The sequence below is a fragment of the Astatotilapia calliptera genome, chromosome 12, assembly GCF_900246225.1.
Source record: "Astatotilapia calliptera chromosome 12, fAstCal1.2, whole genome shotgun sequence".
NCBI classification, from domain to species: domain Eukaryota; kingdom Metazoa; phylum Chordata; class Actinopteri; order Cichliformes; family Cichlidae; genus Astatotilapia; species Astatotilapia calliptera.
This window is the reverse complement of record NC_039313.1, coordinates 1,047,500-1,191,678: the sequence shown is the minus strand read 5'-3', so window position 1 is coordinate 1,191,678 and position 144,179 is coordinate 1,047,500. Positions and strand designations below refer to the sequence as shown.

At 43.1% G+C, this 144,179-nt stretch overlaps 5 protein-coding genes across 9 annotated transcripts in view; 3 read left to right on the top strand and 2 right to left on the bottom strand.

Annotated features, from left to right (window-relative positions):
• Nucleotides 1–10,058, top strand: part of abca2 (ATP-binding cassette, sub-family A (ABC1), member 2) — a 104,919-nt gene extending 94,861 nt beyond the window's left edge. For all 3 annotated transcript variants that reach the window (XM_026186101.1, XM_026186102.1, XM_026186100.1), the window contains 4 exons: nucleotides 2,062–2,164; nucleotides 7,467–7,604; nucleotides 7,688–7,897; nucleotides 8,656–10,058. In XM_026186101.1, coding sequence (XP_026041886.1) covers nucleotides 2,062–2,164; nucleotides 7,467–7,604; nucleotides 7,688–7,897; nucleotides 8,656–8,691 — 487 coding nt within the window. In that variant the 3' untranslated portion in view covers nucleotides 8,692–10,058. The remainder of the gene's footprint in view (nucleotides 1–2,061; nucleotides 2,165–7,466; nucleotides 7,605–7,687; nucleotides 7,898–8,655) is intronic.
• A 13,028-nt stretch (nucleotides 10,059–23,086) lies between these two features.
• Nucleotides 23,087–42,005, top strand: hmgcra (3-hydroxy-3-methylglutaryl-CoA reductase a). Its single transcript, XM_026186498.1, has 20 exons — nucleotides 23,087–23,219; nucleotides 23,518–23,691; nucleotides 23,770–23,881; nucleotides 23,961–24,048; nucleotides 24,132–24,216; nucleotides 24,298–24,403; nucleotides 24,929–25,035; nucleotides 25,121–25,237; nucleotides 25,317–25,477; nucleotides 25,750–26,003; nucleotides 26,078–26,238; nucleotides 27,552–27,746; nucleotides 28,651–28,809; nucleotides 28,964–29,121; nucleotides 29,253–29,358; nucleotides 29,826–29,996; nucleotides 31,099–31,239; nucleotides 31,398–31,556; nucleotides 40,999–41,153; nucleotides 41,714–42,005. The coding sequence occupies exons 2-20, from the start codon at nucleotides 23,530–23,532 to the stop codon at nucleotides 41,763–41,765; spliced, it is 2,649 nt and encodes an 882-aa protein (XP_026042283.1). The 5' UTR covers nucleotides 23,087–23,219; nucleotides 23,518–23,529; the 3' UTR covers nucleotides 41,766–42,005.
• A 3,989-nt stretch (nucleotides 42,006–45,994) lies between these two features.
• On the top strand, nucleotides 45,995–55,628 carry fxn (frataxin). Of its 3 annotated transcripts, none has more exons than XM_026188290.1 (6): nucleotides 45,995–46,176; nucleotides 46,258–46,338; nucleotides 47,687–47,778; nucleotides 47,873–47,993; nucleotides 49,691–49,788; nucleotides 54,525–55,234. In XM_026188290.1, the coding sequence occupies exons 1-6, from the start codon at nucleotides 46,084–46,086 to the stop codon at nucleotides 54,541–54,543; spliced, it is 504 nt and encodes a 167-aa protein (XP_026044075.1). In that variant the 5' UTR covers nucleotides 45,995–46,083; the 3' UTR covers nucleotides 54,544–55,234. The 3 variants fall into 3 exon arrangements, with proteins under 3 accessions (XP_026044075.1, XP_026044072.1, XP_026044073.1); XM_026188287.1 differs by lacking the exon at nucleotides 54,525–55,234 and adding an exon at nucleotides 55,241–55,628 and having other exon boundaries at nucleotides 45,996–46,176; XM_026188288.1 differs by lacking the exons at nucleotides 46,258–46,338; nucleotides 54,525–55,234 and adding an exon at nucleotides 55,241–55,628 and having other exon boundaries at nucleotides 45,996–46,176.
• A 9,451-nt stretch (nucleotides 55,629–65,079) lies between these two features.
• apba1a (amyloid beta (A4) precursor protein-binding, family A, member 1a) lies at nucleotides 65,080–124,409 on the bottom strand. The gene is made up of 13 exons (XM_026186996.1): nucleotides 124,300–124,409; nucleotides 119,164–120,780; nucleotides 108,684–108,782; nucleotides 108,563–108,602; nucleotides 104,774–104,919; nucleotides 99,287–99,319; nucleotides 84,077–84,163; nucleotides 83,456–83,641; nucleotides 83,203–83,382; nucleotides 82,746–82,958; nucleotides 74,898–75,017; nucleotides 74,655–74,795; nucleotides 65,080–65,341 (listed from the first exon to the last, which is right to left on the bottom strand). The coding sequence occupies exons 2-13, from the start codon at nucleotides 120,700–120,702 to the stop codon at nucleotides 65,270–65,272; spliced, it is 2,856 nt and encodes a 951-aa protein (XP_026042781.1). The 5' UTR covers nucleotides 120,703–120,780; nucleotides 124,300–124,409; the 3' UTR covers nucleotides 65,080–65,269.
• Nucleotides 124,410–129,546: 5,137 nt separating this feature from the next.
• On the bottom strand, nucleotides 129,547–143,765 carry ptar1 (protein prenyltransferase alpha subunit repeat containing 1). Its single transcript, XM_026188096.1, has 7 exons — nucleotides 143,602–143,765; nucleotides 137,932–138,101; nucleotides 137,641–137,707; nucleotides 135,807–135,911; nucleotides 135,155–135,398; nucleotides 133,369–133,724; nucleotides 129,547–133,055 (listed from the first exon to the last, which is right to left on the bottom strand). The coding sequence occupies exons 1-7, from the start codon at nucleotides 143,685–143,687 to the stop codon at nucleotides 132,677–132,679; spliced, it is 1,407 nt and encodes a 468-aa protein (XP_026043881.1). The 5' UTR covers nucleotides 143,688–143,765; the 3' UTR covers nucleotides 129,547–132,676.
• Between the last annotated feature and the right edge of the window lie 414 nt (nucleotides 143,766–144,179).

Sequence of the window (144,179 nt, the reverse complement as noted above, 5' to 3'; positions counted from 1 at the left end):
ATTGATGTTATATCTCCTGTATCAGTGATTTTCTGATTCAGGGTGTGACTTTCTGGTTTTCTGCTCTGCCTTCCACCTCTATTGTAAGCTTCTGTGAGGGGCCCTGTAGAGCACAGATGATGGTGGCACATTCTGACGTGGAGACACGAGGAGTGTCTGCTGAAAGAAAGCAGTACTCTGGTCACCCACCCCACCACACCCCCCACTCCTGAAGTGTCTTATCTTATCATCATCATCAAACCAATACTTTCCTTCTGAAACATCCAGCTGCATACCAGTGAATAATATGAAATCTAAACTCAGTAGAGCAGGAAATGCCGTTGTCTTTGAAACAAGCACCACCACAGGCACATGCCAGCTTTTACTCTAAAGAGTCATTTCTGTCTCCATCCAGCCCAGCAGCTAGCTCGGTGGTCTGTTAGACAAGTACATGAGGTGAGTTTGTCAGCTGGGGAGTATATGTCGAACCAGTACCCACAACAGCATTTCCAGTCTAATGTTTCACAGTTATGGAGACTTTCAACTGCCACAAGAGGACAGTAATTTCTCCTGGGCTGTGGAACAGCTGATCTTGGACAGTAGAAGGAGATGTAACGCTGGATGTGAGGGAGGAGTATTTTCACCTGATGTTTGTGGTGGTTTGGGATGAGGTGGAGTAAATCTGAGGTGAGACACTGTTCTCCTGTGATCTCATCTTTTTCCAGCTGTTTTTACAACCTGACCATGCTCATCCACAGCTCTGACTAATCATTTTAAAATCAGCTTGAGTACTGTGAGGTCATCAATATCAGGTTTCTACCTTTGGTATAATGAACAGTACATATAAGCTTTCCTCCTCATCCTGCACTCATGCCCTGTCTCCACTAGTTCATCCTCACAGTCCATGGAAAAACAGGCAGTCCTTAAAATCAGACGAGGTTTATGTGGCAGCTGCACCAGATCCTGCAGTCTGTTCTGTCCAGGACATTGCACACAGCTGCCATCATTTCTTTAGCTATCAGAGGATGCAAGGACAGAAAATCTTTACATTTGTCCACATTTAGAAGCAGCTCTGCTTCATCATGCATACTCCCATAGAAACTGAAGCTTAATTGGGTATTTTCCAGGGGATCCCACAGGCAACCGCAAAAGACCACCCTTAACCTCAGGTCATCGTAGTCGAAGGAGCTTGCAAAGAAAAGCGTCTGGACTTCTTTAAGTTGCTTCAAGACGTTTCACCTCTCATCCGAGAAGCTTCTTCAGTTCTAAGGTCAAATGGTGGAGAGTCCCAGATATAAACCTAGTGGGAGTTTCCCCCCACAGAGGGACAAAAGGACCCCTGATGATCCTCTAATCACCTGAGCCAAGGTGTGAAACTGGGCGTGGGTCCCAATCAGCCAGAGTTTCGGGTGTGTTCATTGTGACACCTGGCCCCACCTTATCATGCGAATTCCTGAGGTCAGATGGCCCAGGATGTGAGTGGGCGTTAAGGCGTCTGGGAAGGGATCTCAAAACTGGATTATAGATGGCAGAGAGTTGGTGTCGTAAACCCCGTAAGCGACCATCTGTTCAAAGATGGTCGCTCCTTTGACTACGATGACCTGGATGACTGAGAACCTTCACAGACTCAGGTCTCATAGTTGACTACAGATGTGCCAGCTGTCAAAGGGTGAGAGCCAGGGTGCACCCCAGACAGGTCGCCAGTCTGTCTGACAGACCACCATTCACACGCATGAGCAATTTGGGATTCCCCATTAAGCTGGTCCCCACTAACTGCATGTGTTTGGACTGTGGGAGGAAGCCAGAGTACCCAGTACCCAGCAAACACTGGGAGAACAGTTCTTGCTGTGAGGCAACAGCGCTAATCACCACAGCACAGTGCTGCCCACGTTCATGAGGTTAAAAAAGACAAAGGTATATTAAAAAAATCCGAATTAGAAAAAAGTTTACAGTTCTGGCTCGCTCAGTACTCATATAACATATGTTGGGGTGCTTTTTTTAAAGGGGCAGAGTTGGAGAACTTTATGATTGTACCATTATGTCCTGACTTGGCACAGTCATGCTTCTCTTAACATGTTATAGGTTTGGAGATGGCTACATGATCACAGTGAGGACAAAGAGCAGCTCCAGCGTCAAAGAGGTGGTTCGGTTTTTCAACAGAAACTTCCCCGAGGCTCTGCTGAAGGTACGTTACAGCAACTCTCCAGTGTCGTCATTTTACCCACAGAGCACCAACCTGACAGACGTAGCACCAGACTAAACCTCACTATCAGTTCAGTTGTGTTTTCATGATATAGTGTAAATTCACCCCAACAGCTGCTTTATATTGTAGATCTAAAGATCCTCATCAGAGAGAAAATAATACCACGGTTTAATAAATATAATAAAGAGCAAATATTACCTGAAGAGTGTGGTTATATACCAAAACTGGTGGTAGATCTTTAGCATCGCCATAGAATCGATTCAAGAATGTAAAGTTTTGTGTGGTTTAATTAGAAGATCTGTATTGTTTCATTAAGCTACTTTGCCTGTGCTATATCACTGTAATAAAACCTCTGCACATAAAGTCTGACGATGTGGACATTCAGTACTTACCTGTCCATTCAACAAGTGCAAGGAGCCTCCTACAACTGGTACAGCTGTTGACTGTCCCTAACTTTAGGTTCTAGTGGGGTGCATCTTTGGCTGGCTGTAGCTCAGGGTGTACATGATCAGAAGGTTGGTGGTTCAGTCCCTGGCTGCCCCAGTCTGCATGCCTTCAGCAAGATACTAACCCTAAGTTGCTCACCGATGCATCCATCCGAGTATGAATGTGTGTGAATGTTAGATAGTAAGCACTTAAAGCATAGAAGAAAGTGCTTGTGTGGATGTGGCATGTTGTATAGAGCGCTGTGAGTACTCTGTACTCTTTATATAAGAATCAGTCCATGTAGCATTCAGGTAGGGCTGCCACGATTAGTCCACTAGTCACGATTATGTCGACTATCAAAATCGTCGACGACTGATTTAATAGTCGACGCGTTGTTTGAAGCTTTGTAAGATCACAAAAGACGCAGGAATAAGTGGCAGGATTTAAGAGTGTAATAACGGACTGAAACAGAAGATGGCAGCACTGCATGTACAAGGATGCCAGCTGCCGTTAAACCCCGAAGAAGAAGAAGAAGCAGCTGTGTCCCAGAATTCATAGCGCGGCCCAGCTCAGTTTCCAACAATGGCGGCAGCTAGTTAGTTTTAATATTACTCTTATTATTCTTTCTGGGTCACAAAATAAACGTTTAACATATTTTCAGGCGAGAATGTAGCTGTGTAAACCTCAAATATCTGCTCAGTTTATCAGGACACCGCATATTTTCAAAAGCGCTCCGACGTTTTCGGAGACGTCTGTTACCCACTAGCTCGATAGCTAGCCGGGGGCAAGGTCACTAGAGCCGTGAGAACACCGGACTCCCGGCAAATCGCGTCTTTCACTACTCAGGTTAAACATGATATATGAGTCACTTAGATAACTTCAAAATGTTATTGTTTGGCTTTTTTAGTATTTTATTTGTTCCTGAGTAAATCAGTTTGTCTGAGATTAAAGTTATAGTTTTTACACAGCTGAATAAACGTCAAGCAGACAGCTGATTATCAGAAGTGTGAGATGCTCCAGAATATACTCCAGTGTCCTGTTATATTTTAGATAGCAAGGAGTTTATTAAACTTCACCGAAACAATCTGCAAATTTCATTAAAATTTAATAAACTATCATCTTGTCTTTATTTTTAGTTAGCACAGACCTTAAACACTTAAAGCTGTAAGCTAATGATAGTTATATGAGAGCAGATGCTGCTGGTGCAATAAGCTGTACGTTTTACGTCCAATGGATTTGATTAGTCGACTAATCGCAAAAATAATCAGTGACTAGTCGACTATCAGAATAATCGTTTGTGGCAGCCCTACATTCAGGTGAAACAGGGCAGGCATCCGGTCGTAGGCAGTTAAAGCTAGGCCAGTATCCTCAACACCAGCTTGAGTTAGAATCAGAATCAGAATCAGAATACTTTATTGATCCCTGGGGGAAATTATTTTTTGTTACAGTGCTCCATTTTAAACCAACATTAAGACAAGACAGACAATACGCTAACTAAGAATAGTACAATATATACATATATATACATACATACATACATAAGTCACTTATAAATAAATATTTGGAAAAGAAACATGTGTAGTTGTAGCAGCAAACAGTGTGTTAAGTGGATGCGTTGTACAGGGAGATGGCCACAGGCAGGAATGATTTCCTGTGTCGTTCAGTGGTGCTTTTCGGTAATCTCAGTCTCTCACTGAACGAGCTCCTGTGACTGACCAACATGTCATGGAGTGGGTGGGAGGTGTTATCCAACATTGTCTTTATCTTGGACAGCATCCGCCTCTCCGACACCACCTTGAGGGAGTCCAGCTCCATCCCCACAACATTGCTGGCCTTACGGATCAGTTTATTAAGTCTGTTGGCATCTGCGACCCTCAGCCTGCTCCCCCAGCATGCAACAGCATAGAGGATCGCACTGGCCACCACAGACTCATAGAAAATCCTCAGCATTTTCTGGCAGATGTTGAAGGACCTCAGTCGCCTCAAAAAATAGAGACGACTCTGGCCCTTCCTGTAAAGTGCTGTGGTGTTTTTAGCCCAGTCCAGTTTATTGTCAATGTGTACTCCAAGGTATTTATAGTCCTCCACAATGTCAACACTGACCCCCTGGATTGAAACAGGGGTCAAGTGTTTCCTGGTCTTCCTGAAGTCCACGATCAGTTCCTTGGTCTTTGCCACGTTGAGCTGCAGATGATTCTGCTCACACCACGTGACAAAGGAGTCGACCACAGCCCGGTACTCTGTCTCATCATCCCTGCTGATGCATCCAACCACCGCAGAGTCATCAGAAAACTTCTGAAGATGGCAGGTCTCTGTGCAGTGGCTGAAGTCTGTGGTGTAGAGGGTGAAGAGGAAGGGGGAGAGGACAGTCCCCTGTGGTGCCCCTGTGTTGCTAATCACCTTGTCAGACACACACTGTGGGAGACGTACATATTGTGGTCTTCCTGTCAGGTAATCAACAATCCAGGACACCAGAGAAGCATCCACCTGCATCGCTGCTAACTTATCACCCAGGAGGGTCGGCCTGATGGTGTTGAAAGCACTGGAAAAGTCAAAAAACATGACCCTCACAGTGCTCGCCGGCTGGTCCAGATGGGTGTAGACACGATTGAGCAGGTAGATGATGGCGTCCTCTGTTCCGAGACGAGGCTGATAAGCGAACTGAAGGGGATCCAGATGTGGTCTTACTATGGGTCGCAGCTGGTCCAGGATGAGCCTTTCCAGGGTCTTCATGATGTGGGAGGTCAGTGCCACGGGCCTGTAATCCTGGGGGCCACTGGGACGAGGCGTCTTTGGTACAGGGACGAGGCATGATGTCTTCCACATCACCGGGACCCTCTGCAGACTCAGACTCAGCATAAACAGTTTATGAAAGACTCCACACAGCTGGGGGGCACAGGCCTTGAGGACAAGGGGACTCACTCCGTCTGGTCCAGCAGACTTGCCTGAGTGAAGTCTCCTCATTTGCATCTCAACCTGGTATTGAGTGAAGGTGATGGGTGGGGGAGGGGTGTCAGGAATCTCACAGGAGGCAACATGTGAAGAGAGAGGCTGGCACAGTGGTGTGGCTCTGGATTCCAGGCTGACTGCAGGTGAGGTTGTGGGGGTGGGAGCAGACACTGTGGTGTCGAATCTATTGAAAAACAGATTCAACTCGTCGGCTCTATTCTCACCTCCCTCAGCTCCCCTGCTGTTGGTTGGCCTGAATCCAGTGATGGTCTTCATGCCCCTCCACACCTCTCTCATGCTGTTCTGCTGGAGTTTCCACTCCAGCTTCCTCCTGTAATTGTCCTTAGCCTCTCTGATCTTGTCCTTTAGTAACACCTGGACCTTCCTCACCTCCTCTTTGTTGCCCCCTCTGAAAGCCCTCTTCTTGTTGTTGAGGAGGGCTTTGATGTCCTTAGTCACCCACGGCTTGTTATTTGGGTAACAATGAACAGTCTGAGCTGGAACAATGGAGTCGGTGCAGAAAGTTATGTAGTCTGTGATACACTCAGTAAGCCCATTGATGTCCTCGGCGTGAGGCTCACAGAGTGTTTCCCAGTCGGTCACCTCGAAACAGCCCTGTAGTTCCGCTATTGCCTCCTCTGACCACCTCCTGACAGTCCTGGTGGTCACAGGTTCCCTCCTCACAATTGGCACATAGCGGGGGGTGAGGTGAATCAGGTTATGATCTGACCTACCAAGTGGGGGGAGGGAGGAGGAGCTGTATGCATCCTTGACGTTAGCATACAGTAAGTCTAAAGTTTTCTCTCCCCTGGTGGGACAGTCCACATATTGTTTGAATGTTGGTAGTGTATTGTCCAGTGATACATGGTTGAAGTCACCCGAGATCACAATAAAGGCACTCGGGTGCTGAGTCTGTAGCCGAGCTATGGCAGAGTGGATAGTGTCACATGCAGCTGTGGGGTTAGCAGAGGGGGGAACATAAACAGCCACCAAGATGACGTGAGAGAATTCCCTGGGTAAATAATACGGCCTGAGTCCAACAGCACACAGTTCAGTGTCCGGGCAACAAATCCTTTCTTTGATTGTTATGTTGGCAGGGTTACACCACCGGTTGTTAACTAAAACAGCAAGCCCACCTCCTTTACGCTTACCGCTAGCGATGCTGTCCCTGTCCGCCCGAACAGTGTGGAAGCCTTCCACGGAAGCATTCTCATCGGGAATGTCCTGGTGCAGCCATGATTCGGTGAAACACATCAGGCTACACTCTCGGTATTCCCTCTGACTCCGTACCAGTGCTGAGAGCTCGTCGATTTTACTTGCCAACGATCGCACATTTCCCATCACGATAGACGGCAGACACGGTTTAAACCTCCTCCTCGCTTCGAGCCTCCGCTGTCTCACCGTCACCTTTTTTCTTCTCTTCTGTCCTTGACCTCTGCATCCCCGATGTGTTTTCCTCCAAATTTCAGCTGGTACTTCTGCGGGCACTTCTGCGGGCCTGGCCAGCGAGCCGGCCGGCATCAGGGCGATCAGCTGATCTCTGGAGTAAACAGTCCGTGCGTGTAGGAGATGTGCCGCGGTCCCGTTCCATGATAAAAGTAACAGTTCCACGGCCACCAGAAGAACAAAAACTCTCTCAATCCACATGATTGAGTAAGAGATAGAAAACGGAGGAAAATACAAGTCAGAAAAAAAAAAGAATACGTAAGAAAAAAGAGCTAAACTAAGAGAAAAGCAGGAGCGACTGTAACAGGCTGCACGCTGGTTAGCTACTAATTACTAACCTAATAGGTGATACCCACAGGATCAAGAGCTGGTCCATATCCCTATAATTGGAGTCACTGGCCACAGTTACAATACCACAGCTGAAAAATGTGGTAAACTGTAAACCGTGTTATCATATTTGCAGGAGCGTCACCACACCAAGGTGCAGTATCAGCTGAAGTCTGAGCGCATGTCCCTGGCTCAGGTCTTTAGTAAGATGGAGCAGGTGGTGGAGGTGCTGGGTATTGAGGACTACTCTGTCAGTCAGACTACTCTGGATAATGTGAGTGACTCAGTTTCATCCAAGACTTCAAAAAGGAATATCTTAAATAAAAAATAAAGTACAGGATCTCTTTTTCCATCCAGGTGTTTGTTAACTTTGCCAAGAAACAAAGCGATAACCTTGAGCAGCAGGATGTGTCGCCACTGGGCAGTGGAAAGTCCCCCCTGCAGCGCATCTTCAGCCTTCTAAAGTCTCGAACGGCCAACACAGAACTCAACGCTCTGATCAGTGAGGCGCCAGAAGAGCTGGAGAGCGATGATGATGAAGGTCTCATTAGCTTCGAAGAGGAACGGGTGAGCAGATCCTGCCTAGAGTTTTCTGTTTCTCTGTTCATTGAAGTTCAGAGGGAGGGGTACACAGGTGAAGGTGCAGCAGGCCCCACATCTGTGTCTGGAAGGTCAGTAACATGAGACAAACAGAGCTATAGTGTGTGGAAGAGACATCACCCAGAACTTGGGCTAGGACATACTGTAGTGTTACCACGAGATGTTGTAGCATCAGTGTAGCTTGCAGCAAGCAATGGAAACACTGCTACTACTGTAGAAGGACAGGTACTCAATGACCCTCATCACCACAGCACAAACCTCAGGAGACAACAGTGAAGAGTTAACACTGGAGTAGCTTTTCACCAGCAGAGTAAACAAATGTGCTTAACCAGCATGGTTTCCTCTACACATGTAAAAGCTAATGATTTAAACACATTCAGCCTGTTTTCAATGCAGCAGTGGCCTCTAAAGGAGCGAACCATCTAACGCTGACAGTGTTACATAAATGTAAGTGTTCACACAGGGTCTCAGCCCATCTATCATCAGGTAACAGAACAGGATTGCACCCTGAACAGGTGGTTAGTCTGTCAGACTTCAGACTGTGGAGCAACAGGTAGTATGTGCAGACTCTGCAGATGAGCTGCAGGTCTGAACCAAGAACTTTCTCACACTGTTCTCAAACAAACACTGGATTTTCTTATGCACGCTCCCTGACAAAGACATCACCACTACGTGTTAGCACGTGTAGTGATTTTCTGGTGTGTATATTTGTGTGTGTTTGGCAGGTGCAGCTCTCTTTCAATACAGACACCCTCTGTTAAAATGAGCTACTTTCACATCAGAGAGCAGAGGGGAGGGCAGAGGGGGGACCCCTGATCCCACTGGTCTGAGCTATGCGTTCCTGAGAGTATGGCACCGCGACCCTGAAGAGGACCAAAACTCTCTGAACACAGCACCTGAGGTTCAGTATTTCAGGCTTCAGATGGACTCTGCACTAGGACGGCAACATTATACTTTGAGTGTGTGAATTTGAACCCTTTATGAAATGTTAAAAACCAAGTCTTTGATTCCACTGGTGTCTCTGAGCTGACTGGAATCACCCCCTAATCACAAAGGGTCCTTGTTACTCTGTAGACCTGCCTTGAGAGCATGCTGTGATGATGATAATACACCCTGTTTTTCTGTGGTAAGATTTATTTTGAAGGCAGCTACAAACTGCTGTGTTGGTTCGTTTGTTTAAATCTTTTTCTTTCTTTTTTCTGCGTGGGGGGGGTGCACCCTGTAAGGGGGCGTGCGTGGACCTGTGGGGGAGCAGGAGGCCTTCTTGCCTTCTTTGATGTTACCAGGTGAATGTACACGGGTGTTGTCATGGTGATGCCTCCTCCTCTCGTTTGTTCTGACACTGTACACGTGGTCGCTTTCTTTTCTGTTTTACATATTAGTATTTTTATTTATATTCTTATTATTTTTATGAATATTATTGTAACATGTTATTATGTTGTGCATTCTGGTGAGAAGATCCTCTGTAAATGGGGCACTGTGTATAATAAGAACAATAACTCCACCTGCAGTGAACATGAGCAGCATTGTAACAGCCTGAACGGTGGATTTGAATTCCTGACAACAACTGCACTCCTATCACTGTGACACTAACAGGGACCTTCAGATCACATTTGCAGTAATACGTGGGTACGCTCCATGTTTTATGATTTGCAGATGAACTTGTAATTTTTTCATGGCTTCTGGAATCAGCACATTACAAAAATATGGCTCTCTCACTGACCGTGTTGATATGTTCTTTAAACTGATCTCATGTTTCGTGATAACTGAGTTGTCCTGTCATCAACAACTCCTGTGTTGCTTCTTCTTTCACAGCTAGCTGCAGTCCTGGTTTGGTTATTACTCTGGTACTGGTGGGCTTTTTTCCCTGTTGCAGATGTTATCATTAAAAAAGAGTAACTGTCATCTTTCATGTCTGAGATTGTGAGCTTGACGGATAAAAGCAAGTCTGTCATGGACTTTAACAACTGTATGTCACCTACAGCCACTGGAGTTTTGAGCATTCATAGTTTAAAATAAATCTAAACTGTATGTTTTGGGATGTAAACATCAGATTCATATGTGAACTTAACCTTTAATAACGCCGTTGAAGCGTGTGTCTGATTAAACGACTGTTTCTGAACTGTAACTTACACTGAACAGAGGCTCTTCTTATGCTTTGTGTTTGTTGCAACAGTGAGCTTCGTCCCACACATCTGCAGCTCTGCTGCTGTGGACCTCTCGCTCCGATTATAAAAACAAGTCACATGCCCAATGGAGTCAAATATTTTGAGCTTCTTCAAGACACAAGTCATCTTTTCTTGGACTTTTCTAAAGTCTTCACTCCGGGACTGTGTGAAAGCTACACCGCGTTTGCATGTTCCTTGTCATGCATCCATATTTTGATGAAATATGATGTCATCAAACATCCTTTTAGTCGTTTGATGACATCATATTTCATTCTAGTTCATCGAACGCGGTGCAGGCCAGTCGCATTCTTCTAGTTTTGGCCTTTTGCACATTATTGGACTTATTTATTCTTTTATTTAATTCACTTTTTCTTTCTTACTCTTGTGCTGCCTGTAACAAAGCAGGTTATACCTTTTTTTGGTTGAACATTTTGAATATTGATATAAATATGATGAGCTGGGCTCCACTGGGAGAAGACAGCAGAGAGAGAAGAGAACAATATGTTTTTATTAACTCTGTACTATGAAATGTAAATTTGCTATTATTGTTTTAATAGTGAGAATTAATTAGGCGATTACACGGACTGAGACGGAGGCTACCACGTGGGTAATCTGTTGGTGTCTGTCTCCCTCACTCTGTCCTTTACAGTGTCAGCATTCAGCTGTGGCGCAGCTTTCACACAGTCCAGGAGTGAATAATGCAATAAATGAATGGCAGCATTCAGTTATTGCATTATTCACTGCTCTCCGTTTTTAGGTCTTTGCTTTTTTTAATGAAAAGCAACAAAAGTGGTATCCTGATTAGTAACTTGAAAAGAACTAATACTTTAAACATGACACCTTATAATATGTTTAAATAGCACAACAAAACACAACAAAATGTGGGGTTCCTATTTTGGCATGAGACTAAGGCCCTAAGTACGCTTTAATTATTTGTAATTCCAGCATAACTATATTTACCTACTAATACTAAGGTATTTACCTTCAAATAAGGGAATCGAGTCGTTTAACCTTATCTAACGTCCAGATGTTTTACTGCCTCCTTTAGTTCACCCCTTTGTGTTGTGAGTCCTGCGTTTGCGTCCTATTCCTGTCTCCTGCACAGCACATCATGAGGTGTGGTGCTTGCATGTGGAAGATTTTACTGTGAACAGACAACACGCAGTCAAGGGAGCAGGTGGAACAAGCCATCCGTAAACTGCCAAAACAGAGGAAATGCATCCAAGAAACTGCTGCAATATTAGAGTAGCGAACTCTACAGGTTGGTACATCCTGAGAAAGAAAGAAAGACGTTTGACCTTTAACAAACACATTTATTCATATCACAATTCAATAATACAAACAAAACGCTCACAAAGTCAAAGGAAGCATCACAAAAACACCACCCAAAAACCACACACACTTAGATCCACGTGTAGTTATCAAAACAAATACACTGAATAATAATATCACTCTAAAAATGCAAAACAAGTGCACCATCCTCCCTCAATGAACATAAAACATCTCTAATACACCACAAATCTGTAAACATCTGTAGATTACAACACGATACAACACAACTAAGCCCTTAAAACTAAGTGCTGCATCAGTCCAACCCTGTCCAAGCATTTCATGTTTCCTCGTTTTCCAAATTGCGAACTTTGCCATACCAAGAAGGAAATTGATTAAGACATGAGTCTTCTTTTTCAAAGCTCTATACTTAAGACTAAAAACAAAAACTGCCATAGAAAAACGCTCACCCAGGGCTTCCACCCATTCCTGCAATAAACTAAACAGGCTTTTTAACCTCACACAGGACAAAAACAAGTGACAGCGACTCCTGTTGTTCACAAAATAGACATCCACCCCTAGTAGTCGGGTCTAGCTGTGTGTCTGTTCGTAGCTATAAATCCATGTATAATCCTCCACTGGAGGTCACCAACCTGTTTCTCAACAGGTGGCTTATACAGGACCCTCCATCTGCCCTTCGGGGCAAGGTCTGAACCAAAAACCTGTGTCCACCTCGACTCCCTGACCCCCCGAGCACAAGTTCAGCACCTTGGCACAACTCTGATACAGGTGCTTCTTCCCACATGAACTGAGAACACCCGACACCAGTCCATTCTCCTCATGCCATCCATCAAAAGCTGGCGCAGCTGAAAGTACTGGAAATACGTACTCGTACCCATTATGCCACTGGTCAGCTAGATTGCAATTTTCAGCAAATAGTTTCAGTGACACAGGTAAGGACTCCCAGACGTCTTCCAGGATCCTCTTTAAGATTCTGGTGGACTTGATGTTAGTAAGGTTGCACATCCTTTCTATCGATAGTTTTGCGAGGTGACCCAGTTTCACAATCCCAGCTTGAATGAACTTGGTCCTTATTGTAGGTGATGACAGCAAACAAAAAGTCATTGTGAAACAATGGTTCTTCAAAAATCCCCAGCCAGGTCTAGGGTCAGGATCACGGAAAATCTTCAGCGTTTTCCAAGCATCCAACACTGAATGATAAAAAGGTGTTAAACCCATCATATCAAGCTCTGCTGTTTTAAGCAAAAACAGATGCTTATCCAGTCCAGGATATCCAGCTTTCTGGGGAAGCAGCTGAGCCAAGGGCAGCCAACAGTAACTACTTCCATAAAGCAGCTTCTGAGCAGTTTGTAATCTGAACGCAGTGGTCTTGGCCATGATATCCACAAGTCCTTGACCTCCCTCTGACACGGCAAGAAACAGTACAGATGCCTTAAGCCAATGCTGCCCGGACCAGAAAAAATCCACAATGAGACGCTGAACAGCCCAGCAGGTGGAACCAACCCCACAAGCTTGTGCCACAGGGACGAGGCAACCAGATTATTGGCAATCAGAGCCCTACCCCTATATGACAGCTGGGGTAGCAACCATGTCCATTTACACAACTTGGACTCAACTTTTTCCTGTACGCCCCTCAGTTCTTTTTCTGAAATTGTTCGTTACCTATAAAAAGTATAAAAAGTGTCTTAATACCATTCCTTCCCCAGCACATATTTCCTGGCAGGGTTGGACTGTTCTCTACGCACCAGTTACCCACCAATAAGTCCGGGACAATCGCCTGGACGCCGAAACTCCTGGTAGCCAGGAGGATGTGATCCGCCTCTTCCGCAAGGGAGCGGTAATCCTTCGTGGCCAATAGCGGGGAGTTGGTAAGGCCAGCGCGCACTGGAGCCGGCAGCTGTCGGAGAAAGAGGTAGGTGAAGAGGAATCCTCCGTCATCCGTGGCCAGTAAGGACAGCATGCTCTCCATGAGCTCGAGAGTGGTGCCGTCGCCCAGGCCCGCGAGGGAAAGGAGTTTCTCGGCCCGCTCAGCATCAGAGAGGGAGTAACGCCGCAGCAGCGCCTTGAGGGCGGTGTACTTGCCTGGGCTGGGGGGTCCCGGAGGAGAGTCATCACGCAGCGGGTTGACAGCGGGTCAAGTGAGGCCACCACATGGTGGTATTTAGCAGAGGTGTAGATTCAAGTCACATGACTTGGACTCGAGTCAGACTCGAGTCATTAATTTTATGACTTTAGATGTTCTAAGACTTGTGACTTGACTTGGACTTTTACACCAATGACCTGGGACTTGAATTGGACTTGAACCGGTTTACTTGAAGAGACTTGATATTTCACCCAAATATAAAAGTTAACACGCATATTATATAGAAAGTGTGCACCATTAATTCAATTCATTCATTCATTTATTCAAACCACACTCCGTACATATGTGTGCGTGAGCTGTAGCACAGCCAATCAAATTAACCAGATGTTTTTATTAAAAGAAAAAAAAAACGCTCAAAAATGCTGCAAAGAGTTATTTTTTTCAGGTACATAAATTATTAAGTAGTCAACAAAAAACCGAAATTCAACATGCAAAACATGTAAGAAGAGAATCACAGAAAGATATGGAACAACTTCCAACTTTGTCCGACAGTTGAAGTTGCATAAAGAACAGTAGGCGGGGCTTCTCTTTTGCTACGATGAGATAGCTGACTTCATCTAACTAGCAAATGTTGTCCAGGCTCCATTGGAGATACAGTTTTTTTTTTAATGTGTATGATATTTTTGTCATGCGATTTTAAAGCCGGTCCTACAAGCGCATCCAAGAATAACATGCAGCTTATCTCAGAACTGTCGGTGAAAATTATTCTTGGAGCTAGGTTTAATTGAGCTGCATTTTATAGAGGTGCAATTTCACAATTTGTGTATATTTTCTAAGTTCACTATTTCGTTATGTGTTGAGAAAAACACAGATTTAAAAATTACATGGTCTAACACAGCGGTCTCCAACCTTTTTTGCGCCACGACCGGTTTATGCCCGACAATATTTTCACGGACCGGCCTTTAAGGTGTCACGGATAAATACAACAAAATAAAACTAGTACCGGTACCGAAAAAAAGAAAATTTATTCATAACACACGTGAAAGACCCAGGAAACCAGAGTAAACGATAAAAACGATAACAAAATAACGATAAAAACGATAAAAACCCTGAAAACCAAACATTTCACACCTGAGCCTCAACTCTCACGGCCCGGCACCAAACGACTCACGGACCGGTACCGGTCCGAGGCCCGGGGGTTGGGGACCGCTGGTCTAACATTTACATTTAGCATAACTGCAACATGCTTTTTTTTTTTTTTAAAGACTTGAAAGGACTTGAAATTCAAAGTTTCAGACTTGTGACTTTACTCGGACTGTTACACCAGTGACTTGAGACTTGACTCTGACTTGCCTGACATTACTTGAGACTTGACTTGTGACTTGAGGATAAATACTTGAGACTTGCAAAACAATGACTTGGTCCCACCTCTGGTATTTAGTATCGTCGGCTGAAACTCCACGAAGAGCAAACTGAGCTTCTACGTGCACGAACCATAAAGGAGGGTCGTGAAGCCAAAAATCCGGCAATTTAAGCGCTACAGCAAACGCAGCCATCGGCGGAGGTGGAAGTCCGGCAGCAGCCGATGCTTCCAGGCCACCAATGTGGGGGTCACCAATGTGGAGGTATGTAATAACGACAGGAGAGGTCTCAATGTCTCACTCCAACTTTATTAACTGACTCTGTAGCAGAGGCGGAGCCAGACATTTGAAACACCTGGGGCTTAGCCCTAAAGGGTAGTATGCATGTGGGATTTTTTTTTTTTTTAGAATAGGTAGAATAGGTAGAAATGACTGAAAGATTAATCGGCTCTGTTTTGAGTTTTGTTCAAAAAAGAATGACTTCATATAGGAAAAAAATATATCACATATACAGGACACCTTAAGCTAGGTTTTTAATTAAGCAGCAAGGCAGAACAAAATCAGGGCTGTATCAAGACACAGGGACTAAACCCCAATTCAACCAGACCCAGAACTGATCCGGAATTAAAACAGGACTACAACAGTTCAAAATCAGGACTACTTGGGACTTAACCAAGACAGAACCAGAATCAGAACTAGATGATAGTAGCACTAAAAATCATCATAGACCTGCACTACACTTATTTTTTAATTCTACCAAAGTACAATATTTAGATTGAGAAAAGTTTATATAATTATTTATCCTTGTTGTGCAAACAAGCCTGCAGAACTTAATAAATATAGAATTTGAAAAATAGTAAACCTAAAAAGAAACACTAGGTACGAGATACATGAGGACCTGTGATACGGTGATACTTCTGGTAAACAACCATTTGACTAACATGTGAGTCTCACCTGCTCTTGTTTCACCTCTCTCTGTGTGTTCCTCTCTCCCTCTTTGTGCTGACAATCATCAAATATACAGTTGAAACCAGATATTTACACACAAACACTTTTTTAATTGTAACATCAAATTAGACTAAATGTTTTTTTTTTTTTTAGGTCGATAAATATAAAAACATATTTGTTAAATTTAAGAGTAAAGAGAGAAAATCTGTATTTCTTAATTGTAAATGGCACCAAATTGTATTCAAACTGAGCCACACTTATGGAGCTCCACAGTTCTCTTCCTGGTGTTTTGTTGACATCTCTTGATGTTCCCATGTCACAGAAACAGGTTCTGTGTTTTGCCTTATATGCATCCACAGCTGTGCCACCAGTTTACTCACATGGACTCTACGGACCTATCAGAAGCTTCTTCAGCTCAGGATGGAATCGTCTGGAGTTTCTTATTAATTAACAATAAACTTAGTGTACATGTACTCCTAAATTTGATGAAAGTGATAAAAAATAGAAGCTCTGTCTCTCTTTATTCTGACATTTAACTAATTCAAAAGATATTTCAATATTTATTTATTTTATACTGAACAACATACAAAGCATAATATATAAAATAACATCTACCTGAGTTTTTCTTTGAAAGAAGCTCCTTATGTCCATTGTTGTGTTCATCAGTACATAACTGAAACGCTTTGTTTAGCCGTGGAGGGAAACAACTGAAAATATGAAATAAACACATGTAAGCTGAGACTCTCTAAAGAAACAGCTTTGTTGTTGTTCGGCTTTTCATTTCGCCATTTGTTGATTCACTTGAAGAGCGAGTAACGTAATATTGGTCAAGTGATCAGTTTGATATCAATCTTTCGTGATTCACCATCATATTTACATTATTTGTACAGTACGAATGATTTGCTTTGGTACCTGGTCGAACTTCAGTTCTCCTCTGTCTGCCTGGCTGCGTTTCTCCAACAGCGCACTCGCAGGCAGCAGCTGCCCCGCCCCCCGCTTAGTGTCTGAGCTCGGATCATACCAATATCAGGGGGGATTCACGCACAGTCGTAAATTCCCACAGTGTGCACTATGTGCTTCGAATATTGTGTGTACTTTTTGTTTTATACAGTTGTCAGCCAGGCATCTAACTATGAAAAAATTACACTCCAAAAGACCCCGGGCTTCTGACAAAACAACCCGGGCTTAAGCCCAGTAAGCCACCCCCCCCCGCTCCGCCACTGCTCTGTAGAACTTCACATACAGTAAGCGCCAAAATCTCCACCCCAGCACTTCCCTTCAACTTGGGTGTGAGTGGAGCCACCTGGTGGTCCGCCACAGTCTAACATACATGTAAATGCTGTAATTTGATTATTTTAATAAACCATGTGACTTGGATGGATTCGATGCTGGCGTGACCACAGTCCAAGGGGCCACTCAATGAGTTTGTGTGTTCGCTCAGACACATGAAACATTAGAGGGAACATTGGTGTCATCGTGAAACTAGTGTTTATTGATGATGTGACACAGGACAGAAGCAGCCGAGTGCTCAGAGACAGACTGTCTGCTCACATCCAGCTAAATGCAGTCAGACTGCAGAGTTTCATAATGCAGATGGACAATGACTGAAAACACACAGCCAAAGAAACCCAGGACTTTATTAAAGCAGAGAAGTGGAAAATTCTTGTGTGGGCAGCTCAGTCACCTGATCTTAACTCAGCTGAGCATTGAGACTGACCTTTGGAAGAAAGGCCCACAAACAAACAGCAGCTGAAAGCCGCTGCAGTAAAGGCCCAGCAGAGCATTAAAAAGGAGGAAACCAGCATCTGGCGATGTCCATGAGCTCAACACTTCACGCTGTCACTGCCAGCAAAGGCTTTTCAACCAAGGATTGGAAATGAACATTTTATCTTCATTTATTTAATTTGTCCAATTACCTTTGAGCCCGGAAATGAAGGGCTCACTGACAATTAAAATAAATCAACAAAATTACTTACAGTATAATCTGTGTGTCCTTCCCAGTACTTAAAATGACTTACACAGTAATTAAGATTACTGCATTTACAGTTACTCTAGAAAAAGGATTGTTTTGTTTGGCACTGTGTAGTTAAAGCTCGTTTTCCGGTTAAGAAGTGTTTCATGTTCTTTGTTTTTCATTAAAGGTGAATAAAAACAGGCTCAGATATAATAATGAGAACTATCAATGTATCATTTTTATATTTCATATAAAAAGACAATTGAATAAGATAAGATAAGATAGAACTTTATTAATCCCTCGGGTGGGTTCCTCTGGGAAATTCGGTTTCCAAAAAGCATAGCACCGACAGAAGTTACAGAGTTACAGAATATTATATATATATACACACATATATAAATACAGAGACATATATAAATAAAATATACAAAGGGGATAAATAGGAATAAAAATAAAAATACAAGTGAATTGCACATTTCAAGTATTGAGGTCTATTGCACCGTTGACTGTTAACAAAAGTATTGCACAGTGAGGTGAAGAGGCACTACAGCTTAGTTGTTCCCCCCTCCTTTGTCCTCCTGTTTCCCCTCCCTCTCCCCTCCAGAGAGGAGTTAAACAGTCTGATGGCCTGTGGGACAAAGGAGAATATGCACAAACCTAAGCAGTACTTACTCAGTAACTCCTTACAATTTGTGTCTCCTTTCCTGTTAAACACCTGTATGTTAGATAAGGTAAAATAACTCTATTCCCTTCTTTTAATGTAAATACCTTAGTATTAGTAGGTAAATATAGTTATACTGTAATTTCAGATAAAATAGGGACCCCACATTTTATGTTCTGTTGTGCTATTCAAACATACACACAAGATTATATATATGAAATACATTACATTTAGAGCACTACAGTGCAGTGACAAAAACTGTAAACAGGACAGTGATTAATGAAATACTGCAAAATGAAATACCAAACCTAAATCAGCTGAAGTGGAAGTGACTGTGAAGACTGATGTCATGAAGTGGAAACTGAATCCAGTCGGATTAACACAACGCTGTAGCTGCCAGTTCATATTGACTTTACTATTTAGCTCTTGTGGCAAGAAAGAGTGAATTTGCTCTTTTGTAATCTGACACACACACACACACATATATATATTGTCTATATATATATATATATATATATATATATATATATATATATATATATATATATATATATATGGACAATATATATATATATATATATATATATATATATATATATATATATATATATATATATATATGGACAATATATATATATATATATATATAGCGTAGTGGTTAAACTACACGCCTTTGGAACAGAGGATCGCAAGTTCGATTCCTGCCTGGGGCGTCTGTATCCAGTAAGGGTCCTAAGGCTAGACCCCCTATGCTAAGCAAGCCTACCGCAGACATGAGCGAGACAGATAAATATGAAGGCATGCCGGCTCGGACGTCGCCCGGATCAACAAGGTCCGCGTCAGGTGTTGAGGAACCAGGGCACCCTGACGAAAAGTGGGCTACTGGAACAAGAAGGCATCGGTGGGCAAGGGACGAAAACAGGGCGTTGTTGGAATGCTACTACGCAAGTAACCCCGGCGGAAGGGGCTACATGAATAGGATGAGGGACCTATGGATTCTTCGATACCCAACATCCACAATGACGGCGAAACAACTAGTAGCTCAGTGTTCCAACATTCGAAAGAAGGGACTGCTCTCACAGCTAGAGATTGACGAGGTACAACACAAATGCTACGGCAAGGAGGAGTCAGGACGCCAGGTCAGGGGGGAGATATCATCACCCCCACCCGAGATTGGGTACATAGCCCCAAGTGCGATAGGAGAAGGATCGTTGAGTGCGAGAGGAACTGACCTGAAAAATAGGATCATGGCCAAGCTTGAAACCTGGATCCCCCGTAGCCGGTTACCAAGATTACGTGAAGTACCCTCAGAAGGTCTGCTAGATGATGTTAATGCAGCACTACGGGCAATACCTACAACCACGATTACCGACACTAACAAGCTGATCTACAATACGGCAGCAGTGATCAGTGAGATGCTTGGCTACAAGTTGAACAGCCACAAGGGGCAGTACCCTCCATGGAGAAGGAGGCTAGAGGGCAAGATCAAAGTAGCACGGAGGGAGGTTAGCCAACTAACGGAGTTGCAGAAAGGTGCGACAAATAAGGTGCATAAGAAATACAGCAAGCTGTCCATACCTGAGGCCTTGGAAACTGCCAAGCAAAGACTCACAGCCTTGGCCAGCCGCTTGAGGAGGTACACCAGAGAGATAGAAGGCAGGAGAATAAACCAGCTGTTCTCCACAGAACCAGCAAAGGTGTACTCTCAGTGGCAAGGGAACAATAAGAGAACAGCACCACCAAGGCTGGAGACGGAGCAATACTGGAAGAGCATATGGGAGAAGGATGCAACCCATAACGGCAATGCTCAGTGGCTAGAGGATCTGAGGGCAGACCACAGCGACCTCCCTGAACAGGGTCCAGTAACCATCACAGTGGCAGATATCCAAGAAAGGGTCTCCAGTATGAAGAGTTGGACAGCACCAGGGCCCGACATGGTTCACGCCTACTGGCTGAAGAAGCTGACTGCACTCCACGAGCGTCTGGCAGCACAAATGAACCAGCTGCTAGTTAACGAAAGACACCCAGAATGGCTAACTGAAGGCCGGACGGTCCTGATCCCCAAGGACCCCAAGAAGGGACCGGTCCCCTCCAACTACCGACCAATAACCTGCCTCAGTACTACATGGAAGCTCCTGTCAGGCATCATATCGGCTAAGATGAACAGGCACATGGGTCAATACATGAGCGGGACACAGAAAGGAATTGGCAAGAATACCAGAGGCGCAAAACACCAGCTACTGGTAGACAGAACAATCAGCCGAGACTGCAAGACCAGACTGACCAACCTGTGCACTGCCTGGATTGATTACAAGAAGGCCTATGACTCAATGCCCCACAGCTGGATACTGGAATGCCTAGAATTGTACAAGATCAATGGGACCCTAAGAGCCTTCATCAGGAACTCAATGGGGATGTGGCGTACAACACTAGAGGCCAACTCCAAGCCCATAGCACAAGTTACCATCAAGTGCGGGATCTACCAAGGAGATGCTCTGTCCCCACTGCTGTTCTGCATAGGCCTGAACCCCCTCAGTGAGATCATTAACAAGACTGGCTACGGATACCGACTACGGAACGGAGCAGTTGTCAGCCACCTCCTGTACATGGATGACATCAAGCTGTATGCCAAGAGTGAACGAGACATCGATTCACTGATCCACACTACCAGGCTATACAGCAATGACATTGGAATGTCGTTCGGACTGGAGAAGTGTAGTCGGATGGTAACAAAGAGAGGGAAGGTAGTCAGAACTGAGGGGATTGAACTACCAGAAGGCAACATTGCAGACATAGAGGACAGTTACAAGTACCTGGGGATCCCGCAGGCAAATGGGAACCATGAAGAGGCCGCTAGAAAGGCTGCAACCACCAAGTACCTGCAGAGGGTCAGGCAAGTCCTGAGGAGTCAGCTGAATGGTAAGAACAAGATCCGGGCCATCAACACGTACGCCCTGCCCGTGATCAGGTACCCTGCTGGGGTAATAAGCTGGCCAAAGGAGGAGATAGAAGCCACTGACATAAAGACAAGAAAGCTCCTGACCATGCATGGAGGGTTTCACCCCAAGTCCAGCACCCTGAGGCTGTACGCTAAGCGGAAGGAAGGGGGCCGGGGACTGGTGAGTGTCAGCACCACAGTCCAGGATGAGACAAGGAACATCCAAGAATACATTGGGAAGATGGCCCCAACTGACCGAGTGCTCAGTGAATACCTCAGGCAGCAGAAACCCAAGAAAGAGGAGGGAGACGAGGAACCATCATGGAAGGACAGGCCCCTGCACGGTATGTACCACCGGCAGATAGAGGAGGTGGCTGATATCCAGAAATCCTACCAGTGGCTGGACAAAGCTGGACTGAAAGACAGCACAGAGGCACTAATCATGGCAGCACAAGAACAAGCTCTGAGTACAAGATCCATAGAGGCTGGGGTCTATCACACCAGGCAAGACCCCAGGTGCAGGCTGTGTAAAGATGCCCCAGAAACAATCCAGCACATAACAGCAGGGTGCAAGATGCTAGCAGGCAAGGCATACATGGAACGCCATAACCAAGTGGCCGGCATAGTGTACAGGAACATCTGTGCCGAGTATAACCTGGAAGTCCCGAGGTCAAAATGGGAGATGCCCCCAAGGGTGGTGGAGAATGACCGAGCTAAGATCCTGTGGGACTTCCAGATACAGACGGACAAAATGGTGGTGGCTAACCAACCGGACATAGTGGTGGTAGACAAACAGAAGAAGACGGCCGTAGTGATCGATGTAGCGGTTCCGAATGACAGCAATATCAGGAAGAAGGAACACGAGAAGCTGGAGAAATACCAAGGGCTCAGAGAAGAGCTCGAGAGGATGTGGAGGGTGAAGGTAACGGTGGTCCCCGTGGTAATCGGAGCACTAGGTGCGGTGACTCCCAAGCTAGGCGAGTGGCTCCAGCAGATCCCGGGAACAACATCGGAGATCTCTGTCCAGAAGAGCGCAGTCCTGGGAACAGCTAAGATACTGCGCAGGACCCTCAAGCTCCCAGGCCTCTGGTAGAGGACCCGAGCTTGAAGGATAAACCGCCCGCAGGGGCGTGCTGGGTGTTTTATATATATATATATATATATATATATATGAACGTCAAAAGCTTTAGAGCTTCGTCAACTTTTTTTGCTTAAAATAAAAAACAAAGACTTCAGACTTCAGGTATGAGCGGACTAAGTTCATTCATGTCTCCCTCCTGTATTTAGGGTCGCTCCATAACCCCGGTCCGTTGGATTCAAATGGTGCCGCTATATTGGTACTACATCGCGGTTAGAATGTGTTATTTAACCTCCTAAGACCTGAACTCTTCCACAGCAGCATTTTTAATTTCTCTTTGATATTTGGTCATATTGGGGCCCGATGAATGTAAAAACAAAGAATTACCAGATTTTTTAAACCTTATTTTTGTTTTTAAGAAAAATAAGAGCCAAAAATGAGGATATTCGTTTAAAATTTTGATAGGTTTTGTTTTAATTTATTTAAAAGAAATAAAAGGGGGACTCTAAAGCCTGACAGCTAACTAACATGCCGTGATCTTTACATACAGCCTGGTGTGTGTGGCGAGATTAGTCGTTTTAGCTTTGGCCATGCCCTAGTACTACTGTCGCCTAGGAAACGGGGCGGGGCAACGACGCTAGCGAAGCGTCAGACGGAGCTGATAGGTGGAAGTGCTGCATGACACCATAGCGTGCCATGGTTCCATCGGTGTGGTGACACTGGGAGGTGAAGCGCAGTGTAATCTGCAGCTTCACATCTCCTGCACGTCGCGCTGTTAAGCGGACCTCCATAATCATCTTCTTACCAGGTAAGTCAGTCACTCACACAACGACATTTTACTAGTAAAATAACAATAACCTGCAGGTTTATATGAGTAATTGACTTATTGAAATCGTATAAATAAAGTTTCTTATTTAGCACTTTAAAATAGCTGTGGTGTAAAACCGAACCCTGTCAGTAACCATTTCTACGGGCTGTCATCTTAACGTATTAAGCGCTTTTGACCAGACGCTGTAGAAATCAAACCAATCGATCCCGTTTCAAACTGTCAGATTATCATCGGGCATCCTCGGGAAGCTCTTCGGTTTACATGTGTTATGTTGTAGCCCCGCTGCAGCATGCTGACCCGCGTGTTCCGTGCCCACGGGCTCGTGGTGGCCTCTCACCCCTGGGAGGTGATTGTGGGGACAGTCACCCTCACTGTCTGCATGATGTCCATGAACATGTTCACTGGGAATGACCAGATATGTGGCTGGAACTTCGACTGCCCCAAAACAGAGGTGAGCAAAGGATCAGTGTCAATAATAACAAGTGGTGCGATTTTATTCTATTAATTCTATTGTTTTTTATTATTGCAGGAGATTCTGAGCAGTGACGTCATCATCCTCACCATTACGCGTTGTATCGCCATCGTCTATATTTACTTCCAGTTCCAGAACCTGAGACAGCTGGGGTCCAAATATATTTTAGGTATCAGTGCTCGTGTGTTTGTAGGACATGCCGGTGATGTTTCTCCCTTTTGACCTGACTCCGTCTGCGTTTCCTGTAGGCATCGCTGGCCTTTTCACCATCTTCTCCAGCTTTGTATTCAGCACAGTTGTCATTCACTTTCTTGATAAGGAGCTCACTGGCCTCAAGTAAGGACACACTTGATAAAAAGATCCTTTTTTCAGGAGCTCTTTCAGAAACGTGCGATAAAGAGTTTGATCCTGTCTTTCAGTGAGGCTTTGCCCTTCTTTCTGCTTCTCATCGACCTCTCCAAAGCATGCGCTCTCGCCAAGTTTGCCTTGAGCTCCAGTTCTCAGGTATGCACTATTATATTTTGGTTTTTATTGCCACATCCTAACAGCAGCGGAGAAACTGATATGTCACTCATATGTTTTCAGGATGAAGTGAGGGATAACATTGCTCATGGGATGGCGGTACTTGGACCTGCCTTTACTTTGGATGCTCTGGTGGAATGCTTAGTGATCGGCGTGGGAACCATGTCAGGTATGTGCTCCTGTTGGGTGTTCGCATTAGGAGAGACTAGCTTGTGGGTTCCTGAGCTTGTTTTCCACAGTTTCCATGAACCGATGTCAGACACAAACATACTGTTTTACATGTAACCTGAAGCCACTTTTACGTTGCTGTGAAGTAAGCACTGTTTGAATCATCTGTTTTCACAGCTTGCTGGAAGCTGTCGTGTATTTATGTCTGGTCACTTTAGCACCAGTTGAGTTTCCCACATGTTTGACTATTAATCACAAGTTTTCTTCTATATGTGAAATCATTTGGACATAACTGCATTAGTAATCAGATCAAAGGTTGTGTGACTGCACATTAGTGCCAGGTGTGGTTTCTTCCCCCACAGGTCACCAAACTGGACACTACGCTGAATTTATCATTGCTGTTGTAATAGTGGACAGACTTTAGAAACTGAGTGTTGCTGTAGAAAGTGAATAACGCCTTTCTGTAATTATGATGCTATAGAGGTGTGACTTGTTGTCGAGCGGATATCTGTGTGGTGTCTTGCAGGTGTAAGGCAGTTGGAAATCATGTGCTGCTTTGGATGCATGTCTGTCTTGGCCAACTACTTTGTGTTCATGACTTTCTTCCCAGCATGTGTTTCCCTGTTGCTGGAGGTAAGGGCACAGCTTTCCTGCATGTGTCTGACATGTTGATGTTTGTGCGGGTTTCTTTGATTGTTCCTGTTATTTGTTCGTTCAGCTGTCCCGCGAGAGTCAGGGGGGCCATCCTATCTGGCAGCTCAACGATTTGTCCAGAGCAATGGAGGAGGAGGACAACAAACCCAATCCTGTAACACAGAGGGTCAAAATGATCATGGTAAGCTTCTAACGGGTTACTTAGTGTCTTTGTCTTTATTTGAAGAATTGTGTAATGTTTGTCTCTGCTCCACGTTCAGTCTCTCGGCCTGGTCATGGTTCATGCTCACAGCCGCTGGATTGCTGAACCATTGTCCATAAACTCTGCAGTGGACATGCTCGGGGTCGGCATGGAGCTGGACCACTTCTCACCCAGGAGAATTGAGCCGGATAAACCTCTTTGGCAGTTCTACCTCACGAGGTGATGCAGTAGTTTAGGTTGTTTTAATTTAACGTTCGCACAGTTGTGATAACTGCCCCATGGAGCATTGCACATGCTGTTGAGCTGCTGAACGTATGAGACTTTCTGTGTGAGACATAAAGGGCAAAAACTCTGTTCTGTGAAGAGATGGGTGGTCAGGGTCACCTGTGCTTTGTGTTTGTGTTCATAATGGAATTGCAGAGTTTTCCTGGACATTCCTGTTGTCGTGCTTTTGTGAAGTGAAACATGTTCCTCTTCATCTTACCTTACAGGATGATAACTATGGACATAGAGCAAATGATCTGTCTGCTCTTGGCCCTGCTGCTGGCTATCAAGTACATCTTCTTTGAACAGGCTGAGATGGAATCCACGCTGTCACTGAAGAACCCCATCTCCCTTTCCACACACACCCTAAATCCTCCATCCCCATCTGAGCCCTGCTGCAGGGAGGATCTAGTTACGTCACGATGCCACGCCCCCGCTCACACCATGGCTGTTCCAGGACCCGCCCATAAGGAGGAGAGAGGTGTGTCTACTGATAGTGGTAAAACAGACGGACTTGTTAGCGCTTTGTTATCAAATTCAACCTTGTTATCCTAGACGAGGTTATCCGGCCCCTGTCTGCTGCCGACAACGATCATCATCCAAGGAGCTTCTTTGTAACGAGGGAAGAAGAATCCAAGTCTGAGAGCACGGAGAACATGCTCCCCCAAAAGCCCAGAGACCTGAACCACTGTGTGACCATCCTCAACGACCCTAAGGTCAGCCATTAGACGCAAATCGCTGAAGCCCGTCTTCGAAAAACTCGTTCCACAAACGTTTAGTCATTTTCTTTGTTTCGAATCATGCGATATTAAAACTGTTGCCATCAGTTGTGATCTTTTAAAGAATGCTAATAATTTCCCACACATATCTGCTCAGGCATCAGTTGTATATGTGCTGGACTTCAGGGTCGTTATGTTGCTTTGAACGCACTTATGCTGACATAACATGTTATGTTGTTGGTAATGAAAGGAGCTCGTTTCAATCAGAGTATAGAATCAAGTTACTGACCTCATCAGGTAGGTAGTCGAGGGTGTCGGCCTCAGCGGCTTTGGTGTGAATGTGGAGAAGAGGGGAAAACAATGGCCCCCAAACAGGAAGTGTTTCCAGGTGGAGGCCATTGACATGTTTGTCCTTCCTCATCTTTTCTGACTCATGTCGTTTCCCTTTCAGTTGAAACGGTTCAGCTTTATCACAGGAAGACTGACAAGCCCACAAAAAGTTTCAACTTTTGATTTAGTAAGAGCAGCTAACTGCAGCTACAAGATGGGACTGCCTTCACTTTAAAGCAGACCTGACCCCGCCTACCTCCACCTCATTCAGTTGCAGTTTGATAAGTTAAACAGATCACCTCTACTTAAAGAGAAAATACCTGCACAAAGGTGTGATCTGCAGTGATTGTAGAGCTGCAGTTTACACACACTCGTCACGGACGCCACGGTAACCTCAGACGCATTGATGTCTTTGAACTGTTCTTTTTCCAACTGGAAAGATTTTCAAAAACAAGAATTTGGTTCACAAGTTTGAATTTTCTGTCATTTGTGTGGTAAAAGTACAAACACGGGGTCAAAAGTACTCATACACACAGCAGCTACTTTAAATAAACTCTGCCAATGATGCAGGAATCATGTGGCCGACGTGCAGCTTACAAAGTAACATTAAACCAAATTACCATGAAATTCAATGAATTAGTGAATGTTTGACCACAGCGTGCATGTAGTCCACAGCATTTACTGCTGAGTTAGGACTGTGTAGATATTTATATAAGCAGCATGTATGGTGTCAATGCCAACAGTCATCATCATTTAATGAACTGGCTATGACCTGTTTTCCATAATGTTTATTTGTTGTGGGGGGAAAATGACATGTTTATGAAGACGTTTCAGAATTATTTCAGTCTTTTAGTTATTTTATCTTACTGTATATTATTTTATTATCTTACTGTATATTATTTTATTATCATGTATTTAAAGTAAATCCCCAGTGTCTGGTCTGCGCAGACTATAACTGACCGTGAGTCTGGTTGTTGCAGCTGGGCCCTCGTTTCCTGAGTGATGCTGAGGTGATGCTCCTGGTCAGCTCTAAACACATCCCTGCCTACAAACTGGAAGCCATCATGGAGACCGCAGAGCGAGGCGTGGCCATTAGAAGAAAAATGTTATCAACCAAGCTTCCCTGTTCCTCTGCGCTCTCCTCTTTACCGTACACAAACTATGACTACTCGAAGGTGAGACACAACTACGTTCTCCTCTGTTGTCGTCTAATTTCTGCCTGAACTGCTCCAAACTTACCTCAACATTTCAAGCAAAGGGCCTTACCACGGGGCAAGGACAGGAGGAAGACTTTAGTAGTGTGTTGTACCTGTTACACATTCTTTGTTATAAGCTATCACCACACAACTGTAATGACTGTTCACACACATCATAGCAAAGTCTTGTTTATAAAGTAAAGTTTGTTTTGATAAACAGGAAGTGACAAAGCGCTGGGTAAAACAAAGAAAACAGGCACCAAACAGATCAAACAAAAGGTCAAAGGTCATTTAAGGTTAAAAAACTCAACAGAAGCTTTATTAAAACAAACACATGTGAGCCTAGTTATACTGATCATTACCATTTATAATTATTAATATAACTGTAACATTAATGAACACAGAGCATTGCAGCCTGACCCACAGAGCAGTGGGAGGAAAGCTCAGGTGTATTTACAGTCGCACAGGTGACAACATGATGGAGCATCACGTCGTACAGGAGGAGCACACGTACACACTACAAGAACTGTACACACTGAAAAGTACACAGTCAGTATAATGAGCGGGCCGTCTCAGCGTGACCCACTGTATATGTTAGCTGTGTGTAATGTGTTGGGACATTTATGATTACAGCTGCTCTGCTGTATCTGTGTTACTTATTTTAGTTGCTGTTCTTACTGTCCTGAAGCACCTGTGACCAAATGATTTCCTCTGAGATTAATAAAGTTCTCACGTTCTTTTCTCTCACCTTATTTACTGGGATGTGGTGGTGATTCCCAGTACAGTATTAATTTTCTGAGAAACTATTTTGGTCCAAACATCAATTCTTAGATTTAAAATAAAATGTCACTAAGTTATTTTGAACACAGCCCTTGTTTCCCAGGTTGTCGGCACCTGCTGTGAGAACGTGATTGGCTATGTGCCCGTACCTGTGGGTGTGGCTGGACCACTATTTCTGGATGGGAAACAGTTCCAAGTTCCCATGGCAACTACAGAAGGCTGCTTGGTCGCCAGCACCAACCGCGGCTGTCGAGCAATCGCAGTGAGTGTTGCATGTGTTGTTACTGCTACTCTGCATGTGCTGCAGGACGAGTTACAGCATGAACGCAGTATATGAAAACACTGTGAACCATGTGTCGATATTTACCATATATATGTGTGTGTGTGTGTGTGTGTGTGTGTGTGTGTGTGTGTAGCTGGGTGGGGGAGCCCGTAGTCGTATCTTGGCTGACAGCATGACTCGGGGCCCTGTAGTCAGACTGCCCTCTGCCTGCCGTGCTGCTGAAGTCAAAGCCTGGCTGGAGAGCACCCACGGTTTTCAGGCCATCAAAGCCGCCTTTGACAACACCAGCAGGTAAACTGGTCTGCAGTGTGTGTTTGTGTGTCTGCAGTCTCTGTTTGTGTGTCTGTTTGTGTGTCTGCAGTCTCTGTTTGTGTGTCTGCAGTGTGTGTTGTTCCTGTGTGACGGAGGACTGCTGTCTGCAGGTTTGCGAGGCTTCAGAAGCTGCTGGTGGGTCTGGCAGGGAGAAATCTTTATATCCGCTTCCATTCAAAGACTGGAGATGCGATGGGGATGAACATGATCTCTAAGGTAACTGTGGTCGTGTCTGCAGCTTTGTTTAATGTGGAGAAACACACGTGTTGTTTTGTTAAAGGGATTTCTGCGACATCACCCGTTGCCTACTGGTGGTGGTCAGAGGGCCCGGTGGCGCCAGTGTCCGGCAGCCTCGCCTCTGTCAGTGCGCCCCAGGGTGGCTGTGGCTACAATGTAGCTCCATCACCAGTGTGTGTGTGTGTGTGTGTGAATGGGTGGATGTGGTGTAAAGTGCTTTGGGGTCCTTAGGGACTAAGTGAAGCGTTATACAAATACAGGCCATTTACCATTTACTTACACCATCACCCAGTGCTCACTCATACTGGATTAACAAAGGTTCTTATTCAGCACTTCTGGAAACACTGTTTTAGATGGATCAGCGTTTCTCAACATGAACCTGCGTCGCTGTGTCAGATGCATTTATGACGTAGCAACCATACGTGATGAATCTGATCTACCCGCAGGGCACAGAGGAGGCTCTGAGGGTACTGCAGCAGCACTTCCCAGAGCTGCAGGTGGTGGCTGTTAGTGGGAACTACTGCACAGACAAGAAGCCAGCTGCCATCAACTGGATCGAGGGCCGGGGAAAGTCTGCTGTCTGCGAAGCCACCATCCCTGCCAAGGTGGTCAGAGAGGTAGGAAGCACTGTGTAACCTTTACTGGGACTAACTGTCTGCCAATAGAGTTTCAGCAGAAACCTGCAGTGAAGCAAACTTTCACTTTAGAAGATGCACGTACTGACTCTGCTTTTTAGAGAAGTATTAAATCTAAGCACAACCTTAAGGGTTAAAAACAGTCTGACAGAAAACAGGATTCAATTTGTCACACAAAACTGAAGAAACAGGATCTAAGTTCAAAATTATTGATCATAACACTCAGAAGTCTGATGGACCTTTATCGTCTCTCTAACAGGATGACGTCACAGAGCACAACTGTGTGGTTTTACCCACCAGGTGCAGTTAGAGTTCTTTACCTGTGCTACCTATGAGTCACTGGGTGTGTCCCATCTGGAGACTCCAGTGTCCTCCTGGGGGACCTGCTGAGCTGAACCACAGTTTGTTCACAGGAAAAAAACTATTTGAATGTCCAGAAGAGTTTCGAGGACTTGAAAAATGACGCTGATATTTAAACTCTCTGCTGTTCTTAGTCTGACAGGATCTTCCTCCACAGTTTGAGTCAAACATGTTGATCTGATCAATCATTCAGTGCTTTTTTATTTTCTGCGGCACAAAACACTGAACTTCAGAATCACATTCTTTATAACACAATACTGTGAGAGTGCACGCAGTACTGTGTCACAAAGAATCACTACTGTGTGCACAGTGGGGTGAGAAGTGTTTGGCCCTCGTGTATTTATGTTTGTCACACCCCAATGTTTCCGATCATTAAACAAATGTAAACTTTAGACAAAGACAGCATGCAGTTTGTAAATGAAGGTGTTTATGATTTAACCTACATGAAGAACATCTTTCTGGCAGAGACTCGTCTTTAATCGAAACACTACACTCACATCTAAAATTCTATTTTCATTTGAAAAGATTTGAATTTTAAAAAGTATTTAAAGTATTTCCTGTTGTCATTTAACAACGACTCGCTGTTTGAGAACAGCTCCACCTGTCAGGTCTCTGATGTAGCTCATTGGAAGCAAACCGTGGCTGCACTTTTCATGAATCGCTTTGATGGTTTGTAAAAGGACGACAGCGTTTCATGCTGCTGTCTCGGTCTCGCTCCCTTCAGGTTTTGAAAACAAGCACAGAGGCTCTGGTGGAAGTTAACATCAACAAGAACCTGGTGGGTTCAGCCATGGCAGGAAGCATCGGAGGTTTTAATGCACATTCAGCCAACCTGGTCACAGCCATCTACATAGCATGTGGACAGGTAAATGACCTGTGAGGAAATGCTGTGCATCACAGCTATTCCCATGTGTCCTGTGTTAATGTGTGTGTGTGTGTGTGTGTGTGTGTGTGTGTGTGTGTGTGTGTGTGTGTGTGTGTGTGTGTGTGTGTGTGTGTGTGTGTGTGTGTGTGTGCACACAGGACCCAGCTCAGTCAGTGGGCAGCAGTAACTGCATCACCCTCATGGAGCCGTCAGGCCCAGCAGGAGACGACCTGCACATCTGCTGTACTATGCCATCTATAGAGCTGGGCACTGTAGGAGGAGGGACCAACCTGCCTCCACAACAGGCCTGTCTGCAGGTACGAGCACATCAAGCATGTCAAGCAACCGAAGATCAACAGTTAACACTGGGCAGTCCTTTTCATTTTGAAGTGGTTACACAACTGTTAGATGTTTAGGATCATGTAATATTGTTCAGTTAGAGGTGTCAGTAATGACAATGACTGATGGATGCGTGGTGCACGGTCTGAGTGCATGAAGAGCTGAGCAGGAGGGAAGCCTGCAGGGTGATGTTACGTCTGGTTCGGTTTGGGTAAGACGGAAAAACAGCCGAGTCCGTGTAGGTGACAAACATAGTGATTTTATTGCACACTTCTAAGACAGAAGCATGGGAAGACAAGCGTACAGCCACAGATCTCCAAAGAGTGGACCGCTCCCCATCCTTATATAACCCATGATCCCATGATGACGTAACACAGTCAGACCTTACTGGAAATGATAACAGTTTTGGGCCTGTTCAGAGAGTTTACCTAATATGGACATCAACTGCTAGTTGTTAGAGAAAACAAGTGTGTATTACATTCGTGCCTTTTGTGAAAGTATATCTGTCAGAAAACTGTCCTCAGACAACCCTCCTATTCTTACTAAGGGTGTGTGTACACATTCATGTGTTTTATAAGAGCGTGCATGTACTTTCAAGGCCTGTGTACGTGCAGAACGGAACATAGAACCAAGGCAGGGTCCAGCAGGCCCCACAGGCTTCTGAGTGATTACAGAACTGTGAAACAGCTTTAAGCAAATAACATGAATAGTACAGAACAACAATAGACTGATTAGAGTACTGATAATCTGTGTAGATTAATGTTAACCTAGATATGGTTCAAAGATTATTCTGTCAACTGGTTCAACAATGGTAAATGATTGATGATTGATACTTCTGATTATAACTGTGATCATAAGAATACAAAATAAAATATCTCCTGGTCACATTCCTCCTCTTTGGGCTGGCTTGCCAGCCCAACTCACACCAGGATTTATTTCCAAACCAAACAAACACGTTATGACACTTATCAATCCCAACGCCTCCGTTGTTTTCCAATTTTCCCACAACCCAGCTGTTCTTTTAGCTTCGGACTCGAGTTTCAGCCTGACACGCTTCAGGCCCCTTTGCCACCTCCTCTTGAAGTGAAGAAACGCCCTCGGATTCTTCTTTCTTCGACTTCCGGGGTTAGACCACCCTTCAGTCGCTACACAGATCTGTGTGTTTGTTGTCCGTTGTGACCGCCGTGTCCCCCTTTTTGCCAAAAGCCTCTCGAACCACGTTGGTCTCTGGTGTTCCTAGGTTTCGCCAACCCCTTCCTGGTTATCGCTTGTGGTTATGGGATCCATCTTATCAAGGAGCCCCAAGGCCATGACACTTGACCCCAGTTGCTGTGAAGGGTCCCCATATCTCCGTGTCCCCGTCTGGTGTCTGTTCCCTTCTCTGCAAGAGACAGAAAGCCAACACCTCTCCTGCGCTGGCTCTCCTAACCTAATGTTGTTGACTTTGTTTATTCCAATCCTATGCCATGCTTATGTGTGTAAGCGTGCATGCATTTAACCCTCTGCACGTGAAGTCAATAGCTCCAATATATCAATCCGATCCGTTGTCGGATGAAGCTTTTGACCTTCCCAGACTACGTGCCAGCTCCTTATAAGCACATTTGCAAGGTGTGTATAAAAATGAACAACAGACCTCAAACAAATTGGGCATTCTTTCTAACTTGAGTGTAATACTCAGATTCTGATCATCTAATTATGCTTCTCACTCGTTCCCTAAATTGTCTAGAAACCTTTAATTTTGCCATACCTAAATTATTAAAACACAGACCAAATGATAGACCCCCTATATAGCTTTTACCTTTATGAGCACACTTCAATAATGAGCAACAACCTGCAATCTGTACCAAAAAATCTTCATGGTCCCACCTGCAATTAAAGATCAGATGCATTTTATACCTGTTTTAATTCCTCCTTATATAGAACCTCCTCAGTTTCAGGTTAGTAGCGATTAGTCTCAATCAATCGTTCTAGTTGTATTTTGCAATTCAGCTAAAAAGCAAACCTGTTAAAGTAAACAGCTTATTTACAACCACCTGCAAATCATAAGAGTAATAAACGATTCAGCACAACAGACAAGTATCATGTTCAGGATTTCTCCAATCATTAAACCACTATTATTGCCAGAATTTGCTTTATTCACCCTTTGGGCAATGTTATTCCAAGAGAGAGAGAGAGAGAGAGAGAGAGAGAGCGAGAGCCCCTAATGGCCGGTTAGTGGGCTCTAGGTCAAACTGTCCCCAAATTTGTTATTTGTTATTATTACTTGTTTTCATGTCACTTGTCTGTTTTCTACTGCACCCTTCTCACCAAAGCAAAGCAAACATCAGCAGCACATTGACCGTAGTCAGGCATCCTCATTCCATAGGTGCTATAAAACATTTCCTGTAAAAGAATCACAGTTTTCAAGACAGGGTGTGTCTCCCCCAACACTCTCACCAGAATACAGTGTAATAGCATCCCCCACTCCTAACCCATAAACACCGTTTCTTCACACCTCCGCCCAGAAATCCTGTAATAGAAAAACATTAAAACTGTAACCCTGTAGGGAAGAAAATGTAAATGGTAACGCTGCGCAGTTACCTCTGTAAGCAACACAAGACACACAAATGGCATTTACAGGTTCACTCATCCTCGAATATTTTGTCATCCTTCTACTCCTGTAAAAGAAACACACATAAATTCATCCACCCTTTTATCCTATCTAGGTGGAGGTGGTTAACCTTGAGTCATGGTCAAGTCTTGTCATCTTTTACCAGTCAGTCCGTTTGTTTTTATTTCCAGTCTTTCATCCATTCATCCATTCTTTCTTTCTTTGCTGATAGTGAAACCTGTCGTCGCATTTAGTTTCCACACTCAGCAAAATGACGTCATCTCAAAAAGAAAACAAGAACTTGAGTTTGGATTACCTCGCTGAATCCTTTTTTAAACAGGGACTCTCGTTTCTAATTGTCCCCACAAGTGTTTCCTCCAGAACCCATTTCAATGCGGAGAAACTCACTTACAACAATTTTCTCGCCGACGTGTAATGCTTGTAATTTCCGATGTGCAGATCTGCTTAAAGAAAAGATTCACAAACAAAAATCAGTGCACTGTTCAAAATATAAAACAAAATGCAGACGCCCGGGTCTTAGGACTTGTCACTGAATATCCCTCCCATCAATAAAAATACCAAACCTAAACCTACACAGAGTCAAATCAACACCACTGCAACCTTTTCATATTCATAAACCTATATGTTTTGCGTTCGTGAAACAAAATTGAACCATTAAGTAAGTTGAGCTCTTGAAATGTTTTAATTCTCTTAATTCTGCCAGTTTATTTCAACACTTATTCAATGACTTTTATTCAACTGCTACTTGGTCACTCGAATTTTACCTGTTCAAATTGCCTAGGGTTCAACAAAGTCTAGATCCCCGTTATCATGAAACTGGAACGGGTGTAGGATGATTTCCTTACAGTAATTTAGAATCATCACTCAACCTAGCTCTACTACTGGCACTGCGTGACTTTTCTCCCACTGGAAACCCGAATTTAGTACAGAACTTTAATGCCTCAGGCAATCGTGCTCAAGGGCTGTCCCCCCTTCTCTTCTTCTTTGTCCGTGTGTTCCTCCTTTATTAAATCTCCATCACAATGACGTGGCGCTCTGAAATAAAACTCACACTGTTAGTTCCTCGTTTTCACTCTGCACCACTGCTCAGAGTGTTTTCTTTTCCTTTTAGTGTACAGTAAACAATTAAGTCGAGGCCTTAAGCCCCGGATATCTCGCACAGGCATCGTTTTCATAACCAAACCGCTCCGGACTCTGCTCCCCAGACCACACAAATGCCCTCTGGGCTTATTATTATAGCAAATTCTGTATTTTACGTTGTCGTGTGCAGCATTGAGCCTTTGTCAGTAAAGCATTCTTCATTGCAGCAGCTGGAGCATTGTGTGTCACTTCTTAGTAAATTAAATCAACATTTTGATTTTAGTGCATGGGTATGTATCAGTTTTTACTCCCTTAGCGAGTGCATAAGTGTTCATGTGTGTGTTTCTCTTCATTCTAAGTCGGCGCATGCAGAAGTGTGTATTCGTGTGTTGGTGTATGTTTGTGTTCATCACCTTCCTGTTCTGTAGTTTAGGTAAACCAGCGGCCTGACGCATGGCCTAGAGTCCTCCCCTCCTCTTTGGGTCTGTTTTCATCCGTTGTTGCAGCTGCCTGCATCTTCTCCTTGTAACTTGACCCTTTTGCCTCTGTATGGTCTTTCAGGGTTTACTCCTGCTGTTGGAGCTTTGCGTCAAGTCTGACGACCTCCTGCTCCAGCAAGCTTCCGCCTGATTACAAGTCCTGTACGTGAAACTCCAAGTCTGACTGATGAGTTCAATTAGCAGCCAGCTCCTCCGGAGCCATGCTCAATTTCTGTTCTGATGCCTTGAGCTCTTACTGAGGGCAAACACCTCAGAGTCTTTCCTTCCACGTCAGATTGGAGTCTGTTTATGTTGTCCTTACTCTGCTCCACGGCCTTCTGCAGCTCTTCCGTTCGGCTCTTCTCAGAGGTCAGCATTCTTTTGCTCACCCTCCCTTTTCTTCCGGGCTTAATGCGCGTCTCGTCACAGCTCTGTCAGCTGACGCAGCCTGGGAATTTCCCCCGTGTAGTGAAACGGGCTTTAGGTTTAGTGCTCTCCGTCTCTGCTGCATGAGATCGCTCTTTTGCAGCACTGTTGACATCCTCAAGTTGTTGTTGTGAGTCCAGCTGCTGTGGCCTTCAGGGGTCAAAGGGTCAAAGATGGTCGATGGTAGAGGGGAGGGTAGGAGTCCAGGTCAGCTTCGGCTTTCAGAAAAAACAAAAACAAAAACAAAACAGGCGAACAGGAAAATGATGTTGTGTTGGCTGTGTTGTGTTGGCTGTGTTATCCAGAGAGGGGAAAAACAACGAAACAACAAAGATCTCGTCTCCCCCCCTTTTTTTGTTTTTTTTCTTCACCATATAATCAACTCATAACCCCTCAAGTTGACAGGACAACACAGGTACGTGTTAAAATTCTTAAGATCCTGCTTAGAAACCTAAAAAAGGAATTTCCTATCATTCAGTAGTCATTTGTCTTAAACAATCAACAAAAACATGTCCCAATTCGACCCTTTTAACCACTAAATTTGTCGTGTCCTCACTTAATCATCAGACCAGTGTCTTTGTCTTTTGACGTTACGTTGTTGTCCTGCAACCCAAAGGGTTTATTTGTCAGTAATGTATAAACTATATCATTTAAAAACAGGTGTATGTTAAGTGTCGCGACTTTAACCTTGCATGTACGTGCACATGTATGTAAGCTGTTTCTTCATTGCATGTATGGGTGCGTCTGTATATGGGTTAATTTAACTTTTTCTCAAACGAGGCATTTCTCTAACACGCACATGTGTCTGTTCCACACACTTCTCATACCTTTCCCTGGTTGTGTGTGGTTTTATTTGTCTCAGTGATTTACCAGGAACATCTTTTCCTTTTCTCCATGTCTTCCGCCAGAGGTTAACACTGGTGAGATTCAGGGAGACAGCACCCAGAGCAGTTCAGCGAGAAAAACCTGCCTCAAACTACATTCTCTCTTTTTTGTTTTTCCGGGAGGTGTGAGGACAACTCTGGTGTCCAGCCGTGAATTTTAGCCAAAGCTTGGCCTGTCTTCTGCTGCCGTACTCAGGTTTCCAGGTTAAGAAAAAACACCTGTATGAAGACACTAAACATACATTTAGTATTTGTATAAACATAACTGCCTAAATCATTGAACTCTTGAGGAGGGTGGATTTCAGAATCAGAATCAAAATCAAAAACTTTATTGTCATTGTCTTGAGACCAACGAAATTAAGAATGGTCCCCGATCATTGCATCCTCCCTAGCAATATCAAAAAATAAACAAAACAATAAAATTCAATAAATAAAATAGATAGAATACTTAACATACTAAGTATTCCCACAGTCATGCTCCAGACCGTGCATAGATTAACACCAGAGTGGCATGGTGGACATTTTTGTAGTATTCAGATGTGTTATTGCAGTTGGGTAACAGCTGTGTTTGAGTCTATTAGTCCTTGCTCTGATTGCCCTGTACCGTCTGACTTAGGGCAACAGTTCGAACATGGAGTGGCCCGGATGTGAGGTGCCTTTTATGATGTTTTGGGCCTTTCTAAAACAGTGGGCGTTGTTTGACCCTATACTAACATTAAACCCCACCATAACAATTTCTCACTCACAAACTTCTGTGCATCCATTTAATCATGCGAAGCCAGCACAAAATCACACACATACCCCTACAGCAAAGCTTTAACATAACCACAATGCAACTCCTCCCTTAAACGGGAGAAATCACCCTAATTCAACCAACTCTATATAAAACGTCAAACAAAGATAAACCACAAACATTTCTACACTTCTGTGTCTTCCACGCAGCACAATAGGCAGAAAAACACCGATTACTCACAGTCTACAACAAAAGAAAAACCTGCTCTTTTCACAACTCTCACAGCTAAAGTCAAAACTCTTACCCAGTGCCTCTGAAATAATAAAAAAATCACCAAATACTCGGTTACTCTTTTTCACTCGCGCCCTCTCACTCCCTTCTTCCTCATACAGCATACACGCTCGCTCCCGCGGACCCGCTCGGCCCCGCGGGCTCACTCGGCCCCCACCTTTTTTCCCTCACAGAGACAGAGAGAGAGAGACCCTTTTCCTTTTTTTTTTTCTCCAGCACACATACACACACAGAATCCCAACTGAGAGAAAGAGGGAGAGAAGAGAAAAGAGTTGTAGAGAGGAAGTTTTTTAGCAGGAGTTTCAAATCTAACAGATTTATACAACTTATTTACACACACCGGTAATTTATAATCTATATACACACGGGCCCGCATAGACGTCATACCAGAAGAGGTTACTCCTATCTTTTTTGACTAATTTAAAAGCACCTATAGCCCAGGCCTAGCCTTGCTGGTCAATACACACCTCGGGAACGCCCTCCCGATAGCGCTCAAATTCCTAAAAAACACCATATGCCAGAACAACTTTATCTCAGTTCTCTATTTCTCTGCTGGTGTTGCTAAATTTTTGACTAATTTAAAAGCATCTTTCAGCCCAGAGCCTCGCTCTTGCTGATCAATTACCCGTCTCAAGTACGCCGCCTTGACAAACGGTCAAATTACTAAGTTCTAGTACTTTAAAACTGCTTCCCCGCCCGGACACCCGGACCTCCACCAGCGGCGTGAATATCCCAGATCACGCTTTTGGCTTTACTTAAAGTTCACAAGCTCCTGACGTTTAAATAGGAGGCAGCCGGTCCGCGACTCTACCTGCCAATTAATGCAGTAGAAGGCAATCACTCATAGATTACCTGGCCATTAAGGGCGTCCCAAGTGCCCTCGGTAGACCAAACCGAGCTTAACCATAACAACGCGTCCGTTGCATGTGGCGTCTGCCAAAACGCTGAACAACTGCATTCCTAGAGAGCCTAGCTTCTCAGTCCTAAATTAAATTTACTTATTTTAAAAGCCTCACTGTGGGTACCCTGCCCTCCAGTTTAATTACCTGAGACCCAAAACCGCGTTTTTGCTACTCAATCAAAACCAAATTAACCCTACACTACCGATTGACTGGCTGGCATTCCCAGTCAACCCACATTTTTAACCTCTTAAACCGTATTTATTTGTTTCCACACACCTTAAACCGTATTAACTTAAACACATAACTTCTTAACTCAAAATTCACCCCCAAAATGAACAACAATGAATTTAGTCAGACTACTATGCCCTATTTTACAACTAATTAGTCAAGATCACTATGGACCAACGCCAGAAGCCCAGACTGAGTGAATATTATTTAATTAAATTTAGTTTTAACTTCCAATATAGCGCCTTTGGATAAAAATCAACAGGTGGCACTCACCTTTTCTTATGACGCCTGGCGTCACTCAGACAGGCTGCTGGCCTCCGCCCCTGTTTGTCACCCACACGATAGCTGCAAGCTCCCCTCTCCCCCAACCGGAGTTTCGGCACCAAGTTGTTACGTCTGGTTCGGTTTGGGTAAGACGGAAAAACAGCCGAGTCCGTGTAGGTGACAAACATAGTGATTTTATTGCACACTTCTAAGACAGAAGCATGGGAAGACAAGCGTACAGCCACAGATCTCCAAAGAGTGGACCGCTCCCCATCCTTATATAACCCATGATCCCATGATGACGTAACACAGTCAGACCTTACTGGAAATGATAACAGTTTTGGGCCTGTTCAGAGAGTTTACCTAATATGGACATCAACTGCTAGTTGTTAGAGAAAACAAGTGTGTATTACATTCGTGCCTTTTGTGAAAGTATATCTGTCAGAAAACTGTCCTCAGACAACCCTCCTATTCTTACTAAGGGTGTGTGTACACATTCATGTGTTTTATAAGAGCGTGCATGTACTTTCAAGGCCTGTGTACGTGCAGAACGGAACATAGAACCAAGGCAGGGTCCAGCAGGCCCCACAGGCTTCTGAGTGATTACAGAACTGTGAAACAGCTTTAAGCAAATAACATGAATAGTACAGAACAACAATAGACTGATTAGAGTACTGATAATCTGTGTAGATTAATGTTAACCTAGATATGGTTCAAAGATTATTCTGTCAACTGGTTCAACAATGGTAAATGATTGATGATTGATACTTCTGATTATAACTGTGATCATAAGAATACAAAATAAAATATCTCCTGGTCACAGTGAGCACAAAGTAAGAGGCCGTAAAAACTGTCAGTCGTGTAACTCGCTGCTGTGACAGTAGATCAGTGAGTCACGTGAAAAGAGTTTAGCAGGCTGCTAGCTAAGATGACGGGAGAGAAACAAAGCAAACCCGTTTACAGTCGGTCATCTGCAGCAGGAAAAGTGAAAACAATGACGTTCCACTGAAGCAGGCGTAGCTTCCTCAACAATCCGTTCAAAGCTCTTTTCAAAAAGACTTTGATTCAATAAAGACAGTTTTTATTTCTGCTTCCCTCCCAGTTCGTGTCTGTCTGGACGATTACAAATCAGTGACACGTGTCCCTGAGCACCTTTTATTAAACACACACAGTGAACACGCCACACATTTACTTTATGCAGATGTTAAATGTCCAGCAGTGTCCGTAAAAACAAAACATTTTGGATTTCAGCTTGGACCGTGTCTCCATGACGACTGTTTTTAGTTTGCACAGTCTGTTGTTGTACCTGTGCGTCTGCAGTGAGTCACAACTAAAAATAGGACCAAGTGCAAGTGTGAGCAGAGGTATATGGCGTGCTGGTGCACAGTGACACAAACATGTCACAGTCGTGTGGTTTTTAGATCCTTACATGGATAAATGGATTAGCAGCACTGTTTCATTCAAAGCTGCATCCGTGGAAGGATTTGGTTGCCATATAACTTGTGTGTTCATGTGTGTGTAGATGCTGGGTGTGCAAGGAGCCAGTCAGGACTGTCCAGGTGAGAACGCCCGACAGCTGGCCAGGATCGTGTGTGCCACCGTACTCGCTGGAGAGCTCTCACTGATGGCTGCTCTGGCTGCTGGGCATCTGGTCAAGAGTCACATGACCCACAACAGGTAAGAGCCTGTAATCCAGTGTTGGAGTTACGTCATTATAAACTGCAATGGGATTTAAAAACAAAATCTGTGTGTGTGTGTGTGTGTGTGTGTGTGTGTGTGTGTGTGTGTGTGTGTGTGTGTGTGTGTGTGTGTGTGTGTGTGTGTGTCTCGATGGGGGGGTTCTCGTAGGACAAAGGGGGGCCTTGCAGAAACAGTTTGGGAACCACCTTCTTAGACTAATTTGTATTTGTGTTTGTACAAACTCTCACCTAATGATTCTTTATCTACAGCCAGTCAAACAGAAGCGCTGCACTTCACTGAAGCAAGCAGACTGATTTGTGTTATTGAGCTGCTCCTGATATTGCAGGGCTGTCACAGTGTTGTCCAAATCAGAAGAACTCCCTATAATGAATTGTAATAATGAATAATTCATTTCAATGATTGTGTTATACTTAAAATGTGAATGTCAATAATCATTATTTAATTCTACCAACCACAGAGATCTAATGAATCTATTCTGTCTTTGTTTTGGTGCAACGACGCCATGATGGCACCTGTTCTGACTCTTCTGTTCACAGGTCGAAGGTAAACCTGCAGGAGGCAGGAACGTGCACCAGGGAAGCATCGTGAAAGAACAGCTGGGTCTGCTGGGAAAACTCACGTGGCCAATCGGAAAGGGGCGAGTGATTCATCGCTGACCTTAAAGACGATTCAAATCAAAGAGACTTTCTGCTCAGCAGTTTCTATTCTGACATTAAAGGATGAATCCGTATGTTTACATGAACAATCAGTTCATGACTTCTTTTATTTCAGCAGAATGATGTAAGCTTTACAGCCCACTGGAGTCAAATTAAAATGCCTCCCCTCCTACGTCCAGTCTGTGAGCTGTGAATACAAATACCATCATACGGGTCACTGATGTGTGAGACATGCTGTTTATCACACTTTATGCTTCATAATTATTTCATTTCCTTGTCTAACAAGGACACGTTTCAGCTGTTAAACATTCAGTCTGCACTTCAGCCTTCGAGAACTACTGATTACATTTGGCTGGTTTTATAAAAACGTGTCCACATCCTGACACAAACACTACAATACTGCACAAAAGTAAAAGCACATGTGGTAATGCAACAGTAGCTGACTGCCTTTGACCATAATCGCACACGTGACAGCAACATTAGCATTGCTGCTGCAGACATGTGTGGATCCCACAGAAGAAATCATAACACACAAGCTTAACCACAGCTTTATGTGCTGGAAATGGCAAAGCAACAAAACTGGAACGAAGCTGAGTTACAGGCTGACAGAAGGTCACGCACCACGAGGGAGCTCACAACGGACAACAAAGGGAACAGCCCACAGCTGACACTAATCCAGATCAAAGGAAGCAAAATCACAGATTAGAATTAGAGAGGAGACTATCAAAATAAAACAGGGAAACAGCAGAGAGACCCAGGCTGGGAATCAGTGGACTCAGATGAAGTCAGGACCAAACCCGTACAGAGAACCAGAACAGCAACACCTCCCCAGCCCCAAAGACTCAGGACCATGACAAACCCCATCACACATCGCTCATGGTGCTGGTGGTGGAGGTCAGTCAGTTGGCCTGTTGTTTCTTCTTCTTTCAGCTGCTCTCTGTAGGGTCGCCCACAGAAGGTCGTCACCCTCTTCCTCACCCACTGCATGCCCTTCATCACTGCATCCACGAGCCTCCTCATTGGTCTGTTTCTTTTCCTCATTTCTGAGAGCTCCATTTTCTGGATCCCTTAAGTAATTTAAGCAGATGAAAATCTGAAAATTGTGTTGTGTATTCAGCCCCCTGTGCTCTGATACCCCTAAACAAAACCCAGTGATATCAGTGGCCTTTAGAAGTCACCTAATTAGATAATCAAGTTGGATGGAGCTAAACATGTGGCAGAAAACCTGTTGGAGGCTGCAAAGGAGGTGGAGATTGACCTTCCAGCAGACAATGTGATGGTTTATATCAAAGAATATCCACGTACTGGGTCTAAATCACACCGAACATCTGTGGCAAGACTCGAAAACTGCTGTTCACAGACGCTCCACATCCAATCTGACTGAGCTGTGATAAAAGTTAAATGCAACAATGAGTAAGTAAGACTGAGAGTGTGCAAAAGAGGATTCTTAAATCATGTACATCAGACACTAAAGTGTGACGAGATCCTGCAGGGTCCCAACAGCCGGGGCCCACAGGACTGCAGGACCCTGCAGGACTGATGCAGGGAGGAGGGATGTGATGCACCTTATGTCGAACCCTGATTTATGATGGGAAAGTAACTAAAAGTTATGACAGCCATAGTTTTTAAATTCAAATTCAAATTTTATTTGTCACGTACACAGTCATACACAGTACGATATGTAGTGAAATGCTTGGACAACTGCTCATGACCTAAAGAAAAAAAAGGAAAAGGCTATGAATAAGATAGGAAATAAATATGAAAAATTAAAAAGGGTAAATTTAACTAGGAAGGAATAAAATATAAATTAAGGTTAAAAATGAAATAACTGTACAACACAAATTAGAATGAAGGGTAAATTTAACTGGGAAAGAATAAGATAAAATATATAAATTAAAGTTGAAAATAAAATAACTGTACAACAAAATACAAAATATAGAACTATATAAGAATGTATGAAGAAATATAAATAAATATATGCACAATAACAGCAGCATATACACAATAACAGCAGCGTGATTTAAGTAATGAAGTGAAACAAAGTCCAGAAAGTCCAGTGTGTGTGTAAGAACCATATGTGTGGGTCAGTACTGTGTGGTGGTGTGATTGAGAGACCGTATCGCCTGCGGGAAGAAGCTCCTCCTCAGTCTCTCTGTGTTGGTCTTCAGGGAGCGGAATCGCTTTCCTGACCTCAACAGAGAGAACAGTCTGTTGTTGGGATGGCTGAGGTCCTTCACCATCTTCCTGGCCTTGGTCCAGCACCGCCTGCTGTAGATTGAGTGCAGGTCAGGGAGCTCGGAGCGGATGGTGCGCTCAGCTGACCGCACAACCCTCTGTAGAGCTCGTCTGTCCTGCATGGTGCTGTTCCCGAACCAGGTTAAGATGTTTCCCGTCAGGATGCTCTCTATGGTGCAGGAGTAAAAGTTCCTGAGCACCTTGGAGGGCAGTTGGAAGTCTCTCAAGCGTCTGAGGTGGTAGAGACGCTGTCGGGCCTTTTTCACCACGGTGTTGATGTGACAGGACCATGACAGGTCCTGCGTGATGTGAACTCCGAGGTATTTGAAGCTGTCCACTCTCTCCACTGGGCACTCGTTGATGACGGGGGTCTGGTAGTTCCTCTCCTGCTTAGTGCTGAAGTCCACTATCAGCTCCTTTGTCTTACTGACGTTTAGAAGGAGGTTGTTCCTCTGGCACCAGTTCTCCAGATTCCTAATCTCCTTCAGGTAGGCCGTCTCGTTGTTATCAGAGATCAGGCCCACCACGACGGTGTCGTCAGCAAACTTGATGATGGTGGTGGAGCTGGTAGTGGCCACGCAGTCATATGTGTACAAAGAGTACAGCAGGGGGCTCAGAACACACCCCTGGGGGGCTCCAGTGCTGAGAGTGGTGGAGGCTGAGACATGTCCGCCCATCCTTACTGCCTGTGGTCTGCCAGTTAGGAAGTTGGAGATCCACAGACACATAGATGAGCTGAGTCCCAGATGCTCCAGCTTGGTGGTGAGTGTGGAGGGAATTATGGTGTTAAATGCAGAGCTGTAGTCTATGAAGAGCATTTTAACATAATTCCCCCTTCTAGTGTCCAAGTGAGTGAGTGATGTGTGGAGGAGATGAGAGATGGCATCGTCTGTGGAACGATTTGGACGGTAAGCGAACTGTAGTGGGTCCAGTGTGTCTGGTAGTGAAGAAATGATGAAGTCTCTGACCAGGCGTTCAAAGCACTTCATCACTACTGAGGTGAGGGCTACAGGGCGATAGTCATTGAGAGAAGCAGGGTGGGGTTTCTTCGGGACAGGAACAATGATGGACTCTTTGAAGCATGTGGGGATCACCGACTGAGATAAAGAGATGTTGAATATCTCAGTGAACACAGGAGCTAGCTGGTATGCGCAGTCTCTGAGGATACGACCTGGGATGCCATATGAATATGATACAAGTATGGCAACGCGGTGGTGTGGTCAGCACTGTTGCCTCACAGTAAGAAGGTCCTGAGTGCTCTCTGATGCTGTAGGAACAGGGCTTTTATTTTAAACGCACATACAGTGCAGGCATATATAGAGCGGTGTTACAGTTATGTCAAAATATACACAGATGCATCAAAGAAGACAGGTGAGCAAAGCGGGATATATTTATTGTTCCTGAGTTTCATGTCAAAGTAAGGAAAGGGATCGGTGACAGTTTATTAGTGCACAGAAATCGTTTCAGTTCTGTCAGCTGTCCAGTGGACTGAAGACGCAAGACCAGTAAGATCAGTGATGTGTTCACACTCATCATTGGCTAGTTTACAAGACAGTGACTCAGACAGCAGGTCAGACATTCTGATAGAGATTCAGCAAACACTGTACAGAGTCAACGACATGGAGCTCAGAGTCACCACCTTATGGGTACCATGGGTATCAGTGGATTGGTTATCAGTGTTAGCAGGACAGAGATTAAGAGCAGAACACAGCAGAAAATGGAAGAAAGATGTCAAAAGTAATGGGAGGAAAACACGTTTTACTGTCAGAAATATGATGCTGAAAGAAGGCAGCTGATCCAGAAGCTCGGTGATATGGAAGTGGAGATGGACTCGAGTATTATCAGGCCATATTTAGTTTAAGACGAACTCATTCTCCACACCGGCAGGGGGCGGTAATACACCATTTTGCTGTTTGCCAACCGCCAACAAATGACGAAAAAGAAAGAAAGCCGCAGACGAGGAAGAAGCAGCGTTGGCTGTCAACACACCGGGACTGTTTATCGGGACCGTCACCATGCGTCTGCTCTGTAAGACACCGCGGATTTACTCACACGTGTGTCAGCTCAACCTGCTGACGCAGCAGAGGAAGAAGCATCTGTGGAACCAGGTACGAGCTGCGTCCATGGCTGAACATGATGCTAATGGTAGATACGAGCCACACTCACAGTGACCTTTATGTCCACTGTAGTTCTGGAGATTATCTCACCTCCCGGGGCTTCGTCCGTTCATTAACCGCACGCTGCATCCCCCCTGCCGGCCGTCGCACAGCGTAAGTTCAGCTTTTACTCGCTGGTGATTAGTTTAAACTGAACATACTTAATGACGGGTTGTAGTTGTCACCGAGCTTCTCGACCATCTCCAGTTTATCTACAAATGTTCGGTCTGGTTTTTACAGAGACGACACACACACACACACACACACACACACACACACACTCACACACACACACTCACACTCTATGTGACAAATCAATATGAACTGTATCAAATTTAGGCCTGTTTAAACTCTCCGTCCTGACTGAGGAGTTGTTCAAATATTATTACTTCTATAGTTGAATATTATTACAGATATTGACTGTTTGATGGTGTAGCGGCTATCGGAGCCTTTTCCTGGACCTGTTGAGCACGAAATAAATACTGTTGCTGACCCTGCAGCAGAGCTTTAATGTCTGCTCTGGCTCAGCACCAGTGTCGGCTGCACAGGCCTGATGTTTGGTTTCATAATGACGTCGTACATTATAACTGCCACAGTCTCAGTGCAGATCAAACAGACACACTTGAGTTCTTTGAAGAAACATTCACTCTCCCACCGTGTCTGAAATTTTCTGCACTCACTCTTCTACTTTTCGCTTCTTTGGTTCTGACCTGTTTAGTAACTTGGGGTACATTTCTTCTGTGATTGTCGTTTTTGGTGGAGCAACTGACTTGATCAACAGCAGCTCCCCCTGGTGTTAAAACTAAGAAGTGCAATACACTCAGGCAAAAGTTGAAGTGCGGCCTTATTCTATTCTATTTATGAAATTACTTGCGGGCCAATTAAAAATGGACCGCGGGCCGGAGTTTGGACATCCCTGCTATAAACCATATTAATGGAAAATTCAGCTTAAATGAGTAATGTTGTAATGCAATAAACATCCTCTTTATTGCATGAGTGTGTTGCATCTGTTTGGAACAAGCCTGTGAAATACTGGGAGAATATATTCTGGAAAGATGACACCAAAGTTGAACTCTGCCACAGGCGGCGAGAATGCCTCAGCCAATCACCTGACCCGAATCCAACTGGAAAACCTATGGAAAGACCTGATGCTCAGAGTTCATAGAAGGGCCCACAGAACCTTTGAAGAAGTAAACAAAGTTTACTGTTAGAATTAGCTTATGTCTCAGTCCAAAATCAGGGAGTGCCTTGCACCTCCAAATTCAACACTTTATTAAGGATAAAGTGCGTGTCACAAATGTTTCACATCGAGTGATTTCATCATCTGTCTTCAAATGGGAAAACAAACTGTAACTTTCAAAGTTGGCCATAAATACTCTATAAGGTGCATAAATGTCAGAAACCAGCTGAGCATGAAGGAGAAGAGTAATTAAACAAGTTTGTTGGTGTTTTTCTATTTCAGTGGTTCGGGAGCAGAATTAATGGCTGCAGGTGGAGCAAAACCATCTACCTGAATTCACAGAGCCAGAAAAAAGTCACCCTCGTGCATGTAAGGTAACCAATATTTTGGTTTTTGTTTTTCTCCTTAAGCATTGCTTAAGCTTTGACTACTTGAACTCATTTATAACTTTGTGTCATTCTCCAAAAGTGAACTGTCTGCGGCAGCATATGAGAAGCTGGCCGATGAGACATTGGACGCTCTGGCTGATTACTTTGAAGACCTCACAGATGAAGCTTTTACTGGGGCCGACTATGATGTTCTCTTCTCTGTAAGTCTATGGATGTTGTAAAGGTTGCTAACTGTGAAGTGAACTTTAATGGTAGCTGTAATAAATGATGGCAGAATGATGTAAATGCTTATTTACAGAAACTAAATGATGAACATACAATTACACTGAGGCTGCCACAAACACTATTGTATTGTACCATATTTATTTGACAAGGTTTTAGCTGTTAAAATGAAGTAGATTTGATTTAGTTATTAAATATAAATCAAACCAAAAGCAACACCAGTTTATTCAGTATAGTGTTAATATCTGAATGAGGCCCCGGGGCCACTTTGTAGTGGAAAGGTTGGGCCCCGAGGTAAAAAAGGTTAAGAACCCCCATCTTGTCATCTGGGCTTTCAGTGATCAGTGTTGAGGTGATTGATGTGTCCATCTAATCATAATGTTTGATATCCCCATCCCTCACTCATCTCCTAAACAAACCCACACCGCCTCTTTTCTGCAGCCTATGACGTCTGAAATCTCCTTTAACCACCTTTGAATGAAACCTCTCCTTGTCGCTGTAACCGTGATGAGCTGCTTGCATGCTTTAGTTCAGCTTGTACCAACAATGCACAGACTGCATCAATTAGAAACTCAGCCTTGGGTAAATAAAGTCCCTCGTGCTGTCAAGCAGAATGAAAATGGAAGAAAGCTCAGCGTTGTGTTTAGAGATTGTCTGAATAACTATCAGGCAGAACGAGTAAATGAATTTTATTACAAAGAAGTCTGGGAATCCTAAAGTCCTGTCCAACACAATCAGCTCTGTCCTGCATCCCACCACGTCTGAGACCGCCGCACACACCTGTGAGGATTTTAAAGGTTCTTCACTGGAAAAATGAATCCTATCAGAGAACGTCTTCTGCTCCCGTCCCCAGAGCCTTCTGAACCACCTACGTGTTCCTCCTTTCTCACCTACTTCAAACCAGTCTCATTATCCCATCTTACTGATATAGTAATGCACATGACACTTGCCCTGTGAAAGTGTTACCTACACCATTTCTCAGAGAAGACAGTCGTCATCACGTTTCTAACATCCTTTGTTAGCAGCAGCGTCTGAAATGGAACTGTTCCTCTTCTAAACAAGCTGCTGGTTTGGACCCGTCAGTTCTGTCATTTTCAGATACTGTTCTGGATACATTCAGTCTGGCTTCAGAGCAACACAGTCTGCTCTACTGAAGGTGCTCAATGCTTTCGGCTGCTTTAATTCTTCTAGACCCGAGTGCAGCGTTTGACACAGTTGATCACACAATCCTATTAAACCATTTGAAGACGTGCGTCGGCATTCGAGGCCCTGCTGTAAGATGGTTTGAGAGCAGAACATACTCTGAGATGCTGGGTAACACGTGTTACCCTGCTACACTCGCTTGTGGAGTTCCTGTTTTATTCTCCCTTTACTTGCTCCCATCAGGCTTCATTTCTCAGAAAACACAGAATTTCTTATTACTGTAATGCAGACGATACATCGTTGTATCTCTGTCTAAACCCAGGCGTTGATAGCACATCGGGTAAATTGCTACAGTCATTTTAAGCTTTTCAGTCATAGTCACCAAAATCAAACAGAAAGGGTTTTTTGGGATAAACTTTACATACATGTTAAATAAAATTAAGATTAGTTATATTCCATGTAGATGTTTGGTCAAAATTGCTTTGTTAACGGATGAAAGCAGAATCGTTTTCTTCTGTTTCTTGTTTGACAGAGTGGTGTTCTGACAGTGAAGCTGGGTGGAGACCACGGCACCTATGTGATCAACAAACAGGCGCCAAACAAACAAATCTGGCTTTCTTCTCCTACCAGGTGAGACTCGAGCTTTGTAGCACTTCATGGTAATATGAGTAACTGGAACCCAACAATGTCTCTGTTCAGTTTACACAGTTCTGTCAACACTCAGCTGTTTTGTTTTTTATAATTCTAAATGATTCTTAAGATGCCAATAAGTGACTTATGTGTTACCAACATAACCAATCTGGTCAGCTTTAAGTAATAAATCGCTTGATTGATTAACGCAGACATGCAAATATTTCATTATTGTGGTGATTAAATCCTGTATTTTGACGCTCTGGTTGCTAATTGTTAGTACGTGCACTCACAGTTCACCACATTCATGTGTCATTTATTTCCTTTGCAATGTCTGGTTTTCCTGACATTTCCATTCACACAAACACAACAGGTGACTACATTAAGCACAGTAGAAACCGTTTGGCCCTTCTCAGCAGCAGCAGCTGAACAGAATTACCTTTGACCTTAAATAACCCCGCCCCTGCCTCTTGCACAATCACGCCACCTATAAGCAAAAGTCCTTTCCATTTTCTCCGTCACCACCTGTTAGTTGTAGCTCTCTTGCACATCAGCCAATAGTGCCGACCTCTCTTCTTCTACACAGCAAAATCCCCACTGTGAAATTGACACTGAGTGTTAAAGTTAACACTAGAAACGTGTCTGTATGTGTCCACACTTGAGTTTAAATGAACACTTTTCAACGTGTTATATTTTTAACACTGACCTAGTGTTTATGACACTAACACTGAGCAGTGTCAACAATATTCTACACTGTGTGTAGGGCTGTTCGATATAACGATATATATCGGATGACGATATAAAAACGTCTGTCGTTTGTTTCTTGGTGTCGCAAAATAAACTTTTTATCATCATTTTGATGGTCACTGTAGAGTTTCTTAAAGTTGTCCCTTTCTCTTATATTTAAAAAACCACACTACAGACGGACGAAGGACTACGCGTTGTCGTTAGCAACAACGACGCTGTCCGCTTGTTTATTTTCCACATGGACCTTTCACAATAAAGCTGAAGAGCCTGTTGAGATTTTCAAAATAAACTGAATCACGTGAAATAGTATGCAGAGTGTTTACGGTTTCAACTTACGTAGCACTCGACTGCAGCTACACGACGCCCAGCTGGAAACACTTCACGCAAGTTCAGCTGCCCGAGATTCACAGAATTGACAGAAAATGTAAATTTTTGTGATAAATATCGTTGTCGGGACGATAGATGTCTTATATCAGGATATGAGAGTTCGGTCATATCGCACAGCCCTAGTTTTAAGTGTTAAAAGATTAGCACTGATTAGTGTTGGTAGTACTTTACACTAAACCTGGTGTTTAATTTAACACTGAACAGCACTGATTTTCTAACACCAGTGTCATCACTGCCAGATAACAATGAACTCGCATTCATCTCTGACATCTCTACCACTGCAATTAAACGTATTTACAACCACTGTACCCACCACAGCCATCAATGACAAACACCATTAAAAATGTAAGAGATTAATTTACAAAAATGTATTCAAACAGTAAATCATCCAGTTTGTTTCCAATCCATCCTCAATACTAAATGCATTTAAGTGATCATTGTAATACATTGTTGAGACCTTAAAAGTCAGAAGATAAGCATTATTAGTGTAACTGTTAGAGATGCAATCTTCTTTTCAACATCAGAACAAAATACATCCCGACTTGATATAAGATAAGATAACCTTTATTAGTCCCACACGTGGGATATTCTATTGTTCTGTCTCTGCATACATCAAAACCGAGAACATGGATTCAGCTATTTTCCATTTTTGCTCACATTGTATTAAGACATTAAAATGGTTTTTCAAGTTGATCCAGACGGACAACATGGTGGTGACATAGTATCTGTAGACAAGCAGAAGAAGACGGCCGTAGTGATCGATGTAGCGATACCGAATGACAGCAACATCAGGAAGAAGGAACAGAAGCTGGAGAAGTACCAAGGGCTCAGAGAAGAGCTGGAGAAGATGTGGAGGCTGAAGGTAACGGTGGTCCCAGTGGTAATCGGAACAGTTGGTGCCATGATCCCCATACTGGGCCAGTGGCTCCAGCAGATCCCAGGAACAACATCTAAGATCTCCTTCCAGAAGAGCGCAGTCCTGGGAACAGCTAAGATACTGCGCAGCACCTTTGTTGTGGAAGTTTTCCATTAAATAAAGCCTGCAGACGAGCGGTGAGCTGCAGCTAACATTCTTTAATCAAACACACAAAGAACAGACAACCAGGCTTGGTGGAGAGCCTGCATGACCGCAGGGTCAGCAGAGTCTCCCTGAGCCCAGCATGGCCCTCAGTTAAAAACCTTCTCCAGGAACAAAAGGCAGTACACAGCTGCTTCACACCATAAGGTTCACACTCCCTTGCTGCCTCCCAGAGTCCTCGAAGAGACAAAAGACTCTTCCTGTGGAGTTGTCTGCTTCCCCCAACTTCCTTACTACACCCCCACCATTTGTCTTACTGTATGAGTGTGAGACATGTGAATCCATCATACAACAAAATAATGTGATTAATACAGAAGTAAAAGAAATTCCTATACAATCCCACCCTTTGATTCTTAAATCAAGAATCACATTAAAACCAGAATTTCTCTCCTGACATTCTGTTCATCACATCAACATTATTGTTCACTTAAAGGAGTTTCACACTGTGTATCCTCACTTCACTGTTCTCCCACCACCCTTTGTTCATCTTTAATCATCCCCACAATCTAAGCTCTCACATGCACAATGAAGTTGTGCATTGTCTCTTAAAACTTCCAGGGCCTCTCCCCTGGAGTAGCTTCACTCCAGGCCTGTAACCCTGTCATAAGAAAAAAAGACATTAGCCAGCAGTGTGTCCTGCTGTAAATCACACGATCAACCCTCTGCTGTGGAAAAAGTGATGTGGATGTTAGCGCAGCGCATCTGTATGCACACTTTCTCACAGTGACCTCTGCACTGTAAACAATACAAGGTCATGAATAAGACACTGCTGGTAAATTCACAGACACAGAAAGTGGCATTTAAGAGGTTAAGTCAGCACGGCCCAAAAGCTCATGCAACCTGCTGCGGTCACCTTTCTGCTCCTGTAAAAAGAAACATACAAACATCCACCCTTTGGTCAGGTCAAGGTGGAGGTGCAATCTTGCATACTGGTGTCAACTCAGTCAAGCTTTTGTCAGTCCAGTCAGTCCCCATTTGTTATTTGCTGACAGTAGAACCTCTCGTGACGCAATAAGTTTCTACTGCCAGCAATGACGCCATTTCAAAAAAGAAAGAAGATTTAGACTGGATCACCTCGCTGAGTCCTTTTTGGCAGGGACTTGTTTTCTGATTGTCCCAAATAAGTGGCTTCCTCCTGAGCCCATTTTCATTTTGGAGAAGCTCACTTGCGATTGATCAACACGTCGTGTAGTGCTTTCGATCCCGATCTTGCAGGCCTACTTGAAAAAGAGAAAATTGCCAAACAAAAAATCTCAGTCCACTGTTAAAATCAAAAACAATATGAAGGCCTAGTTTTAGAAGTTGTCTAAGCGTACTCTCTTAGAATGATAGATCAAAACTGGCAGGTTCAAAGTGGTACCAAAAGAAAATGCATCAATAAATCCCCAAAACTTTCATCCACCAGTCACACCTCACACAACAGCAATATCCTATTAGATGATGAGTTTTTTCCATGTACCCAGATGTGCATCATGATAAGACCTCCCCCACACATCAGGAACAAGAACCTCAATAATCTATTAGTCTCCACTCATCTGACCCCCTGCAGCACTCTGTTCACCCCTGCAATGGTTCAATCATTTTTGCCCAATATAATACTAGTTCACTAGTCTGTGCATCACTTCTTAACCTGCTAAGTGAACCGGACAAGATGATGGTAACAGAAACGCTTAAAATACTGTTTGATCTTCATGAGCTTCATTGCATGTGTGTTTGTGTTAGTAGGATTAATGCTTTTTTCTGTTTGTGTAATTTTGTGTACCTCTCCTCTTTGCGGTGCTCCAGACACTTTTCAATTCTCCACGTAAGGCAGTCGTTCTTTCTTCCCAGTTTCATAAACCCAAATTTCATTCCCACACTAAAACAGCTTCCTCCATGTCCTCCCTGCTCCTTCCACTGTGGTCTCATCTCCTTGCAGCAGTCCAGTGAGAGTCCGTTGTCTTTCAGCTTTGTCCTGTTTTCCACTGTCTCATTTTGCCATTTTGCTCCAAAAGTGGTAAATGTCCAACTCAGGCAGTCTTTCAAAGGTCCATTCACACACAGTGAAGGTGCAGCTCGTTGGAAATGCACATCCATCCATCCAGTCGTGATGATGCCATTTTTCTCCTTGCTGCTGCTGCTGGACCTTTTCTTCACTGCTGTGAGCTCTTGAGGTCCATCTCGTTGTTCTGGAACTGCATTTCTGGTCTTCAGGGAGAGATTTTGGAGCTTGTGTTCTCAGGGTGACAAACACATGGAAGTTAAGCTGTAAAATAATTCAGCCAAAACTTGGCTGGAGTGTTTCTAATGATGTTAACCTATAATGTTCTTCCGACTGCTGCACGTGGAAAATTGATCCGGGTCTGCTCTTCACCTGCAAGTGACGCACTGAGACACAAAACCCTAATTTTATTGCTTATTTTCATCAACAATTCTACTAATTGTGTGTGTGTGTGTGTGTGTGTGTGTGTGTGTGTGTGTGTGTGTGTGTGTGTGTGTGTGTGTGTGTGTGTGTGTGTGTGTGTGTGTGTGTGGTGGCCTGCAGTACCAGCTTCTCCCGCTAGTTGGAAACAACTTTCACACACATTTCTACACTCCTCTTTTTTTGTTTGTTTGTTTTCCTTGTTTTTTGTTCCCCATTTTCAACATTTGACCCTGTTTTTCACTCTTTTTACACGCACACATCAACCTATTAACTCGTTCAACATTTCTTTTCCTTTCTCCACAACTCACACAGCCATTCTCTGCCATCTTACACACCACACATTTACTCAGTTCTTACCATACAGTCACGTATTGAGTTTTGTCTCTGGCCGCCTGGTGAAGGCCTGCCGCTCTACTGGATCCAGTTTCCCATTACTACACGAGGCATCCCCCGTGAGGTTCCTTGCCTTCTACGGACCAAGGAACGAACACCGCCACTCTGCGCACTGTAGTACGCAGAAATGGACTCCGACAGTGTACCCGAACAGCTGTCCTGTGACGTACTTGGACCGAACACAGGTCTGGGCCGGCGTCTCCCCAACAGCGCGCACGAGCCAATGTTCTTGTGATGGACCGTACCCAACACAAGCCTGGGGCCTCAAACCGCCAGGATTTTCCCTCTGGAGACTCGAACTCCAGAGTCAGCCAGCGTTCCCCCCTCAGCCAGACAAAATTTATATATATTTCTCTGTTGACAAACTGGTATAATAAGAATCTGTTATAAGTCAGTATAGAGTAATGTTACTTCCCTCTTCCTTTCTTCTCTTGTGCTTACAGCGGACCCAAGCGCTACGGCTGGACAGGTGAACGCTGGGTATATACTCATGACGGCATCAGCCTTCACCAGCTGCTTTCTAAGGAGTTTTCCATTATCTTTAATAAGAACATTGACCTGTGTGGCTTGCCCTATTCCTAAAACCCTGTTAAATGCTTGGAGTATTCACAGACTCAGTGACTCACATCTGAATTTCTGTGCAGCATACACACCATCTGTTAAAGTAAATAATGAAGTTCTGTATGAAATGCTGTTTCTGTTGCATTCTTCATTCTTCAGCTGAATGACGTCTTGAAGTCTTGTAAGAGTTCAGTAGTTGTGGTCAGTGTGGCCACTGGAATCCAATTCTGTGAGTTTTTCAATGAAAGTAATTAAATGCTTTACCTGTCACTTCTGTCTGTGAACATGTCTTTGTAGAGTCTCAGTCATCCAGGTCATCTGAAAAGCATCTGGAGTTTCTAAACGCATCGTTTTCTCTCCGTTTTGGCCTCCCGTCCACACTGAGACGGTGTTTTCCCCGAAAACGCAGCGTTTGGAAAACGCTCTCGAAAACGAATACATTTGAAGACGGTGCTTTCGTGTTGCAGTGTGGACGGTGAAAACGGAGACTTTCGGAGACGCATGTTAGTCATGTGATGCAGTCATGTGACCAATTAAACAAAGATAGCGGAGGGCATTATACAGCAGTTGTTTTGTCTGACAGCCCTATTAAAGATTAATATCAGTCTGCTCCAGAGTGCTTTTCTTCTAATTCTTTAACTCTCACTCGCTTTTGCAACTTTGTACTTTTGTGTTACTCGCAGCAACAACTCCACCTCATTGTGAGTCCATTTAAAAAACTCAGGAAAGTAAATAAGCGGCAGACAGAAATGAGGCCGGTCGAATCTTCTTGCGTTTCACGCATGCGTAAGACTGGAACATAAGTGTTTTCTGGCCGTTTCAATGTGGACGCACAACTCTGTGAAAACAACTGAAAACACTAGTGTGGACGCGGAGCGCTTTCAGACGAAAATGCCGTTTTCGTATCTATCCGGGCCAGTGTGGACGTAGCCTAAGTTCATGAATGTTTCACTTGTTGTTTCAGAGGTTTCTGCAGAACTGCAGCATGAATGATGTTTGATGACATTTTGTGTAATATTTTAACGTTTGATTATGATCTATATCAGGGGTCGGCAACCTTTCTGATGACGAGTGCATCTAAAATTTCCTCAGAAGTCAGTGTGCCATATGATTGCATTAGCAATAAATGTAATAACGCTCTACATGAACAGTTACACACTATATAGAACAACCCTATGGGATTATGTGTTTGCAGATGTTGGCAGCTGTCAGCGAATAGTTATCAGCTATTTTGAAACAAAAAAAGACTTTTTATCCATAACAGCAAATGAACTGTACAACAGAAAATACAAATGCTATTTATGGTCTCCTCACAACAATGATAAGAAAAATAAACTGGGCCAATATGGCATGTTTGTTAATACAGAGACACATGTTAATGTGATCTCTGGTCTCCCACTCAGAGACACAGGTCTCCCAGTGTCCAGCATTCAGACGGATACCTGAGGACTCATGTGAGTGTATAAACACCTTTCATTGCTTATACCGTTACAAAAAATAAATAAATAATAATAATTCATCAGCCCATAAAAACTAAAAATCACCATCGGCCCACCGAGCAAATGCCCCGTACGCCCGATGGCCAGTCCAGCTATGGTTGTGCCATCAGTTCACCCTTCGCGTGCCAGCTGTGGCATGCGTGCCTAGGGTTGACGACCCCTGGCATAGACAAATGAATTAAAAGGCACCGGGTTGCCAGGTTTTCCTTCATCCCCTATTTGCATGCAGCATCTAGCGTCCCTACTACCGAACTGCCAGTTTCTCCGCTTCTATCACTGCAAGCAGCAGCAAACCCTTCTAGCACAGTGGTGTCAGGCTCTTGCTATATCTGCCATGTGCAAACCGCAGTGACAAGCGTCTTACCCCTGAGTTGCCAGTTCCTGTCCATCCAGCATGCCTTGGCCACCGACACACTTATCTCTGTTCAAAATGCAAATCCTCTTGGATTTATAAACCAATATGGCAAAAATCACAAAACCCGTTTGTGGGTCCAGAGTGTTCGGGTGGTGGTGGGGGCTCCTCTAGCATTGCATGCTGTAGTTTTTAACTGTGGACCCTCAAGATGTCTTAAGATGATGTCTTCAGCTCATTGAAAGAACTACAGAAAAAAACAACCAGAATATTCTGAATATTTCTCTTTTATACTCTTTTGCACATCTGCCTCCCTCTCTCTCACCTCCTATCTGGACATCCAATCATCATCATTTATACAGAATCACCTGATATCTAGCCACACCCTATACTCTCACCTTACCCACTTTTAACTAAGACACAAATTACTTCATGAAAAACCACTTCATTACATTTGTCTTATTTTCCACGTGACATAGAAAATTCCATTACATATGAACATCCAGTCACATACATACGGGCATGGAATGATTGGAACGCCTGAAATCAGTGATTTGTATGGGTAAGTTAATATGTTTGGCAATATAGACACATCTGTGCGTGTGTGCTGATTGTACAGGTTAGAGACTGCACAGCTTGCCTCACAGGTCTGTGAAGGCAGGCGTACTGTTCCCTGTTCAATTCAATTTATTTATTTACACAGCGCCAAATCACAACAACAGTCGCCTCAAAGAGCTTTATATTGTAAGGTCGACCCTAGAATAATACATGCAGAGAAAAACCCAACACTCAAGTGACCCCCAATAAGCAAGCACTTTGGCGACAGTGGGAAGGAAAAACTCCCTTTTTACAGGAAGAAACCTCCAACAGACCCAGGCTAAAGGAGGGGCGGAGCCATCTGCTGTGATTGGCTGGAGTTAGGGAAGGAAGACAGGACAAAGACACGCTGTGGAAGAGAGCCAGAGATTAATAATAACTAACAATTAAAGGCAGAGAGGTGTTTTCATTTATTGCCTATAATAAAAACAAACCTTGTATATGTGCTGTTTGTTTGTTTACTGTCTCGTAACCCCTCTCTTAGGATAACAGCAGGAACAGGTGATATATGGGTGTGATGTGTCCCTGCAGCTTTACTGTAGAGCTCCTCTAAGGAGTGAAGAGCACAGCCAATGTGCTGTGTTGATGACCCCGAGCAGTGTAGCAAAAGACAGCGCTCCAAAATGATAAATAAATACATAAATATATTTGGTTCATTTTAAAGACAAACCTAGTGAGCAGCTGAAGGGTCTGCACATGACAGATTTAGCCGAAGCATGGTGGAGCTCGTTGGGAACAGGAGACTGGTCAGCCTTAGCCGAGATATCTAATGGAAATATTGTGATTGGGATGGTGATCAATCAGGTGTATAGAGAGGCTGCAAGAAGTGTTGTTTATTTCACTTATCACAAAACGGCAGAGGCTAGAATCCTTTATTCATATTTATATTTTGAATAGTAGAATATTTGAGCTTCTTTATTGTTTTTGTACAAGCAAGGTATAGTGTACATTCTTTAGGCAATGCAGAGTCCCCTCAAACCAAAAACAGACAGTTGTACATCCTGCTGCTGCTTGTACATTCACACACAGCCACAGTCGTCACATTTGTGGGTTACGTTATACAGACGTCTTTGTACATTGCTGACTGTTTGATATAAAAGCCAAAATGAAACAGAAACTGGTACTGTTTTTTTCTTTCTGTATTCAAGGGTAACAGGGTAAGACATAAGGTAATATCTGCCCACAGATATTACCTGCATTCATTATCTCATGATAATTAATACAGATGCAATTTATACAATGTATTTGCATAAAATCCATCTTAGGGAAAAAGCTTGACATAGATTGACTGTCATCACTATAAAGAAACATAACCTCATATTAATTTAAATTGATTTATTTAATAAAAATCAAAATGCAGAAGCAATGTGTAAAAAGTTAAGTATACTCGAGCTTGTAGAACGACCTAAGCAGCACTCTAGAGTGTGTCCACAACTCTGAGTCTCCGTGTGGTCATCAGCTGACACACATCGTGCCCCTATCGTGTGTCCCAATCAGAGATAGTCAGGGGCGGGACCTCTGTGATTGGCCGTGGTCCTTTTGTGTGTATTTGAAAGTGCAGGCAGATAGAGAGGTGAGTAGTTTGAATAAAGCGATATCGATTCATTAAATCCTGAATCGACTTTTAAATATAAATGTCGAAACGCCAGAATCTCAGGTTAAAGCTCTCAAAACTATTTCAACAACCACCAAACAGTAAATGAGAGCAGGGCTCTATTTCAGGAAGCCGGTTTAGAAAACTCAGAGTGAAAAACGATACGCAGGGTTGAGTAACCCCGAACTGTCCAACTCAGAATATTCGGTTTCAGAAAGGCTGATAACAATTAGTTCAGTCAACGCGGAGTTGCTTTAACCCCAAGTTAAACGCGCACACGAGGATACATAAAGCCCTGATTAGTGGAGCACAGATTAAGCGAGTCACCATGGAGACGGAGGGAAAGAAGGCGCGGTCAATGTATCTTACAGCGCTTGAGGCCGAAATTCTGATGGCAGCATATGCCGATAACATGCAAATTTTGCGGAAAAAAAGTAACACAGGCTCAGCTGCAAAAGAAAGGGAGCATGCATGGCAAAACATAGCCGACAGAGTCAATGCGTGAGTGTTAATTTAAACATTGATCGAGGGATTTCCACCCATTTAACACGTTATTTTATTGTATTTTATTTTATTTTTTATTTCATACATTTTATTTTGTGACGTGATGTGAGCGCAGGTGCAACCCAACAGGCCCCAAACGTTCCTGGCAGCAAGTAAAGATGAAATATAAAAATATAGTCCAAACAGGTAAGGTGTAATTGTATTATGAGCCATAGTGCTTGGTCTGTTTGTCCGATGTAAATCAATTGCAGTTAGAGGCTACATTAATTTCCCCTCTGTAAGCACTTATTGAAATTATCTGAGCACATTACAAGTACATATTTGCTTACTCTGTATGCTCAAATGTGACCCGTTATAGCCAACAGAAAAAAAGCGGAGGCCCGAAAAACAGGTGGGGGTCCTCCACCACCACCACTCACAGAGCCTGGCCACTCGGCTTCCACATTTGTGATAATGTTGGCAGCATCACATATGATCTTCACAGTGCAGAGAACACAAATTAGCATCCATTACTATAATGAAATAATTTGTTAGTTTGAAATGCTACAGGGAACTATGTACCTGTACATTAATGCTGTGGAAAGACTTCCTGTTCACATAGTCTCCTTCATTTACTGAAGGAGCAATGATTGGAATGTGAGTGCCATCTATACAGCCAATCACGCCTGGGAACCGTGAGAATAAATGTAAAATTTAAGTAGTAGTTCAAGTATCACCACATCATGAATTAAGTTCTGTTCATCCTGATACCTGCAATTTTGTGGCATCCCTCTTTGATGAATCTTGTGGGTCTATGACCGGGGAACACCACAGACGAGTACAGGAGACGTTTCAGTGCAACTGTAACATTCCTGACTGCCCGACAGACGGTAGCCTTGGAAACGTGCTCAGCGTCACCAATATTATACAGAAAGCTCCCGTTTGCAAAAAACCGAAGTGCGATACAAATAATATGCACAGAACTGAGAGCATGTCCGCGATGTGTCACATGAGCAATATTAGGCCTGAGGATGTTATTCAAAAAAATTATAGATTGTGCTGAAAAATGGTAACGTTCACACAGGAAATCATCAGGAAATGATAAAATGTCCGAACGCGCTCTGATCACTCTCTCCCGGCGGAGAGCTCTGCGGAGAATTTGGGCTTCAACATCTACTGGCTCTTCAAGGAAGGAGCACGCCATGTCTGACACTTCCTACAGTCAGGTTTCTGACAAAGAGGCGGAGAAAGTCAGGGTTAGTTGAAGTAAACCTGCTAGGGGGCAGGTTAGCTTCACGGAGTGTGTCGTCATAGTAACTCACTCAGAATTAATCTAAACTCGCTTTGTGAAACCGAAAACCCAGAGTTTCCGTTAACTCAGGGTATACTTACTCAGAGTTTGCACTAAACCGGCTTCCTGAAACAGGGCCCTGGTAACGGACTCCACACAAAGACGTAAACACAGCGTGGACCCCACGCATCAGAATCAGCTTTCTCTTTCTCGACTTTCTCACCTGACGGCCCGAACACGGACAGGCCGTCGGGGCTGAAAGCCGGCAGCTTACCGACTCTGATGCGTCGGGTCTGCTCTGTGTTTACGTCTTTTTGTGCTCGATTCTGATGCTGCAGGTTTTATTTCTCTCCAACCAAAATTCACTGAACCAGCAGCAAAAGAAGCAGCAAACTATGTTTCACATTTGATAAATGTCGTCATTAATTCCCTCTGACCTTTGCTGTTTTGCTTCCAGCACACAGCTCTCTCTCTGTACTTCAGGAACAGTTTCCCGTCTCAAATCTCTGTTTTCTGCATTCATTGGCTTATTACCCACCGTCTACCGTTGTTTACAGCGCTGTCTTTTTCTTTTTTGTTAATTAAATGTCCTCGGACAAGAAAGACTCATTTCTGCTGTTCAATACTGAAGAAATTTATACTTTTTAAAATTATGCAAAATTGCAGAATATTTTTAAGGTTATCTGCTATAAAAAGCCAGGTCAGGAAAATCTCCTTCGATTTCTGTTTTATTCTCAGTTACTTTGACACAAAGGCATCTGCTGTGATGTTCAGACCTCTGATGAAGTCTCACAGTGTCAGTTCTGATAAATGATCAGAATTATAATATTTCTGACTATTTGAGGCAAAACTGAATCGAATCGAATGGATTACAGAAATCAGTGACGATACGCAGCCCCAGTGAGCAGCCTAGGCCCGACAGAAGCGGATGTAGCTGTCAGTAATGAGGAAAGATGAAAAGAACAATTGATAACTTATTTGTTAAGGCCTGATCCGTCTGAAATTCATAGCCAGCTCTGACACGGAGCCATCAGCCCCTGAATGCTGAAAAAGCAGCAGTGTATCCAGAAACACATTATATGCTGCGATAAATGTGTCCCCTCCCCCCGCTGCCTTTCAGCAGCAAACAGGTCGTCAGAGGAGCCGATGTGATGATTAAGTTTAACATTGTCTACAATATTGCCGAAGAGCGTCAACGCTCTTTAAACACAAGCACTTTTTCAGTAACGTTGTGTTGACAAGATTGTTAGTTAATCATTTACAAATCAGTGTTGTCTGTATAGACAGCAATTCCCCCCCCCCCCCCCCCAAAAAAAAGTGCACATGTAAAACTGCGGTGTTAAGCGATGCGGTTGAAAAATTTGGGTGCGCCTAACGTTGGTGCTGGTGCGCCTTGCAACCGTGGCAAAAAGAGTTAGTCTAGAGCTTTGCCTAAGCAACCAAAGACGTTAGTAATCTTTTGTCATCAGTCACTCAGGTGTCTCGTTGTCCTTCACACAGCTGCTTCCATGCTTTGTCGGTTATGAACAGCTCTCTTAAGGTCCACTACAGCATTTCACCCAGCTTGAGGTGGGACTGGGCCATTGCAACACCTTCACATTTGCTTTGTCACATTTTACTCTAGAATACTTTGGTATACCGAGGAGTTTACTCAATGATTGCAAGGTGCCCAGGTCTTGTTGCTGCACAAGAAGCCAACGAGTTAGTTCAGATGCAGTTTTGCAAAGCTAAGCCATGCTGGTATATTCTTTTTAGGCTCTTTTTCTCGGAAACAAATGCAAAGATGCCATACTTGTTCCATGTTTTTTCTTACTGTATTATGTGGAACTTCAACATTTAACATGGCTAACTGAGGCACGTGGAGTCTGAGTGTAGCTCTGAGTATTGCAAGAGCTGGAATGAATTTGCTGAGACATCCACTGAGACGAGACGACAGGAAACTGCCATGAATGTTTTCCACTTGTGAAAAGTCTTTGTCACTGTAGAATGATGGATTTGAAACTGTTTGGAAATGCTCTTATGAGCCTTGTGGGCAATAATTGCTTTTTAGGTAACTGCTGATGTCTTTTCTCCATGGCAGTGAAGATACTAGATAACTGAGTGCTCCAGATCCACAAACTGCTAAAACTTTTCCTTTTCTAGAGGTGATCAAATCTACTGATAATCAATAATCACTGATTATGCTCATGCAGGATAAATAGGTGTATTTACCCACTTAATTCCTACAGGAAACAGTAGTTAATTTTTCACACATGCTTCTGCGTTTGGGCTGAATTTATATTAAGTGAATAATGATGTTGGAACATGTCATGGTTTGTTGTTCCTCTGAGGTTATATTTACCTCATTTTAAAATGTGATGACGGATCATTTCGGGTTGCTGTAGCTCAGGAGGTGGTGCAGGTCATCTACTAATTGAAATGTTCATGGTTCAATCGCTGGCTGTCTGCCGAATATCGTTGGGCGAGATACTAGCCCCGAGCTGCTCTCCGGGGAATCCACCGAGTATGAATGTGTGCAATTGTTAGATCGAACACAACCCCCAGAAAGAAGTGCTTGTACAAATGGATGAATGAGGCAAGTTGTATAAAGCGCTGTGAGTGCTGGGATAAAGTAGAAAAGTGCTATATAGGAATGAGTTAATTTACCATTAAATTTTGGTAATAAACAAGAATAATCTGCTCAAAATACTGTGATTCTGAGCTGAGAGTCGAAACACGACTGAGCCCACAAAGTGAAACCTACGTAACTTAATTCTACATAAACGAGGGTTTTTTTCATACATGGGTTTGGTGTAGAAAATGTAACTAGACATCGGCAGTGCCCTGTGGTGAAACTCGGGGTACTAGTAGCAGATACAGGTATGTTCAGAGGTTTACATACAGCCATCATGTGCATGAACGTTACATTTATTTTGGGCCATTAAAGTTTAAAAAAAATAAGAATGAGGAGAAAAAGTTTGAATTTGTTTTGGATTTTCTCTCATCCATGCTGGGTCAAAAGTATACGTACATGCAGGCTCTCTCACTCTCTATACATAATGTTTAATAACTTATGCTGATTATAGATTATAGATTAATAGTATTCAGATTGATTGATCAATACTCACAAATTTAAAGGAACTCACTAAAGCGCAAAGGACTGTAGATTTACACACCATCTTACAATGCTGTGATGGCAGACATTCCCCAACTCTGTGAATGGTACTCATGGCCACTGATCAATGGTTGTTGATTAGCGGTCATGGCAATTTGCATACTAATGGTCATAAGCTGACCTCCCAGCCCAGTGTTCATTCAGTGCTGCTGGTGTCAGTCACTGTGCAAATGTCCTGTTTCTAAGGTTGGAAACCTGCAGTCAGCTGAGACTGAAGAAGTCACCTGATGATGACGAAACGTTTCTCCCACTGGAAACTCTGCGGCCAGACTTTTTGGGATTTCTTTAGCTGGATGATTGAGCATCAAGACAGACAACATCAAGTAATGTTTCATCTACTTCTGGAATAGCTTTCCTCAGCATGTTTGGGCCTAGCATGGGTCCATGCCAGGAAAGCAACCAATTTAAATGAACTTGACTAATTGTGGCAAGAAGAGTGATCAAATATTCAGCTGGAATTTCACCAGAGGTTTGTTGATGGCTACCAAAAGCATCTAGTGACCCACAATGTCATGAAAGTATGTAAACTTTTGCCCACAACTGTGTCTGGATGTGACTCATGTGTAAGATTGGAAATAAGATTTTTACTGTGCAAAACAAACATCATTCCTCTAATTTAACAATGAGGAAACTGATTTAGTTTCATGAACTAAGCGGCAATACACGTTACTATATATTGTGTTTCAAAATATCAACAGTAAACCATGAAGAAACTCTGCAGACTCTGGGGCACGACTAGGTACTGAAAATGTATCTGGTGTGAACATCTTTTTATTGTAATAATAAAAGCCTACATACACATGGATAATATTGGTTTTTGTGTTGCAGCTAGATGAGTTTGAGCAACAGAACAATCTTAACAACTCACTACAATTCATCAGCTATACAGGATGAGGTCCGGGCTGGGCTGAGGGAGTTGATCTGTGAGGTCAGTTTGTGGGTTAAATGTAAACAGGCTGCTCCTGGGCGGTCAGCAGGCGATACATAGCAGCAGGCATGGTCTTCATATGAATCTAAAGCAGACAGAACAGAACAAAGTAATCATCATGGAATTCTGATATAAAGGTTCTTATTTATATCATTACATATCTAATGGTATAATGGTATGTAATAGAAATTCGGGTAGGAAAGGGTGCCCAAGAATCAGAGATGCCTGAAGCCCTGAAACGATTGTCAAGAACCGTGCAGAAGTAATAAAAGGGGCTACATCCTGACATCAAGCCACTCGTGGACCACAAACAACATCAGACTACGGAGTGGTAAATGGACTGGTTCTTATATAGCACATTTCTACTCTGAGCAAAGCGCTTTATACAACTAATTCATTCACCCAATTACTTCCCATTCACACAGGCACTTATTCTACACTGTTAAGTGCTCACTGTCTAACATTCATACGCATTCACATTCCGATGGATGCATCGGAGAGCAACATGGGGTTAATATCTTGCCCAAGGATATTTGGCTGGTGGAGCCTGGGATCGAACCTTCCAGTTAGCAGCTGACCTGCTCTACCACCTGAGCTACAGCCACCCCACAAAGACTGTTGTTCAATTGTCCAAAGTCCTCTTTTCAGATAAAATTAAATTTTGGATTTTAATTGGAAGTCAAGGTTGTAAAAAAGGCACATGAAAGTCCCACCCACAGTGTCCTAAAGCTACTGTCAAATGGCACTGTTGTTGACCGTGACCACATGGGGTCTTGGAGTAAAAGGAATAGGAGAAACACCTGACCCAACGATACAGACCCGCTGAAGGCTGCTATCAGAGCAACATGGGCCTCATTAACAACCTCATAAACCACCATAAGTTGGTCAACAACAACACCTACACCAGAATGCTGTTTATAGACTTCAGTTCAGCGTTCAATACAATCCACCCCTCACAACTCATCAGGAAACTGACAGACCTGGGCATCAGTTCCCTCATCTGCAAATGGTTAGTGGACTTCCTGACCAACCGCCCCCAACATGTCCGGTTGGATAACCGCTGTTCATCTACCATCACGATGAACACCGGTGTACCACAAGGCTGTGTGATGAGCCCTTTCCTCTACTCCCTCTTCACCCACGACTGCAGACCTGCTGATGGTTCCAACACCATCATTAAGTTTGCAGATGACACCACGGTGATTGGCCTCATCAGTGACAACGATGAGGCCGCCTACAGGGAGGAGGTGGATCGTCTGGCTGAGTGGTGCGACACAAACAACCTGCTGCTTAACACCGAGAAGACCAAGGAGCTCATCGTGGACTACAGGAGGAATGCTGACCCACATCCACCCATCCACATTAAGGGGACGGCTGTGGAGCGTGTGAGCAGCTTCAAGTTCCTGGGAGTCCACATCTCCGAGGATCTCACCTGGACGACCAACTGCTCCAAGCTGGTCAAGAAGGCTCACCAGCGCCTCTTCTTCTTGAGGACTCTGAGGAAGAACCACCTGTCCTCAGACATCCTGGTGACTTCTATCGTTGCACCATCGAGAGCATCCTGACCAACTGTATAACAGTCTGGTACGGGAACTGCTCTGCCTCGGACCGGAAGGCGTTGCAGAGGGTCGTGAAAACTGCCCAGCGCATCGCCGGAGCACCACTTCCTGCCATAAAAGACATCTACAGGAAGTGGTGTCTGAAAAGGGCTGGGAAAATCATCAAAGACCCCAGTCACCCATCACATGGACTCTTCACCCTCCTGCCCTCTGGGAGGCGCTACAGGAGCCTCCGGACTAAGACCACCAGGTACCGGAACAGCTTCTTCCCCACAGCTGTCAGACTCCTGAACTCTGCCTCCTGACATCTGACCCACGTTAACACATGGACTGGACATACACACACACACAATGGACAACTGTACCCTCAAACACACAATAATAACATGGACTGAACCATCACTCACAACCACCAGCACTTTATATACCTCTGTAGAAATTATCCACATATCTCACTGATCTTAACTGCACTACTGTAAATGCTGTATAGACAATCATACTGTACAACACGATAATTATAATTCTACAACTGTTTATAACTTGCATATTTCATATTTCTGTATAGTTTTCATGTTTATATCCTGTTCATAGCCTGTACATACTTATAGTTATAGCATATTCATAACATACTTCATACCGTGTACATTATAACATACCGTAATAGACCCATTTCTGTAATATACTTACATATCTATATTATTGCTAATATATATTGTAATATATCTATATCATGGCTAAAGCACTTCTGGATCGATGCAAACTGCATTTTGTTGCCTTGTAAGTACATGTCACAAGTGTGACATGTGCAATGACAATAAAGTTGAATTCTATTCTATTCTATTCGAATGCATCTAATGCATCACTCTGTAGCGTTCACTTACATCTGTAACTAAAAACAGACCTGCAATAGAACCGTATCTAGGAGCAGCGTTGTGGGCTCAAATTGCTCTCATAAATATTTTGTACTTTTAAATCAAATGCTTAGTTGTGAAGTTTTGTAACCTTGAAAACCAAAATATCTGAATTTTTGATGTTTGTGCATCGATTGATGAGAATTTATGTTTGTAAAAAAATATTTACACAAGTTAGTTTTTTCCCGTTAAGGTCTGGTTACAGATACAAAGCAAAAAAAGAGCAGCTGTGTCCCAAAACCGCATCCTTTGGAGGACCCGGCCTTCGCGGTCTATGTGGGCCGCGTCCTTCGAAGGCCGGAAGTGCGAGGCTGTGAAATTGGACGGTCTAGCCTTCAGATTTGCGTCACCGCTGTCTCGGAGGAGTTTAATAACAGGACACTGGCGTAAATTCTCGACCATCTCACACTTCTGTTTAATCAGTTAATCAGAAAACGATGTGCTGGAAGTTTGCTGCTTTTGCCAGCTCTAGTGACCCTTGACCTCCTGGTCAGCTATCGAGCTGGTGGGTAACAACGTCTCCGAAAACGTTGCAGGACTTTGGCAAATATGTGATATCTTAATAAACCGAGCAGATATTTGAAGTTTACACAGCTACATTCTCAAAATATGTTAAAAGTTTAATAAGAGTAATATTAAAACTAAGGAGCTGCCGCCATTGTTGGAATCCTGAATCCTGCAACACGTTCTCACTCCAAAAGCGTAATATTTTATGCTAGGTGACAAATCGTCAACATATTACGCTTCCAGGCACCCGACACATCCCTAAATGACGAGATCAGAAAAATGAGGAAACATGAGAACCATTTGGAATCTACACGTTCATTCATTTTACTTCAATCACTTTGGAAAACACTATTTGAAGTCATTAAAGTGCTTGTTAAGGTTACGGATAAGGTTAGGGTTTGACCCAATTTGACCCATTCCAGTTTTTGTGTTGACCAAAGTACTGAAGGTTTATGACTTTTCCTTATCTGGGGTCATGAACTGGTGTGTAAAATATGGACACTTTGGTCCTGGGATGTCTTTGCAGTGTTTGTATACAAAGATGATGTTGCAGGTCATTTTGACCCGCACACTTTTATGCAAGTAAAAAGCTGTTCAGATCCAAAATAAACATTTGTCTTTGATGTACTTTGTTTTGACTGCCTCTGAATATACATCAGACCCAGGTGTGTATGTGAGAAACTTTCTCTCCCCTGTTCTTGTCACTGTTCTCGTGTCATTTCAACACACCTAAAATGAGCTCCTGAAGGATGACGACTGAAGAAGCTTTATCACTGCTTTTGAACTGGGATAGTGATGAAGAAGAAGGTGTTTCAGAGACAGAGGATCTTTCAAGACAAAGACTACAACTCGCTCCAAAGGAGGAGTAGACAATCTTGACAAAGTCACAGCAACATACAGCTGCCAGTGCAACACAGCTCGTTGGCCCTTGGTAATTTTCTACAACATTTTGGATGTGTCAGCTTACAATGCCTATGTCCTGTGGACTGAAATCAACCAACACTGGAATGCCAGCGTATTGTACCGACGTCGGCTTTTCCTGGAAGAACTGGGCAAAAGTCTTGTCACTCCCAAGACCCAGAGGCGAGTCAGACCAGCTCGATCTCCAGCAGCAGCAGCTGTCATTGAAAAGGTCAAGTGTGCAGTGGATCCAGTGGATACAGGTGTAAAGAAACAGGAAAGATGCCAGGTCTGTTTAGGTGGACGGCCTTGTCTTGGTAGGTTTACAGTTGTGCCATACTCCTTCCCTTTCTGAATGATGGCTTGAACAGTGCTCCGTGGGATGTTCAAGGCTTGGGAAATCTTTTTGTAGCCTAAGCCTGCTTTAAATGTCTCAATAACTTTATCCCTGACCTGTCTGCTGTGTTCAGGTGAAGCAATGAGTTGTTGGCGCTGTCACTTGGTGTTCGCTCGCTCTGTGGTAGAGTATCACTTCCTGTTCCTGCTCAAACACAGTGGTGTTTCTGAGTAGCTTATCTGCTTAGCAATTTAATTAAAAACTTTTAAATACATTCTTCTTTCATAGTATAATCTTCACGTGCTTCATCCGAAGCACACTTTCTGAGTACTCACTACCTAATTTATAGCCAAAGTATTCACTCACTGTCTCTGTACTGTTTCGCTAGCTTAGCTTAGCTCGTAGCCGACTCGTTAGCACCATGGCTACTTCACCTGTCCCTCCTGCACTTTCTTGCTCATTGTGTCAGATGTTTAGTTACTCCTCGGCCTTCTTTAGCAGTAATGATATCTCTAACAAATGTAGCATATTTGCAGCGCTGGAGGCCAGGATTACTGAATTGGAGACTCGGCTTCGCACCCTTCATTCACCCGTAGCTAGCCAGGCCCCTGTAGCTGGTGCAGCCGAAGATAGCGTAGGCTATCGCGTAGTTCCCCGGCAGACCCCAAGCAGCTGGGGAAAGAGGGCGGCTGGGTGACGGTGAGGAGGAAGCATAGTCCTAAACAGAAGCCCCAGGTACACCACCAACCCGTTCATGTGTCTAACCGTTTTTCCCCACTCGGCGACACACCCGCCGGGGGTCAAACTCTGGTAATTGGCGATTCTGTTCTCAGACATGTGAAGCTAGAGACACCGGCAACCATAGTCAATTGTCTTCCAGGGGCCAGAGCAGGTGACATTGAAGGAAATTTAAGACTGCTGGCTAAGGGTAAACGTAAATTCAGTAAAATCATAATTCACGTCGGCAGTAATGACACCCGGTTACGCCAATCGGAGGTCACTAAAATCAATATTGAATCGGTGTGCAACTTTGCCAAAACAATGTCGGACTCTGTAGTTTTCTCTGGCCCCCTCCCCAATCAGACCAGGAGCGACATGTTTAGCCGCATGTTCTCCTTAAATTGCTGGCTGTCTGAGTGGTGTCCCAGAAACGATGTGGGCTTCATAGATAATTGGCAAACCTTCTGGAGGAAACCTGGTCTTGTTAGGAGAGACGGCATCCATCCCACTTTGGATGGAGCAGCTCTCATTTCTAGAAATATGGACAAATTTATTAAACCCCCCATAATATGACTATCCAGAGTTGGGACCAGGAAGCAGAGTTGCAGTCTTACACGCCTCTCTGCAGCTTCTCTCCTCCTGCTACCCCCCCAAAAACCCATCTCCATAGAGACTGTGTCAGCTCCCAAACAGACAAAAAACAAACTAAAAACCAGAAACAAACAACTTAAACATAAACAATTACAAAGAAAGAACAATAAAGTATCCACATCTGAACTAAAGAGTAAAACAGTGAAATGTGGATTATTAAATATTAGGTCTCTCTCCTCCAAGTCTCTGTTAGTACATGACTTAATAATTGATCAACAAATTGATTTACTCTGCCTTACAGAAACCTGGTTGCAGCAGGATGATTATGTTAGTTTAAATGAATCAACACCCCCGAGTCATTCTAACTACCAGAAATCTCGAAGCACAGGCCGAGGGGGAGGTGTGGCAGCAATTTTTCACACCAGCCTATTAATTAATGAAAGACCAAGACAGACTTTTAATTCATTTGAAAGCCTGATGCTTAACCTTGTCCACCCCAGCTGTAAAACTCAGAAACCAGTCTTACTTGTTATCATCTATCGTCCACCTGGGCCTTACACAGAGTTTCTGTCTGATTTCTGAGACTTTATATCTAATTTAGTTCTGAGCTCAGATAAAATAATTATTGTGGGTGATTTTAACATCCATGTAGATGCTAAAAATGACAGCCTCAACATGGCATTTAATCTGTTATTAGACTCAATTGGCTTCTCTCAAAATGTAAAAGAACCCACCCACCACTTTAATCACACTCTAGATCTTGTTTTAACATATGGCATAGAAACTGAACATTTAACAGTGTTTCCTGAAAACCCTCTCCTGTCTGATCATTTCCTGATAACATTTACATTTACAATAATTGATTACACAGCAGTGGAGAGTAGACTTTATCACAGTAGATGTCTTTCTGAAAGCACTGTAACTAAGTTTAAGAATATAATCCACCCACTGTTATCATCTCCAATGCCCTGTACCAACACAGAGCAGAGCAGCTATCTGAACGCTACCCCAACAGAGGTCGATTATCTTGTTAATAATTTCAGCTCCTCACTGCGTACGACTCTGGATACTGTAGCTCCTGTGAAAACTAAGGTCTCTAATCAGAAGTACCTGACTCCGTGGTATAATTCTCAAACACGTACCCTAAAGCAGATGACTCGTAATCTGGAGAGGAAATGGCGTGTCACAAATCTAGAGGATCATCATTTAGCCTGGAGAAATAGTTTGCTGCTTTATAAGAAAGCCCTCCGCAAAGCCAGAACATCTTACTATTCATCACTGATTGAAGAAAATAAGAACAACCCCAGGTTTCTCTTCAGCACTGTAGCCAGGCTGACAAACAGTCAGAGCTCTTTTGAGCCAACAATCCCTTTAACGTTAACTAGTAATGACTTCATGAACTTCTTCACAAATAAAATTTTTATCATTAGAGAAAAAATTACCAGTAATCATCCCACAGATGTAATATTATCTACAGCTACTCTTAGTACCATTGATGTTAAGTTAGACTCTTTTTCTCTAATTGATCTTTCTGAGTTAACTTCAATAATTACTTCCTCCAAACCATCAACGTGTCTTTTAGACCCCATTCCTACAAAACTGCTCAAAGAAGTCCTGCCATTAATTAATTCTTCGATCTTAAATATGATCAACCTATCTCTAATGATCAGCTATGTACCACAGGCCTTCAAGCTGGCTGTAGTTAAACCTTTACTCAAAAAGCATCTCTAGACAGGCAGAGCCTTCAGTTTTCAGGCCCCTCTTCTGTGGAACCAGCTTCCAGTTTGGATTCAGGAGACAAACACTATCTCTACTTTTAAGATTAGGCTTCAAACTTTCCTTTTTGCTAAAGCATATAGTTAGGGCTGGACCAGGTGACCCTGAATCCTCCCTTAGTTATGCTGCAATAGATGTAGGCTGCCGGGGGATTCCCATGATGCATTGAGTTTTTCCTTTCCAGTCACCTTTCTCACTCACTATGTATTAACAGACCTCTCTGCATTGAATCATATCTGTTATTAACCTCTGTCTCTCTTCCACAGCATGTCTTTATCCTGTCTTCCTTCTCTCACCCCAACCGGTCGCAGCAGATGGCCCCGCCCCTCCCTGAGCCTGGTTCTGCCGGAGGTTTCTTCCTGTTAAAAGGGAGTTTTTCCTTCCCACTGTCGCCAAAGTGCTTGCTCATAGGGGGTCATATGATTGTTGGGTTTTTCTCTGTATCTATGAAGCGCCTTGAGGCGACTTTTGTTGTGATTTGGCGCTATATAAATAAAATTGAATTGAATTGAATTGAATTGAATTCTTTGGACTTCATGGTGTTGTTGCTCCCAATATTCTCTGAGACAACCTCTGAGGCCGTCACAGAGCAGCTGTATTTGTACTGACATTAGATCACACACAGGTGCACTCTATTTAGTCATTAGCACTCATCAGGCAACGTCTATGGGCAACTGACTGCACTCAGACCAAAGGGGCTGAATAATTACGCACACCCCACTTTGCAGTTATTGATTTGTAACAAATGTTTGGAATCATGTATGATTTTCCTTCCACTTCTCACGTGTGCACCACTTTGTGTTGGTCTTTCACGTGGAAGTCCAATAACATTGATTCATGTTTGTGGCTGTAATGTGACAAAAAAAAAAAAAAGTTCAAGGGGGCCGAATACTTTTGCAAGCACCTGTAGATCATGGAAAGGGAATACCCTTCAATGGTATCCCCTCATGCCTGTGCCCTCTTTCAACAGGACAATGTGCCCTGAGACAAAGCAAAACTGGTTCAGGAATGAGCACAACAGTGAGTCTGAGGTGTTCACTGGCTTCCAAATTCCCCACATTTGACCCCAATCAAGCATCTTTGGGAGGTGCTGGGCAATCCAGTCTGATGCATGGAGGCACCCACCTAGCAGCTTAAAGGACTTAAAGAATCTATTCACTTCAGTTTTATTCAATTTTATTTATTTATACAGTGCTGAATTACAACAACAGTTGGGGTGCTTTATGTTGTAAGGTAGACCCTAAAATAACAGAGAAAAACCCAACAATCATATGACCCCCTGTGAGCAAGCACTGTGGTGACAGTGGGAAGGAAAAACTCCCTTTTAACAGGAAGAGTCTGCCATGACCGGTTGTGGTGAGCGAAGGAAGTCAGGATTAAAGACATGCTGTGGCAGAGAGCCAGAGATTAATAATAAGTTATTATTCAATGCAGAGTGGTGTATAACATCTTGGTGCCAGATACTCCATGGCTCAATGGGTGAGAGCTGTTTTGGTAGCAACAGGGGGACTAAAATAATATTAGGCAGGTTGTCATAATGTTATGCCTGATCAGTGTATATAAAGCTTTTTCCCACATACTGATAAAGTACTCTATCCTATAGATGTAAGTGCTGTGTGCACCTTGGATTCATACCTATGCTCGATTTAGAATAACCAGTTAACTTTACATGCATGTCGTTGGACCAGGAAGGAAGCCGGAGTACCTATAGGGTGGCTGTAGGAGGCAGAGCAGGTCACCAACTGATCGGAAGGTTGGTGGTTCGATCCCTGGCAGTCTGCATGCCAAGTATTCTTGGGCAAGACACTAACCCCAACTTGCTCTCCGATGCATCCATCGGAGTATGAGTGTACTTAGAAAGCACTGAGTGTAGATTGGGTGAATGAGGCATGTTATATAGAGAGCTTTGAGTACTCCAGGAGAGTAGAAAAGCGCTATATAAGAATCAGTCCATTTACCATAGTACCCAGAGGAAACCCACAAATGCACCACCCAGAAAGGCCTTAGGCACAATAGACTGCAGTGTTTCACTTTTAACTGTTGTGCATCGAAAGATCCTGATTTCCTTGTTATGTATAATGTGATGCAATGTCTTACCTCTCCCACAGCACTGGACAGGATGTGGACAATTTTTTCATGGGGCGTGGCCACCACACTCTGGCTGTTGATCTCGATGATGCGGTGACCAACTCTGACCCCGCCCCGTTCGGCAATGCCCCCACGCATTAGGCTGCAAATCTGTTGAAGAGATGTCACTTTTTCTTTAAAAATAACAAATAAAATCACTCAAGAAATGTAACAAAATTGCAGTTATCATGTAACAGAGCAGACACTACTCACAATGCCATTCTGGACACTGAAACCCAGCTGGTAGCGCAGGTCTGGCCGTCTGATGAGTACAGTAGTCACTGGGGGACATCTCACAATATTCAGCTTGATATGAGACTGGTTCTTCAGACCCTACAGGAAAGAGAAGCAGGAAAGAGCAAGTATTGGGATGAATTAAATTCAGCAGCAAATAATGTATGTATACATATTATACATAATATGCACACACACACACACACACACACACACACACACACACACACACACACACACACACACACACACACACACATATATGTGGTAGCAAGCGCTCTCTCCTATGCAGTGGTCACTGCAGGGCAGCTTAAATAATGGGAAAAAGGCAGCGATTTCGAGCATTTGTCCCATACAGGACACCGTAGTTCAAGCTTCTCATTCGTCCAGGCACCATCTTGGCTCAGTGTTTACTGTGTTTGCTTTGCAAGGCCCAGCAGCAGACTCAGAGTGGTTTATGCCCCAGTGTGTAAATGGTGCGGTCCAAGCCACAAATTGAACGCTTGTGTTCGATCACACAACACAGAGTCCTGCACTGGTAGTTTTACATATACACACACACTAATATATATATATATATATATATATATATATATATATATATATATATATATATATATATATATTAGAGATGGACCGATCCGATATTACGTATCGGTATCGGTCCGATACTGACCTAAATTACTGGATCGGATATCGGAGAAAAATAAAAAATGTAATCCGATCCATTAAATATCACGAAAGCACCTCACAAAACTTGCAACACGCTGTAACTCGCCTCAGAACGTTAGCACGTCGGAGCAGTATGCATCACGTGATAGAGCGGCTGTGGCATGCGGGACCTGTCGGTGGTCTGGATAGCATGTGGAGCTTCGCTAGCAACCCGGCATTTCATCTCCGACAAAGTTATCCCGAGAGAAGCAAAGCAAGTGTGTAAGTCCATCTCTGAATGTTTGTAAAGCTTTCCTGCGTTAAGCTTAACAACTAATATATGGAGCGACTGCCTCTCTCTCTCTCTTGCTGCTACTTCAATCATGAAACTGCTTAATGATCAGCTGATCGGCTTTTCTGTCGCGAGTCCGTCTCTCTTGTTTGCTTTTGGCCCACTTTGCACCAGAAAGAGGAAACCAGCGGCTGAACAACAGCAGCACGTTTAAGCTTGATCAGCTGTTGTTAGAATTTATTTATTATTACTTTCTACTCGAGGATCTTTTTCTACGTAGCTGACGCTGGTAACTGTGCAGGGGCGGATCTAGCAAAGTTTAGCCAGGGGGGCCGATAGGGCATTAACAGGGAAAAGGGGGCACAAAGACATACTTTTCTTTCTTATTCTCATTTAAAATGTCTAGCTTTTAATAAATAATTATCTGACACCCAAAGTTTTAATTTGATGCAAAATAAATAGAAGTCCATTACTGTATATAGTAACTATTAAGTCTAATATATATACCCTAGTAAGCTATAGTACTTTTTCCTTTGGGAAGGTACCATCTGTGCAGTCTGCAATTTTGTTGAAGAAAGATGTTGAATCTATTTAATATTTCTTGAAAAATAATTGATTTCTGTGCATTTTTTTTTTCACACTGCATCAAATTAAGGTTGGTTACGTCGATTAAGCATCATGAGGTGGAGCGTGAGGGGTGGTTCCCTATTTTTTATTTATTTATTTTTGTTGTTGCTGGGAGTTGGAACCCTATTAGTTAGGTTGCTTAATATTTCTGCTAAGTACTCTTTAAAATACCAGAATAGGGAGGATGGTGTAGGTTTAAGTTTATTAGATTGATCAGTATTGCTGAACTATGAAATATTTTTTTTTGCATACAGTATAACAGAATAGCTTTAGTGTAGTTGTTGTTTTAAACTTGAGTATGAACTTATACAAAATGCAGCAAGATATTTAAAAAACAGTTTTGTTGATTAAAAAACACTATATCGGATTCATATCGGTATCGGCAGATATCCAAATTTATGATATCGGTATCGGTATCGGACATAAAAAAGTGGTATCGTGCCATCTCTAATATATATATATATATATATATATATATATATATATATATATATATATATATATATATATTAGGGGTGCAACGATATTCGTATCGATATTGAACCGTTCGATACAGTGCTTTCGGTTCGGTACGCATATGTATCGAACAATACAAAATTTTTAATTTATTTTATCAACTTTCCTTCTGACGATGCTGTCTGTGTTGAGCGCTCAGTGAATCTGCGTTCGACTACTCCGCCTAGGGTCGACAGTGCAGCCTAGGCGGAGTAGTCGAACGCAGATTCACTGAGCGCTCAACACAGACAGCATCGTCAGAAGGAAGAGCGCAGGGCAAGCTAGCGAGACAGAAGTTAAGCTCCCCTTACAACATGGACCTCCCCCACCCTCATTCAGATCTGGCGTTTGGAACTATTTTGGTTTTCATGTGAAGTATGACCCTGAAGGTAAGCGAGTCATGGACTAAAGTAAAACAGTATGTTGGATGTGCCATGCAATGCTCAATTACATGGGTGGGAACTAGTGTGTTAGCGCAGTTAGATCGTTAACGTGTTGGCCGTCTAGCCCCATGCACGGGGCGATCGGCGGTAGCTCGTTAACGGAGATTTGCCGTGTTGTGGCGTTAAGGTCATTTCAACGAGATTAACCTGAAAGCACTAGTGGGAACACAACGAACATGAGTGCACATTTACTCCGACATCATCCTAGTGCAAAGACAAAAACAACAAGCATGCTACTAACTTTAGCCGAGTCATTTAGACAGCTGTTAGCACATGATTCTCCTTATGCTGCTGAGAATATAGCCCAGAAGAAGCGGATAGTATAGCTTTTATTTTGGAAAGAGACATTTCTCTGTAATAAACTCTCTTTTCCAAAGATGAGTGATTCCTCAATCAGATACAGGGCTCGCAATATCGCTAGCCCGACGTCCCGGGGCTAGCGATTTTTTCAGTCGGGCTACCAAAATCTATCTCTGCCCTGCCCGTCGGGCTATTGTAGGAAAAATATATGTCAATGCTTTTGCATTCTTTCAGAAATGTAGCTGGGTAATTATGTCATTGGCATCGGTGAGCCACTGTCAATATGTGACATATTGAAGTCGCGTTTGAATTTGTGCTTGTTTTTTTGCTTTCACTTTGCAATCGCGTGAACTGTGTATAGAGAGCGACAGCACTGATCTGTGAGTGATGATAATTTGCGCACCAATTCCTCTGACATCGTCTTATTAATCGTTAGCTTACTATGCAAACATGACAAGTGAAATCTCCCGCAGCTTAAACATGTGAGAGGTTGATCGCGCAGAGAATCGCTGAGCTTATGTGAGTCCGTGTGTAAAAGCAGCAGGATATATATTTTAGTTCTGCTGAGCCAAATAAGACAGGTCAGGGTGAAGAAGTGACAGCCAAAGAAAAGCTTACCACAAAACGGAGAAGTTATGACAAATCAGACTATAAGGCAAAAAGAAAGTGCAGCTTTATGGTTTCATGGACAAAATAATTTCTGTGGCTGCAATATGACGAGCTAAATAACCAGGGCTGCACATAAGTGGTCCGCAGGTGCGCATTCGCTGTCAAAATAAAAAACACGCACAAGGGTTAGGGTTAAATTCAAAAACTGTACTTTTGAGTTAAAATATATATTTATAATTTTAATAAATGACAAATTAAAAAGGCATGAACATTTTTTTTGTATCGAAAAAATATCGAACCGTGACACCAAAGTATCGAACCGAACCGAACCGTGAATTTTGTGTATCGTTGCACCCCTAATATATATGTATATAAATTTTTTTTAATGTTTTCTCTTTATTTTTACTACTTTATACATTGTAGATACAAACTGAAGGCATCAAGTATTTGAAGCAAGATATATGGAATTATGTAGCAAAGAGATAATTAATAATAATTCTAAATATGTCTTATATTTTAGATTTCTGAAAGTAGCCCCCTTGTCAAGGTTCATTTGTGAATTTATTGCCTTCTTAATGGGGTTGGGACCATCAGTTGTGTTGTATAGAAGTCAGGTTGGTGCACAGCTGACAGCCCTATTTGACAACTGTTAGAATTCATATTATGGCGAGAACCAATCAGCTAAGTAAAGAGAAACAACAGCCCATCATTACTTTAAGAACTGAAGGTCAGTCAGTCTGGGAAATTGATAAAACCTTGAATGTGTCCCTGAGTGCAGTCACAAAAACCATCAAGCGCTACGTTAAAACTGTCTCACATGTCTCAAAGAACCTGGCACACCTGTTACCCTTCAGACACTTTCTTCTGAAGCGTTCTTCAGGAGCTGTCTGACAGAGGACTAATGTCGGAGTATTGACTTTTCTGGAGTGCCTGATAATCTGCCAGCCTGCCTACTGGAGCCTGTGGATTATTTTCGCTGGTGACTGTACCGAGTTTTGTTTCCTCACCAGGATTTTCGTCTGTCTGTTTCTCCCGGTCGCCTCGTTTGGTTTGTTTCCCTTCTGGAGGTTTTTGGCAAACAGTACCAAGTAAGCTCTCCAACTCTCGGTAAAGTCTCTTTTATGCTTTTCTCAGTTTCGGGCAAGACCCTCCTAATTCTCCTGTTCCACTCAGATCGAGTGCGCTACCGGTGTGCGTCTCCTCACCTGCACATCCCGGCTCCACATTCACATTTTATTGTATATACAGTGACCCTGAAAATTCATCCCCTTCACTGTAAACAAATTGTTTCAACTCTGTGCCTCTGTGCGTTCTGCTCTCTGAGTCCACCGGTATTTTTCATGACACTGGAGGATACATTCATTCAAGTCAGCCTCAGAAATAACAAGTTAACAGCATGCCTACCACAGCATGCTGCAGCAACATGTCATCCCATCAGGTTTGCATTTAGTTTATTTTTCAACAGCACAATGAGTCCAAACACACCTCCAGGCTGTGTAAGACCTATTTGAGAGTGATGGAGTGCTGACCAGATGATCTGGCCTCCACAGTCACCTGACCTAAACCCAATGGAGATGGTTTGTGATGAGATGGAGCTCAGAGTGAAGGCAAAAGGACCAACAAGTGCTCAGCATCTCTGGGAACTCCTTTAAGACTGTTGGAAACAATTTCAGGTGACGACCTCATGAAGCTCAGAGAGAGAGCCAAGAGTGAGCAAAGCAGGAATCAAAGCAAAGGGTGGATGTTTAGAAGAATCTAAAATATCAAACATGTTTTGAGATATTTCACACTTTTTTGTTTACTACATAATTCCACATGTGTTCATTCATAGTGTCGATGCCTTCAATGAGAATCTACAATGGAAATAGTCATGAAAATAAAGACAAATCACTAAATGAGAAGGTGTGCCCAAACTTTTCGATGATAGTGTATATTGTACATTATTAGATGTGCACAATAAGGCTTGTAAGACAGCTCAAACTCATCCTGTCTATCTGCCTATTAATGGGCTATTACTACATGCCTTCAGGACACGATTTACAACCTGAAGAGGTGATAAAGCGATAGATCTTTCAGCCCAATTCTACTTTTTCTACATAATCCATCATACAAAATGTAATCAAATGGAAAAGTCTCTTTTTAAAACTTGTTTTATTATTTTTAATCTTTTCACTTTATGCATCAAGCAAAAATTTAATTATATGCAACATTCTCTGACTGGAAGAAATTAGTTTAACATTTAAACCTATTTTCTGCACATTCCAGCACATAAAATAATGTTTTTTTGTGTTTACACTCAGTCTTTCAAATAGATGCAAGTAAAACACAGCAGAAAATAAATAAAGTCAAAGACTCAGCGGTCCTGTTGCTCTATTTTCACCTGTAAAGCAGGAGTGGGGTAGGCGGAGGGTTACCCTGGTGCAGGTGTGCCGCGGTCAGTGGAAGAATCCGTGAGTTTCTCTGTGAGTTTCCCGTTACGTCGTAGCTACTCGGTGCTTGTTGGAAGTTTAGGGGTTTTTTTGCTGTAAAAAGAAGTTTTCTTCCCACGCACAGCGGACACTAATGTTTTTGTCACTTTTTATGGAATCAAACTCAAAGTAAGGTCAGTACTTCCACGCTTTAAACGCTGCACGCTCATACTCTCTCTGCACTCGATATGTGATCCACTGTTGATCTGCACACAGCTGTTGTCACCAACGTCGCACTCGCTTACGTCACTGTCGTGAGACACTCGCAAAAAAATCACGGTTTTAGTAACGCAGTAACGCAGCGTTCCTACGGGAAAGTAACGGTAATCTAATTACCGTTTTTGCAACAGTAATCCCTGACTTTACTCGTTGCCTGAAAAAAGTAATCAGATTACAGTAACGCGTTACTGCCCATCTCTGGTGGTAGATACTATATAGTTCCTTCTGTGTGATTTTTTATGTTAGGTTTGTTGTTTGGTGGTCTGGGAGCTGACACGGTCTCTCAGAGGATGGGGTTTTATGGACATAACAAGAGAAGCTGCAAAGAGGTGTGTAAGACTCGAACTCCTGGTCCCAACTGTGGATAGTCACGTTTGAATAAATTTGATCAGATTTATAGAAACGAGAGCTGCTCAGTCCAATGTTGTATTGATGCTCTACCTTCAGCTGCACCGACTACAGGGCCCTTGCTAGCTGTAGGTTTTTCATAGGTGTGAAGCTGACTCCAATTCTGTGATCCTTGCCTCTAGAACTGTAAACAGGTTACATTCATTACAAATATAGTTATTACTAAATGAGGCTGAGGAGTAACTAAACATCTGACACAATGTCAAGGGACCGCTGAAGAGGCTAATGCTGCAAGTAAGTCGGCTACAAGCTAAGCTAGCGAGTCTCTAGCATCACAGTGACTCACTACTGTGAATGTAATTAGCAGGTAAGAAACACAACTAAACAAGTTCATCTGACCAATGAAACCGGGAGAGAACTTTGAATCCAAAGAGCATCTTCAAGCACAAGATAAATCCCAACATTTGTAAAGATAAGCTGCTTCAACAGACGTCATTGCAGCTTTTACGTGTCGCCAGGTATTAGACCCCTAAGTTCCAGGAAAGCTCTGAATGCTGTGAAGTTGTACTGGATACACCTCTGCCCCAAATTGGGGGTAGTTCCTCTGGACTGGCAGATGTGGAGATGGTCTCTCTTAGATATGAAATGCTTGCTCTAACTTCAGCAGCTCATACTCAGTCTTCCTATGAAGGCCTATGCCCTTCATAGGGGAGAATGTGTCCCTTTGTCAAAACTCAGTTCAGAAGGAGCAACTTCTGTCTAGTCCTGGGACACTTGCACAACTGGTCTGTACGTGCTCTGTGGTCTTGGTGCAGACTCATAATCATGTTGCTGGAATGTTCTGTGGTTAGTTTGGGAGCATAGATTATAAATCCTGTTGCTTCAGACTATTTGGTCCCTGTACAGCTGTAACATCAGCATGGTTGCTTTGCTAGAGTCAGACTCTTTCCCTGTGAATGCCAAGGTTGTATTTTGTCGCCAATTCTGTTCATAATTTTAATGGAGAATATAATAGAGAGCAGCCAAGAATGAGGAGATTTCTGTTTCTGTGGCTTCAGGATCTTACTTTTCTTTGCAAATGATGTGGTCCTGCTGGTCTTATCATTTGGTGACCTTCAGCTTATCTGCAGCCAAATTCAGTGCAGGGAGATGGGAATTAACACCTCTGTTTTTGAGGCAAAGATTCTTAGCAAGCAGTGGGTGGAGAACACGCTCAGGTAGGGGATGGGTTGTTGTATCTCATGGAATTACACATGAGTGGAGGAAGTGTGGAGATGGAGAGACTGAATGGTGCACAGAGTGCTGAGCATGAAGCCAAATGAGATTGGAGAGCTGGAAATGAGCCTCCACCAATGGGTGCACGTACCATACATACCTTTATAATGCTTTGGCAGGTGGACAGTGGCAGTCCCACCAAACTGGTTCCATTGATTGACATGATCTGGTCTCCTATGTTCAGTCTGCCAGACCTCTCAGCTGGCCCAGCATGCATCATGTTGGCAATAATGACTGTAGGTAGGATGGAGCCCCATCCACTCTCCACGATGACCACGCCCAGAATCTCCCCCTTAGCTTTCTCTACAAACACCTGTGGTCACAGCAGGCAGTCGACAGGCAGAGAGAAACAAAAACAAATCATTTTAAATTACATTTCATTGGAATTCATTTGTCTGAACTATCATGAAAAAAGGATGCCATATTAATTTGTCATTCTAATCTCTACTACATATTCAGCAGTACAGACGTGATTATGCCAACCTGTGGATGGAAAGCAGAATAAAAAATACTGTTATGAAACCAGAAATGTTTGAAAATACATGCAGCCCTCTCACATTTTTGCAGTTCTCAGATTTGGAGAAGTGCACGAGGTCATCATTGTACATGTCCTGAGTGTTCAGCAGGTCACTGTATTCCTTTTGGCTGAGGTCCTCAGGGTTAATGCCATTGGCCCGTAAGAATTCTTGATAGGCCACACTAAAGGCCTGTCCAATCGACTGGGCAATTAACTGGGCCTAGAGGACATGGCAGAGTTAGAAGATATTGGAAAAAAAGTTTTCAAAGACAGAAGTATGTTGTTGGACTCACATCCTCAGACTCAAACACATGGCAGATCATCTTATACTGGCGCTTGCTGTCTTGACTTGGCTCTGAGGTTTCCACGTTCTCCTCAGAATCAGTGCGAGGCATCCTGCGCCGGGCCATCAGAACCACTATGTTGCCAATGTCAGCAATGTAGGAGATAGTCCGCAAAGGGTGGTCCATCATAGTTTCCTTAAAGGCATAGAAACATTTACAGCCCTCCTCATGTGTACAAGACGCAGATTTTCTGCATTTGTTGTAAGTACTTTAGAATCTAACAATATATGTTATTGCATTTAAACCCCATAAACAGTGGGTGTAGGAAAGTGAGGTAACGTTTGCAAACCATATAAAAATGATAGATAAACGATATACATGAGCTTCTTGCTTTGTCCACTGTTATGCATCACAGTAATATGAGGCGCCAAACATGTCAACTGTTGCAAAACAACCACATCTTTGATTCATCTGTTCAGAGAACATTATTACCAATGATCTAACATACGGACCATTAATCTGATGTTAACACAGATGTTACCACAACACTACACAAACTGCAGAATATGCAAAAAATTAAACGGTAATATAGATGAAAGGGAAACGTGTGCCTGCAGTGTGAGTGGGTACCTGAGAGTCAGCGTTGAGCACTTTTATTCTCTGGGTAGAGATGAAAAGATCCACCTCTGTGAGAGGCTGAGGCTCACCCTCAGGTTCCTGCACAAACACAGTCAGAAAGCAGCATTAGACACGGTGACATGTCTCAAAACCAGTACAGCACACGCGATTAGGCAAACATGACCAAACAGCTAAAGTGGTCAGTAAAAGCAGAGAAGTGCACTGCCTTAAGTTCTGGGTTTAAACTGGTCACAAACCGGCTGTGTGCAGGCAGGAATAGGACCCAAACACTAACTCACAGAAGAAAACGTGAACGCAAAGTAACACAGCTTTATTGCTGAATGCAAACCAATACAAAACTAAACCGGGAAATTCTAACAATAATACGGTCCAGGAAACACGGAGAGCCACGAGGGACACGGAGCAACACGTGACTGAGGGAGACGCTGACATAAATACACAGATAACGAGGGACGTGGGAGCACACGGGCAACACAGCTGACACGAATAATCATAACAAGACAGGGGAAGCCAGACTGAACAGAGTGAACATGAAAACACGGGACCTTCACAATAAAAAAGGACACATGATGCAGGAGAGGCAGACGCGAGGGAACGCGAGGGAACCTAAATGTACAAAGGTTAACACAGAATAAACTCAGGATACCACTAAGAATAATGGACCATAACACAACAGAAACACAAGGGACTCAAAACGCTTCAAAAGGACCCCGAACCATGACAAAACTGAGCAATCATTAATATTTATTAATCGTTTTAGTTTCACGACACAAATTAGGTTCCTGCACTTGCCAAATCTCACTGATTTTATTACATGAAATTAATAAATAAGCCTGTGCTCATCCTGCAGTATAATTAAACTCCACAAACTACAAACTACAACAAATCACATGAGTTATTTTGTCCCATCTAAGAAAAAACGAGGGCATATACTGTGCTGCCAAAAATATTTGCCCCTTCATGATTTTTTGGTTTTTGAATATTATTTGTTTTATTTATGTTTTATCGATAAAATGTTAATTTTAACCAGTGATAAACAACATAAATGCAAAATGCAGTTTTTAAATGATGTTTCCTTTAAGATCATGAAGTAATCCAGGTCTGGTCCTATGTGGAAAAGTCATTTTCCCTTAAATCTAATAACTGTTGTTCCACCCACAGCAGCAAGAACTGCAATCAAGCATTTACAGCATGTCTTTTGTATCACGCAAAGATTGGCCCAGCCTTCTTTGCATCTTTATTTGGTTTCTGAGCATGAAAAGCCTGTTTAAAGTCAGACCAAAGCATCTCTTCTTCTTGGTGTATTTTGGTTCATTGTCTTGTGATCGTTGCTCCACCTGAGCTCACAAACTCTTGGCTGGACATTTTCATTCTGTTAACAGGGCAGAATTCATGGTTCCATCAATTACTGCAAGTCATCCGGGTCCTAAAGCAGCAAAGAATCCAGAGGCTTTCACACCAACAATGCCTGCAGTTTGCAGTGGTTTCTTCTTGAAATTCTCCCATGAATATCACGGTGCACAGTCTCATGCTGTTGAATGTTGTTTTGGGTTTTTGTGCCCTCCTGCATGATGTGCTCATGGATTTTTTTTCTATTTGTGGATGATGAACTGTTGTTTGCTGGAGTTACTACACTTTTATTCCTATCCTTAATCCTCCTGCTGCACATCATTTGGACCTAAATCTTTCTGTCAAGCCAACTGACACAAGTCATTTTTGAGTGAGTGAATCTAATCAGCATCATCAACTTAAATTAAACTGATGTTCTCAAGCAAGTTGATACTTCATGTTGCCCTCCACACCGTCTAGTCTCACATTCATGATAAGCCTTTTCTAGTGCTTTTGCCTCCTTTGTCTTTATTCTAGACTCTAACTACTCCTGACTATTCATCTTTGTCAGCCTCGTCCTCTAAATACTTTCCAGTACTTCCTCCTTCCACCACCAAGTCTCGCCTTCTTTGCTACCTTTACTCATCTACTTAATGTCTAAGTTCATTTGTTATTTGCTATTTTAATGAACAATAAAAAGAATCATAAAAGCACTTCTAAAAGAACAATGAATCCATTAACAGACAGTAAAAAATAGAAAGTGGACTTGCAGAAATAAAGCTAAACACTTCTTTGCAAGACACAGAAGGTTCTGAACTCTGAAGAGAAAACGGAAATCAAGAGGTGAACCTTCTGTGAAGATACAGTGGTTTTCAGACATGTTGAAATTCAAGGAAAAAACAGTTCAAGACGTCAAATATTTGTCCAAAAAAAGAAAAAGTGCTTTGGATGTTTTTAACCAGGACATCAGTCAAAAAGCTGCAAAAGAAGAAGTCTTTGTGAAACATGTTTAGGAAAACACCCAAAGTTTTACAGGAAGATCACAAAAAGGAAGAGAGAGAGTGCAGTGACGAGCATGGGGAGAGTGTAAAAACTCAAAAAACGCTGAGTCAACGGAAGGAACAAATGAAGCTACATCAAACAGATCAGTGCATGGACACCATGTACTCCTCTACAGTTGTCCCAGTATGGGTATCTACATCAAGTGACCCAGAGAATGAAATCCTCGTGTATGCACTACATGATGACCAAAGCGTTACCACATTCATCATGCGAGAGGCATCTGGGAACAAAACGAGAGCCAGTGGAGTTAAAGCTCTCCACACTTTCATCCAGAAACACGATCATCCCAAGTCAGAGCTGAGCTGCACTGCAGGTGAGAGGTTTCTGCTCGTCAAAGGTTTCTCTCCCTGTAACCTACTCAGTGCAGTTCATTCCTGCCAAAGTCGCATTCCTACACCTCTGGGAAACCGTGGTCTCGACTATGCATCCATCGGAGTGTGAATGTTAGCCAAGCAGCACTGAAGTATAGAAGAAAGTGCTTGTATGAATGGGTGTGAATGAGGCATGAGGCAATACTGTTTGTTCTGCCTTTTATAACTTAAATCGGATATTATAGTTGTAAGCTGCCCTAGAGCTCCCTCTAGTGGCTGCTTTGGGTTCGATTACTTTGGGAAAGGAAAAAAATGAGAACGTGAAGAAGAAATAAAAGATGGCGGAAAGTGATACCGTAATGTTATCGTTCTAAGCTGATACGGACCTTAAAATGTTGTTGCCTTGGACAAGATATGTCTGTAAGTATGAGTGTCGATAAAATAACTATTATCTTTTGTTTTGTGTAAAAATGGTACGATAATTTGTACATTTGAAAGTTTTATCTTGTTAGCTTGCAGTAAGAGGGTAACAAGCTAGTTTACAATGTTAGTTAGCTAATACAGTATTTTGTACTTTCATTTTTACGATGGTCAAAGAGAAGGCAATGGTCAGAGGCCATTCTTCAATAAATCAGCGCAAAAAGGAAAATAAGTCTGGTTATTGGAACATCGTTATCTCGCTGTCTAGCTGGTGGAACTAAGAGACTCAGGGCGAGGACAGCATAGTAAAAAGACATTAGCGCAGCGGGCACAACCACGAGGAGCTATTTTCAGCACATCAGTTATGAGTCTACGGTCAGGAAAGCAATATCAACTGGATCTTCCAGAAGAGGAAGAAACACCAGACCAAAGAGAAACAAAACAAGTGCACAACGCAGAGGATATGGAGAACAAGGATAATGCAAGCAACGCAGACACACAGGCGGAGTCTAGACGCTCGCGTACGTCCAAGCGTTCATCCACAAGTTCTGCAGCACTTAAAGCACGAGCAAAAGCAGAGGCTGCATGTGCACAGCTGGCGTATTCAGAAAGAGAAGCAGCTATAATGAAACAAAAAACTGAACTTGAGGCAAATTTACATGTTTTGAGCTGTCAAAAGGCTGTTGCAGTTGCAGAAGCAGAGGTTGCAGTTTATGAAGAAGAGGAGGAGGGACTCTCAAAGAGTGAACTGCGCTATCCATTGGTGGGACCACCCGCCAGTCCAAAACAACGCACAGCAGAGTATGTACAAAAACACTCAGATATTTGCCTTGAAGGATTCAAATTAAAAGTAGATCCACTTGCCTGTCACAAAGCTGCGCGTGAACAATGCGAAATGGCTATGAATGCAGATATAGACAATGACTGCTCACACAGTGCTCAAAAGGCTAATGTTAAAGTGGAACTCCAAACACAACAGAGAGAGAGACTGGATTCCCCCAAACCTTATCCGTACAACACTCTTCAAACATCAACAGAGACACAGGGTGTCCAGGATATTACAAGGTACCTGACACGGAGGGAAATGTTAAGTACTGGACTTTTGCAGTTTGATGACCACCCAGAAAACTACTGGGCATGGAAGGCATCATTTCAAAGTGCTATTAAAGACTTGCACGTTACAGCTCAAGAGGAGCTAGATTTAATGTCTTTAATCCAGCTGCAGCTCTCAACCTTGTGTGGCAAAGACTCGAGGAATGTTATGGATCTCCAGAAGTGGTAGAAAATGCACTGTTAAAAAAGATTGAACAGTTTCCCAAACTAAACAACAGAGACAACACAAAGTTAAGAGAGCTGGGTGACGTTCTGCAGGAAATAGAATGTGCAAAAGATGGAGGATATCTACCAGGCCTCTCATATTTGGACACAGCTCGCGGAGTCAACCCCATTGTGGAAAAGTTACCATATGGACTGCAGGAAAAATGGATTGCAACAGGAGCAAAGTACAAAGAAGAACATAAAGTTGTTTTCCCCCCTTTCAGTGTCTTTTCAAAGTTTGTAAGACAACAAGCCAAAATAAGAAACGACCCAAGCTTTGTCATCACACCTCCTGCCGACACAAGCTTCAAGAAGGAGAAAAGCTTCAGAGGCAGTAACAGGCAAGTGATTAGTGTACACAAAACGGACATTCCTACAGACACTAGTTCACCTCAAAATAGTTACAGCAAGCCTATAGAAAGCCCTGACAAGGTATGCCCAATACATAAGAAGCCTCACCCTCTTAAAAGGTGCAAGAGTTTTAGAGCAAAGCCCATAGATGAGCGCAAGTCATTTTTAAAAGAGAACAGAATCTGTTTTAAATGCTGTGGCTCTACTCAACATTTAGCAAGGGACTGCAGGGCTCAAATAAAATGCATGGACTGTGGTAGCGACAGGCATTTAGCAGTGCTACATCCAGGTCCACCCCCTGCTCCAGCTGAGAGCTCTGGAGCTGATAAAGATGACGGCGGGGAGACACAGGATAGTGCAAATGCCTCAGTTGTTTCCAAATGCACAGAAGTCTGTGGTGATGAAGATAGCCCACATTCATGCTCAAAAATAAGTCCTGTGTTAGTCTATCCAGAAGGCGAAAAAGAACAGGCTAGAAAGATGTATGCAGTGCTTGATGAACAAAGTAACAAGTCACTAGCTAAGTCGCAGTTTTTTGAGCTCTTTAATATTAAGACACGCTCAGAGACTTACAAGCTCAGAACATGCTCAGGACTGTCAGATAATGTCGGCAGAACAGCAGTAAACTTCATGATTGAGTCAATGGATGGTAAAGTAAAGCTCCCACTCCCAAACCTGATTGAATGTGACATGATTCCAGACGACAGGAGAGAGATTCCCTCTCCACAAGTGGCCATGAAGTTCTCACACTTACAGAAGATAGCTGAAAAAGTACCTCCTGTAGAAGAACAAGTACCTATTCTGTTGCTTTTGGGAAGAGACATTATACAGGTACACAAAGTCAGAGAGAGAATCAATGGGCCACACAATACACCTTATGCACAGCGTTTGGATTTAGGCTGGGTTATAGTTGGAGAAGCCTGCATGGGGAAGACGCATAAGCCCCCTAGTGTGAGTGTTCTCAAAACACATATTCTCCAGAATGGCCGTGCTTCTTACCTCTGCCCATGTCCTAACATGTTTCAAATCAAAGACCAGTTAAACACCACACCTAACCCCAAAAAGGACAGGGGAAACACAAACACCAATCAACTGGGAGAAACTGTTTTTGACAGGACAAAAGATGATGACAAACCAGCACTGTCAGTAGAGGACAAAGACTTCATTGACATCATGGAGAAGGAGGTGTATCAAAATGAATGTAACAGCTGGGTGGCGCCTTTGCCATTCCGCTCTCCAAGACCAGAGCTTCCGAGTAACAGAGAGCAAGCATTCAAGCGCCTCCAATCTCTCAGAAAGACATTGGACCGGAACCCTGAAATGAAAAGACAATATATCGAATTCATTCAAAACATGCTGGACAATGACCATGCAGAAGTCGCTCCACCTTTGGACTCAAACAAAGAACACTGGTACTTGCCATCCTTCGGTGTGTACCACCCACAAAAACCTAATCAGCTGAGAGTAGTCTTTGACTCAAGTGCAGAATTTGAAGGACAGTCCCTTAACAAAGTCTTATTAAGTGGACCCGACCTAAATAACACACTGCTGGGTGTCCTTATGCGTTTTAGGAAAGAGCCTGTAGCATTTTCAGCTGATGTGCAACAAATGTTTTATTGTTTTGAAGTGAGAGAGGATCATAGGGATTATCTGAGATTCCTTTGGTATAAAGATAATGATCCCGACCAAGGTATTTGTGACTATAGAATGAGGGTTCATGTTTTTGGGAATAGCCCTTCCCCAGCTGTGGCTATTTATTGTATGAGGCGTGCTGCAGTCGAGGGAGAAGAAAAGCACGGACATGATGCAAAGCAGTTTGTAATGAGACATTTTTACGTTGATGATGGTCTCGCATCCACAGCAACAGTGGAAGAAGCTGTTGAGACACTCACAAGCGCTCAAAAGATGCTGGCACAGTCAAACTTAAGGCTACATAAAATAGCCTCTAATGACCACAAAGTAGTGGAAGCGTTTCCTGCTGCCGAGAGAGCCAAGGATCTAAAAGACTTGGATTTAGAGTTGGACGACATACCCCTGCAAAGGAGCTTGGGGGTACTGTGGAATCTTAAAAAGGACTGTTTTACCTTTCACGTCACCACTGAACAAAAGCCGTTCACCAGGAGAGGTGTCTTGGCCACTGTTAACAGTCTGTATGACCCGCTGGGTTTCGTGTCACCCATCACAATGCAGGGAAAAGCTCTTCTCCGTGAATTGACCTCAGAGCAAAAGGACTGGGATGAATCACTTCCTGCAGAAAAAGAAGATGAATGGAGCAGATGGAGAAGCTCATTGAAGGATCTTGAGCGGCTTCAGATACCGAGGTGCTACCTCTCGTTCTCCCAGGCCATTGCTGTGAAAAAAGAACTGTGCATATTTTCAGATGCCTCCACCATGGCCATAGGAGCAGTGGCATATCTGAGAGCTATTGATGGTGAAGGTCAGTGGCACACAGGTTTCATCATGGGCAAGTCCAAAGTAGCCCCAAGACCCGCCCACACTGTTCCTAGATTGGAGTTATGTGCAGCAGTGTTAGCTGTAGAGATGTACGAACTCATTAGAGATGAGATTGACATTGAAGCAGACACTGTCAGATTTTTCACAGACAGTAAAATCGTTCTTGGTTACATACACAACAACACAAAGAGGTTCTACACTTACGTGGCTAACCGAGTGATTAGAATCAGAAAGACTACACATCCAGCACAGTGGTTTTACATAGCCACTAGTGACAATCCAGCAGACACAGCCACTAGACCAATTGCAGCTTCTGCATTGGCTTCTACAAACTGGTTTAGTGGTCCTTCCTTTTTGACACAACACGACATAGAGAAGTCTCACTGGGATAGTTTCACACTGATCGATCCTGACACAGATGCAGAGATCAGACCTGATATAACAAGTTTTGTTACCAAAGCCTCAGTAACACAGCTAGGGCCATGCCGTTTTGAAAGATTCTCTCATTGGATGAGATTGTGTCGCACTATTGCATCACTAAAGCGTGTGGCAGCATCATTCAAGAAAACAAACACAGAAGGTAAAGGCTGGAAGTGTTTCAGTGAAACTAACACTGCAGATGAAGCGTCTAAAGCAGCAAAGTTCATCATTCACACAGTACAAAGTGAATCGTTCAAAGAAGAGTACAGATGCATAAAAGAAAATCTGCCACTTCCAAAACAAAGCTGTCTTCAAAGGTTAAATCCAGTTATTGATGAAGATGGGCTCCTCAGACTAGGAGGTCGATTGGCACCTGCTAACCTAACAAAAGATGAGAAACACCCACTCATTATCCCAAATGCTCATCATATAGCCATCCTTCTTATTAGATACTATCATGAGAAGGTAGCGCATCAGGGGCGTCACCTAACAGAAGGAACGCTCAGAGGTGCTGGATTTTGGATTATTGGCAGTAAACGGCTCGTCTCTTCTGTTATTTACAAGTGTGTTCTCTGTCGAAAGCTTCGAGGACGACTTCAGACCCAAAAGATGGCAGATTTACCTGTGGACAGGCTGACACCAACGCCACCGTTCACTAGTGTAGGACTGGATGTCTTTGGACCCTGGACGGTCACCACACGTCGCACCAGAGGAGGGAGTGCAGACAGTAAACGCTGGGCTGTGCTTTTCACCTGCATGTCCACGAGAGCTGTGCACATTGAGCTCATTGAAACAATGTCAACATCCAGCTTCATCAATGCGCTGAGGAGATTTTTCTACATCCGTGGACCTGCTCAAATACTCAGATCTGATAGAGGTACAAATTTTGTTGGAGCATGCAATGAGTTGCAAATTGATCACAAGGACACAGAACTAAACTCATACCTGCAAGAGAAAGGATGCACATGGCTGTTTAATCCCCCACACTCGTCACACATGGGTGGCTCGTGGGAGAGACTTATTGGAGTAGCAAGGCGCATCCTAGATGGTATTCTGTTGAAAGCCGTACATGTCCAACTAACGCATGAAGTGTTAAGTACATTCATGGCAGAAGTAATGGCAATAATGAATGCAAGACCACTTGTACCAGTCTCAACAGATCCAGACAAACCAAACCTTCTCACTCCAGCAATGCTCCTTACACAAAAGGTCAATGCATTATCTGCACCAACAGGAAGCTTTGGACCGCCAGACCTCTACTCAAAGCAATGGAAGCAAGTACAGTGTTTGGCAGACTCTTTTTGGAAACAGTGGAAAAGTGAATATCTTTCAACACTACAGCAAAGGAGAAAATGGACTGATGATAAAACAAACATAAAAATTGGTGATGTTGTGTTATTGAAAGATGCTCTCGCACACAGAAATGACTGGTCCATGGGAAAAGTTGTAAGAGCATTTGAGAGCAAGGACAATAAGGTTCGAAAAGCAGAAGTAAAGACTGTGAAAGATGGAAATGAAAATGTGTTTTTGAGACCCATCGCTGATATGGTTTTGCTTTTATCAAGTGATAAATAAGTGTTTGAAATAGCCCTAAACTGTTCAAAATGTTTATTAGAAAAGTTTGTTCTAGTGGCACAATTATATTGTACCAGGCGGGGAGTGTTCTGCCTTTTATAACTTAAATCGGATATTATAGTTGTAAGCTGCCCTAGAGCTCCCTCTAGTGGCTGCTTTGGGTTCGGTTACTTTGGGAAAGGAAAAAAATGAGAACGTGAAGAAGAAATAAAAGATGGCGGAAAGTGATACCGTAATGTTATCGTTCTAAGCTGATACGGACCTTAAAATGTTGTTGCCTTGGACAAGATATGTCTGTAAGTATGAGTGTCGATAAAATAATTATTCTTTTGTTTTGTGTAAAAATGGTACGATAATTTGTACATTTGAAAGTTTTATCTTGTTAGCTTGCAGTAAGAGGGTAACAAGCTAGTTTACAATGTTAGTTAGCTAATACAGTATTTTGTACTTTCAGTTTTACGATGGTCAAAGAGAAGGCAATGGTCAGAGGCCATTCTTCAATAAATCAGCGCAAAAAGGAAAATAAGTCTGGTTATTGGAACATCGTTATCTCGCTGTCTAGCTGGTGGAACTAAGAGACTCAGGGCGAGGACAGCATACTGTTGCTGTCTATTGTTAAGTACATTCAATATATGCTCCGTTCAGGACAAAGACTGGGACCAAATGTTAAATTATAATGTTTCTAATTCAACATTATGCAGGTCATCTATTGTGCGACCTGCAGTCAGGTTGTTGATTCCTAAAAAGAGACACAGAGCACATACCACAGATCATAGTTGTGGCCACGTGCTCTTTAGCTGCCATGACTAGCGGGAAACTAGCGGATGATACCGTGGAGACAAAGACTATCACAACGTTTCCCAACCAGAAGCCATGGGTGGATAAAACCATCCGCGACGCTCTGAGATCCCGCACCGCTGCCTACAACACGGGACTCATGACGGGGGACATGGACCCGTACAAAGCCGCGTCATATAACGTGCGGAGGGCGGTGAAAGAGGCGAAGCAGCGCTACGGGAGGAAACTAGAGTCACAACTCCAACAGAGTGACTCTAGGAGCCTGTGGCGGGGACTAAGGACAATAACGGACTATAAAGCACCAACAACCGGTATGACGAACGCGGCCGTGACTCTGGCAGACGAGCTGAACACTTTCTATGCTCACTTCGAGGCTGCAGCTAAGGTCTCCAACAATGCTTGTGTTAGCGGCGCTAACGGCTGCAGATGTCACAGGGTGGAAAGGGACAAGTCATCTAAGTTTTTCTACTATGCATGTTTTGCTGCGTTTTACCTTTTTAATATTTTAATATTGTACACTGGTTTATTTTTATGAGTTTTACTGCATGTTTTAATGGTATTTATTTGATGACTTGTCCTGGAAAGACTCCGCCCCTACCTGATAATAGACTGTTCACACCTGCGAGAGATGCCAGAGGGGCCAATAAGAGGGCCTGGCAGACCAAAGGAAGCAGTTCGACCGAGAGGCTAGAATGACGGCCAGGAGTAAGTGGTGCCAGGCGGCGGCGGCGCCTGCAAGCCGAAGGGGCTGGTGGAGCTGGGCGTTAAGAGGACGGACAGCACCAGCGACTAGGGACGCGGAGCGAACAGGCGGACGGCAGTAGTAACGAGAGCCCAGCTTGTGCACTGCGGGAGAGCAGAGGCGGCGAGACAGCTGGTGCCGACTTGCAGTTTAAAGAAGCGGCGGGCGGAGTTGAGAGCTCTGCCCCCCCGGGGTAAGTCTTAGACTTAGCCCCTTTTATTGAATGAAAATTGCCGACAAGAATAGTGACTGCCGCTCCCTCCCTTTCTTCAGCGTACCAGGACGCGGAATGCGGGGAGGAAGGCGAGGACTCCGCTGGGTTTCCCTTTTACATCACTTCGCTGGACTTTTTTAGTTCTTTGTGACTTTTATATCGTGGCGGATGCCACTGGACTTTTAACGTTGTGTTTTATTGCTTTTTATTGTGTTATCCCTTGGCCAAGGTTGTTTTAATTTATCTTACATTTTTAACTATTTAAATATAATAAATTATATTTTTAATCTTACAGTTTAAATTGTGTGTTTCCCTTGGCGGCTCCACTGCTCTGCCCGTTTTTAGGAAGGTCTCCTTCCTTTTAAAAACACAAAAACAACGTGGAAATAAAATCAGCCTTTCCGCTCCGTTACATAATTGGCGTTGTCGACAGGATACGGAGCCAGAGCAGTTGGGGTAGCTGGGGGAATAGCAAAGATGATGTATGTGTATTCTGGTGCCCCGGTATGTTTGAAGTTTAAAGGGTTGGACAAAAGAAGAAGATGGAGGATGGCTTGTTGGAGCCAAAGCTAAGGACCCTTGAGCAGATGAGTATGGACAGTGTGCACAAGTATAAGTGTTGGCCACACCAAGAATGAATGAAGAACGTCCAACCGAGGTTGTCATGGGAGGCCAGCTGCAGGCTTGCGGGAGGTGGGGCAGCAGTGCTTGGGATTAAGCACGAGATCCAGGTTAGGCCTGGAAGTATCCCCACGGTAGCAGCCGGGTGCAGTGTTGGACCTTATGGCTTCCAGGTAGCTATGCTACGAGGACGTGAGAGTGATTGCTCGTTGGTGGCCTTGGACTGAATGGTGCACTTTGTTATATTTTTGCTTGGGGGTAGAAGACGTGAACCGGACTCAAGAAAGCTTCATGACTGGAAGCTGGGTTTTTAGCAGGGACTGCTAATCTTTCAGTGTGGGGGGATGTCACAGGGTGGAAAGGGACAAGTCATCTAAGTTTTTCTACTATGCATGTTTTGCTGCGTTTTACCTTTTTAATATTTTAATATTGTACACTGGTTTATTTTTATGAGTTTTACTGCATGTTTTAATGGTATTTATTTGATGACTTGTCCTGGAAAGACTCCGCCCCTACCTGATAATAGACTGTTCACACCTGCGAGAGATGCCAGAGGGGCCAATAAGAGGGCCTGGCAGACCAAAGGAAGCAGTTCGACCGAGAGGCTAGAATGACGGCCAGGAGTAAGTGGTGCCAGGCGGCGGCGGCGCCTGCAAGCCGAAGGGGCTGGTGGAGCTGGGCGTTAAGAGGACGGACAGCACCAGCGACTAGGGACGCGGAGCGAACAGGCGGACGGCAGTAGTAACGAGAGCCCAGCTTGTGCACTGCGGGAGAGCAGAGGCGGCGAGACAGCTGGTGCCGACTTGCAGTTTAAAGAAGCGGCGGGCGGAGTTGAGAGCTCTGCCCCCCCGGGGTAAGTCTTAGACTTAGCCCCTTTTATTGAATGAAAATTGCCGACAAGAATAGTGACTGCCGCTCCCTCCCTTTCTTCAGCGTACCAGGACGCGGAATGCGGGGAGGAAGGCGAGGACTCCGCTGGGTTTCCCTTTTACATCACTTCGCTGGACTTTTTTAGTTCTTTGTGACTTTTATATCGTGGCGGATGCCACTGGACTTTTAACGTTGTGTTTTATTGTGTTATCCCTTGGCCAAGGTTGTTTTAATTTATCTTACATTTTTAACTATTTAAATATAATAAATTATATTTTTAATCTTACAGTTTAAATTGTGTGTTTCCCTTGGCGGCTCCACTGCTCTGCCCGTTTTTAGGAAGGTCTCCTTCCTTTTAAAAACACAAAAACAACGTGGAAATAAAATCAGCCTTTCCGCTCCGTTACACAGACAGGAAGATACTGCCAGCACCGGAAACGTGCTCGTCATCTCCGAGCATGAAGTAAGGAGAGCCTTCAAGAGAGTGAACACCAGGAAAGCAGCAGGACCAGACGGCATCCCAGGTCGTATCCTAAGAGACTGCGCATACCAGCTAGCTCCTGTGTTCACTGAGATATTCAACATCTCTTTATCTCAGTCGGTGATCCCCACATGCTTCAAAGAGTCCATCATTGTTCCTGTCCCGAAGAAACCCCACCCTGCTTCTCTCAATGACTATCGCCCTGTAGCCCTCACCTCAGTAGTGATGAAGTGCTTTGAACGCCTGGTCAGAGACTTCATCATTTCTTCACTACCAGACACACTGGACCCACTACAGTTCGCTTACCGTCCAAATCGTTCCACAGACGATGCCATCTCTCATCTCCTCCACACATCACTCACTCACTTGGACACTAGAAGGGGGAATTATGTTAAAATGCTCTTCATAGACTACAGCTCTGCATTTAACACCATAATTCCCTCCACACTCACCACCAAGCTGGAGCATCTGGGACTCAGCTCATCTATGTGTCAGTGGATCTCCAACTTCCTAACTGGCAGACCACAGGCAGTAAGGATGGGCGGACATGTCTCAGCCTCCACCACTCTCAGCACTGGAGCCCCCCAGGGGTGTGTTCTGAGCCCCCTGCTGTACTCTTTGTACACATATGACTGCGTGGCCACTACCAGCTCCACCACCATCATCAAGTTTGCTGACGACACCGTCGTGGTGGGCCTGATCTCTGATAACAACGAGACGGCCTACCTGAAGGAGATTAGGAATCTGGAGAACTGGTGCCAGAGGAACAACCTCCTTCTAAACGTCAGTAAGACAAAGGAGCTGATAGTGGACTTCAGCACTAAGCAGGAGAGGAACTACCAGACCCCCGTCATCAACGAGTGCCCAGTGGAGAGAGCGGACAGCTTCAAATACCTCGGAGTTCACATCACGCAGGACCTGTCATGGTCCTGTCACATCAACACCGTGGTGAAAAAGGCCCGACAGCGTCTCTACCACCTCAGACGCTTGAGAGACTTCCAACTGCCCTCCAAGGTGCTCAGGAACTTTTACTCGTGCACCATAGAGAGCATCCTGGCGGGAAACATCTTAACCTGGTTCGGGAACAGCACCATGCAGGACAGACGAGCTCTACAGAGGGTTGTGCGGTCAGCTGAGCGCACCATCCGCTCCGAGCTCCCTGACCTGCACTCAATCTACAGCAGGCGGTGCTGGACCAAGGCCAGGAAGATGGTGAAGGACCTCAGCCATCCCAACAACAGACTGTTCTCTCTGCTGAGGTCAGGAAAGCGATTCCGCTCCCTGAAGACCAACACAGAGAGACTGAGGAGGAGCTTCTTCCCGCAGGCGATACGGTCTCTCAATCACACCACCACACAGTACTGACCCACACATATGGTTCTTACACACACACTGGACTTTCTGGACTTTGGTTTTGCACAACACTGGTCACTATATTCTTCATTTCCGGTTAATACTTGTACAGCTGCTGTTATTGTGTATATATTTATTTATATTTAGATTTCTTCATACATTCTTATATAGTTCTATATTGTGTATTTTGTTGTACAGTTATTTTATTTTCAACTTTAATTTATATATTTATCTTTATCTTATTCTTCCCAGTTAAATTTACCCTTCATTCTAATTTGTGTTGTACAGTTATTTCATTTTTAACCTTAATTTATATTTTATTCCTTCCTAGTTAAATTTACCCTTTTTAATTTTTCATATTTATTTCCTATCTTATTCATAGCCTTTTCCTTTTTTTCTTTAGGTCACGAGCAGTTGTCCAAGCATTTCACTACATATCGTACTGTGTATGACTGTGTACGTGACAAATAAAATTTGAATTTGAATTTGAATTTGAATTTGATGCCAGGTCTCTCTCTGGATAAATAATAACTAACTAATAACAGGGCTTACAAGGCCAAACCCCACAAACCCCAAACGTGTCAGAAGATTCAGACTGTTACCTGCATCGAACACATGGATTTCTTACATGACAAAAACTTTTCTATTTTACCAAGAATGAGATTTTCCAGGTTACATAGACAGTCCAACGTGTCCAATGTCCAACATAAGACATGCAACGTTGGCATTTAGGTTCAGCAAAACGATAATTCATCAGAATGACATTTTAAAAGTATCAAAGGACAACGATAATCATATAGACACTGAACAGGACAGAGAGTAAAACACATGAAAAGCTGCACTCAGCAGTGATAAGGATAAGACAGACATGTAGGTACTGCACCTTCTTCTTGTTCTGGGCCAATTTCTGAGCCATCTGCCAAGCATGGAATAAAGCACACAGGACAATCACGGGTTAGGTCAATATACAGTAAAACATGGATTTGTGTATTAAATAACTGTCAATGGTGCGCCAAAAGGCTAATGCTCCAGCCTTTCAACAACCTCTATATATATACAGAATATTAATGATTAACAAACAAGGCTTGTCTAAGTCACCCAGGCTTGTAAGCAGCACAGTAAAATTGATTTAATGCAGTCGGTTCCCTAGATTTCCCAATGCATGCTAACCATGTGCAATGGAAAATATCCATATGGAGATTTTACTGTTTATTTGTGGATAATGAATTGGATGCATAATATTTATTCCCTGTATATAGTAAACAGTGTTGGGGAGTAACGGAATACATGTACCGCCGTTACGTATTTAAAATACAAAATATGAGTAACTGTATTCCGTTACAGTTACCGTTTAAAAAGGTGGTATTCAGAATACAGTTACTTTGTTGAAATAAATGGATTACACTGCGGTACTTTCCTGTTTCATTTTGTCGCGGGTCAGGACTGTTTGGGTTTTGTTTGACAGCTACGTTCTGTTGTTCCAGGCGGCAGTGTTACGGTTGCCATGGTTACAGGGTGACGTTCTCTCTCTCTCTGCGACTGTGTGTTTCCTGGGTGAGAGAGCGCCTTTTCGTTGTTGTTGTTGTTGTGCTAAGCTAACAGGCAGAATGCTACAAGCATAGCTCTAAAGAATGTAGCATCATGGGCAGTGTAGTCCGTGTTGCAGGGAGAATGGACTGCCATACACGTTATGGGTCTGTGAGCGAGGAGGGAGAAAAAGGGGAGTGGAAAGGTACGAGTTGTCATCGAGGAAAAACGGGAGCTGGAAGCATGTAAATATAATAATAACCACTGCAGCCAAGAAGAGTGCCTGACGAGCCCAGTTGTAAGTAAGCTATTAAGACTCGACTGTACACCGTGTTCCTGTTTTCCTCCGAAAACAATAAGTTTCGTTGGAGCCTTTCAACGCCTCTCTCTGTCTCTCGCAAGAAAAGTTGACCCACACAACAAAGTAAAGCTATTTTTCGGCTACGAGCCAACAGGGACCCCGCCGTATTAGCCAGAGGTCCCTTTACTACAGTTCGGAGTCGCGGACCTTCAGTAATAGTAATAAATCACACAGCAATAGTACATTCACGTTGTTGTAAAAAGCATGATAATATATTAAGTAATCCAAAGTATTCAGAATACGTTACTGTCATTGAGTAACGTAACGGAATACGTTACAGAATACATTTTGGGGCATGTATTCTGTATTCTGTAATGCAATACATTTTAAAAGTAACCTTCCCAACACTGATAGTAAATAATACACCTCATGTAGTGTGAACTTCCACAGCCCACAGTGCTTTATTTATAGTGCCTTTTGTGTGCACCAGTAGTCGAGCAGCTCTTGAGCCACTTTGGCGGGCTCACACTCCGTCACTTGCTCTGTCCACTCTTCTCCCTGTAAGATCCCAGCACCCAACTCAAACAGTGGAGACATGATGAGATGATGGAGATCAGCCTCCCCTGACACCACACCCCGAACCCGCTGCTCAACCCCTCCCCTGCAGTCGAGCCATAAACCACACCCCGCCACGTACCCCCATCACTTGACATAGAGCGGGGAGCCGAGGTTAAATCTTACTGCACGTCTGTCATTCTCCTTTGCAGATGTCTTTGTGCAGTCATGTCCATGTCTTTGTCACATCCATGCTATTAGTTGCTTATCAATCACTTCAAATGCTTGCAGCCTAATCTACAGTCCTGCCATCATCACCGTCCTGGAAACACTCATATAAAAGCCACAGCAAAAGCAGTTCTCTTGTCAGCAAGGGCAATCTAGCTCTGGCTTTAGCGCTGGGCAGTTGCACAGGAGCTTGTTTCCATTCTCTCATCTGCAAACCTTAACATGCTCCCATCAGCCAGTTTTGCCACCGGGAGCAGGCGATAGCCTGCTTCAGCAACAGCACGCAAATTTCTCCCGTTTGTGTCTTTAATATTCGCACAAGTGTCGAAGAATCAGAAAGGTAAAGTCCAATTTAAGATGTCAAGGGTAAAATGAAGGGAATGGGGACGAGTTGTTGCAGTCCCTTCATTTTACCCCGAGCACTCGGCTATGACGAACCTCTTATCTCTTGCTGTTTTGCAATCATCTTACTTTTAGCTGAAATTTTCTTTTGTTAGCACTAAATCCAGACTCCATATATTTCAGATCATACTGACAGTCCCTGTTAACGAGCTCACATTCTCAGACTAATCAGCCCATTTATTTCAGCAGCCCAATCATTCAATCAGTCATGTGTGGTAATATTATTTAAGCCTGTTTGACCAAATCAACTTCTAGCAGTTATAAAATTCATTCTCTCACCTGCAGAGTGGTTTTAACTGCATGCACTCAGCATTTGCTTATTCCCCATTGGTTTAAAGTTGATCAGTTTCTTTAAAGCATAACCCAACTGAAAACTATAAATGTTTTTAGCTCTAACACTCATATCGCCACAGTCCTGGGTCAGTCAGTTTGAGTTTTGCATTATTACTGAACTTTGATTTTGTCAGTATTTATCATTTCTAGTCTTTTGGTTTCTGTGTTAGTGTTCTTTGTATTCTCGCCCTGAGTCTGTGGACGCAGTGATTTGGGGTTTGGTGTATTATTATTATTATTATTATTATTATTATCATTATTATTATCATTTGTGGACTCATGTTCTAGCTTTGGGATGATTTGTGTTCTGGTTCTGGGATTCTGGGCTGGTGCTCCCCCTGTTGGTCCCTGGTGTTAGTGTTTCCTCTGTGTCGTCAGGTTAATCAGGTCCAGCTGTGTCTCACAGCTGTGTGTGATTTCCCAGTGTCCCTCTGTGTGTATTTCATGTGCTCGTTACTGGTCCATCTGTGTTTGTCTCCTGGAAACTGTCTGTGAACTTCTTGTGTTTGCCTTTTGCAATAAACCTCCCTCACAACTCCAGTAAATGCCTGCATTCGAGTCCTCTTTCCCACTGTGTTCCATGGTTGCTCTGTCTCCCCTGTCAGCTGTCTGCGTCTATGTCTTGTGTTTCCTGTTTTACTTTGTAAGTCTGTGTCTCATGTCAGTGTGTCTAGTTTGGCTTCCCCTGGTCTTATTGTGTGTGATTACTCCCAGCTGTGCTCTCCTCCTGTGTCCCGTTCCCTCGTCATCCCTCTGTGTGTTTTAGCTGTGTGTTTCTCTCAGTCAGTGTCGCATCGTCCCCTCATGCTGTGTGTGGTTCCCCCTGAGATCGCCGGCCCTAGTTTCTTGGTTTTGCAGTGTTTTGCATTTAGTTCCCAGTTCCTAGTTTTTGGTTTTGCAAGTATTTTTTGTGCATGTTTTGCCACTGCAATAAAGCAGCCTCCTTGAGTTTATTCCTCTGTCTGTGGACAGTGTGTCCTGCATTTTGGGTCCTACATCCTGCCTGCCACAGCCGTTTCATGACAGAACGACGCAACCACACAATGGACCCAGCAGCACTCGCGCCGTCTGAAGAGCTGGATCAGACGTGGATCAGCTATGCAACCAGTGGCTGGATTTTCCTGAGGAGGAGTATCGTCGCGCTCTAGCTAGCCGGCTACAGCGACTGGTTTCCGGTCTCCCCTGGCTACTGAGTTCCCTTCATCTGCTTATACAGGATTTTCTCCTTAACACTTTGCATCTCCACCCCCCAACTGCAACCGCTCACCTGCCCAGCCTGCAGGAGGACGAATCAGGCGATTCGCAGGATCCTCCCTCTTTCCGGAGAAAACAGCCTTCACGCTGCCGTCACCCCTCGCTTGCTGAGCAATTTCAAGTGGTGAGTGATAATGACTGTTTACACACCAGCACAGGCTTTTTATAAAGCACTGGGGCGCAGCCACATCAGAACTTCTCCACATCACCATCAGTTTCCCCTGCCTCTCCAGCCCCTCCTTCTCGGTGGAAGCGATGTCCATGCCATGGGCAGTCATCTCCAGATGTGGTGAATCAAAAAGACTGTGTTCCTTCTGAGCCGGGACTTAATAACCGTGTGTCAGTCATTCCTGAGTCTATAAACTGTCTGCTAACTCCGGATTGATAAAGTTAGAAATCATCAATTTCTCCCGAGGCCACATTTTCTGGCTCCATGGATTGTAGAGGAGTTTCTCCTGCTCCTTCAGAGCCCAGGGATATAATAACACATACAGTTAATGTTGGCTTCGAGTCTGGGAGACTGATTTTCCCCAGGGCTTCCCCTGACTTGAGTTGCTGACCTCAGCTGGCTCTGGACCCCCGGAGGTCACAGAATCTGCACAGATTCAGTTATTTGGGCTTAAATCTTTTCTGTATGACAGATTTCAGATTCTGATATTTAAGACATTTCCTGTTGTGATTCCATAATTTGATATAAGTTCTTGAACTGAAGTAAAGTTTTCATCTTAAAGAACATGTTCTAGGTTTTTGTTATCCCCTTCCTATGCCCTGACAGAAAAGGTGGTATTTTCTATATGTTCTGATCCAAACAGGTATCAGTTTACATGGGATAAGTTATTTTTTAATTCCCATAAGGCTGTCAGGGAGGTGTTTAAGTTAAAGCTTTATTATTATAAAGCAGTTACGATGCTTAATACTGGAACTTATGAAGGCAGATTATATATTTTACTTTTCAAAATAGTGCGTGTTGTGGGTCCAGCCATCGGCTGTCTAAGAAGCCTGATTTAATGCAGTTTGGGTCCTCCTGGTTACCCATCAACAGGACCCAAAGGTCCAGATGAACAGAGTCAAGGTTTTGGGATCTACTTACCTGAAACATTGAGCATGCACCCAGACACAGGCTTCAGTCAACACTGCATCATCATGCTCGGTGCTGCCCAGATTCATGTTGGGTCTTGTGTTATTAGAACATAGTTTTAAATCACGGAGCCCAAACAATAAATTACTGATCAGCTTTCATAGGGATTTTTTGTTTTTTCAAATACAGATAAATTATAAAAATATTTCACTGTTTATCAAAACAGGGAATGATATTTTCCCCACTGCTGGATGTTGTTGTTGCTGGTCTCTCTATGAACACTGTGAATGTTTGTAAATAAACAACTCTGCCCTTCAAACAGTCAAAAGTCATTTGATTTGCACAAACCGGACTTTGAGAGTAAAGAGTTGCATGCAGGGGTTTGGAGCTGCTGCAATGCTTGCGATGCAACACTTTCATGTGCACGGTGCCTTCTTTGTGCTCCTGGAAAGTGGACGCAGTAAATTCTGCACGTAGGAAATAAATTTTTTTCTCATGCTGAAGTTTTGAACTATAAATACACAATGCTGCAAGTCGTCAGAGCTGTTCTGGAGCGAGGTCGATACAATGTTACTCGTGGTTTTGATGTTTTGGCTGGTTTGTATACACAGACACTGAATTACTGAGTCTGGGACTCTGTGCAGACAACTTCACACTACAGTGTGTCTGAGCCTGAACTATGTGTGTTTTACCTTAATCCGACTGACAGCTTCCTGTGCCTGCATCATTCGGATGTTCTTCGATGGTGTCTTATCTGACAGCAGCTGAGTGGAGCCAAGATAGTTGGCTGCAAAGATGATTCCATCAATTAGGTCATCTGGGTCACAGGGACCTGGAACTGGAGTATGACACAGAGTCACTACATGATACACACATACACAAAAACGCATAAAGGCTATACATAAGTGATTTTCCTTCAGATAGGAACAGCTTCTCCTCAGGCTGAGTTTGACTTTTTATAGGATTAAAGTCCTGAGGAAACATTAAGCACCCTTACTGCTTCCATAGGAATGAACAGGGTACAGCAAGATGATGATAATGACGCGCACGTGATTAAATGATCAACAGCAAGTGTAACCCCATCATTAAAATTAGAACTTCTGACAGTTTGGGGCTCTGAAGCAGTCAGAGCTGAACAAACCAAAGTGGAAATGTTTGGTCACATCTAGCAAAACCACACACAGCATATCAGTGCATAAAGTCACTAACTGCCAGCCACAGTGGTGATTGGGATTTGTAGCCATAGGAACTACGCAGCTTGCAGTCACTAAGTCATCCATGAACTCCTCTGTATACTGAAATCAGACGGGAAACGATCTGTCCAATAGCTGATGCTTGACCAAAGCGGGGTCAGCGAACGGCTGATAAAGAAAAGATGCTGCTATAGGCCGGGCAAAGTCCTGACCTCAACTCAAGAACTGTTCACAAGCAAATGCCAGCAAGCTACAATGAACTAAAGATCCACAATGATGTAACCGTGTCGTAAAGTCATACAGAAAAAATATTTAAAGTCATTGCTGCTAAATGTTGTGGTAGAGAACAGAGACTGATTGGGTGTATTTGTTTTCTCATCACTGCAACAGTATCCATGTTTCCAAAATGTAACAACATCATCGACCTCTGTGGGAGCAGAGTTCATGTAGCTGCTCTGCTCTGTCGGTACGTGGCAGACCAGTGGCTCCACACTGTTTTTGCTGGGCCCCCCTTTGTTTTACAAGAAAAATGTTCACCCCCCCCCCCCCCCCCCCCACCACCACCACCACGCAAACACATCCTCCAACCACACGCACACATATTTTGCTCCATTGTGGTTTATTTCACACCTCAAACATTTAGTAAACAATTAAGCAAATACAAGTAAACTGCAATAAATTACAGGTGGTAAGAAAAGAAACTACTAACTCTCTTATGCTACGTCCGCACCTACACGGGTATTTTTGAACACGCAGCTGTTTCGTCCACGTAGACGGCGTTTCGAATCACCGAAAACTGAGCTTTTTTAAAACCCTTTTTTGCGTTTACGTGTGGACGAGGAATACAGTGTTCGTCACACAACGTCAAAGGTATGCGCCTTTATTCACGTCACGCTGTGGCCACGTTATTGTTTACATGAGATGAACTGCAGAATGATAGAGACGAAATGCTGTTAATCTGACTGTCTGCAGGTTTTACACGCAGTTACTGTCCCTCCATTTACAAAGGCAGAGGCGTCACAGTGTGATTATTTTACTGTAGTTGTTTTTTCCTGAGTAATAATGTTCAACATTGCTGTCAATACATTTTTCAAAAAATGCCTCTCTGTGCAAAATGGGTTCAAAAACATAAACAGCTGTGGGATCCTGTTTGTCTGTGATTTGAACAAATCGTGGCAGGATCAGCCTGATGTTATTTGTATCTCACTGTAACTTTACTGTATAAAGAGCAAACATCTCCAACATGTCAGGAGTCATTACAACAAGTGTTTGTGAACTAAAGATCAAGAATGTGGGATCCTGTTTGTCCGTGATATGAACAGCCCAGCGCTGCTCACAGGGAAACCCAATCCTGCAGGGAGACCTACCTCGGCACTTGTGCAGGTGAAGCCAAAGGGAAGATTTGCTTCACCATATTTTCTAGTCTTTGGTGTGGAAGGAAGTTGGTTTGGAAACATAGTTGGCGATGCTTCATCTCCTGCTTTGCGTTTGTGTGGGCGCCCCGTCAAAAACATGTCCGTTATGCCAGCAGTGTCTAAGAGTTCTTTTTTCTTTTCATACCGCGCCCCCAATTATTACAATAATACAGCCTTGAGGCGACTGTTGCTGTGATTTGGTGCTTTATAAATAAATTTAATTGAATATATGAGAGTTATGTTTTTAATTTTTCAAGGACGTCCTTGAAAATTCCTTTTCGCCTTGTATACACTTTAAGACTTTAAGTACAATTTGTAATCCTGCCACATCCAGAAATACTTGGATGACACTGTTATTGAAGTGTGTGTTAGAAATGGACAGGAATCTGAAAATAGGGATCTTCTACAAGTTTTCAGCCACCAGAGTCTTCCCAGAGATGCCTCTTCACACACTGATGCACCATCCTGGAGTATTTTATCCTTTGTTTTACCGACTTTTGAAATCTTTGGACTTGTCCTGCACTTTGGGTTCTCTCACTTTCACACCTAATACAAATTATTTGTGACAGTATTGTTGTAATTTTTATTAAAAACTGGAAAACAAAGCATTTTAACTTTTGGTCTTTTCCCCTGTGGTATCGAAGAGTTTGACTCATCTTTGCCCAAAAGTGGAATCAAAGCACTTAACATCCAGGTTTTTGGTTAAACTGATGTCATGTTAAAACAGAGTTTATCTGCATGTTATTTAATAGTTAATCAAGCTTGATTCTAATCAAAGTATAGTCACGAATAAACGGATCAATATGATGAATAATACAATGCAGTTTGAGTTATGATGTGTTCTTGGCTCTCTGTGTGTGGGAGTAAAAGACAGATGTGAGACTCTGTGACTTTAACGTGTATGATTTAAAAAGGAAATAATACAGAGTGCACTGTGATTGTGAAAGTGTTCCTGTGTAACTGAGACGTCAGGCTGGAATTATGAAGACGCATGATATTCATGTGTGACTGAGCTACAGCGTGCAAATGTATATGCAGCATACATACGGGAAAATGTGTTGTTGTGTTGAAATGAGTATAATGGCTGAATTTTGCTCCAGTTGATCTGTGTGAAGATCAGAGCAGGAACGACAGAGTGGCTCAACATCGGGCCGTGTGTCACACAGGGTGACGCTGGTGCTGAGGAGGGGAGGCAGAAAGAACTAAAAACTAACCAACTAGTCTAAACTAAGAAACACTCAGATATTGAGTTAAATGTAAGAACCATTTAATGGACAATATCAAAAACGAATGAAGGCATTTCAAACCATGAATCGCATTCTTCAGTGATGAATGATGCTGCTTAACTGTGCAGGCGTTCAATATGGCATGTTACTACAGAAGATGTTCACGTATTACTAAAGTACAACAAAATAACAAAATCATTTAAATAATTTAAAAAACGAATAAATCACAACTGAAAAGTGTGGTGCACTGTGCATTATGTCGTGGAAAATTCATGACAACCACTTCAATAAAAGCTAAACAACACAATAAATAATGCAGACATTTTCTTCTGCTTATCTGAAGTCAGGTCGCTGAGGCAACAGCCTAAGAAGACCTCCCTCTTACTCCAAACACTGAGCTGTTACCAGCACATCTGTCCAGCATGTCCTGGGTCTACGCTGGGGGCTCCTCCCAGTAGGACATGCCCAGCAGGAATAGCTTACAACTGAGCTCCTCACCCTAACACTGAAGGAGAGTCCCTCAGAGAAAGATCAGTTTCTTTGTATCTGTGGTCATATTCCCATAGATCAGGCTTAGTCTGGGCCATTAATGACTGACATATGAAATGATCTCATATCATGGAGTTATGGGGCAATTTGAAACTCACCTTCCACATATGTGGGAAAGGACGCAAGGCTTCTCCTGGACTGTAAATGAAAAGACAAAAGTATGTTAATTGTTAACTGTGTGAGTTGACTACTGAACGAGTAATCCAGTGTTGACCTCACCTCTTTACTGGTGGGAGAGGTTTCAAAGCTGTCGTGCTGTAGCAGGTGCTGACTGGAGGACTCTGCTCCTGGTGGAGAAGGTGACGCTGAACCAGGCGACTGCAAAAGAGAATGAAAACAAGCACAATAACAAACACATTTTAATGCAGATCTGTGATTTCTTACTACGTAGAACAACATTCAGTTCAGTCTTATTTACAGTGCTAACTTTGTAAGGTAAAGAGCCTACAGTTTAATAAAGAAATCTGACCAGTCACACAACCCCTATGAGCAAGAATTTGGAAGTGGGAAAGAAAAACTCCCTTTTAAGATAAGATAAGATAACCTTTATTAGTCCCACACGTAGGGATGGGTACCGGTGTTCTGACATAAACGGTAGTAACCAGACCGAAAAGCAGCGCACATTTCGGTGCTTTTTTTTCCTGAGCTGTGATACACTTTAGATTCTAGCCAATCATTTTACGTTTCCGAGGATAGTAGGCGGGGCCAGGTACGTACGTTCTTTTAGAGCAGAGCTACAGATTAAAAATGCCCAAGGCAATGCGGTCAAAGTCTGGCTGTACTTCACAGCAAAAGATGCAAACTCAGCAGCAACAAGTGCTTTAAGCTGATACTGTGATACTGTCAAAGGAGGTAACACCTCGAATCTGATGAAACACCTGGCGACGCATAGCGTTTTTTTAAATGCCCCGTATTTGATAGATTGCTGCGAGACCTCACACCGAGCACATCTACTGCGGGTGTGGTGCCTGTTATCGGACCCGGAGTTAGCAACATCCCCCAAAAACCCGAAGAGGAGAGTCCTGGCCCCTAGCCCTGCCACTGTAGCAGAAATGATGAGGATGATGATGCAGCAGCAGCCGTTCTTCTCTGCGTGAGGAGCTTAATGTTGTTCGTGTGTAATTTACGTTGAGTAGGCTAACCACGTTATTACATTAATGCAGGTAAGGTGAACTAGCAAACATCATCATAGCTACATGCTGCTGTCTTCTTGTTTGATAGAGTGATACCATATATGCCCCATAGCTGCAGAAAAGGCTAACATTGTTATCTTTTTACAAAAAAACAGCTGAACATGAGAGGTTTTAGGACCAATTTTGTGTTCTCCATTCTTTAAGCACCGGCACAGTTTCAAAAGTACCGATTTGGCACCGGTATCGGATCAAACCTAAACGATACCCATCCCTACCCACACGTGGGAAATTAGTTTTGTTACAGCAGAAACAGGATGAAACCAGGCTCAACAATCATCTGACACTACTGATTGGGTGTGAGGGGACAGAGAAGAGAGCGAAAGACAGCATATAGTCCAGGAATATTTTCAGTCATGGAGTCTCTGAGCACTTCATGAAATCATCATTAAATCTCAGTATTTTTTCTTCACCACCTTTTTTATTCTCACAGTTAGTATGTGTGGATTATTTCTTCCTTAGGTTTTAAAGATAATCAGTTAATACATTTTCTTTTTCTCTGGCTGATCGTTCAAATGTCAGCAGTTAGTGTTGGTTGCTGAAAGTCAGGGATAGGTACTCGAACCTTCATTTTAACTGTCAGGGGATCTGTGTTGGTATTACCATCAAAGAGTATCGGCAGAAGAAAACCCAAAACTTAAAGTGATTCACAGGAAATTAAAACAATGCAGGTTCAGAATTCACATTGAAGCAGGTTAACAGTATTCATTAAATAAAAAAATAAAAATAATAATAGAATCCATTAGAATTAAATGCACACTTCATGTACATCTTCAAAACCCTTCAGTTGTTCGTTTCTTATTCATAGAAACATACAAGAGCTCATCATGGAGGCGCAATGACGGCCTCTGATCAGGATGAAAGAGACACTCGGACAAGAAGTTTATAAAAAACTAACAAAATGTAAGTAATAAAAAATAAAAAAATAGACACAGATATGACATTTTGTGTAGTTCAAAATTGCAGTAAAAAGTTGAATGTAGAATTCATATCTTTTGCACAAATAATAATTATGCAGTAAGAAAAGCTGCAAACCATGTGTGTTGCATGGACAGCAGATACGGTTTGTTCCTTCTCAGCAGTTTTTCTTGATGTGTGAACGAGGTGGTGGAGAGACTGCTCAAACTGCCCCCGAAACACATAAACCATAGGTGTCAAACTCTGGCCCGCGGGCCAAATTTGGCCCGCAGCCTAGTTATATTTGGCCCGCGAAGCCATACCACATTACTATTAGAGCTGGCCTACTGGTATTATACAGCTAATATATATATTGTTTAGTATTAAGCTTTGCTTGTTCCATATTCAGTTTTTCAGCAAAACTTGTTTGAGTCCATAAGAAAAGATTCATTCTTATATCTGGAGGAATAAATATATTTCAGTAAATATTAATGTTAGCCCGCGACTTTGTTCCAGTTTTGAATTTTGGCCCACTGTGTATTTGTGTTTGACACCCCTGACATAAAGTGATGGTCACACATCACAGAGTAATATTACAGGTGAGCTGGGTTAAACTGTGTAACGTCTCTCGCTAGCTCGGGTGTACTGGCTGACACTGAGTCGACTCTAACGCTATCATCGGATCCAGCAAATCCGACTGAATTTTGAGTTCCTGCATCTTTTATCTTAATGCTTCTGTTTTTTCTTTTAACTAAATGTTTTCAGTTGCTGCCTCGTCAAGGCCAGAAAGTTCTGGGACAGAGCAGCATTCATAGTCCACAGCAGGACTGCCTTCCATAGGCTGCTCATGTTCTGCTGGTCCGCTAGCTCAGGTCTATGGATCCCGTACACTCAGTCTGGCTGAATGGAGTGATCATTCCCAGTGTTGGTCAAGTTACTTGAAAAAAGTAATCAGTTACTAATTACTGATTACTTCTGGTCTGATCTGGAGTGAAGTGCAAACTGTAGATGTCGCTGTGAGCAGTGACAGTGAAACTGTTACAACGAATACTCACTCACCACCGTCTTCTTTATTCAGGACCAAACGCAAACTTAAAACTCCAGTATATTTGGATATGATATGCATTTATACAGAACTCTGACAGCTGAGAACAGCACCACCGCCTGGCAGCACCTGGGAATTGGAGTTACGGCATTTATCATGGCAGTGGAGCTGGTCATGCTGGCGTCTCGGTGGCAACGCAACATTATGTAAAATTATTATTCTGTGTAACTTCTGCATATTTTTACATTTCAGTTAGTTTTAAAATCACACAATATCTTATTGAGTTTAACAGATTCATTTGTTTAGTCTTCTTGTTTATTCACACCTACAGTGATTTGCCTCATTCATGATTTTTTGCATATTTGTCACACTTCAAGCTTTAGATCATCAAACAAATAACACAATAAATGCAAAATGTAATTTTTAAATGAGGATTTTATTTTTTAAGGGAAAACTGTTGAATTCCCTTAAACCTAGCAACATAAATTAGTTTAAATTCAGCCACACTGCAGGGTTGTTGAGAATAACTGGATCACCAAAATCTCTTTGGGCAAAATGTTCAGGTATTTTTGTGAGACAAGCATTTGTGGAGGGGGTGGCATTGGGTTTGTATTAGAACATTTGTTTTTCACACAGGCACAGGTAGGTTTGATCAGCAGAATAAATCACCACTTTGACTAATATTAACATTTGTTTGATGATTTGAAACATTTAAATCATACAATTAAGCAAAAAAGTAACAAATCAGGAAGGATACAAATGCTTTTCACAGTAGTGCACATTAGTTTCATTTAGGAAATATTCACCTACAGATGCCTAAAAATCTTAAATCTGTGTCTTTCTTCTTCCAAAGATTTGACTTTTAAATCTGAACACTGTTAAAACAACTTTATCTGGTGTTCAATCCTCTTTTAGTTTTTGCAGGATGCTTGCTGGGTCTGTGTTCACTAACATTTTGAATCAGTACATTTTTGTTAAACACTCAATACCTGTGAAAGTATTGGAGGAAAACACTGTTAGAACGAACATTAATGCTCTCACGTCCTGCATGTGTTCGCAGAAAACACAAATCTTTCCATCAGAAATACTCTTAGATTATTCCACCAAACATACCTCATCCTGATCATGTCGGAGAGTTGGATGTTTCTCCTTTGCTTGTTCCTCCTCAAACTTTTCTTCCTGATACATCCAAAAATTTTCCATGACTTTCAATAAAAGAACTAATTCTGGTGAAGTTCCACAGATGAACGAGCCTGTAGAGTGTCGTCGTGTGGGTACATGCACAGCTCTATCAGACAGACCCGACAGGCGCTCGGGTTTCACCGGGATATCAGGATTCACCATGGGATCAACACTGCGAGTGTATCTACGTGGATCAGTAAGGACATCGTGTTCGTGCCAGTCACCAAAATGTATTCCAACATAACTGTTGTTGTGGATATTTGAAAAAGTGACATTTAAAACATTAGTGCGATCAAACATTGACTTTATCTACATAGGAAACAGCTGTGGTCACGCTGCAACTCGATCCACACTGAATTATTTAGCCAGTCTTACCTTTCTCACTCTAACCCACGATAAATAAATCATTTCAACAGGAATGGAAGAAGCAGAGAACACCATCACTATACCTGATAGTTTTATGTAGGATAAAAATCCTGTTTGGATTCATCGCCATTAGCAATACAGCTGCATCTTCTTCTTCTTCCAGATCCTCTTCCTCCATCTCACTTGTTTCCTAGCATGCTGCTCTGTCACACCACCCTCTTCCTTTTTCTCCTGCCTGATATTTAACCAACCTCAGATGCTTATCTACCAAAACATGAGGAGTTTTAAGTGCTGTAAAAGATCAGAGTACTGTCAGTACGCCATATGTAAATATTGGCAATCAATGCATTTATAGAATAATAATGACCAAAAACTTAAAATCACTCTCTCTCTCCAGTTGAACACAGGACACACACAGATCTGACCCCCCCCCCCTACATGGGCACTCCTGCACCTCTGAGATGTGGGAGTCATTTCAAGGTTCAAGGTTCTTTATTCGTCACATGCGTAGTTATACAAGTATAAATTCTCTGTGCTCGAATTCTTCATAAAACTACAAGTGCTCGTGTGAAAAAAACAAACGATATCAAAACACGGGTTCAGTCAATGAAAGTCCAAAGTCTTGTGACCCATGTTTGATTTGTTCTGCCATAAAAGCGTGGCTGAGGAGGACGGCTCCCAAGTGGTCTTTGTTTGCACTATTACAGACGCTGTGTCAGCGCTGTCACATTTAGATCAACTGCAGGGTTTCAGGAGATTTTAGACCCGACGCATGAACTGGTTCATCGAGCATCACTCTGAACCAGTATGTATCTAATGTTTGGGATACTGCAAAACACACACACGGAAGTCAAGAGTGTGTTTGTACACAGCCGACCAGATCCTGTCCAGATCTGATAATATTTTATCAGGACCAAAGTCAGTTAATATTAATTCATATTAATTAATTTTACACAGCATCTTGTAAAATTAAGCTTTACAGTGAGACGACTACATGATTAAAACCACCAACATCATCTCTGTTAATAACAAGATTATGCGTGTATACACACACACACACACACACACACAAATCAAAAGTTAATCTGATTTTATTCTAATAGACTTATTAGGAATTTATAACAGAGAGCTCATGTTTAGAAAACAGAGGAATAAATAAATATATTTTTAAAAAATAGATCTTTTTCATTATATCTGGGCAGGACACACATCAGTCTTTTGTATATCTACGAACAGCAACAACACACTAGGTCACATGTCTCTGGTTTAAGTGGTGAGGGTCAGCAGTAAGGCGGCTGTTACACTAGTGGGAACGGACATCTCCAAAAACACAGGCACACTTTGGCAAACGGGCTCCAGATCAACCAGATATTTGAAGATTACACCAAACTGAATATTTAAAAAGTGTATTCAAAGAAACCGTGGTATTTGAAGACGTGACTTACAGTTTGGGTAAAAAACAAAACAAAGAAAAGGTTTTGACTCCGTCAGTGTTTGATGGGTGAGGATGACACGAACACAGGAACCATGAAATAATTACGGAAATTGGAACTAAATACACAATTTATTAAAAGGATCAAATCAAATCAAATTAATTTCTATTTAATATACATGTCATTATTAAATGATATTAAATAATTATTAATAAATTAATAAATATTAAATAAATGGGATATTTCCAATTTGTAATGAATGAATGAGTTCTTTAATTCATTTGGACACACGTGGTCCTGGACTCACACTCGGGCCCACCGCCTCACTAACTCAATTCAATTTGATTTTCTTTATGTAGCACCAAATGACAACAGTCACCTCTAAGCCTTTGATGTTGTAAGGTAAAGACCCTACAGTAATAAAGATCAAGCCCTTTGGCAAAAGTGGGAATGAAAAACTCCCTTTGAACAGGAAGAAACCTCCAGCAGAACCAGGCTGAGGGGAGGGAGACGGGACTAAAGACATGCTGTGGACGAGAGCCAGAGATTAATAATAACTCAGAATTAAATGCAGATTGATGTATGAACACGTGGTGAGTGAAAAAGGGGACAGAAGGAGAAACAATGCATCATGGGAATCCCTGAGCCATCACCCTCCTCACTGCTGCCCTCACCTCCTTCTTCCTTTGGACTTCCTGTTTTTCTATGTAAAACTGCTTCAGTGTCTCTTTATTTTTCTGCAGCCAGACAAATAGAAACAGTAAAAACAGTGTAGTTTCTCTTGCCTGCACATTTGCAGTACACGTTGACCCGGTACAGTACATGAAAATAAAGGCCCCAGTAAACATCGGACACTGAGTCTACATCGGCACTGGCCATCGCGTTCTTTAACGGCATCAGGTGATGTCTAGTTTTGCTACCAAACAGAGTGATTTGCATCCCTTAACGCTGGCATCAAACGTGTGACGACAGCAGCATGATTGTAACTGCACGACCTGAAACTCAAGCCAAACCAACTAGAACGCAGATAAACCTTATTACCGTCTCTTTCTGTGGACCTTTCCACACTTTCCACAGAGAGAGACGTAATAAGGTTTACCTGCGTTAACTGGAATCAACCACAACACAAGAACCACCGACCCAATGCTGTCAGCAGGTCTCTGTCACACAACCAAAACAGCTGCAGTGCACTGCAGAATGGAGACAGCACCCTTGGGTGTCCTGTTCTATCTGGCATCATACAATGAGGGCAGAGTCCTGGTGGACTGGGTCACTGAGTAGACTGGGATCTGGGAAGTTTGGAAGCTGTTTACCGAACTGTTCCTGAGGACCTTTGGCTGGTCTGCAGTTAAGTGTGGGGTGGTTGTTAGATGGCTATAGCCACCAGTCATCTTAACACGACTCACTGAGCATCTTTGGCACTTTTTTCCTGCAGCTGTGAACCAGTCTCAACACTACCCAAGCCTGCACTGCACGGTCTGATTAAAGGACAGGCATGCACGGCACGATGACCACATGTTTCTCAAGCTTCTCTGAATTACACCCTGCACAGCGATAACGTGCAAAAAAGTCCAAACACTTTATCTGTGATGATTTCTCGTTTTAACAGAATCTAGTACAACACACTGCACTCACTATTTACTTCCCAAATGAGTGGAGTTAATGTTGCAGCTGATCAGTGTTAATAAACAAAGAAGAAATTCAGGAACAAGCCTCACTCTTCAGTGCAGGAGTCCACTCAGCAGTCTAGCTCTTTATTGGTGTTTCAGGGGTTTCTGGGGCCTTCAGCCTGGCTCCACTCAGCCCTACACCCACCTCCTCCTTACTGACTGACTGAGCACCAGTGCCTGAAGGATGTCCGACAGGGAAACAATTCCCTCAGTACTGGAGCGCTCGTCCACCATCACCAACATTTGATTACAAATTGTTTAAAGCTCACAAAATCATTGCTTCTATCTTTGGAGCTCGTGGGGCTTATTTGCTCCAAACTAAACATGTGGCCGTTCAATTCATTTCAATCAGCAGCTGACACTTTCAGAATATTTTCACCTTAGCATAAAAGTCATTATGCAATGACACATCTAAAACAGGGACTCTGCCCTATTCTCACCCGTTAGAGCCATGCACACATGTTTTATATCATAGCTTTTGTGTTTATGTCATTGACTATAAAGATTTAACCATAAAACTGTTTACATCATTTCATGTTTATTAGCCAAAGTTGTGATTCAGAGTCATAATTTGAGCATTTAAATGATCATCAGAGTGTAGAAGACTAAATCTAAAGCACCTCCAGGTAACTCGTGCTGTGAATAAAACTGAAGCTTGACTAAAACATGAAGTTTAAGGCTTGCTGTGATTTTACTGGTGAGTTTTGCTCATTTAAAAAGCTTCTGGTTTCCCTTCAAATGTGGAATGTGTCCCCGTGTCTACGGCGCTCCCCCGGGGAGGGAACAGGGAGAATGGGATGCAGCTTTCTACCACTTTTCTACACAACTTAATTCGTTTTGATTGGATCTCGTCTCTCCAGAATATTTTTTCATCTTGTTTTTATTCTTTGATAAAATTGTCAGCAGATGGCCCCGCCCCTCCCTGAGCCTGCTGGAGGTTTCTTCCTGTTAAAAGGGAGTTTCTCCTTCCCACTGTCGCCAAAGTGCTGCTCATAGGGGGTCACTGCCTGCCACCCACACTCGACCCGCTCCAGTTTGCATACAGAGCTAACAGATCAACTGAAGATGCCATTGCTACAACGCTCCACACCACCATCTCTCACCTGGAAGTGCAGGGCCGTTACGCCAGGATGCTCTTTGTTGACTTTAGCTCTGCTTTCAATACGATACTCCCGGACAGACTAATAGATAAACTGCTGGAAATTGGACTTCCTTCCACCACCTGCCGCTGGATCAGAGACTTCCTCTCAGACCGTGTACAGAGAGTTAGAGTGGGGCCTCATCTTTCCTCAGCCCTCAGCCTCAACACCGGCTCTCCACAAGGCTGTGTACTGAGTCCCCTACTGTACACTCTGTACACACATGACTGTGTTAGTTCCCACCCAGACAACACAGTCATCAAGTTTGCAGATGATACCACTGTGGTGGGGCTCATCTCAGGGGGAGATGAGACTGCATACAGAGCTGAAGTTCAGAGGCTGTCAGACTGGTGTGTAGATAACAACCTGGACCTCAATACCACCAAAACAAAAGAACTGGTAGTTGACTTCAGAAGGAGGAAGTCCGAGCTGCAGCCTGTCAGCATCAACGGGGAGTGCGTGGAAAGGGTCTCCAGTTTCAAGTTTCTGGGTGTGCACATAGACACAGACCTCCAATGGAGCTCTAACACCTCTGCGGTCTTAAAGAAGGCCCAACAGCGTCTCCACTTTCTGAGAATCCTCAGAGAAATGGACCTGAAGAAGGAGCTGCTGACCGTCTTCTACCGCTGCTCCATTGAAAGTGTGCTGACATATTGCATCGGTGTGTGGTTCTCCAGCTGCACCACAGCACACAGAAAGGCACTCCAGAGGGTCATCAACATGGCCCAAAAAATCATTGGACATCCTCTTCCCTCCCTGAAGGACCTGTACAGCACTCGCTGTCTCAAGAGGGCACGCAGCATCCTACGGGACTGCACACACCCAGGACACCGGGTGTTTAAGCTGCTGCCGTCTGGCAGGAGGTTCAGGCTGCTGAGGTCCCGAACAAATAGACTCAAGGACAGCTTTTACAACAGGGCAATAGCCCTGATCAATGCAAATAGCTGACCTGACTGGATACCTCCCTGGACTTTTTAGGGGGAGGTAACAATGTTTAAAACGATAACAATAATATTTATATTTATAACAAGGTGCAATAATAATTAATGTGCAATAATAACAGTGTGCAATACACATACACTTATTCTTCTTTTTTATACTAAGTTAATATACTGTGTTGTGATGTGTCATATCGTGTCGTGTTGTGTTATATGTAGTGCCGACGTAGGACAGTTTTTCCAATTTCATTGTACTACTGTACTATGTATGACTGTGCAATGACAATAAAGAGTTATCTTATCTTATATGACTGTTGCATTATTGTAAGGTCTACATTACAATATAAAGCGCCTTGAGGCGACTGTTGTTGTGATTTGGTGCTGTATAAATAAAACTGAATTAAATTTTATCATCATTTTGTGCATTAGTTTCCTCGATGCGGTTACATGCTGGGGCAGCAGGTTGAGGCTCGCAAATGGCCACAGCCAGTAATGTTATGGGGATGGAGGTGGAGGTCTTTAGGGTGGTGCCACAGAGGCGCGTGTTGTCCAACATAAGGACGATGCTGGACAACACCTCCCACCCACTCCATGACGTGCTGGCCGGTCACAGGAGCACGCTCAGTGAGAGACCCGGACTACCCAAACGCACCACTGATCGGCACATTGTCATCTCATCAGCAAGGATTGGTCAAAGAAAGTGAGATTGGACATGTTGAACGTAAAAGGCAAATCAACTCTGTTTGTTCCTGATGCTCGAGTTTCATTCACATCCAAAGAACAGTTAATACTGGACAATATATAACTTGATGAATAACAGTCAGAGCTTTTGTACTTACATCGGCCCCGAGTGATGTCGGCAGGTCACATTCAGCAGTGGGGCTTAAGTCCTGCCTCATTACCCAAACAGGTTCCTTTGGCTCATCAGGTGTGTAAGGAGATCTGACTGTTCTATTCTTCACCTCCTCTATGGCCTCCTTAATGTCTTTGATGGCTAAAGATATAGCATCCCTCTTCTCCACACTGTTCCTCACTGGCTCCTTCACAGGAGTCTCAGCCTGCTGCTTGGCCGACTTCCCTCGACTGGCAGTCTTGTTGCTTTTGTGAGAGAATTTGTCCGGTTGGCGTTTTTCTTCTTTGTCTGTGGAATCTTTTGCAGCAGGATCAAAGCTTTGTGAGCCTTTTTTAGCCCCGTTAACACTGTTATCAGTATCGTCTTCTTGGTCGCAGCTGTCGACACGAGGATACGGAGCAAACTCTGCCTCCTTTTCTGGACTGTCCGACTCACCATCTGAACGTTCATCGTAGTGCCGCAGACGGGAGCCCACGGCCTCCTGCTGATGGTAATCGCCTTTTCCCGCCCCGCTCTGCAACAGCTGCAAGCCGGTCGCCGCCTGCTGTCGAGACTCTCTATCGTTTGCCACACTTGCAGAAGTTGACACTGAGATTGGAGCGTCACATATTTCCTCATACACATGCTCAGAGAGCGAATACGTGTCATATGGCTCAGAGTACGCTTCAAGTCCAGCATCTAAACTTTCCAAGTCCTGACTGGATGAGACACAGGTTCTCGCCCCCGATTGGCTGTAGGATTGGGTGTAGACACAGTTAGAGTAGCCACCATTCAGTGTCTCCTCTGCTTTATCTTCTCTTTGGGAATTCTGGATATTAAGTAAGGATTCACGCGGCAGCATCAGGAACTGAAGAGCATAGTTAGGATGTGAATGGAGATGCTGCTGTTCAGCCTCTGCACTTTCAGTGTACTCTTCTGCCTCGGGCCGCAGCGGGAGGCTGTAGCTGTTTGCATCATCCTCGGACTCTCGCTGGGCCTCAGGCTCCAGAGACATCATCACTGGGATATCGTCTCCCTCTGCACGGTCAGTATGGGTGTGAAAGCCGCTCTCAGTACTTGCTGAGCGGGCCAGCATAGAATCCTCCCTCTCACCTTCAGCTTCCTTGGTCATCTTAGCGTGCTGCTCCCTTTCCTGTTGCGCTCTCTCCGCCTCCCTCTGCTGCTTCATCCTGTTCCTCTGTTGTTGAGTTCTGAGCCGGGCCTCACTGTCGCCCTGTCTGCGGTAACGTGTCACAGCAGGTCGGGGAATGGGCTGGATCTCGTGGGGCTTAGAAGACTGATCTCCATGTTGCAGCTCCGCGTCTTGCTCCTCCTGTGGCTTGTGGTGCTGTAGCATCCCAACTCGGCTTTCAGCATTTGCACCACTGGCCATTTCTGTTGTGACACCAGCTGAAGTCTCACAGCATCTGTAGCGCTTGTCCTGGTTGCTGTGGTTATGGGACAGGCTGGGGTGGTGTTGATGGCGAGAAGGACCATCCATCGCCTCCATAACGTCCTGAACAAACTCTGTCTTTTGGGGGTTCATGGCTGTCGGGTTGGTAAAGTGGTGTCAGAGAACGGCTTAGGAATCCATCATCAACAGAGCGAAGGCTGCTGGAAACGACTGCAATGGGTAAACAGAAAGAAAGAAAATGTGAGTAAACAAAAATGTAACAACATGAGCGAAATATGTGTCTGCTCCTACGTTCTCGCTGGAAGTGATACGGCGAGGACTTGCATGGTTAACAGGCAAAAACAGTAACTGACAAGCTAAAGATTCACACTTTTATTAAGCCAACACGTGTTAAAACTTCAGTTTTCACTTTTCTCTCTTGAATCTGTACAGACCAATACTTTGTGTGGGTATCTGCTTATCTCTGAAAGAGAAGGATTGAATAGCGCCCCATCTAACAGGTAACCATACCTTAGTCTGTTTGGGACTCTTTGCTTTGGCTGTTTCTGCCCAAGTACCTGAAACAGTTTGAAGGAACTAAAAGGAGCTATGCTGCAAATATTAGCTGTCAAAATGTTCTCCTGTAACAGTAAGCATGTGTTCTATCAATACCACTTTCATCAAAGAGCCTTAAAATCCAATAGAATAAAAACAATCTCTAATTATATAAAATTATAATAATTACATAATATAAATATAATTAAGCCACTTAAACTAAAAAGGTGCGACGTGAGTAAAAGCACATTGTATGTCCTACCACAGCTCGGTATCTTTTAAACCTTTGTTTCAGAAATATCAGAGCCAAAGTGAGTGAACATCTTTTCTACAACAATGACGTGGTACGAGGAAGCCCCTCCCCCCTCTTTTCCTCTGGTAATCTTGTCACGGAGCCCAAAGTATGCTGAAAAGAATCCAACACCACAAACAGAAAAGCACAAGAAGTTCTGTAGCCACTGGTAGGCCTGTGCGATATGACCACAATCTCATATATGACATTTCTAATCCCCATAACGATATAAATCTCAAAATAGTTTAATTTCTGTAAATTCAGTGAATCTCAGGCAACTCGACTTATGTGAAGTGTTTTCAGCTGGGAGTCGTCTGTGAGTGCCATTTACCTCGTGTTTTTATTGGAGGTCATCTGTTTGATGCATATTCAGAAATTTGATGTTACAGAATAATGTCGATCATTTCCGTTTATTTTGAAAAGTCTCAATGGGATCTTGAGCTTTATTGTGAAAGTTTACGAGGAAAATAAACAAGCGGAGGGTGGAGCCACACGATGGTTTTACCGTCGTTGTTGGTAACGAAAGTACGCATAAAAACAGACGCTTGTCCCTCCACAGTGTGGTTATTTTAAATATAAGAGAAGCCACTCTAAATCTTCCCCATGGTAACGAAAACTATTTTAAAGAGTATTTTCCTAAGTTTGAAATTGTAATACTGTGACTACCTGTCACGTTACCCACTGAGACATAAGCCTGGCCGAACTGAACATCATTACTTAAAAGTATAAATGAGTAACTTCCACAGTGTACGCACTTACCAGTGTCCATGTAGTCAAAATCCCAATATTTTAAAAAAGGAACGCATGAATAAAACTATACAGAAGCAAAAATACATTCTTAGAGTTTGTAAAGACTTTTCAGTTTCAGCATTCCTGCTCAGGCCATCAAACAGCATCCTTGTTTGAAATCATTAACAAGATGATCCACAGCCGGGTGGAAATTTCACCAACACTCCTTCAGTAGCTTTCATATGCACTCCTGTCTGGAACAACCCCAAGAAACCACTATACTGTTGGAAATGGATTAAAAAAGATCTGGAAATGGTTTATCACGATAAGACTGCTGGCATCCCAGCATTGCCCCAGCCCCATACTCGTGGATGGTTAGTTCCAGATTCCTGTAATGGGAAAATTTCCATTTTATTTACTATTTATTTATTCATTTCTTTTCCATCCCCCTCTTGGCTCACCCTTCTGGTAACCCAGCTATAAAAACACATATACACAGGACTTAATGAGCTCTGTAGAGGTTTCATTATACATTTGGTCTGCTTGTTACGTTGCTTATGTTAAATATTAGTTTTTAATTTCTTGTCTTCATGAACGCTGAAACGAACACGTATAACTCGGGTGGACAAACACAGATACTGTATGTTTATTTTCTGATTACATTTATGGCAGATCTAATAATCAGCAGTGTTTGTATTTTAAAGATGTACAGTGGCCTCTGTGAGCCTTTTCCTCTGTTCTTTAAGGACGATGATCTACATTTTAAAAATGTGTTTTCAAAGATACTTAGATAAAGTATAAAGAGACCTCTGTTAGCATGTTAAATGCTAAAGTTCACCACAGTACGATCACAAAGACTGAACTTGTCTGTCTTATTTGGAACGGTTGCCATGGCAAAGCTTTTCCTCTCTAAGAACATGGCAGGTTTAGGTGTGCAAAGTTGTATCTGGACAAACCAAAAAACAGCTACAAAAACCTCATAGCAGCTGTCGAGCACGGAGGAGGAGGGGTGATGATTGAATATGATTCACTCACTGAATACCAAAGTATGATCAGATAGGAGATCGTCTATTCAGCAGCTAAAGTTTGGGCCAAAGACGCTGAGACACCAGCAGAATCTGCAACAGAATATCTGAAAAGAAAAAGAATCAAGTGTTGCAACAGGCCTACGTCCAGATTTCAGATCAATGCCATGTGTGCATAAACAAATGACTGCAAAGCTCAACAAACTGAAACAACAGTGTGAAAAAGAGTAAGCTGAAATCCCTCCTCAGCAATGTGAGCGACTGACAAAATGACACAGAAAACACTTCAAACTACAAGCGCCTGTACGCACTGTTACAGGATTAGAAGCATTGATCTCAGCGGTGCAGTCCTGTGGGCACTTTTTTCTTACATAAAGATTTGACACTGTGTCTTATTTGTTATGAGATTTGTGTTTGGGAACATGAGCCACCCCGAGCTGGCCTCAGATTTCCTCCTCACGCACAGACAGCCACGCACACGTGGCTCCATGTGTGGGACTATTGTACTTTAATGTTTCCAGCATCACTTTATCTTTGTCTAAAACACTACAGTAGTCGTTCCTATGTTTGGTAGAAGTCACCTTCACCAGGAATGAAGCAAAACTACCCACATTTTCCAATTTCATCCAGGTTTTCTGAATTTTCTGCACAACCAGCAGCTTTCCTGTCAACAACTACATCAGCAAAACATCTGTTTGATTTCAGCTTCTGCTTTTACAAAAGCTCAGCTGAAGTCCTGCTTTGAATGAAGCACGCAATAAGAAACCTCGAGAACCATCTACCCGTCGCACCGAGCTGGATGGACTGGTTAGCCCCGCCGTGGCTCTGCACCTGGAGACAACAGGGCCTCTATGTGCCGATTTATTCATGTCCGCTCTGCGTGGGTCCGACACAGCCTCACAAAGACACTGCCATTTTCCTTCACTCTGAATCCTGGTTTGACGTTTCATCTACGGAGCGCAGTTTTCCGTCGAACCACTCCTCAGTGAACAGACCGCGTAGCGAAGCTCCACAGAACAACAATAACAACAACAATAATGATGATGATGATGATGATGATGAGAACAACAGCCCAGCCCGGAGACGTTTGCTTTGTCCGCATCCCGGTGGGTCAGGCCTACAGCGAACAGCCCGGTCCTGAACACGAACCTGCTCACAGGAGTGATGTTGCTAAAGGATGCAGGTCCTCTGCGCTGCGGCCACATCGTCCTCCATCTTCCCTGTAGCGGTGCGTGCGTGTGTGCGCGCGCGTGCTCCGCAGCCGTTCAGCACCTCCTTCCGCTCCCCGCCACCGTCACGTTACTATAAAGCACAACAAATAACGAAGTTTATGCGTTTTTAAAAGAGAACAATGTCTGGGTGAAAAAGCTTCATATAGTCACACCGGTCAATATAAAATGTATATATGAAAAATATATAAATATATACATAATATATTATAATAAATATTATAATAAATATAAATATATATATTATAATATAATAAATATAAATATAATATATTATAATATATATGTATGAAATATATATATATATATATATATATATAAATATATATATTATAATATATATATATATATATATATATATATATATATAATGTATATATATTATGTATATATATATATATATATATGTATATATATATATATAATGTATATATATATATACATAATATATATACATTATATATATATAATGTATATATATTATGTATATATATATATATGTATATATATATATATATATGTATATATATACATTATATATATATATATATACATAATATATATATATTATAATATTATTATAATATATATATTATGTATATATATACATAATATATATATTATAATAATATTATAATATATATATTATGTATATATATATATATATATATGTATATATATATGTATATATATATATATATGTATATATATATATATATATACATAATATATATATTATAATATTATTATAATATATATTATTATACACATATTATAATAATATTATAATATATAATATTTAATATATATATTTAATCAAAGAAGCTGCGCCTCTTTGTCACTTCTGTGTGTTCTCTGTGACTCAGCTGTAACACTACAACTGTAAGACCGACAGACTTCGTAACATTGATGTTTGCTTCTTCTTAGGTGCTGATGGGTGTTTATGTTTGCTGATATACTTTGTGACATTTTTGTGAACCTTTACCAACAGACTATAGATGCAAATGAGCTTTGAGCTGTTTGTGAAGCTGTGTGTGCCCAGGTGAGACAGCAGAGGTGTGGGTGAAGGTAGAGACAGCTTCTGTTTATAAGGAGAGGCGAGCAGGCCTGTCTGCGCCTGCACGATGAGTTCAAAACCAAAAAGACAACAAACTACTTAAATGAAATAAATATTAAATAATGATTTGAACTGACTAACTTCACTTGTATTTTTATTTTTTATTCCTATTTATTCTATTTATCCCCTTTGTATATTTTATTTATATTTGTCTCTGTATTTATATATGTGTGTATGTATATATATATATATATATATATATATATATATATATATATATATATATATATATATATATATATATATATATATATATATAACAATTCTGTAACTGTAACTTCGGTCGTTGCTGTGCTTTTTGGAAGTCGAATTTCCCAGAGGAACCCACCCGAGGGATTAATAAAGTTCTATCTTATCTTATCTTATCTTAACATTTTATTAACACGTGTGCATGTGCCATATAAACTATATGAATTTATTATTATTGTATCACCTCTCTGCCTTTAGTCCTGTTCATTACTGTTATTAGTTGATATTGTTAGAGAGGTATGATTTGTTTCAGTGTCTAATGAGCTTCTAACAGCTTGTTGCTCCTCTCAGTGAAAATACTCACACTTTCTTTGTGTATTAAAACATTTTAATGTTAATTTTAATTCAAAATAAGTTGTATAAACAAGTATAGCTCATTTCTACATTAGAGCACAAACATGAGTGAAAGATTCATTTCCACACATAAGAAGCTCTTCAGTAACACAAAGTGAAATCAAACTATCCAGTTATGAGCTGTAGATGAATGTCAGCTAAATCAGTTTGCTCAGGAACAAATGAAACACTAAAATAAATCTCATGTTTAACGTCCACTCATTCTGTGACCATTTTCCAAACAAATTCGCAAATAGGCAATGTCTTAAATTTAAAAAAGGGAATTATCTGAATCAGGATACTTTAATAATCCCTGATGAAATTCTGTGATTATAAACACAATAGACAATCTATTCATATTAATGTACAGAATTCACCTGCTTGCTGCTACTACTGCACATTCACCCAGTGTATATACTACATATATACTATATATATATATAATGTTCTTCCTCTACACCCCCCCCCCATTTTTGCACATGTCGAGGAGCGTGTCAGGCTACATTTCACTGTGTGTTATACTTGTTTAACTATGCATGTGACAAATAATAAAGAACCTTGAACCAATGAAGACAGTAACAGAGAGCAAACAGCGCCACCCTCAGGTGTGACGAGCAACGACAACACACAAAATCATGACCTGAGTCAGACCAGCTCTCCTCTGTCATTTTCCACCATAATTCTGTTGATTTCTTCTTCTTTCATTTTTCCTGTAAAGTGTTGGTTGTTTTAAACATCAGTATTCAGCCTCCATAATCCATTTCTTAGATTGTTATTCATTTGCAGCGGTAACAGTAGAGGTGCACGATCACATAAGTCAATACATCCTATTTGGCAGTTTGGTCTTCTGGGACAGTCTCTCTTAAATTAAAAAGTCCGTCCTGGAATGCAGCACATGTGTGAGTGTAGTCTGGTCCCTAAATCTCTCCTGAGGTTCACTCACTTATTCTGACATGAGTTTCTAATGTAGGAGGGAGAAGGGACTGCTGTGAAGGAGTCTAATCTGGGATTAAGCCGTATGTTCCAGTCTCCTCCACAAACGACAATACCTCTTGAACCAACCAGTAAATCAAAAATATTTCTGTAAAAACGGAAATCATTACCTGCTGAGGCACATACAGCCAAAAAGCTCATTTCCCCTCCCTCAGTTTTCCCAGAAACTAGAGCATACCATCCATCCTCATCTTTAGTTTCTGCAAATGGTTCAAATGGGACTTTATATAAAATCAGGATGGCTACTCCTCATCTATGACCAGATTTGGACACTTTAGACTTCTTACTTCTGCTAATTGAGGTCAGGATCCCATTTACATTTAGAAATATTACTGTGATATTATTTACACTTTGCACAGTTGTAATGAAATAAATGGAGCTCCAAGAAGCAAAAATATAGTTTTTATTGAAATAACAAGAATTACAAAATACATTCTTGTGTTCAGGGCTAAACACCAAACTGAGGAACATACATTGAGATTTTTAGATTTCACAATTATCTGAGAGATAAAATGCATCTGAAATATTATGTTGTTACAAACTTAGTCACTGCACAAGCGATGCGTACGATGTTGTCAGGTGTGGTAAACTCCATTGTTTAGCTGCAGGGACTGGCTCCTGTAGCACAGCGATGCCAGTTTTGAGCGTTCTCAGGTTCCACTATCCAAGCTGCTTCCTGAAAGTTGAATCTGTTGGTACCACATCACCAGCTAGGAGTTTGTGATGTGACAGTCTGTGGTCCTGTCCTGTCAATGACTGAAATACATTTAGGAAAGTTCACACAGGCAGTGAAGTCTGTATGTGTTCCCGCTCAGGCTAAATCAATCCCAGTGTGATGAATATGTGTGAGACTTTTAAAGCATGCACCCCAAACACGAATCCAAGGAACTGCACGGTTGCTTTGAGCCTGAGTAGTATGCAGGTGAGCTGCTGATAGGCTGACATTGAATATCCTCCAGGTGTGTCTTGATAAACATGAATACTGTTAGTAATACGTTGTATTCGGGTAAACCAGTAAAGCATTTATCTGCATCGTGTATGAAGCAGGAACATCTGCTGTTCGTATCGAGATGGTAAATCAAACCTCTCCGTCCTGAGATTTTGGCATTCTCTGATTGGTTGATGTCATTTACAGTCATATCGGATTGAGTTGATACACTCTGAGAGTATCTCGAAGGAGGATCAGACACAGGGCACAGCGAGGTGGTCTTCTTCCTGTTGAATCTCCTGAACTAACGCTGTGTTGTCAGGCCGTCCAGATAAGCCAGCAGCGGCGTGAGCTGCTCCTTGCTCATCATTACGTTCCTTTTTCTTCCAGGTCTGCTTGAATTGAAGGCTGTTTTGTGCCCGCCTCTTCTGGGGTGACGTGTTTGAAAACAGTCGCACAGTCAGGTGAAAGGAGAACACACGGGAATGCATGATGAAGTAAAACAATGTGTTCAAGGAGAAAAACAGTTTGACCAATGTGATGAACATTTTCAAACTGTAATCCCTTTCAGTAGGCGCTGCACGCCATGCGTTAGATCCACCAACAACAAATGATTTAACCTACAGTGTCAGTCTCCTCACGCAGCTACAGTTCTGTTCCAAGCACTGAGACGTTGTCAGTTATAAAGAGCGTCCGAGCCGTAGTTCTCTGAAGCTCTTTTAAACTTTCCACTCGTTTTCAGTCCAACACTTGTATCTTTCAGGACGTTATTACTGACAGACTGTAAATTAATTGCTTTAAGAAAATAAGAGGTGGGTGGCTGCAACCAGCAACATTGTTATTGGATGACCCCAAGTGGTTATCGCGTCCAATATGGCGGACAGCTCTTGAACGACACACGCATGACGTCATGTGTAAAACCTCTATAGCAACCACAGCAGTTTGTCTTGAAACGAACTGTAATCATCGCATTTCAACTTCCTTCTCAAAAAAGAACACATCTAAACATTTGGACTTTTTTCTCAGGATGACCTGATCTGTACATTTGTATTTATTACTTATTAGCATCTAAACACACGTACGTCTTCACTTGGTCCAGTTTACTGGTGAATTCCTCACAGTCACTTTGAAACTGTTGTGGTTTTGGAAAGTAAAGCTCGACCTTCTCTCAGCATCCTGCTCATGAGGACCCGGCGCGCCCGTTTCACAGCAAGTCAGTCAGTAGAATCAAACCTGAAATCAGCCTCATGAGAACTACTAATAATGTCAGAAAGGAGATCTTATTTTAGTTTGACCCACATCTGTTAACGTGGAGCAGGAGGTCATGACCTGCAGACAGCAGGCGACAGAGACGGCGTTGTTTCCTACACTCACTGCTCCAGTCTAAACATCCTTGGGCAGGATACTAATGAAATCAAAATGAAATCAAGGATGTAAATATTTCATTTTATACATAATGAACATAAAATAATGGACCCCCTCCCCCACACCGTATGTGAGATACATGCAGATAAATATGTGCAGTAATTACAACAGAGCGTTCAGTGGACATGAAGAGATGAGCTTTATTATCTTGTTTAGCAGATGACAGAAGCACTGGAAGATAATATACTTTCACTCCTGAAATAAATAGTAATTAAGACCACAAGGATTATTCATTAGCGAGTATCACAACAAAGTAAAAGGAGCAGGTTGAACCTCTAAAACAAACATTTCTGCATAGATAGTCTTGGATCAAAGCTCGTGTCAGCAGCTGAGCGCACAGCCTGATACGATATCACCACCTATCATCCTCCTTAGCACACGACAGAGTGCGTGACAGAGGAAAAGCTTTGAGATAATTAATGCTGTGATTATGTACAGTGTTTAGAGGTGATCACACACACACACACACACACACACACACACACACACACACACACACACACACACACGACCTTTAAAAAAGTAACAATGTGTCCAAGGGCAGAGTTATGAAACATCAGCTGTGTAAATTGAAGCTATTTGGCCTCCGTGTGTTGACACAAAGGTTTATGGTTGCTATGGTGACCATAAACTATGACAATACTGGATAGACAAGAAAAATAAGATCAAACTGCAACGTTTACAAAAGGAAAACAGAAACCAGGTTTGACAGACACACGTTGAGGATTAGTCCCTTCACAATAAAAGACGAGGCATAGTAGCATGAATCATCACTCCCAGGAGCTGCTGAAGTAGTGTTACTGACTCTTCCTTTAAACAGGTGCATTGTGTTACTTCCTTCTATGTAGCAGAGCTCTGTCAGTCAGTGCAAGCAGCTGTTTCCTAAAGCGTTGCAAACATGAGCGTGTACGCCAAAAGTTTGCGTCCGTTTGCGAGCTGTGGTTCTGACAATGATTACGTGTTAGAGTAACAGTAACTCTTGTTATACATTAAAAAGACATAAAAACTTTGATGGACAAAAGAAGAAGAAGAATGTGTTATACTTGGTCAACGTGTCAGTGAAAAGTGGCGAGCCTTTAACTCGCTGTCACCAGCAAACGTAGCTGCTGGTCAAGCTCACACTCACACTACAAATCAGGCAGCTTCTGTAAATGCTTCAGATGTAAATGTCACTCTCATCCTTTCTGCTTCACACAAACCTGTATTTTCATAAATAACATAAAAGAAATAAAGTTCAGCCCGAGGAGAAACGACATCGACGGAGTGGAAGGTACCGATGACAAACCTGAACATCTGTAGCAGTCGTGTGTTTACATGGGCATTTAGCTTTTTGATTTCATTCATGTTAAAAGTTCGAATGCTATCAAACAAAAACCATCACATACACTGTGTAATTCTGTGAAACCTGGCCTCCTGCAGGTGTGAGTACGTGTGAGACTGTACCTGTCCACTTCCTTCAGTCAGAATACTTTCAGGAAATGCCTTTAAAAAGTCTTTAGGACAAGTTAAAAGTTCATCGGAGCTTTAAAACTGTTTCAAATGAGGCACTGATGCGAAAATAACAACAGGGAAAAAATAGTTAATACCAATATTTTGGTCTAGATCAGGGGGTCAAACTGAAACGAGCGGAGAGCCGCTGCTGGCGCTGTCGTCTCACACGTTAGTGTTCAGCTAGGACAAAACAAACAAACAAACAAACAAATATTTCCTAAAATGTTTCGTTTGTTTTTTAAATTTCAGATCTTGTATCAGACAAAACTGCAAACTTAGCTGAAGCCTTCCAAACACACTGGTCCTCTGTGTGCGCGCACGTTGTGTTTGTATAGAACAGAATAAATAAGTGCACACAGTGTGCGACTGTCACCGACAGCCTCAGCAGGTTTGTGCTCTCTGCTCGTGTCGTCTTCATAGTCAGTCATGTTGTGCTTTTGATGCTTCTTCTCAGTACGCGGGCCGCTGCGGCCCCGGACCGCGAGTTTGAGCCCCTGGTGTAGACCGACTACCCTCGCTAAACAAAACTACACCAATCATTTTAAAAGTGCTGTTTAATTTTCACTTGTTGCAGTTTCTAGCTGTAACAAATCAAAGTGTTGTAACAGCAGCAGCAGCAGCAGGAGCACCGGTGAATGTTCTGCTACAGATCGACAAACGTCCAAAGTCAAACATCAGGACCAATAAATGTTCATTGCTGCTCAGGTTGGAGGAGAGTTTGTGATGACCTCTGAACACAAATCAAACTTCTCTACAAGCGACTGGCTTTTTGGTTTCCTGTTACTCTAACTTTGCATCAGCTACAAAGAGAGCTGCTGACCAGTGAAGTTAAAGGGTAGAAAATCAACCGCGAGTAGTAACATGTGTAACACGTGTTACCACCTTCAGAATGGAAATCCAGAGTCAGGAGCTGTGCTTTAACCTGCTGTTACAGCTGACGCTCAGGTCAGTATTACCCGACGACTGAGGGAGGTCTAATATAAAGTAGAGCTAAGACGGAAAAGTGATGCAGTGATGATCTGATACAAGAAGAGTTTCTACAAGTCGTTAACCTGCAGCAGGCCAAAGCAAGCCTGAAGGTTCTGCAGCTTCATACCTGCTCAAGTCACTGCTTACTGTTTGCTTCACATACGTCTCTGTTTATGTGTCTATTAAAGACCGTTTCACCACACTTCATGCTTATACAGGCTGAAAGCCGAAGCCCAGGCGAGGTGCCAGAGTCCAGTTCAGCGCCAGGACACTTCAATATGCCGGAAAGTATTTTTGGACTTTAGTCCAATGATGCCACAAACTCGTGCCTACACAGAACCTTACACGTGTATAAAGTGGTTACGCTGTGTAAGTGACTGATTCCAATCAGAAAAGATTTATGTTTGTTTGTTAAATATATATAGAAGCAGGGAAAGAAGATATGCACATGAAACCTCACACACATACAAACAACTAGAAATCTGAGGTACCTGAGGTATTGAAACACCTGAAGATAACAGTGAGCCAACAGGTGGTATGAGGGCTGATTTCCATTCTGAAGGGATATTGGCTCAGAGGATCCAGATGTTTCTGAGAAGGAACATCCAGTCCTCTCCTATTAATTGTTAGGAAACAGATTCCAAGTCCGCTGCTCAATGCCCGCTTTTCTAAACTCATCACTGGCTTTGAAGTACTGGTTGTTTAAGTCTGCACTATGTGTAGGCAAGCTGATCCTAACTCTTTGTCTGTAGGCAGCTTCAGTGTGGGGAAAGGAGGAGGTCAGCATCTCTCTCAGGACTGCAGCCCAATGACCGTATCCAACCACTTCCTGTAGGCCAGGGCAAAGTGTCTCTGCTCGGTGTTACAGCAGCCGCCCAAAACACTGCTTACAAAGCTGAGTTCAGTTGGCAGGGTGGGGGGGCAAGGCAGCAGGACGCCTCTCTTCAGTCTCTTACTATTGTGGGGGTCTGGCAGGAACAGCCCATCTACTTCCATAGGTTCGCCAGCGTGCTTCTGTCCGTTCACACCGTGGCCTGCACAGCTCTGAGAGCTGATCTCTGGCACTCCTGGGTCTGGATCCGTCACATGGTTCAACTTGCAGTCGGATCCTCTGCTGTAGGAACGCTGATGCTCCCTCACCCACTGGTCCCACAAGTAAAAGACATGCCGCCTGAGAGACACGGGGGGTATATCAATATCATTATTACAAACGCTGAACATGTCTGTGCACAACGTATTTGTATAGGCTCAGGGATAAACAGCCCCAGAATGTGAAAATGTTTTAATGCAAAAGAAATATTTAAATGATTTATCAGGACAATTCATTTTTTTACTTGTTTCTCACAAACGATGTTTGCAATCAGCGACAACCTGCCACCGACTGTGCAGCAGGAACAGACAACACATTGGTTTTACCCGCCTTCCTCGTTTAAATATGACGTCTGTGTCCATTCTGCAGTCGCTGTGAACCAACAGTCTCTCACCTGTGACTCCAGAGTGTTTCATGTCCAGGGAAGGACTGGATCAGATCTGAGCAAAGGTCCATCTCCTGGTGGAAGAGCTGAAGGACTGTAGTGAAGTCAGCGCGGCCGTCTTCCTCGCCGCCCGCCTCTTGTCCTGAAGGCTCTCCGTTACTGTGAGAGCGGCTGTGTGGGCGGCTGCCCTCTGGGACTGTGCTGCACCCACGCTGGGGTGAACAGCTGGTGGAGGTGCGAGCTGGCCTCTTGCAGATTTCAGCTATTAGCTCCTTAAGGAGGAACTGGCGGTAGTGGAAGCCACTGTGGTCAGAGACATGCATGGACACCCAGAGGCGCATAGAGGACAGCTCGTCGTGGAACACCTGCCAGAATCACGATGACAAAGGTACGTGTGAAGGAGCAGAAGCTGAACATCAACAAACCAACTGAGAGATTCTCACTTCATTTATTAGCTAATCAATAAAGTTGAACGTGGGGGGCCTTGAATGGCCGTTCAACAGCTCGCAGAAAGAACAAGACAATAAGAAAATTTCAAGAAATACGTCTCTATAAGCCATGTGGTCGGGTCTGTCATTCCCCAATTCTGGGTGTCGGCACCGCTGTCAACGATGCGCGACAGACCCGACTAGGGCTGTTCGATATAAGGATATATATCGTGTGACGATATAAAAACGTCTGTCGTTTCATTTTACGCTATCGTTTGTTTCGTGGTGTCGCAAAATAAACTGTTTACAGCAATATTTGTTCATCGTTCTGATGGTCACTGTAGTGGTTATAATCATTTATTAAAGTTCTCTCTTTCTCTTATATTTAATAGAACCACACTACGGACGGACAAGCGCCTGTTTTTATGCACGACGGTAACACCACCGCCTGTCCGCATGTTTATGTTCCAAATAAACTTTTCACAATAAAGCTCAAGATCCTGCTGAGACTTTTCAAAATAAACTGAATCACGTGAAAGATGCAGATTATTTACGGATGAGAAGCAAAAAAGAGCCGCCAGGTGCTAAAAAATAAAGCTTAGACTCAAACATTAGAACAGGCTTTCCCCCGCAGCACGCCGTGTAATAAATACGCACAAAGAAAACGGCGCCGTTACAACTTATGTCTAAAAATGCATCGTTTCATGCATCGTTAAAACACTCGACTCCAGCTACACGACACGCAGCTGGAAACACTTCATGCAAGTCGAGCTGCCCGAGATTCACAGAAAATGTTACATTCTTGTGATTTATATCGTTACCAGGACGATAGATGTCTTATATCGGGATATGAGATTTTGGTCATATCGCTCTAGACCCGCCCACATGTTCACACTTTTCAGTCCACTTCTTTATTGCGGTTGTCGACGTACGCACGCCGCTGCAGCTTTTCAGTGGGCGTGCATATTATTAACGTAACTGCTGCAAAAACACTTATGTTATGTTAAATGTTCGTTCCGCGTGACTTTTCTCCCAGGTAACTTGCGCACCACACTTTGAGAACCACTGGTTTAAAGACAGAAACCTCCCTTACTCATGTAGTTACACAGAGTTCCTCTGTGATGACTGTGCCAGCTGATTTCAACCATGAGTGCTACATGACATCCAGCTGGGATCATTTTGATTCATTTAAATTTCTTAGCGAGTGTTTATTTAGTTACACCACATTATTTGCACAGCAGCTCCACTTTTATACGGCCAGGCATCAGTAATATAACTACATTAAATAAAAAGAGAGAACATGTGTGATGAGGGAAGAAAATGTTCTAATTACTGCTGAAAAGCTAAATGAGTAACTGAAATGCTACCTTGACATTGCCCCTGGCCATGTGCTGCAGCACCCAGATGCGGTGTGACCAGGCATTGTAGTTGCTGGGATAGCGGCCGGCTGCGTCAGAGCACACCTTCATCTCTTGGCGGAGCGTCCTGGCCAAGCGGTCACCGAGCTGCTCGTTTCTCTCAGCGTCAGCCTGCACTGCTTCAGCCTGCTGCTGATTCTTATTGTGGTCCAAAGTAGAGACCTGATTCAGGACCTGCTGCAGCACCCAGCGTCTGCAGGAAGACACCAGCCGCTGGGTTACAAAGCTTCACTCACTCTGTACACCGTTACTGCTTTTACAGGAAGAACAGCATCCCACATGAGCCTCGGTGCTCGTTGTAAGCCTTAGAACATCGTTGTTGTTTTTCAGCGGGATTAAAACACCTTTCTCCACCTAGCAATGATCTCAGGAAATCTATCACCAGTCATTTACATCGACAAGGTCTGAATGCAGCTGCCCTCAGCTCCCGGAGCCAAAATATTCCCTGTTCAGCCTACAGTGTTTAGCACAAACAGTGCTACTGTTAGAAAACTGTTGAAAATAAAGTGTAGTCTAAGAGGAGTTTGAATAGCTCCCCACACAAAGAAAGCAGCTCGGAACATCTGAGTGTTTACAGCAGGAGAAGCGTAAGCGGCTTTACCGATGAATCCAGGTCTCTGGGCTCTTGGGAAATTTGGTCAAAGCCAGCTTGCCCAGGTAGAGGTCCTTCTCTGGGTTAAGGACTCCACACTGCAGTAACTCCTTCCTGCAATAACAAGAAAGCACGATGACAGTAAATCCATCAATATAAAGACTATCACCCACAGATTCAGTTAGAGCACATGCATGCTGTGATCTCTTATCAAAGATGGTTTCTGACACTCTGCAGAGCAACGTCCACATTTTGTCTCCATCATTCGTTTTATCTTTTAGGTCATTTCGAGGGGACGACTCTGATCGTGCTTTAATTCTGACTCTTCTAAAAAGCAGGATGTGCTTAAGTAAGACCATCCGTGACATCCCATAATGGACATGATCTAATGCCTGTGAATAAATATAAAAATGGTAACTGTTGCACCAGACTTTGATGAGCTGCAAACAGGAAAATGATTTTTGTTCACGTTTGGTTTAAATGAGTTGAACAAACTACAAATGTGTCTCTGTTACAAACAGATGGTCACACGGTCGGTGTTGATCTGAAAGTCTGACACATGAAACTCTGGAGTTTGTTTCTATCCTGGAAAACTATAAAGAGATGACAGGAAACAGGAGAGTGAAGGCATGCAGCAGTTTCAAACCCAGGCACCAGGTTAGGCCTGCACCCCGTTTAACCAGTATACTGATAATGGTCACATAATAACTGGACTGGTACTCTAGAGCCTTTCTACTCAGATGAGCACTCAGCGCACTTTGTACTGCGAGTCACACTGACCCATTACACAAAGACGCACACACATCAAGAGTTTGGGCGTTCGCCTTGTAATCGGAAGGTTGCCGGTTCGAGCCCCGGCTTGGACAGTCTCGGTCGTTGTGTCCTTGGGCAAGACACTTCACCCGTTGCCTACTGGTGGTGGTCAGAGGGCCCGGTGGCGCCAGTGTCCGGCAGCCTCGCCTCTGTCAGTGCGCCCCAGGGTGGCTGTGGCTACAATGTAGCTTGCCGTCACCAGTGTGTGAATGTGTGCGTGAATGGGTGGATGACTGGATATGTAAAGCGCTTTGGGGTCCTTAGGGACTAGTAAAGCGCTATATAAATACAGGCCATTTATTTACCATCACTCATCTATTCTTAACTTCTTTATGAAAGCCACAGTCCATCCATACACATATCCAAATATGCTCCATCCATGTACTCCGATGGATGCGTCGGTGGGTTGGGCATCTCGCCCAGGGTTACCTCGATGCTGACTGGACGAGTCAGGAACCAATCTGCTGACCTTCTGATTCGTCGACACACCACAGCCGCCCCAATCAGACACAAATGTATCACAGTTGAACTGTTAAAAGCATTAGCTTTGTTATGTGTGCTGACAGATCCTTACATCCTGACACTATTCATTATTAGTATTAGTGGTACGGACACAGTGGGATAACGCAGCAGTCAGGAGGATGCCAAACTGCCAGGATTGTCTGAGGAAAGAAAGTGACTGGACTCTCTAAACAAAGAAGCTTCTTCAGTTCTAAAACCAGGCGGTGGAGAGTCCCAGTATTTAATCCCTAGTGGGGATTGTTCCTTTTGAGGGTCGTTGGAACACTATTGATGATGTGCCTCGGTGTGAAAGAAGGTGTGCGTCATTATCACTGCCTCACCCCAATTTGTGACCCACTGAGCTCAGCTGACAGACGACGTGAGTGGGGTCTGGTTTCACCTGAGACCTCTGCTGTTAGCTAATGTTACCTGACATCAAGACAACCTTCCTGTGTGACAGGCAGGGAAAAGATGAAAGGAAAGCATCGCTCTCACTATAACCACGTTTATCAGAACATTCATCCTGTACCTGACATTCCACGCAGTGGTGAAGTCTGGGTTCAGCAGCAGCAGAGTGCAGGTGATGTCCACTAAAGCTGGGACAGAAGGAAACACAGGATGTTGCTTCACTTTGATGTGGAAAAAACAGGAGCATAAAACACGTTTAAAACTAAGCCGGACAAAACAAGGAGGTCATTAACTGACCATGACTGGAAGCTCAAACCTTTATCAGCTTTAAAATAAATGCATTAAATAAACAAAACAAATGTTACAGACTACTTTTACTCCACCTCTGGGATCGCTTTTGTTATCGAGCTACCTTCTCTGTCCAGCCAGTGCTTGCGTTGGCGGTACAGCAGCAGCTTGTTGTGGACGTACGGCAGCAGGAATTTAACACACCAGCTTTCCACACCAAGCTTGTTCTCCACCAGCACTATGGGACTGCGGTTGTAGCGAGCCTCTGGACACGGGATCACACCGATCTCATCACTGAGGGAGCAGAGAGTGACAATGAGGGTGAACAAGGGAAAACGTTACAGTAACCAACCAGTCGAAAATTAGGAAAGACCACAATTAGATTACCACCATATCAACCAGTGGACCAAGCAGCAGTACCCAAAGTAATGAGCAAACAAAAAAACCTTTAATGAACTTAATCTGCTGAAATTTGACTTTTCAAAAATGTAGAAAAACAAAAGTTGGAGCTGAAGCTCATCAAACTGAAGCAGTGCTGAAATAAACGCAGTACGACAGAAACATGGCAACCTGCCACACAAGGTCATGTTGCAGTACATCAGCTGAAGCTTCGACAGCCCAATCACATCTCCCAGCTTACATGTAACATGTGGTTAGTGCTGTGAGATCTACAGAGCTGTCACCGTGCAGCGGCTTGTTTGGGATCCATCTCTGTTATAACAAACAATAACATACTGCTGGGACAACATAGCAATCAATACATCACAGATATCTGACACAAGGTCAAATTCAGGTAAGTTATTAGATGATTAATGATGTAACGATGGATCCTGTACACATCTGTAGCCGTTTAGAGTCGTCCATTTAAAACACACTGGATAGTTCACTTTGTCACTTCCAAGAAATGATCTCATGTTTTCTTTCAAGTTGCTTATTTCTGATCTTGTACACTTTGGGGGGTGTTAAACATACTATGTCACCACACTGCCGGCCATGCCTCTCCAGTGTCCTTTGCTCAAAGTTTGTGCATCATTAAACGAACACCGACGTTCATGCTGAGCTGAAGTGTTTCCACAGACACAAACTACAGTTCACGTTCATCAGCAGTCTGAATTTTAACACGGTTATGTAGTATTACTAAGTCCTCGCTCCACCTTCCAGAATTATTTTTATTTCTGGAAGCATGAAACCAGAGTGGCTCGCAGGTTTCAAAGCTGGGCAGAAAATAAAGGGTGTGATTTCAGAAGCACCCATATTTGAATTTCTGTGGTTCATCAATCATATCCAAGACTTTTGGATGGGACATTAACTGTTCAAGATTTTTTTTCTTTTTAGAATCAGTAATGCAAAAATCCATTTAGTTCCACGTGTGTCGTTTCGTAGTTTTGATGTTTTCAGCGGCCGCAGTGATGCGGACGCTGCACCGGTCCGTCGTGGTGAAGAGGGAGCTGAGTGTAAAAGCGAAGCTCTCAATTTACCGGTCGATCTACGTCCCTACCATCACCTATGGCCACGAGCTGTGGGTAGTGACCGAAAGAACGAGATCGCGGATACAAGCGGCAGAAATGAGCTTCCTCCGAAGGGTGGCTGGCCTCTCCCTTAGATATAGGGTGAGAAGTTCGGCCATCCGGGAGGGGCTCAGAGTAGAGCAGCTGCTGCTCCACATCGAAAGGAGCCAGCTGAGGTGGTTTGGGCGTCTGACAAGGATGTCCCCTGGGCGCCTCCTGGGTGAGGTGTTCTGGGCATGTCCCACCGGGAGGAGGCCCCGGGGCAGACCCAGGACACGCTGGAGAGATTATATCTCTCGGCTGGCCTGGGAACGCCTTGGTATTCCCCCGGATAAGCTGGAGGAGGTGGCTGGGGAGAGGGTGGTCTGGGCTTCTGTGCTTAGGCTGCTGCGACCCGGCCCCGGATAAAGCACAAGAAGATGGATGGATGGACAAAACAAAGAAAGACCTTAAAATTTTCAGAGAATTTTAATTTATAGAGCTGAATAGGTTCTCTGCAGTAATCTCAGAAAGTCTCTGAAAATGTCATAAAACTGTCTAAACCCGTAAAAAGAGAAAATCCTAGTAATACCTTAGTAGATCAAGGTCTTGGGACCTGTTTAAAGTTTGAATTCCATCTCTAGGTCAAAGTATGCTGAACTAGTTAAGCTTCAAAATACTGGAGGTGTGAAGAGCATGTGAAGAAGATATTCTCCATTTATTTGGATGGAAAATATATATAAGTACAAAAGTTACACAAAAGTAAAAACAGTAATGTCTTGATGCACGTGCAATCATCCAAGTAAATCAATCTCCAAAGGTTGATTCTGTTCACCTGGACGTAGCGTTTTGTGGGAGAAACGTTTCGTCATCATCAGGTGACGTCTTCAGTCTCAGCTGACTGCAGGTTTCAATCTTATAAACAGGACGTTTGCATAATGACTGAAACCAGCCCTGAAGGAACAATGGGCTGGGAGGGCAGTTGCGTCATCATTATTATTCACATGACCATTGATCAACAACCACCGATCAAAGCTCATTGATCAATGTCCATGAGTCCCATTCACAGAGAGGTGTGGAATGGCTGCAATCACAGCATTGTAAGATGGTGACAGATGTACCCTTAGGCCCCTCCTCGATTCCTCAGCATAACCATGTATAATATCCACAACACTTCGTGGCTCAAGAGTTGGGAGTTCACCTTGTAATCGGAAGGTTGCCGGTTCGAGCCCCAGCTTGGACAGTCTTGGTCGTTGTGTCCTTGGGCAAGACGCTTCACCCGTTGCCTACTGGTGGTGGTCAGAGGGCCCGGTGGCGCCAGTGTCCGACAGCCTCGCCTCTGTCAGTGCGCCCCAGGGTGGCTGTGGCTACAATGTAGCTGCCATCACCAGTGTGTGAATGTATAAAGCGCTTTGGGGTCCTTAGGGACTAGGAAAGCGCTATACAAATACAGGCCATTTACCATTTACCAAGAAGAGGTTATACACACACAATACGGTAATATTATGTTGAAGCACAGTACGTATCACTCCGCGAGGCTCCGCCTACGATAGCCGTAACGCTCCGACAATCCATCAAGCGGTGCGGCTTCGTAGCTTAGCAAAGTCGCACTGAAACATTTGACAGATTTTCGAGCGCCGTGCACATAAAATCGTTTCGAGGTCAGTAAACACAACCAGAGTTCATACATAAGGCACACGGGATTATAAGGGGCTCTGTCGACTTTCAGACAAATCAAAGGATTGATTTTAAGTGCGCCGTATTTTCACACGGTAATAATGACGGCCCACTAGCATGCTCTACCAAAAATAGTGCTTTGTTGTGTATCTGACGGACGAAAGCTAAACCAGTTCCACACCAGTGAAGCTGCAGCATTTTAACAAACCAGTTCTGGTTCATTGTTTCATTCAACGATCCACTTTTGCCCTCCTCATTCTGCGTCGCCGCCATGTGCGTATGAAAACAAAGGCACTGCGCGTTTTACCCATATTCTATCGCCATATTTCATTTTCTTATCGATGCCCAACATTATACCGGTATCACCGTGAACAGTATGATATGGCCCAGCCCTACTGCTCACTGCGTACGACTCTGGATACTACAGTACTGTAGTATCCAGAGTCGTACGTAGTGAGGAGGTGAAATTATTAACAAGATAATCGACCTCTGTTGGAGCAGCGTTCAGATAGCTGCTCTGTGTTATGCACAAAAACAACATTGGTGTATTTTATTTATGGAGCATTATTATTTAATAAATTAAACAAATTTGCATCATAGGATTGTTTTTTTGTTTTTCCTGCAGTATATAAAAATTGGTGTATCTCCAAAATAAAATTATGAAGAGACTCAAAATAAATTTCCTGTTGTTGTAAACTATTTTTTGCAACTTTTTTGTATTTAAAGTTTTGAGGGATAAAACTCTTAAATTTCTCCAAGTAGAAATATATGTATTAAAAAAACAAAAACGATTTTCAATTTTTTTGTAGTTTATTGCACTTTTTTTGCAATTAATGTAGTTACTATGGACTTAATGCATACATATTATTAAAATATGGGCTATAACAGTTGTATTGATGTATAGCAACTTGAAATGCTCCCACAAATGGCTACACAGCATGTAAAAAAATAATATAAGCTCTGGTGGACTTGGTTCTATGGTAGGTCTTAAAGGGTTAAATAAATATCGTCAAATAATCGTGATCTCAATTTCAGTGAAAATAATCGTGATTATCATTTTTGCCATAATCGAGCAGCCCTAAGCAGCGGTAACGTTTGCACGTCCTCTCCCGTTAATGCGGCAGGTAAATAATCAACAACAGTGCATATTATGTTAGCGCGATCTGCCTTATTACAAACCTGCCATTACTGTGCATTTAGTGACCATGATGAGACAGAGTCTGGCTCAGATGCTGGCAGCTCTCGCTGCAGTCTGCCGGCAGCGTCTCCTTTCAGGCCGGGATAGACGAACGTCACCGAGCAGTGACTCAGTTTGTGGTCAAAGGTTTGCACCCGTTTGCCACAGCAGATGATTTTCAGTAAGTGAATGTGTTTAATTGTAGGCAGGGGCATTACTGGATATTCTTGTGTAATTGCTACAGAATAATTTATGTTATACTTTGTTATTGCTACAGAAGAATATTTATTTTATTATTTTACATTTACAATGTTTTTCCTGGGGACCCTGTGACACCCATTGAAGAGCCGTATGCTGTGGATCTCTTAAGATGTCACTGCTGGGTTTGTAAGGCCATGTTACTCCTACATTTCTATCTTGTTCAAAGAGAAGATATAAAACAAAGTTCTGAGCTAATCGACCTTAGTGTTCTCCTTTTTAAAAAAGAATCGATAAAGAATCGAATCGTTAAACAGAATCGAAAATGGAATCGTGAAAATCGTATCAATACCCATCCCTACTTAAAAGTGAACCAAACACATCCAAACTGAGGGGTTCTTCTTCCCCCAAAGCAGCTGAAAATCTGTGGTTATCACACTAAACTAGAAGCTGCAATGCTTCATCGAGCACATTTTAAAAATCCTTGTCTCAAATTCTGTACTTTGATATCTTATTTAAGCCACATGTCATTTTACACACATTTTCGCAGCATGTCAAAAAGCCACACTTGTTCCTGTTGTCACCATTAAAACCTTTACTGGGAAGAATCAGTGCGAGTCCTTTTAAAACATAGCAAATTCTAAACCAGTGAGTAGTTTTGAAAGCCCTAATTTTTTCCTGTTGGGGATATTGATTAGTGCTCATTAATAAGACAAAAGTATCAGATTACTCGATTAATCGACAGAATAATCAGCAGAATATTTGATTGCCAAAATAACTGATAGCTGCAGCCTTAAAGTTCTTAACATACTATCACACAGGATCGACCTGACATCACGTGCTTCTCATAGCATGCAAATCTTCGGTACCATCATAAACAACTGTTAAGCATCCCAGTTCAGTCACCGGCGAAATAAACAATAACACCATTAATGAATCAACATGATCCGGATGTCGCATTTTCAAAGCTGCATGGCTCAGCTCGCTAAAGTCGTGAAATATCCCGCTGATGCATGTTTTAAGTTATTTAACTGTAAGTAAACAGTAATCCCCACGACATCGTGTCTCACGCACTGAACAGAACAAACAAAACTAAGTGTCTAAATGTGAACTTCATCTAGACAGTTCCGATTCCAGGTAATAGTCCACGCCCATAATTTGAACCCTGAATCAGCCGTGGCCGAGCCTTGGAGCCGCTGCGTGTGAAACAGGCCTGCGGGCCCAGCGCAGTTTGTTCGCAGCCGACTGTACTCACATGCTGGGGTTCTTCTTGAATGCATTCGCGATGTCTTTGACAACTCTCTGGACCAAGACGTCTACCTCCTCCTCCGACTCCGCCATTTTTAGAGCACCGTCTTCTTCTGCTGCTTCTTCTTCTTCCTCGTTGTTTTTATTGGCGGTTAGCAAACAACGAATTGGTGCATTACCGCCGCCAACTGGTGTGGAGTGTTGACCAAATCGCTGATTCCAAACCTGTTCTCGTATTAACTCTTGTGCCCCTCCGATCATTTCTATTGTCCATTAATGCTGTAATTACTGTTCTATTGTGATCATTATTCGTACACCATGATGAGATGTTTCCATTTCCATTCAAATAGAAATGAAGTTCATTGGTTCAGATGAAAGCCTTTTGCATGGGTTGATGTTGTCCTTTCTATTCCAAACTTGGACTAATCTGTATTCTAACTGTTACACCCCCTCCTCCCTGAACCTCACCTCTGCATACACTGCTATATCCTCCGACTACAAACAGTTGGTTTGAGACAAGTTTCCTGAATACAGATCATTTCTGGTTTCATGAATCCTTTAAATTCTTGTTCATTTGCAATTAAA

Excerpts from the sequence above, each read along its gene's own strand:
- apba1a (XM_026186996.1), bottom strand. The coding sequence starts at position 120,702 with ATGAACCCCCAAAAGACAGAGTTTGTTCAGGACGTTATGGAGGCGATG. Across the intron at positions 108,603-108,683 it reads CCTCTCCCACCAGTAAAGAG|TCCAGGAGAAGCCTTGCGTC; the intron begins GTGAGGTCAACA and ends TTTCATTTACAG. Across the intron at positions 75,018-82,745 it reads CCTGCCAAAGCATTATAAAG|GGTCTGAAGAACCAGTCTCA; the intron begins GTATGTATGGTA and ends TCTTTCCTGTAG.
- fxn (XM_026188287.1), top strand. The coding sequence starts at position 46,084 with ATGCGTCTGCTCTGTAAGACACCGCGGATTTACTCACACGTGTGTCAG. Across the intron at positions 47,994-49,690 it reads ACTATGATGTTCTCTTCTCT|AGTGGTGTTCTGACAGTGAA; the intron begins GTAAGTCTATGG and ends CTTGTTTGACAG. Across the intron at positions 49,789-55,240 it reads TGGCTTTCTTCTCCTACCAG|CGGACCCAAGCGCTACGGCT; the intron begins GTGAGACTCGAG and ends TTGTGCTTACAG.
- hmgcra (XM_026186498.1), top strand. The coding sequence starts at position 23,530 with ATGCTGACCCGCGTGTTCCGTGCCCACGGGCTCGTGGTGGCCTCTCAC. Across the intron at positions 23,692-23,769 it reads TCGACTGCCCCAAAACAGAG|GAGATTCTGAGCAGTGACGT; the intron begins GTGAGCAAAGGA and ends TTATTATTGCAG. Across the intron at positions 24,217-24,297 it reads CCTTGAGCTCCAGTTCTCAG|GATGAAGTGAGGGATAACAT; the intron begins GTATGCACTATT and ends ATATGTTTTCAG.
- ptar1 (XM_026188096.1), bottom strand. The coding sequence starts at position 143,687 with ATGGCGGAGTCGGAGGAGGAGGTAGACGTCTTGGTCCAGAGAGTTGTC. Across the intron at positions 135,399-135,806 it reads CCAGAGACCTGGATTCATCG|ACGCTGGGTGCTGCAGCAGG; the intron begins GTAAAGCCGCTT and ends GTCTTCCTGCAG. Across the intron at positions 133,725-135,154 it reads TGGCCAGGGGCAATGTCAAG|GTGTTCCACGACGAGCTGTC; the intron begins GTAGCATTTCAG and ends TGATTCTGGCAG.